At 39.1% G+C, this 144,179-nt stretch overlaps 1 protein-coding gene across 1 annotated transcript; it reads left to right on the forward strand.

Moving 5' to 3' along the window:
• Positions 1-65,959: 65,959 nt before the first annotated feature.
• LOC128647614 (uncharacterized) lies at positions 65,960-67,780 on the forward strand. Its single transcript, XM_053700370.1, has one exon. It carries the CDS (start codon positions 65,960-65,962, stop codon positions 67,304-67,306), a length of 1,347 nt encoding a protein of 448 aa, XP_053556345.1. The 3' UTR covers positions 67,307-67,780.
• Positions 67,781-144,179: the final 76,399 nt, after the last annotated feature.

Below are 144,179 nucleotides of genomic sequence, written 5' to 3' on the forward strand. Positions count from 1 at the left end.
CATTACAACCCACCACCCACATACCCCTAATCTAACCCAAACCCCCCTTAAATAAACCTAACACTAAGCCCCTGAAGATCTTCTTACCTTATCTTCACCATGCCAGGTTCACCGATCCGTCCTCCGAAGTCTTGATCCAAGCCTCCGAAGTCTTCATCCAAGCCCAAGCGGGGGCTGGCGATCCATAATCCGGCTGAAATCTTCTATCAAGCGGCGGCTGAAGAGGTCCAGAAGAGGCTCCAAAGTCTTCATCCTATCCGGGAAGAAGAGGAGATCCGGACCGGCAACCATCTTGATCCAAGCGGCATCTTCTATCTTCATCCGATGACGAACGGCTCCATGTTGAAGACCTCCATCGCGGATCCATCCTCTTCTTCCAACGTCCAACTGAAGAATGAAGGTTCCTTTAAGGGACGTCATCCAAGATGGCGTCCCTCGAATTCCGATTGGCTGATAGGATTCTATCAGCCAATCGGAATTAAGGTAGGAAAATTCTGATTGGCTGATGGAATCAGCCAATCAGATTCAAGTTCAATCCGATTGGCTGATTGGATCAGCCAATCAGATTGAGCTCGCATTCTATTGGCTGATGAGAACAGACGTTGAGGGGGGCAGATTAGGGGTTAATAAATATAATATAGGGGTCGGCGGTGTTAGGGGCAGCAGATTAGGGGTACATAAGTATAACGTAGGTGGCGGCGGCGGTGTGCGGTCGGCAGATTAGGGGTTACAAAAATTTATTATAGTGGCGGCGATGTGGGGGGACCTCGGTTTAGGGGTGCATAGGTAGTTTATGGGTGTTAGTGTACTTTAGAGCACAGTAGTTAAGAGCTTTATGAACCGGCATTAGCCCAGAAAGCTCTTAACTCCTGGTTTTTTTCTGCGGCTGGAGTTTTGTCGTTAGATTTCTAACGCTCACTTCAGCCAAGACTCTAAATACCGGCGTTAGAAAGATCCCATTGAAAAGAAAGGATACGCAATTCACGTAAGGGGATCTGCGGCATGGAAAAGTCGCGGCTGCAAAGTGAGCGTTAGACCCTTTAATGACTGACTCCAAATACCAGTGGGCGGTAAAAACCAGCGTTAGGACCCCCTAATGCTGGTTTTGACGGCTACCGCAGAACTCTAAATCTAGGCGTTTGTTAGATAAAAATGGATCAAGTTCAATTTCTAAAGCCACAATCTCTTTCTCAATATGTTTTAAATTTATTTCTTGATATTCATAAAGAAGGCTCACTAAGGCCTAGATTTGGAGTTCGGCGGTAGCCGTCAAAACCAGCGTTAGAGGCTCCTAACGCTGGTTTTGGCCGCCCGCTGGTATTTGGAGTCAGTGATTAAAGGGTCTAACGCTCACTTTTCAGCCGCGACTTTTCCATACCGCAGATCCCCCTACGCCATTTGCGTATCCTATCTTTTCAATGGGATCTTTCTAACGCCGGTATTTAGAGTCGTTTCTGAAGTGAGCGTTAGAGCTCTAACGACAAAATTCCAGCCGCCTGAAAATAGCAGGAGTTAAGAGCTTTCTGGGCTAACGCCGGTTTATAAAGCTCTTAACTACTGTACCCTAAAGTACACTAACACCCATAAACTACCTATGTACCCCTAAACCGAGCTCCCCCCACATCGCCGCCACTCGATTAAAATTTTTAACCCCTAATCTGCCGACCGCCACCTACGTTATACTTATGTACCCCTAATCTGCTGCCCCTAACCCCGCCGACCCCTGTATTACATTTATTAACCCCTAACCTGCCCCCCACAACATCGCCGCCAGCTACTTAAAATAATTAACCCCTAATCTTCCGACCGCAAAGCGCCGCCACCTACGTTATCCCTATGTACCCCTAATCTGCTACCCCTAACACCGCCGACCCCTATATTATATTTATTAACCCCTAATCTGCCCCCCTCAACGTCGCCGACACCTGCCTACACTTATTAACCCCTAATCTGCCGAGCGGACCTGAGCGCTACTATAATAAAGTTATTAACCCCTAACCCGCCTCACTAACCCTATAATAAATAGTATTAACCCCCTAATCTGCCCTCCCTAACATCGCCGACACCTACCTTCAATTATTAACCCCTAATCTGACGACCGGAGCTCACCGCTATTCTAATAAATGTATTAACCCCTAAAGCTAAGTCTAACCCTAACACTAACACCCCCCTAACTTAAATATAATTTACATCTAACGAAATAAATTAACTCTTATTAAATAAATTATTCCTATTTAAAGCTAAATACTTACCTGTAAAATAAATCCTAATATAGCTACAATATAAATTATAATTACATTGTAGCTATTTTAGGATTAATATTTATTTTACAGGCAATTTGTAATTATTTTAACCAGGTACAATAGCTATTAAATAGTTAAGAACTATTTAATAGTTACCTAGTTAAAATAATAACAAATTTACCTGTAAAATAAATCCTAACCTAAGTTATAATTAAACCTAACACTACCCTATCAATAAAATAATTAAATAAACTACCTACAATTACCTACAATTAACCTAACACTACACTATCAATAAATTAATTAAACACAATTGCTACAAATAAATACAATTAAATAAACTAGCTAAAGTACAAAAAATATAAAAGAACTAAGTTACAAAAAATAAAAAAATATTTACAAACATAAGAAAAATATTACAACAATTTTAAACTAATTACACCTACTCTAAGCCCCCTAATAAAATAACAAAGCCCCCCAAAATAAAAAATTCCCTACCCTATTCTAAATTAAAAAAGTTACAAGCTCTTTTACCTTACCAGCCCTGAACAGGGCCCTTTGCGGGGCATGCCCCAAAAATTTCAGCTCTTTTGCCTGTAAAAGAATAAATACAATACCCCCCCCCAACATTACAACCCACCACCCACATACCCCTAATCTAACCCAAACCCCCCTTAAATAAACCTAACACTAAGCCCCTGAAGATCTTCCTACCTTGTCTTCACCATACCAGGTTCACCGATCCGTCCTGGCTCCAACATCTTCATCCAAACCAAGCGGGGGTTGGCGATCCATAATCCGGTGCTGAAGAGGTCCAGAAGAGGCTCCAAAGTCTTCCTCCTATCCGGCAAGAAGAGGACATCCGGACCGGCAAACATCTTCTCCAAGCGGCATCTTCGATCTTCTTCCATCCGGTGCGGAGCGGGTCCATCTTGAAGCAGGCGACGCGGATCCATCCTCTTCTTCCGTTGTCTCCCGACTAATGACGGTTCCTTTAAGGGACGTCATCCAAGATGGCGTCCCTCGAATTCCGATTGGCTGATAGGATTCTATCAGCCAATCGGAATTAAGGTAGGAATTTTCTGATTGGCTGATGGAATCAGCCAATCAGAATCAAGTTCAATCCGATTGGCTGATCCAATCAGCCAATCAGATTGAGCTCGCATTCTATTGGCTGATCGGAACAGCCAATAGAATGCGAGCTCAATCTGATTGGCTGATTGGATCAGCCAATCGGATTGAACTTGATTCTGATTGGCTGATTCCATCAGCCAATCAGAAAATTCCTACCTTAATTCCGATTGGCTGATAGAATCCTATCAGCCAATCGGAATTCGAGGGACGCCATCTTGGATGACGTCCCTTAAAGGAACAGTCATTCGTCGTTCAGTCGTCGGTCCGGATGGATGTTCCGCGCTGGAGGTCTTCAGGATCCTGCCGCTTCGCTCCGGATGGAAGACCATAGAAGATGCCGCCTGGATGATGACTTCAATCGGATGGAAGATCCTCTTCTGCCCCGCTTGGATGAAGACTTTGACCGGATCATGGACCTCTTCAGCCCCCCGCTTGGGCTTGGATCAGGACATCGGAGGAGCTCTTCAGGACGGATCGGTGAACCTGGATGGTGAAGACAAGGTAGGAAGATCTTCAGGGGCTTAGTGTTAGGTTTATTTAAGGGGGGTTTGGGTTAGATTAGGGGTATGTGGGTGGTGGGTTGTAATGTTGGGGGGGGGTATTGTATTTATTCTTTTACAGGCAAAAGAGCTGAATTTCTTGGGGCATGCCCCGCAAAGGGCCCTGTTCAGGGCTGGTAAGGTAAAAGAGCTTGTAACTTTTTTAATTTAGAATAGGGTAGGGAATTTTTTATTTTGGGGGTCTTTGTTATTTTATTAGGGGGCTTAGAGTAGGTGTAATTAGTTTAAAATTGTTGTAATATTTTTCTAATGTTTGTAAATATTTTTTTATTTTTTGTAACTTAGTTCTTTTTTATTTTTTGTACTTTAGCTAGTTTATTTAATTGTATTTATTTGTAGGAATTGTGTTTAATTTATTTATTGATAGTGTAGTGTTAGGTTAATTGTAGGTAATTGTAGGTAGTTTATTTAATTATTTTATTGATAGGGTAGTGTTAGGTTTAATTATATCTTAGGTTAGGATTTATTTTACAGGTAAATTTGTTATTATTTTAACTAGGTAACTATTAAATAGTTCTTAACTATTTAATAGCTATTGTACCTGGTTAAAATAATTACAAAGTTGCCTGTAAAATAAATATTAATCCTAAAATAGCTATAATATCATTATAATTTATATTGTAGCTATATTAGGATTTATTTTACAGGTAAGTATTTAGCTTTAAATAGGAATAATTTATTTAATAAGAGTTAATTTATTTAGTTAGATGTAAATTATATTTAAGTTATGGGGGTGTTAGTGTTAGGGTTAGACTTAGCGTTAGGGGTTAATTCATTTATTAGAATAGCGGTGAGCTCCGCTCGGAAGATTAGGGGTTAATAATTGAAGGTAGGTGTCGGCGATGTTAGGGAGGGCAGATTAGGGGTTAATACTATTTATGATAGGGTTAGTGAGGCGGATTAGGGGTTAATAAATTTATTATAGTAGCGCTCAGGTCCGCTCGGCAGATTAGGGGTTAATAAGTGTAGGCAGGTGTCGGCGACGTTGAGGGGGGCAGATTTGGGGTTAATAAATATAATATAGGGGTCGGCGATGTTAGGGCAGCAGATTAGGGGTACATAGGGATAACGTAGGTTGCGGCGGTTTACGGAGCGGCAGATTAGGGGTTAAAAAAAATATGCAGGGGTCAGCGATAGCGGGGGCGGCAGATTAGGGGTTAATAAGTGTAAGGCTAGGGGTGTTTAGACTCGGGGTACATGTTAGAGTGTTAGGTGCAGACGTAGGAAGTGTTTCCCCATAGCAAACAATGGGGCTGCGTTAGGAGCTGAACGCTGCTTTTTTGCAGGTGTTAGGTTTTTTTCAAGCTCAAACAGCCCCATTGTTTCCTATGGGAGAATCGTGCACGAGCACGTTTTTGAGGCCGGCCGCGTCCGTAAGCAACTCTGGTATCGAGAGTTGCATTTGCGGTAAAAATGCTCTACGCTCCTTTTTTGGAGCCTAACGCAGCATTTGTTTGAACTCTCGATACCAGAGTTAAATTTATGGTGCGGCCAGAAAAAAGCCTGCGGAGCGTTAACAGCCCTTTTACCGCCAAACTCCAAATCTAGGCCTAATTCAGTTGAACATTTATGCAAAGCTGCATTCCATTTTTCCATAAAAATTTTATCACTTGTTCCCAAAGCTGGAACTTTATAGACCCTAAGATCCCTAGGCACAATACCTTCATTTAAATATCTGCTAAGAAAAGTGGTTTCCCACCATTTCTTTGTCACTTTAGAGTACAATTTTTGTAACTTATTGATAATAGTTTCCCAATTAGGAGCCTCTTGGTGGTTATTTTTAAAATTACTATTATATCTATTTTGTCGTGCTGCCCTCCAATCATTAAGAGTGTTCTTAGACATAGGAGATAGAATAATACAAAAAGGAAAACAATATACAGAGGTGCAAGATGGAAAAAAAACACACAATATTCTGTACAAATGAACTAAGAACTGATACTCTCCTTTAGGTCAGACCGCAGCCTTCTTGCAGTCTCTCCCTTGTGACTGTGTATAGATAGATAGTAGTTGTAGATGGCGCTGGTCTATTGAATGATTTTCTCTGGTAAGTGAAGAGAAAAAAGGTCCATAAGATGAATCTTTACAGCTGAAAGGGGACGTAGCGTCAGATGGCAAGAGTCCACAGTTTCCTGGACTCAAATACTGAATTTTCAGGTTTATCCAAAAGTGGACTATAAATGAATAGAGACCCAAATGACAAAAGTATCCAGTGTATAATTGAAAGAAAATGTAGTAACTTACTCCATAAATAAGGAGATTCCAGCTCAGCACAGCAAAACAATATCTTGACAATCTTTCAACAAAGGATAAAAGGTTTTATTTGCTCAACGCGTTTCAACGTATTACACGTCTTTATGAAGAGCATACATTAAAACAAGTAAAACAGGTAAGTAAAACCAAGTATTGAGTGTGTTTGCTGTGGCTACATACTTCTATATGAGATGTAATGACATTGTGACAACGATCATAATTATTTTAAACCCACAACAGTTAACGTCACTGTCAGTATATATTGGGCTTTTGCAAATCAGGCACTTTACTTTATATGGTCCTACAATAATCATAATTCAGACGTAGAATATCTCTACATGAGATGTAATAATATCGTGACAGTTTAATAGAATATTGAACCCCTTTTTTTGTAATATAAATGTGCCGTACGGATCCCCTTTTTGAAATGTGAATGTAGCGTGTCACAAATGTTTCAGATTCATTCTGAAGAGCAAATACTGGTCACTTTTTTCCTGCTTTTGTTTCAGAATTATTTATCTTGTTTTATTGGCTGAGATGTATGTCTGATGTCATTCCGGACACTCCCTCTATTAGTACACAGAATTATTTATCTTGTTTTATTGGCTGAGATGTATGTCTGATGTCATTCCGGACACTCCCTCTATTAGTACACAGAACTTTGACTCTTCCGGATTGATGCTTTCACCCTTGGATTACAGCCGTCCTCTGATTGGACAAGAAAAGCACATGACCACAGATCGGACCTGAAAAGGAACTGTTACACAACGGACTACTCGATTGAGAACTTTATACTACTGTCTGTTCATTGGTCCAAATATCCAAGAAGTGTTTTGATTGGTTAAATAACGTATCAATACTAAACTAAGCCTTTATTTTTAAACTTTGATGGTTTTTTAACAATTTTCTTTAAAATATATTTTTCTTCATTTTTATTTTCAGGAATAGTTTACTATTGATGCATATATATAGTATTAAAGATTTTATGAAGTTTTTGTAAGTCCAATTTCCTGTGCTCAACTGGAAATTGGAACTAATTGTTCATCTGTATATAAACCAGCCCTGTAGCCACAGCAAACACACTCAATACTTGGTTTTAACTGTTTTACTTGTTTTAATGTATGCTCTTCATAAAGACGTGTAATTAGTGATGTCGCGAATAGTTCGCCGGCGAATAGTTCCCGGCGAGCATAGCATGTTCGCGTTCGCCGCGGTGGGTGAACATATGTGATGTTCGATCCGCCCCCTATTCGTCATCATTGAGTAATACTTTGACCCTGTACCTCACAGTCTGCAGACACATTCCAGCCAATCAGCAGACCCTCCCTCCCAGACCCTCCTACCTCCTGGACAGCAGCCATTTTAGATTCATTCGGAAGCTGCATTCTTAGTGAGAGGAGGGACAGTGTAGCTGCTGCTGATTTAATAGGGAAATCGATAGCTAGGCTAGTGTATTCAGTGTCCACTACAGTCCTGAAGGACTCATCTGATCTCTGCTGTAAGGACAGCACCCCAAAAAGCCTTTTTTAGGGCTAGAACATCAGTCTGCTTTTTTTTTTTTTTTCCTGTGTAATCTAATTGCAGTTGCCTGCCTGCCAGCGTGTGTGTCAGGCTCACAGCGTATACTGTGCCCACTTGCCCAGTGCCACCACTCATATCTGGTGTAACAGTAGTGTAGATTTAAAAAAAACAAACACTTTTTTGACTGTGTTAAATAATAGCAGTCAGTTTCCTTCACACGTGTGCGTTTCAGTGCCTGCCAGGGCACAGTGTCACCCCAGTGCAACTCATATCTGGTGTAACAGTAGTGTAGATTTAAAAAAAACAACACTTTTTTGACTGTGAAATAATAGCAGTCAGTTTCCTTCACACGTGTGCGTTTCAGTGCCTGCCAGGGCACAGTGTCACCCCAGTGCAACTCATATCTGGTGTAACAGTAGTGTAGATTTAAAAAAACAACACTTTTTTGACTGTGTTAAATAATAGCAGTCAGTTTCCTTCACACATGTGCGTTTCAGTGCCTGCCAGGGCACAGTGTCACCCCAGTGCAACTCATATCTGGTGTAACAGTAGTGTAGATTTAAAAAAACAACACTTTTTTGACTGTGTTAAATAATAGCAGTCAGTTTCCTTCACACATGTGCGTTTCAGTGCCTGCCAGGGCACAGTGTCACCCCAGTGCAACTCATATCTGGTGTAACAGTAGTGTACACTTTAAAAAAAAAAAACTTTTTTGACTGTGTTAAATAATAGCAGTCAGTTTCCTTCACACGTGTGCGTTTCAGTGCCTGCCTGCCAGGCCACAGTGTCACCCCAGTGCAACTCATATCTGTTGTAACAATAGTGTACATTTAAAAAAAAACAACACTTTTTTGACTGTGTTTAATAATAGCAGTCAGTTTCCTTCACACGTGTGCGTTTCAGTGCCTGCCTGCCTGCCAGGGCACAGTGTCACCCCAGTGCAACTCATATCTGGTGTAACAGTAGTGTAGATTTAAAAAAAAACAACACTTTTTTGACTGTTAAATAATAGCAATCAGTTTCCTTCACACGTGTGCGTTTCAGTGCCTGCCTGCCAGGGCACAGTGTCACCCCAGTGCAACTCATATCTGGTGTAACAGTAGTGTAGATTTAAAAAAAAACAACACTTTTTTGACTGTGAAATAATAGCAGTCAGTTTCCTTCACACGTGTGTGTTTCAGTGCCTGCCAGGGCACAGTGTCACCCCAGTGCAACTCATATCTGGTGTAACAGTAGTGTAGATTTAAAAAAAAAAAAACACTTTTTTGACTGTGTTAAATAATAGCAGTCAGTTTCCTTCACACATGTGCGTTTCAGTGCCTGCCAGGGCACAGTGTCCCACCAGTGCAACTCATATCTGGTGTAACAGTAGTGTACATTTAAAAAATAAAAATACAATTTTGACTGTAATAGATTGAATAGCAGTTAGTTGTCTGCAAGCGTGTGTGTCAGGCCTACAGCGTCTACTCTGCCAACTTCTGCCATTGCACAGTGCCACTCATATCTGTTGTCACAGTAGCTTGCATGCATAGTACCACTTATCGAAAAAAAAATGACAGGCAGAGGCAGGCCACCCCGCAGGGGCCGTCGTGTTTGTGGTGCTGTGATTCCCTTTGGCCCTAGAATAATGCCCAGTGTCCAGAGGCCACGTACCCTGAACTCAAACATTTCTGAGGACATAGTTGACCGGCTAACACAGGACACCCAATCTTCTACAGCTTCCGCTCGGAACCTTGACACTCCATCCTCCTCCAGTTTAGCTTCGGGCACCTCTCAAGTTACCACTCGCCCGCCTGCAGCCACCACCAACACTAGCACCACAGCCACTTCACTTGATCTGTCAGAGGAGTTATTTACACATCATTTGGAAGAAATGAGTGATAGTGATGCGCAACCATTATTGCCAGAGGATGTAGATAACAGGGATATGTCTCAGTCAGGCAGCATTACACACATGGACGTAACAGGGATTAAACTGATAAGAACAGAATTACTTAACACACCACTCCTATCTGGTGGCACATTAGATTGCACGCGCAGTGCCCCAACTTTGAAGTAAGAGGACCAACCAAGCATCTTTTTCCATCTCCCGGTTCCTAAAATCGATGCCATATACACGTCCCCTGATAGGGGACGTAACAGGGATTAAACTGATAAGAATAGAACTACTTAACACACCACTCCTATCTGGTGGCACATTAGATTGCAAGTGCAGTGCCCCAAATTTGAAGTAGGAGGACCGACCAAGCATCTTTTTCCATCTCCCGGATCCTAAAATCAATGCCATATACACGTCCCCTGATAGGGGACGTAACAGGGATTAAACTTATAGGAATAGTACTACTTAACACACCTTATAATAACGCAGAGAGAGGAGTCTGAAGAAGAGGAGTCAGTGGAGGAAGGTGGCTTTGAGGAGGTGGAAGACCAAACACAGCAGGCGTCCCAGGGGCCTTGTTGTCACCTTTCGGGGACCCTTGGTGTTGTACGTGGCTTGGTGGAGGAAGAGACCTTCAATGACATTAGTGAGGACAAGGAACGGGACATGGCTAGCTTGGAATCCAACCTTGTGCAAATGGGGAGTTTGCAGTTGTGCAAATGGACTGTTTGCGGTTGTTTGCGGTGCGTTAAAGGGACAGTCTAGGCCAAAATAAACTTTCATGATTCAGATAGAGCATGTAATTTTAAACAATTTTCCAATTTACTTTTATCACCAATTTTGCTTTGTTCTCTTGGTATTCTTAGTTGAAAGCTTAACCTAGGAGGTTCATATGCTAATTTCTTAGACCTTGAAGCCCACCTATTTCAGATTGCATTTTAACAGTTTTTCACCACTAGAGGGTGTTAGTTCACGTATTTCATATAGATAACACTGTGCTCGTGCACGAGAAGTTATCTGGGAGCAGGCACTGATTGGCTAGACTGCAAGTCTGTCAAAAGAACTGAAAAAAGGGGCAGTTTGCAGAGGCTTAGATACAAGATAATCACATAGGTTAAAAGTATATTATTATAAATGTGTTAGTTATGCAAAACTGGGAAATGGGTAATAAAAGGATTATCTATCTTTTAAAACAATGAAAATTCTGGTGTAGACTGTCCTTTTAAACGTTGAGTTTGGTCTGTCACTGTGAAGCGGGCATAACCCTTACACTACCTGATCGATACAACATCATACCTGATGTTTTAAAGCACGTTATTCCAAACAATTTAGGAATGTTAGGTGATTTATGCCCTTTATGGCTTAAAACCAGACTCTGCATCAACTATGTAATTTTCCATGGGAGTTTTGCCATGGATCCCCCTCCGGCATGCCACAGTCCAGGTGTTAGTCCCCTTGAAACAACTTTTCCATCACTATTGTGGCCAGAAAGAGTCCCTGTGGGTTTTAAAGTTTGCCTGCTTATTGAAGTCTATGGCGGATCGCCCGGTTCGCCCGTTCTAGAACATTTGCGGATGTTCGCGTTCGCCGTTTGCAAACCCAAATTTTTATGCTCGCAACTTCACTACGTGTAATACGTTGAAACGCGTTGAGCAAATAAAACCTTTTATCCTTTGTTGAAAGATTGTCATGATCTTGTTTTGCTGTGCTGAGCTGGAATCTCCTTATTTATGGAGTAAGTTACTACATTTTTTTCAATTATACACTGGATACTTTTGTCATTTGGGTCTCTATTCATTTATAGTCCACTTTGGGATAAACCTGAAAATTCAGTATTTGACTCCAGGAACCTGTGGACTCTTGCCATCTGACGCTACGTTCCCTTTCAGCTGTAAAGATTCATCTTATGGACCTTTTTTCTCTTCACTTACTAGAGAAAATCATTCAATAGACCAGCGCCATCTACTTCTACTATCTATCTATACACAGTCACAAGGGAGAGACTGCAAGAAGGCTGCGGTCTGACCTAAAGGAGAGTATCAGTTCTTAGTTCATTTGTACAGAATATTGTGTGTTTTTTTCCATCTTGCACCTCTGTATATTGTTTTCCTTTTTGTATTATTATCTCCTATGTCTAAGAACACTCTTAATGATTGGAGGGCAGCACGACAAAATAGATATAATAGTAATTTTAAAGATAACCACCAAGAGGCTCCTAATTGGGAAACTATTATCAATAAATTACAAAAATTGTACTCTAAAGAGACAAAGAAATGGTGGGAAACCACTTTTCTTAGCAGATATTTAAATGAAGGTATTGTGCCTAGGGATCTTAGGGTCTATAAAGTTCCAGCTTTTGGAACAAGTGATAAAAATTTTTTGGAAAAATGGAATGCAGCTTTGCATAAATGTTCAACTGAATTAGTGAGCCTTCTTTATAAATATCAAGAAATAAATTTAAAACATATTGAGAACGAGATTGTGGCTTTAGAAATTGAACTTGATCCATTTTTATCTAAAAAAGTTTGTAATGACAGATTTGAAGAAATTAAAAGAAAATCTAAGGAATTAGATGAACAGATTGGGGAGTCTAAATATAATAAATACCTCAGAGATAAAGATGATTTTGCCAATGGTACACAATATGTACAAGTCCAATCGGATAATTTAAAACACAGAATTATACTAATGGTTCATCAACTAATCAACACCAACCTTACAATAGAGGTAGACTTCCCTCTAATATAAAACCTTGGGAGAAAAACAGAACTCATTCCCATTCCAGATCACATAGAGATACACACCAAGGTAGTAGACAATATAATTCCAACACAGATCAATATCATTCTAGACATAGGGAAGATCACACTTATAATGCACACACTGAATATAACCATTCCATCCATCATGGAAAAAATAATTCTAGGAATTATTACAATGAAAATAATTACAACCAACAAAACAGATTTAACTCAGATTATAGGGAAAATAGGAATGAACCAGAACACATTTGCCCTTTTCCAAACCATTACAATCGAGACAGGAACAAAACAGGGTCCTCACACACTTACATTCATCAGAATTGGACTCATCCAAACAGATACTCACCATTGAGGACAGACACACAGATGCATCACAATGTAAATCAATCAGAAAGATCAAACCAAAGGAAAAGAGTGAGAACACCCGATCATACAGGGGAGGGAGAGGAGGTAGAAGAAAGACACAGAAGGAGGAGACAGATGGAATAGGTATATATAATATATCCACTAAAGTAATTACAGAACAGGAGCAGAAGGTATTAATGAAAGGTCTCAAGTTGATACCAACACAAGGAGTCAATACATTTCAGCTATTTGCGGATGCACAAAATGTATTAGAAATCTTACCATTAAACGCTTTTTTGCCAAAAAGATACTATTAGCTATATTCCACCAGAACCCAGATCCAAATTTAAAAATCCATCTAACTTTTATCCTAGTCATTGTAAGGGATCTAGCATAGATGTTTTTGGTAAGTTAATCCTTAAGGACATAGAAAATATAAAACAACAGCCTAAGTTTCATAATTTAACTAAATCTGAAACCTTAATAAATCTGAATAAAAGAGAAGACATAGTGATCAACGAGGCCAACAAGGGCGGGGGAGTGGTAATAATGGACAGAGAATTTTATTTACAGGAGGCCAACAATATATTATCTGATTTTAATACCTACACAATTCTCGATATGTCACCAAAAAAAGTATTTTGTGAAGAATTACATGAGGTTCTTACTCAAGCCCTTGATAGAGAGATTATATCTGAACAGGAATTCGATTTTCTATACCAGAACAATTCTAAAACAGCAATTTTTTATTTTCTACCTAAGTTGCACAAAAACCCAATCCACCCCCCAGGGCGCCCCATCATTAGCGGCATCGATTCATTAACAGCTAACTTATCTTCCTTTATTGATTTTTTATTACAGCCATTTGCCCAAAACTCCAAATCTTATTTAAAAGATACTACACATATTTTGAATATAATCAATCAGATTAAATGGGAACCCAATTATTATTGGGTTACCATGGACGTTACTTCATTATACTCTATTATAGACCATCAAAAGGGTATTGCAGCTGTGAAATGGAAATTAGAACAAGATCCCTATTTGTCTAATAAACTTTTGGAGTTCATTATTACAGCCATTGATTTTATGCTTAGCCATAATTTTTTTTGGTTTAACAATCAATATTATTTACAAATTTGTGGAACCGCCATGGGCACCAGGTTCGCCCCGAGCTATGCCAATATCTATATGGACCATTTTGAACATCTTTATGTATGGGCCAGTGGCGTGCTCGGGGCGAGCCTGGTGACATTGCAGAGATATATTGATGATGTCATTTGTATCTGGAAAGGAAACCTAGAAACCTTAAATCTTTTCATTTCCCACTTGAACAGCAATAATATGAACATTACACTTACCCCTGAAATTCATAAAACAGAGGCAACCTTTTTAGATCTGTCCATTTCCATCAGAGAGGGAGTTATACACACTAAAACACATTTTAAAAAATGTGATACTAACACATATATCAGACACGACAGCCAACATCATCCCAGTTGGCTTAAAGCCATCCCTAAAGGCCAATTTCAATGCCTCAGACAAAATTGTGACCAATTAGACGATTATGAGGAACAGTCCATCATGCTAAAAAAAAGATTTTTACAAAAAGGATACAAGTCAGAGACATTAGAACTAGATAGACAGTATGCCAAAAATCTAGATCGAAGGGAGATACTTAAAGGACATAAACGTATAGAATCACAAGAAAGCTCCTTCTCTAGGTTTATAACAACATTAAATTCAGGACAAAATCAAATTAAAAACATCATAAACAAACACTGGCACGTGTTAAAGATTGATGAAGTATTGGAGAAAATTATTCCCTCCAAACCACACATTACATTTCGAAAAGGCCACAATTTTAAACAGAAATTAGCACCTTCATTAATTAAAGGGATGACCCCAAAAATTCCTTTATCCATCGTGAACCTACAAGGCTTCTACACCTGTGGTCGGTGTAAGGGTTGTAACTACACAAAAAGGGTACACAAGTCATTTACTTCATCCACTACAGGACAAACATTTATTATTAAACATTTCATAACATGCAAAACCACTAACGTCATTTACCTTCTACAGTGCAATTGTAAGATCCAATATTTAGGCCAAACAACCAGGTTTTTAAAAACACGTATACTAGAACATCTCAATAAAATAGAGAAAAAGCACGAAGATCACGGTGTACCCCTACATTGTAATTCCTGTCAAGATTTCAACAAAAATAATTTCCTCTGGTTGGGTATAGAAAGAGTGTCTACCCACTGGAGGGGGGGGGAGCTGGAAAAAGAACCAGACAAAAGGGAACTTTGGTGGATTCACACTATGAGAACCTACAACCAATGGGGTTTAAACAAGGACATTAGGATAGCAGCCTTTATCTAATATATCAATTATATCACTATTAATTTAATACACTTTTTTTGACACATTATTAAATTAATGCTACACTTATAAACTATTAGGTACATTTAGGTATCTCATCAGCACTTCACACATACCATTCACACTTATGTTATATTTTAGGATTAAATTAATATTTAAGACATCACATTCACATTTAAGATATCACACTTTTATTTATTTTTATTCATTTCTTTTTATTCATTTCATTATTAATAATAATGTATTAGCATAGGGACTTTCTATAGTAAATAAGCACAATTAAATTTTCACTATTCAAAAGTTGCACATATCTATTTATTTTTATTATTTCTTATCGCCTAGATTTAGAGTTCTGTGGTAGCCGTCAAAACCAGCGTTAGGGGGTCCTAACGCTGGTTTTTACCGCCCGCTGGTATTTGGAGTCAGTCATTAAAGGGTCTAACGCTCACTTTGCAGCCGCGACTTTTCCATACCGCAGATCCCCCTACGCCATTTGCGTATCCTATCTTTTCAATGGGATCTTTCTAACTCCGGTATTTAGAGTCTTGGCTGAAGTGAGTGTTAGAACTCTAACGACAAAACTCCAGCTGCAGAAAAAAGTCAGGAGTTAAGAGCTTTTTGGGCTAACGCCGGTTCATAAAGCTCTTAACTACTGTGCTCTAATGTACACTAACACCCATAAACTACCTATGTACCCCTAAACCGAGGTCCCCCCACATAGATGCCACTCTATTAAAAAAATTTAACCCCTAATCTGCCGACAGCACACCGCTGCAACCTACATTATCCCTATGTACCCCTACTCTGCTGCCCCTAACATCGCCGACCCCTATATTATATTTATTAACCCCTAATCTGCCCCCCTCAACGTCGCCGCCAGCTACCTATAATAATTAACCCCTAATCTGCCGACCGGACCTTGCCGCTACTCTAATAAATGTATTAACCCCTAATCCGCCTCACTCCCGCCTCAATAACCCTATAAGAAATAGTATTAACCCCTAATCTGCCCTCCCTAACGTCACCGACACCTAACTTCAAGTATTAACCCCTAATCTGCCGACCGGACTTCACCGCTACTATAATAAATGTATTAACCCCTAAAGCTAAGTCTAACCCTAACACTAACACCCCCCTAAGTTAAATATAATTTAAATCTAACAAAATAAATTAACTCTTATTAAATAAATTATTCCTATTTAAAGCTAAATACTTACCTGTAAAATAAACCCTAATATAGCTACAATATAAATTATAATTATATTATAGCTATTTTAGGATTTATATTTATTTTACAGGCAACTTTGTATTTATTTTAACCAGGTACAATAGCTATTAAATAGTTAATAACTATTTAATAGCTACCTAGTTAAAATAATTACAAAATTACCTGTAAAATAAATCCTAACCTAAGTTACAATTAAACCTAACACTACACTATCAATAAATTAATTAAATACAATACCTACAAATAAATACAATTAAATAAACTAACTAAAGTACAAAAAATAAAAAAATATTTACAAACATTAGAAAAATATTACAACAATTTTAAACTAATTACACCTACTCTAAGCCCCCTAATAAAATAACAAAGCCCCCCAAAATAAAAAAAATGCCCTACCCTATTCTAAAATTAAAATAGAAAAGCTCTTTTACCTTACCAGCCCTTAAAAGGGCCATTTGCGGGGCATGCCCCAAAGAATTCAGCTCTTTTGCCTGGAAAAAAAACATACAATACCCCCCCCCAACATTACAACCCGCCAATCGGAATTAAGGTAGGAAAATTCTGATTGGCTGATGGAATCAGCCAATCAGATTCAAGTTCAATCCGATTGGCTGATCCAATCAGCCAATCAGATTGAGCTCGCATTCTATTGGCTGTTCCGATCAGCCAATAGAATGTGAGCTCAATCTGATTGGCTGATCCAATCAGCCAATCGGATTGAACTTGAATCTGATTGGCTGATTCCATCAGCCAATCAGAATATTCCTACCTTAATTCCGATTGGCTGATAGAATCCTATCAGCCAATCGGAATTCGAGGGACGCCATCTTGGATGACGTCCCTTAAAGGAACCTTCATTCGTCATCTAGTCGTCGGAAGAAGAGGATGGATCCGCGCCGGAGGTCTTGAAGATCAGCCGCTCGTCATCGGATGGAAGAACATAGAAGATGCCGCCTGGATGAAGATGTTTGCCGGTCCGGATGTCCTCTTCTGCCCGCTTGGATCAAGACTTCAGATGGAGGATGGATGTCTTCAGCCCCCCGCTTGGGCTTGGATCAAGACATCGGAGCCTGGACCGATCGCTGATACCCGGTGTGGTGAAGATAAGGTAGGAAGATCTTCAGGGGCTTAGTGTTAGGTTTATTTAAGGGGGGTTTGGGTTAGATTAGGGGTATGTGGGTGGTGGGTTGTAATGTTGGGGGGGGTATTGTATGTTTTTTTTCCAGGCAAAAGAGCTAAATTCTTTGGGGCATGCCCCGCAAATGGCCCTTTTAAGGGCTGGTAAGGTAAAAGAGCTTTTCTATTTTAATTTTAGAATAGGGTAGGGCATTTTTTTTATTTTGGGGGGCTTTGTTATTTTATTAGGGGGCTTAGAGTAGGTGTAATTAGTTTAAAATTGTTGTAATATTTTTCTAATGTTTGTAAATATTTTTTTTATTTTTTGCAACAGTTCTTTTTTATTTTTTTGTACTTTAGTTAGTTTATTTAATTGTATTTATTTGTAGGTATTGCATTTAATTAATTTATTGATAGTGTAGTGTTAGGTTTAATTGTATTTAATTGTAGGTATTTTATTTAATTAATTTATTGCTAGTGTAGTGTTAGGTTTAATTGTAACTTAGGTTAGGATTTATTCTACAGGTAATTTTGTAATTATTTTAACTAGGTAGCTATTAAATAGTTATTAGCTATTTAATAGCTATTGTACCTGGTTAAAATAAATACAAAGTTGCCTGTAAAATAAATATAAATCCTAAAATAGCTACAATATAATTATTCGTTATATTGTAGCTATATTAGGGTTTATTTTACAGTTAAGTATTTAGCTTTAAATAGATTAGGGGTTAATAAGTGTAAGGTTAGGGGTGTTTAGACTCGGGGTACATGTTAAGGTGTTAGGTGCAGACTTAGGAAGTGTTTCCCCATAGGAAACAATGGGGCTGCGTTAGGAGATGAACGCTGCCATTGTTTTCTATGGGGGAATCGTGCACGAGCACGTTTTTGAAGCTGGCCGCGTCTGTAAGCACCGCTGGTATTTAGAGTTGCAGTGGCGGTAAATATGCTATACGCTCCTTTTTTGGAGCCTAACACAGCCATTCTGTGAACTCTAAATAACAGCGGTATTTAAAAGCTGCGGGAGAAAAAAAGCACGCGTAGCTAACGCACCCCTTTGGCCGCAGAACTCTAAATCTAGCCGTTAGTTAGAGACAATATTTGAAATTTCCTTAAACTAAATATTTATTTATAATCATGTTACTAGATTTGTGGGCTCTCACCATGAAATTGCCTTAAACAAAATATTTATTTATAATCATGCTACTAGATTTGTGGGCTCTCACCATGATTCATATAAATGCACATAAATGTATTCTTTCCTGCTATGGAAGTTACATATGGCTATTTCATTTGTTTGGGTAGGCACAACCATCTCAATCTTGATATTTTATTTTTATGTATTGTCCCTTTAATTAGGAGACATATAAGTTGTAATTTTTTCACATTATTATAGTTAGTGCCACTGACTATATATATCAGGTTTTTCCAAAATCAGGTACTCATCTTCATATGGTCCCACAATGAATGTAATCTAGACGCATAATACTTCTATATGAGATGTAATGACATCGTGACAACGATCATAATTATTTTAAACCCACAACAGTTAACGTCACTGTCAGTATATATTGGGCTTTTGCAAATCAGGCACTTTACTTTATATGGTCCTACAATAATCATAATTCAGACGTAGAATATCTCTACATGAGATGTAATAATATTGTGACAGTTTAATAGAATATTGAACCCCTTTTTTTGTAATATGAATGTGCCGTACGGATCCCCTTTTTGAAATGTGATTGTAGCGTGTCACAAATGTTTCAGATTCATTCTGAAGAGTAAATACTGGTCACTTTTTTCCTGCTTTTGTTTCAGAATTATGTATCTTGTTTTATTGGCTGAGATGTATGTCTGATGTCATTCCGGACACTCCCTCTATTAGTACACAAAACTTTGACTCTTCCGGATTGATGCTTTCACCCTTGGATTACAGCCGTCCTCTGATTGGTCAAGAAAAGCACATGACCACAGATCGGACCTGAAAAGGAACTGTTACACAACGGACTACACGATTGAGGACTTTATACTACTGTCTGTTCATTGGTCCAAATATCCAAGAAGTGTTTTGATTGGTTAAATAACGTATCAATACTAAACTAAGCCTCTATTTTTAAACTTTGATGGTTTTTTAACGATTTTCTTTAAAATATATTTTTCTTCATTTTTATTTTCAGGAATAGTTTACTATTGATGCATATATATAGTATTAAAGATTTTATGAAGTTTTTGTAAGTCCAATTTCCTGTGCTCAACTGGAAATTGGAACTAATTGTTCACCTGTATATAAACCAGCCCTGTAGCCACAGCAAACACACTCAATACTTGGTTTTACTTACCTGTTTTACTTGTTTTAATGCATGCTCTTCATAAAGACGTGTAATACGTTGAAACGCGTTGAGCAAATAAAACCTTTTATCCTTTGTTGAAAGATTGTCAAGATCTTGTTTTGCTGTGCTGAACTGGAATCTCCTTATTTATGGAGTAAGTTACTAAAAAATTTTCAATTATACACTGGATACTTTTGTCATTTGGGTCTCTATTCATTTATAGTCCACTTTTGGATAAACCTGAAAATTCAGTATTTGACTCCAGGAACCTGTGGACTCTCGCCATCTGATGCTACGTTCCCTTTCAGCTGTAAAGATTCATCTTATGGACCTTTTTTCTCTTCACTTATTAGAGAAAATCATTCAATAGACCAGCGCCATCTACTACTACTATCTAACAAAACTAAATACTTACCTATAAAATAAACCCTAAGATAGCTACAATATAATTAATAATTACATAGTAGCTATTTTAGGGTTTATTTTTATTTTACAGGCAAGTTTGTATTTATTTTAACTAGGTACAATAGCTATTAAATAGTTAAAAACTATTTAATAGCTTCCTAGTTAAAATAATTACAAATTTACCTGTAAAATAAATCCTAACCTAAGTTACAAATATACCTAACACTACACTATCAATAAATTAATTAAATAAATTAACTACAATGATCTTAATTAAAATACAATTAAATAAAGTAAACTATATTACAAAAAAACAAACACTAAATTACAAAAAATAAAAAAATATTACAAGAAGTTTAATCTAATTACACCTAATCTAAGCCCCCTAATAAAATAAAAAAGCCCCCCAAAATAATAAAATTCCCTATCCTAAACTAAATTACAAATAGCCCTTAAAAGGGCTTTTTGCGGGGCATTGCCCCAAAGTAACCAGCTCTTTTACCAGCCCTTAAAATGGCTTTTTGCAGGGCATTGCCCCAAAGTAATCAGCTCTTTTACCTGTAAAAAAAAAATACAATACCCCCCAACATTACAACCCACCACCCACACACCCCTACTCTAAAACCCACCCGATCCCCCCTTAAAAAAACCTAACACTACCCCATTGAAGATCACCCTACCTTGAGCTGTCTTTACCCAGCCAGGCTGAACTCTTCATCCGATCCGGGCACAAGTGGTCCTCCAGCCGGGCAGAAGTCTTCATCCGATTGGGCCAGAAGAGGTCCTCCATCCAGCAGAAGTCTTCATCCAAGCGGCATCTTCTATCTTCATCCTTCCGGCGATAAGCGGCTCCATCTTGAAGACCTCCGGCGCGGAGCATCCTTCCAGGCCGACGACTACCCGACAAATGACGGTTCCTTTAAATGACGTCATCCAAGATGGCGTCCCTCGAATTCCGATTGGCTGATAGGATTCTATCAGCCAATCGGAATTAAGGTAGGAAAAATCCGATTGGCTGATGTAGTCAGCCAATCGGATTGAAGTTCAATCCGATTGGCTGATTGGATCAGCCAAAAGAATTGACCTCGCATTCTATTGGCGGATCCAATCAGCCAATCGGATTGAACTTCAATCCGATTGGCTGATTAAATCAGCCAATCAAATTTTTCCTACCTTAATTCCGATTGGATGATAGAATCCTATCAGCCAATCGGAATTCGAGGGACGCCATCTTGGATGATGTCATTTAAAGGAACCATCATTCGTTGGGTAGTCGTCGGCCTGGAAGGATGCTCCGCGCTGGAGGTCTTCAAGATGGAGCCGCTCATCCCCAGAAGGATGAAGATAGAAGATGCTACTTGGATGAAGATTTCTGCTGGATGGAGGTCCTCTTCTGCCCCGATCAGATGAAGACTTCTGCCCGGCTGGAGGACCACTTGTGCTCGGATCGGATGAAGAGTTCGGCCCGGCTGGGTGAAGACAGCTCAAGGTAGGGTGATCTTCAATGGGGTAGTGTTAGGTTTTTTAAGGGGGGATCGGGTGGGTTTTAGAGTAGGGGTGTGTGGGTGGTGGGTTGTAATGTTGGGGGGGTATTGTATTTATTTTTTTACAGGTAAAAGAGCTGATTACTTTGGGGCAATTCCCCGCAAAAAGCCCTTTTAAGGGCTGGTAAAAGAGCTGGTTACTTTGGTGCAATGCCCCACAAAAAGCCCTTTTAAGGGCTATTTGTAATTTAGTTTAGGATAGGGAATTTTATTATTTGTGAGGGCTTTTTTATTTTATTAGGGGGCTTAGATTAGGTGTAATTAGATTAAACTTCTTGTATTTTTTTATTTTTTGTAATTTAGTGTTTGTTTTTTAATATAGTTTAGTTTATTTAATTGTATTTTAATTTAGATCATTGAAGTTAATTTATTTAATTAATTTATTGATAGTGTAGTGTTAGGTGTATTTGAAACTTAGGTTAGGATTTATTTTACAGGTAAATTTGTAATTATTTTAACTAGGTAGCTATTAAATAGTTATGGACTATTTAATAACTATTCTACCTAGTTAAAATAAATACAAAGTTGCCTGTAAAATAAAAATAAACCCTAAAATAGCTAGAATGTAATTATTAGTTATATTGTAGCTATCTTAGGGTTTATTTTATAGTTAAGTATTTAGTTTTAAATAGGATTAATTTATTTAATTATAGGAATATTTATTTAGATTAATTTAAATAATATTTAAGTTAGGGGGGTGTTAGGGTTAGGGTTAGACTTAGGTTTTGGGGTTAATTCATTTAATATATTGGCGGCGGTGTAGGGCGGGGAGATTATGGGTTAATCAATGTACTATAGGTGGCGGCGGTGTAGGGGAGGGCAGGATAGGGGTTAATAAATGTAATGTAGGTGGCGGAGGGCTCCGGGTGCGGCTGTTTAGGGGTTAAACAATTAATTCATTTGTGGCGGGGTCCGGGATCAGCAGGATAGGGTTTAATAACTTTATGTAGGTGGCGGCAGTATAGGGGGCGGCAGATTAGTGGTTAATAGGTATAATGTAGGTGGCGGTGGGGTCCGGGAGCGGCAGTTTAGGGGTTCATATATTTATTATAGTGGCAGCGGGATCCGGGGGCGGTGGTTTAGGGGTTAATATATTTATTATAGTTGCTTCAGTGTCTGGGAGCGGCGGTTTAGGGGGTAATAAGTTTATTTAGGTGCGGGGGGCTCCGGGAGCGGCGGTTTAGGGGGTAAAACAGTATAGTATAGTGTGGGTGCTTAGTGACAGGCTAGCAAGAAAGCTGTGAAGAAGCCGATGAGTAGCGAGATCGATGACTGTCAGTTAACAACAGTCCGCTGCTCATCGCTCTGTACTTGGTGCGCGGCTTCTTGACAGCTTTCTTGTTAATATTGGCGAACGTATTCAGGTCCGCAGCGGCGATGTTAGGCGAGCTTAGGCGAGCGTATTGGGGCCGTCGAATGCTGGTAAGTTGACGGCTTAATACATAGTGGCCATTGTCATATACGCCCATGTTCAGCCTATTTTACGAAAAAACAACAATTACGCTTTGCATTTTGTATTTATAAGTTCATATTTCTGTGTGATCTTTGCACATCCAGTGTACTACAATTACGATTTACGCTGTGCATATTTAATTTGATTTACTCCTGTGTAAATTACATACTAATTTTACGTTTTCGTTAACATACGATTTTTGGTGAAGAATTTTGTTACGATTTTTGATGCACCTTAACAATCCAATTTTTCCCTGCTTATTTTTGTGTGAATGGTTCAAATATTTGTTTTATATAATGTTTAAAATACAAATTTGTTGTGCACATTTCACATGAAAATGCAGTATACGCCCCTTAGCGAGAGACCCTGATTTTAGGGTAAAAAATGGCTTTAGATCATTCCACCAGGGAAATAGAAGGACTGGCGAGCAGTCATTAATAATCTCACCAGCCCAGAGAGCTTTTAATCATCGAGCCCTCAGTGTGGTTATTATACATTGTCCTTGCACTGATCAATTAACATTTGCGGTTAATCTTCTACACTTGTTTTTTGCGCAGTGATAGCGATTTGTTACAATTTTTTTATCTGTCCATAAATGTTGCACTTTAGCTTACTCTGTAGCGCTCCTTAGTCACCCAATTTTCCAGTACTGTTAATTTATAGGGCCTTTGGAGAGATCCCTATTTTCTAGTTGGAGTTTGTTGTAACAGTTTTTTGGAACTGGTCACTCCCCCCTTTTTTCCATTGCTGTATATGGGCCTTGATTATATTTATATAAAGTAATCATGTAACCTTGCAAGCACATTTTTTTCAAGAGAAAACAGACCCTGTTTGGCTAACTTCTCCTCATAGCTTAAATTCTCTATTTCCCTTATTAGCTTTGTGGCCCTTCTCTGAACTTTTTCTAGGTCTACAAAGTCTTTTTTTAAAATTGGTCCACAGAACTGCACTCCATACTCAAGGTGAGGTCTTACCAGGGATTTATAGTGACATAATTATGCTTTCCTCCCTTGCATCACTGCCACTTTTAATACATGCTAGTATCTTATTAGCCTTAGAAGCCGCTATATCGGATAATATCCGCTTGCACCATAATTAATAGGTCCCTGTGTTAGATTAGATTAAAAATTTTTTTAGGATAGGCCTTACTGTATTTTATTTCATGTGAGAGCCTCATTGCCTGGAACAGTTGCTTTAAAGGAAGATTAGTAGAAGCCATACTGATTGAAAATGAAAACAAATTTATTTAAACAACAAAATACTTTGTTTAAGCAAATACTTGCAGAATATTTAAATATGCTACTCAGGTATGTTAAGACCACATACAGCAGGAGTGAAAATAAAGAAAACTAGTAAGCAGAGATGCAGATTCAAAAAGGAAAGTCTTTCTCTTGGTAATAACTGAAATGTAAGATTTGCACAAGGCAGAAAACAACTTGTAAACAGGTAGCAGGTTTAAAGGTAAAGTCTTTGCAGGAAACAAACTTGAAGATTGGCAACAGGTTTAAAGGTAAAGGCTTTCTCCTGGTAATACCTTGTAAACAGGTGCAAAGGAAATCTTTCTCCTGACAATGGCCAAGTGCAGGAATTGCATAAAGCAGGAAACAAACTTGTAGATTGGTAACAGGTTTAAAGGTAAAGGCTTTCTCCTGGTAATACCTTGTAAACAGGTGCAAAGGAAATCTTTCTCCAAAGAAATACAGGAAACAGGTTCTGACTTGACAAAACAGATCCAATGTGAAGACCTCTCCTTCAGAGTCAAGGAATTCGTTATCTGGGTCATATCTGCCTGATGGGTAGAGTACCTCCGGGTAAGGTATGACCTCTCCTTCAGAGTCCTTCTTAGCAGAATGCCTCCCAGACCTTTTCTTTTTCTTTTTAATCTGGAGGCTTGGTTCCTGACAGATGCCCCCTCCAAAGAGCGCACTCTGGGCGCTCAAAGCCTGTTCAAACATCTGAAGGTGGGATTTACTAACAAGTGTTCCATTTGAAGCCCTAATACAATCAGATGGAATGGATTCTTTGCTTGGAACAGCTGCCTGAGATTGGGGACCCTTAGAAGATATCCCTGTAGGCATAACAAGAGCTGAAAAACCAAGACAGTTTTGATTTAGAGGTTCCTGATTATGCCCATCAGCCAGTCCATTGCAAGCTGCTGGTTCACATTGGATCTGTTTTGTCAAGTCAGAACCTGTTTCCTGTATTTCTTTGGAGAAAGATTTCCTTTGCACCTGTTTACAAGGTATTACCAGGAGAAAGCCTTTACCTTTAAACCTGTTACCAATCTTCAAGTTTGTTTCCTGCCTTGTGCATTTCCTGCACTCAGCAATTACAAGGAGAGAGACTTTACCTTTAAACCTGTTACCAGTTTGCAAGTTGTTTCCTGCATTGTGCAATTCCTGCACTCAGCAATTACAAGGAGAGAGACTTTACCTTTAAACCTGTTACCAGTTTGCAAGTTGTTTCCTGCATTGTGCAATTCCTGCACTCAGCAATTACAAGGAGAGAGACTTTACCTTTAAACCTGTTACCAGTTTGCAAGTTGTTTCCTGCCTTGTGCAATTCCTGGACTCAGCAATTACAAGGAGAAAGACTTTACCTTTAAACCTGCTACCTGTTTACAAGTTGTTTTCTGCCTTGTGCAAATCTTACATTTCAGTTATTACCAAGAGAAAGACTTTCCTTTTTGAATCTGCATCTCTGCTTACTAGTTTTCTTTATTTTCACTCCTGCTGTATGTGGTCTTAACATACCTGAGTAGCATATTTAAATATTCTGCAAGTATTTGCTTAAACAAAGTATTTTGTTGTTTAAATAAATTTGTTTTCATTTTCAATCAGTATGGCGTCTACTAATCTTCCTTTAAAGCAACTGTTCCAGACAATGAGGCTCTCACATGATATCCTGAGACAGAACATGACACCTACCCTACACTAAATTACAAATAGCCCTTAAAAGGGCCTTTTGCAGGGGGATTGCCCCAAAGTAATCAGCTATTTTACCTGAAAATAATTTTTACAAATACCCCCCTCCAACATTAAAACCCACCACCCACACAATCAACCCTACTCTAAAACCCACCCAATACCCCCTTAATAAAACCTAACACTAACCCCATGAAGATCACCTTACCGGGAGACGTCTTTACCCAACCGGGCTGAAGTCCTCAACAAAGCCAGGAGAAGTCTTCATCCAAGCCGGGTGAAGTGGTCTTCCAGACGGGCAGAAGTCTTCATCCAGACGGCATCTTCTATTTTCATCCATCCGGCGCGGTGCGGGTCCATCTTCAAGACATCCGATGCGGAGCATCCTCTTCATCCGACGGCTCTTCTACAATGAAGGTTCCTTTAAATGACGTCATCCAAGATGTCGCCCCCTCAATTCCGATTGGCTGATAGAATTCTATCAGCCAATCGGAATTAAGGTAGAAAAAATCCTATTGGCTGATGAAGTTCAATCCAATAGGATTGAGCTTGCATTCTATTGGCTGTTCCAATCAGCCAATATAATGCCAGCTCAATCCTATATGGCCTGCATTTTTGAAACCGGGAGATGGAAGAAGATGATTGGTCTGTCCTCCTACTTCAAATTTGTCAAAAACACAAGTGGCTGTCTCAAAACAGTCCGGACACAAGATAGATAGATAGATAGATAGATAGGATAGATAGATATACATAGATTGATAGTTAGATAGAATCGATAGAAGATAAATAGATAGATTTGTTAGATATATAATTACCCTGACAAAGTTTAATAATTAAACATGCGTTCTTGGACCCATGGTAACTAGGTTGTGTTCAGTAGTACTATTCTTAGCACTTTAATCCCTCTTACTCCCCCTTTCGGTGGAGTTCTATATGGCCTGCATGATTACCCTGACAAAGTATAACAACAAAACATCTGGTCTTGGACCCATGGTAACTAGGTTGTGTTAAGTAGTACTATTCTTAGAACTGTAATCCCTGTTACTCCCCCTATAAAGGGAGGTCTATATGGCCTGCATGATTACCCTGACAAAGTATAACAAAACATGCGGTCATGGACCCATGGTAACTAGGTTGTGTTAAGTAGTACTATTCTTAGCACTTTAATCCCTGTTACTCCCCCTATCGGGGGAGGTCTATACGGCGTGCCTGATTATCCTGGCAAAATATAACAACAAGACATGCGGTCTGGGAACCACTGTTAACTAGGTTGTGTTAATTTTTACTATTCTTAGCACTTTAATCCCTGTTACTCCCCCTATCAGGGGCGGTCTATATGGCCTGGCTGATTATCCTGGCAAAATCTAATAACAAGACATGTGGTCTGGGAACCACTGTTAATGTTAACAATTCAACATGCGGTCTGGGACCCATGGTAACTAGGTTGTGTAAAGTAGTACTATTCTTAGCACTTTCATCCCTGTAACTCCTCCTATCGAGGGAGGTCTATATGGCCTGCAAAATTACCCTGACAAACTATAATAACAAAACATGTGGTCTGGGACCCATGGTAACTAGGTTGTGTTAAGTAGTACTATTCTTAGCACTTTCATCCCTGTAACTCCCCCTATCGGGGGACATCTATATGGCCTGCATGATTACCCTGACAAAGTATAACAACAAAACATGTGGGCTGGGACCCATGGTGGTACTGGTATAACTAGGTTTTCTTAAGTATTACTATTCTTCGCAGTTTAATCCCTGTGATTGGCCTGTTCTCCTACTTCAAATTTGTCCAAAACACCAGTGGCTGTCTCAAAACAGTCTGGACAGAAGATACATAGATAGGATAGATAGATATACATAGATTGATAGTTAGATAGAATCGATAGAAGAGAAATAGATAGATTTGTTAAATATATAACTACACTGACAAAGTATAATAATTCAACATGCGGTCTGGGACCCATGGTAACTAGGTTGTGTAAAGTAGTACTATTCTTAGCACTTTCATCCCTGTAACTCCTCCTATCGAGGGAGGTCTATATGGCCTGCAAAATTACCCTGACAAACTATAATAACAAAACATGTGGTCTGGGACCCATGGTAACTAGGTTGTGTTAAGTAGTACTATTCTTAGCACTTTCATCCCTGTAACTCCCCCTATCGGGGGAGGTCTATATGGCCTGCATGATTACCCTGACAAAGTTTAACAACAAAACATGCGGTCTGGGACCCATGGTGGTTCTGGTATAACTAGGTTTTCTTAAGTATTACTATTCTTCCCAGTTTAATCCCTGTGATTGGTCTGTCCTCCTACTTCAAATTTGTCCAAAATACAAGTGGCTGTCTCAAAACAGTCCGGACAGAAGATAGATAGGATAGATAGATATACATAGATTGATAGTTAGATAGAATCGATAGAAGGGAAATAGATAGATTTGTTAGATATATAATTACCTTGACAAAGTATAATAATTAAACATGCGGTCTGGGACCCATGGTAACTAGCTTGTGTTAAGTAGTACTATTCTTAGCACTTTAATCCCTGTTACCCCCCTATCGGGGGAGGTCTATATGGCCTGCCTGATTACCCTGACAAAATATAATAATAAGACATGCGGTCTGGGACACATGGTAACTAGGTTGTGTTATAAGTAGTACTATTCTTAGCACTTTAATCTCTGTAACTCCCCCTATCGGGGGAGGTCTATACGGACTGCATGATTACCCTTACAAAATATAATAATAAGACATCTGCTCTGGGTCTGGGACCCATGGTAAGGTTGTGTTAAGTAGTACTGTTCTTAGCATTTTAATACCTGTTACTCACCCTATCGGGGGAGGTCTATACGGCCTGCATGATTACCCTAACAAAATATAATAATACGACATATGCTCTGGGACCCATGGTAAGTTTGTGTTAAGTAGTACTGTTCTTAACATTTTAATACCTGTTACTCACCCTATCGGGGGAGGTCTATATGGCCTTCATCATTACCCTAACAAAATATAATAATACGACATATGCTCTGGGACCCATGGTAAGTTTGTGTTAAGTAGTACTGTTCTTAACATTTTAATACCTGTTACTCACCCTATCGGGGAGGTCTATATGGCCTTCATCATTACCCGAACAAAATATAATAATAAGACATATGCTCTGGGACCCATGGTAAGGTTGTGTTAAGTAGTACTGTTCTTCCATTTTAATACCTGTTACTCACCCTATCGGGGGAGGTCTTAATGGCCTGCATGATTACCCTTACAAAATCTAATAACAAGACATGCGGTCTGGGACCCAGGGTAACTAGGTTGTGTTAAGTAGTACTGTTCTTAGCATTTTAATACCTGTTACTCACCCTATCGGGGGAGGTCTATATGACCTGCATGATTACCCTTACAAAATATAATAACAAGACATGCGGTCTGGGACCCATGGTAACTAGGTTGTGTTAAGTAGTAATGTTCTTATCATTGTAATACCTGTTACTCACCCTATCGGGGGAGGTCTATATGGCCTTTATGATTACCCGAACAAAATATAATAACAAGACATGCGGTCTGGAACCCATGGAAACTAGGTTGTGTTAAGTAGTACTGTTCTTATTAGTTTAATACCTGTTACAACCCCTAATGGTGGGAGGTCTATATGGCCTGCATGATTAGCCGCACCAAACCAAAAAAAAAGGTATGCGGTCTTGGACTAAGACCCATGGCTAACTCGTTTAATTTGAAAAAGTTACCAATGGCACTACCTATGTGTGATAGACCTATTTATATCTTCAATTATGCCACTATAGTACGGCTAGATGTGGGTGCATGGTGTATGAGTATGAGTATTGGAATTACAGAGAAAAGCATACACTTGGGCTGCACTCCTAGGTCAAATTACGGAATAGTTGCAAATAATAATCACTTAGTTGCTGATCCAAGATTGGAATGTGGGAATAGGAATAGACACTACATTAAAATATAACTTTTATTGGGTTTTACAATTAAAATAGGAAAAATCATTAAAACCACACTTAAGTACCGACTGTAGTATATAGAAATATAATAAGCGAATTAATGGTTCAGTTAAGCAGTTATACCTGCTTGCATGCAAGCCTATTATACCTATCTACCGTTATACATAACTTGTAAATTACCAGTAGTAGTGATAGGTTGGCTTAACACTCTATATTAATACGTGTGTGCGAGAATAGAGTAAAGGGTAAGACCACTTTTATTTAGACAGGTAGTTAAACCATGACTGATTGAGTATTATCATATATGAGCTTGATAGACTAGCGTTGTGATGGCACGCAATATTGTGACTCAATTAAAATACCAGTCAGATGTGAGCTGTATGAGCTCAATATTGTTTAGCCGGTATGCGCAACTATAGTATTAACCCAAATCACTGTGAATAGTACGAGGCAAATAAAGTGCCAGTCAACTATTTGTGACGTGGGCTCCAAATAGCTCAGCAGACATTGGCCGTGCGGCGTCTAAGCAAATAAAGTGACAGTCAGAAGTGAATAGCGTAAATTCAGTCGAAACTGAATGGACATAAGTCGTGTAGTGTCTAGATCCAATACCTGTCACCCACTCAGTTCTCATATAGATTACTAGACTTAGTAAGGCAAGTGAAGTGCCGGTTAGTTATTTGTAGCATGGGCTCTATCAAGCTCATATATGATAATACTCAATCAGTCATGGTTTAACTACCTGTCTAAATAAAAGTGGTCTTACCCTTTACTCTATTCTCGCACACACGTATTAATATAGAGTGTTAAGCCAACCTATCACTACTACTGGTAATTTACAAGTTATGTATAACGGTAGATAGGTATAATAGGCTTGCATGCAAGCAGGTATAACTGCTTAACTGAACCATTAATTCGCTTATTATATTTCTATATACTACAGTCGGTACTTAAGTGTGGTTTTAATGATTTTTCCTATTTTAATTGTAAAACCCAATAAAAGTTATATTTTAATGTAGTGTCTATTCCTATTCCCACATTCCAATCTTGGATCAGCAACTAAGTGATTATTATTTGCAACTATTCCGTAATTTGACCTAGGAGTGCAGCCCAAGTGTATGCTTTTCTCTGTAATTCCATGGCTAACTCGGTTGTTTAAAGTAGTACTATTCTTAGCACTTTCATCCCTATTACTTCCAGGCCTCTCGGGGGAGGTCTACATGGCCATCATGATTAGCCTAACAAAGTACAACAACAAAACATGCCGTCTGGGACCCATGGTAACTAGGTTGTGTTAAGTAGTACTGTTCTTATTAGTTTAATACCTGTTACAACCCCTAAAGGTGGGAGGTCTATATGGCCTGCATGATTAGCCGCACCAAACCAAAAAAAAGACATGCGGTCTTGGACTAAGACCCATGGCTAACTCGGTTGTTTAAAGTAGTACTATTCTTAGCACTTTCATCCCTGTTACTTCCAGGCCTCTTGAGGGTGGTCTACATGGCCATCATGATTAGCCTAACAAAGTACAATAAAACCTTGGCTCTTGAAAGCCTGTTAATTGGCTTTATTTTGGTAGTACTGTTCTTATTAGTTTAATACCTGTTACAACACCGAATGGTGGGAGGTCTATATGGCCTGCATGATTAGCCGCACCAAACCAAAAAAATAGACATGAGGTCTTGGACTAAGACCCATGGCTAACTCGGTTGTGTAAAGTAGTACTATTCTTAGCACTTTCATCCCTGTTACTTCAAAGCCTCTCGGGGGTGGTCTACATGGACATCATGATTAGCCTAACAAAGTACAACAACAAAACATGCGGTCTGGGACCCATTGTAACTAGGTTGTGTTAAGTAGTACTGTTCTTATTAGTTTAATACCTGTTACAACCCCTAAAGGTGGGAGGTCTATATGGCCTGCATGATTAGCCGCACCAAACCAAAAAAAAGACATGCGGTCTTGGACTAAGACCCATGGCTAACTCGTTTGTTTAAAGTAGTACTATTCTTAGCACTTTCATCCCTGTTACTTCCAGGCCTCTTGAGGGTGGTCTACATGGCCATCATGATTAGCCTAACAAAGTACAATAAAACCTTGGCTCAGTCTTCATAAGCCCTTCATTGGCTGAATTTTGGTAATACTGTTCTTATTAGTTTAATACCTGTTACAACACCGAATGGTGGGAGGTCTATATGGCCTGCATGATTAGCCGCACCAAACCAAAAAAATAGACATGAGGTCTTGGACTAAGACCCATGGCTAACTCGGTTGTGTAAAGTAGTACTATTCTTAGCACTTTCATCCCTGTTACTTCAAAGCCTCTCGGGGGTGGTCTACATGGACATCATGATTAGCCTAACAAAGTACAACAACAAAACATGCGGTCTGGGACCCATTGTAACTAGGTTGTGTTAAGTAGTACTGTTCTTATTAGTTTAATACCTGTTACAACCCCTAATGGTGGGAGGTCTATATGGCCTGCATGATTAGCCGCACCAAACCAAAAAAAAAGACATGCGGTCTTGGACTAAGACCCATGGCTAACTCGGTTGTTTAAATTAGTACTATTCTTAGCACTTTCATCCCTGTTACTTCCAGGCCTCTTGAGGGTGGTCTACATGGCCATCATGTTTAGCCTAACATAGTACAATAAAACCTTGGCTCTTGAAAGCCTGTTAATTGGCTTTATTTTGGTAGTACTGTTCTTATTAGTTTAATACCTGTTACAACACCGAATGGTGGGAGGTCTATATGGCCTGCATGATTAGCCGTGCCAAACCAAAAAAAAAAGACATGCGTCTTGGACTAAGACCCATGGCTAACTTGGTTGTTTAAAGTAGTACTATTCTTAGCACTTTCATCCCTGTTACTTCAAGGCCTCTCAGGGGTGGTGTACATGGCCATAATGATTAGCCTAACAAAGTACAACAATAAAACCTTGGCTCTTGAAATCCCGTTAATTGGCTGTAGTTTGGTAGTACTGTTCTTATTAGTTTAATACCTGTTACAACCCCTAATGGTGGGAGGTCTATATGGCCTGCATGATTAGCCGCACCAAACCAAAAAAAAGGACATGCCGTCTTGGACTAAGACCCATGGCTAACTCGGTTGTTTTTTTTTTTAAATAATTTTTTTATTGAAGTTAAAGCAAATATCATCACAACAAGGACTCGCCCTAAGGCCAAAGTTACAACAAAGAGAGTAATACATTGTCTATACAAAGGCATTATTGAGAAAGCAATATGCACATATAGCAAGAACAATACATTTCAAATCTGGATATGAAGATAGACAATATCTTAGGCGAGATAAAATAGAACTTAATTTTATATTATATTGTCAGCGTATGAACTCCACAATCTAATAATATTTTACCTAAGACCAAAATATCAGCCTGTGGAGGGTTAACATAAGTATCAGCCACTCTTGGGCCGAGATATATAGGGGGGAGGGGGATATTCAGCGGATAAGCACCGCTATATGCATAGGGAAAGGGGTGGGGGGACAGAGCCATATATAAGTGTAAGTAGTATAGGGTACCTGGTGTGGACTTAGAAGTGCCCGATCGTAGAGACCGTAGGCCTGGCAGCTGGGTTACTAAAAAAACAAATTAGATGTGCCTTGGAAAGTTAGTCTACTTAGGAGTAGATAGTGGGATATAGAGATATCTTAACACAATATGGAGTAGCTAAATAGGGCCACTCTGCTGGTTAGACATGAGGTTGCATCAAGTGTAATGATTCTACCTGGCACTGAAATAGGAAAGTTGTTCATCTATAGTTGGTATTGTGTATTCCCATACTTGCAATGTATCCAGATGAGTGGGTATGGATGTAAGACAATATCCCTGTAGGGGCATCATCCCAACCTTCACCGTAGTGCTTAAGGGCAGGGAGTCTATCTTGTTCCAGCTTTTTGTATATCAATAAATGTTAAGTGCAATAACCCACTATGGTAGAAAGAACAGTAATAAATACAACTTCTAAAATAAACAGAATAAATTGTTTTAGACCTCAATATGTCTCTAATGTCTCTATCATTCAATGCAACAGGCAGTTTGACTATAACAGAAACATATATCATACAAATAATAACATCTATCTAGATATGTCTTTCTTAAACTTAGAGTTTATCAGTCTCAGTGTAGGCTTAGTCTGAAAAGAGTAATTAGTAGAACTCGGGGTTCTAGTTAAATGCGGGGAATTGTACCCTCCTTTAATCCCAGCATAGTAAACTACTTCTTGGTCTCAAGTCACTCTCCTGAAGAAAATATGAAAAGTGGGAGCCCGTTTGCGTTTAGCTGGCAATATGTAAGGTCAGATTGTGTATCTGCTCAGCACTCTCATTACATAGTAAGCTTTAGGATGTATAGTGTGTTGTGCCATTATGCAATAAACTGTAGAACTCTAAAACATAGCTCCTGACACACCATAGATATAAATAGTCAGCTACGCGGAGATACATGGTGCACTGAAGATATAGGGGCCATGATATGCATAATACTAGATCTCTACTGAGTATATAATAGGCAGTTCCCTCAATTATAGATAATGCAACAAAAAAGAAAGTAAGAGAAGGGAACAAAACCATTAGGGAGACTTAGTGTTAATGCCAGGAGATGACAGTAAATGAATGTCTGCACCGCGCTGCCCTAGTTATAGGTAACCCATATTTTAAAGCCTTTTAAAGCATGGTGAAAGTACTTAATTATGCCATAACAAGGTACCTAGAACTATATTTCAAGAAGGTGATTATTATATATATAGAGTAAGTCTACATCCATATTTGTCACAGAGTTAACCTCTTCTTACCCGATCTCAATAACAGTGTGGCTTAAGGTAGTATGGTTATATCATATATAATGTAAGGCCTGCTAGAGAGCATGTAACTAGTCATTAAAGGTATATAGAGTGGTATTCTGGTAAGGAACCAGATCATGCATAAGACAAAAAGGCCAACAAGAAACAAAGAATGATATATGAGACCTACCAATGGGTGTCCTGTGAAAATTACATTACCTAACAATAACTGCACATGGTTAAAAATTAAGCAGTTAAGATTCTAATAGGTAAGAATGGATACCTAATATATTCATTGCAAGGCATCAAACTCAGCAAAGTCAGAAATAATATTATAAAATGGAGAGTTTATCTATAGATATGACCATGTTAAATGATTTCAGCCTTCTTGCATGAGATTTTATATAGAGCTAACGGTTAACTTAGGGAGAATTGGCATAAATTAATATCTGACATTTACATTGCAAGGCGTCAGACAAGACAGGATTGGCTAAAGATAGAAAAACATATTAATGTTCATTAACATATAGAACGGTTAAACAACAGGATAATATATGAAGGATATACTTAAGGACCCAATATCATAGTGGGGGATAACAGTAGTCAGTGTCACCAAGCATAGGTATAGTCAAGTCTCAACTGCTGTTCCATTTATAAATGAGTCCATCAGCATATATACGAGTTCATAACTCTTCAGCTCCTGACCCGTATAGTCAGGACAAGAAGTAAGCACCAAACACTGCCCTGCTCTACTCATACATTGGGCTCTAGCCTACTCCGGCTCGCCGCAAAGGGGCCTGCAGGGCACACTGTAAAATAGGATGGCAGGCATAGCCTAGGAGCGTAACTCGGTTGTTTAAATTAGTACTATTCTTATCACTTTCATCCCTGTTACTTCCAGGCCTCTCGGGGGTGGTCTACATGGCCATCATGTTTAGCCTAACATAGTACAATAAAACCTTGGCTCTTGAAAGCCTGTTAATTGGCTTTATTTGTGTAGTACTGTTCTTATTAGTATAATAGCTGTTGCAACACCAAATGGTAGGAGGTCTATACAGCCTGCATGATTAGCCGCACCAAACAAAAAAAAAAGACATGCGGTCTTGGACTAAGACCCATGGCTAACTTGGTTGTTTAAAGTAGTATTATTCTTAGCACTTTCATCCCTGTTACTTCCAGGCCTCTCGGGGGAGGTCTACATGGCCATCATGATTAGACTAACAAAGTACAACAATAAAACCTTGGCTCTTGAAATCCCGTTAATTGGCTGTATTTTGGTAGTACTGTCCTTAATAGTTTAATACCTGTTACAACACCGAATGGTGGGAGGTCTATATGGCCTGCATGATTAGCCGCACAAAACCAAAAAAAAAGACATGTGGTCTTGGACTAAGACCCATGGCTAACTCGGTTGTTTAAAGTAGTACTATTCTTAGCACTTTCATCCCTGTTACTTCAAGGCCTCTTTGGGGTGGTCTACATGGCCATCATGATTACCCTCACCAAAATATAACAACAAAACGTGCGTTCAGGGAACCATGGTAAGGTTACTTCCTTTTGCAAAATCGAGTATACCAGTTGCAGGCAGAGGTTCTGACCCTGCATTATGGCTGCACCTCTCCCTAAAAGAGGCATCCGTTACAGAGTCTGTGGGCATGTATGGAAAGAGCTGGCCTGCCTAAAAGGAGCAGCAAGGCAGTACAGGTTGTTCTCCTTCAGCCATTTTATACAATGGCCCACGACCCTCAACAGCCACAACAGAATGAAACACCACATATGCCATCCTTTTGAACAATAGAGTACATGTATGGCATTGATTTTAGGAACACAGAGATAATTTTTAGGAACCGTGAAATTGAACAAAAAACCTTGCTTGGACACCCAGTACAGTACAGGTTGTTCTCCTTAGGACTTTTTATAAGAGGGTCCAGGACCCTCAACAAAAACAACAGCAGGAAAGAGGACATATGGCATCCTTTTGAACAATAGAGTACAGGTAAGGCATTGATTTTAGAAACCCGGAGATAATTTTTAGGAACCGGGAAATTGAACCAAAAAAAGGATTGGACACCCAGTACACTTCTTTCTACTTCAGCCTTTTTATAAGAGGCTCCAGGACCCTCATATGAAACAACAGCAGGAAAGAGGACATATGGCATCCTTTTGAACAATAGAGTACAGGTAAGGCATTGATTTTAGACACCCAGAGATAATTAATTTTTAGGAAACGGGAAATAGAAAAAAACATTGATTGGACACCCAGTACACTTCTTTCTCCTTCGGCCTTTTTATAAGAGGGTCCAGGACCCTCAACAGAAACAACAGCAGGAAAGAGGACATATGGCATCCTTTTGAACAACAGAGTACAGGTAAGGCATTGATTTTAGAAACCCAGAGATAATTTGTTGGAACCGGGAAATTGAACCAAAAAAATGATTTTACACCCAGTACACTTCTTTCTACTTCAGCCTTTTTATAAGAGGCTCCAGGACCCTCATATGAAACGACATCAGGAAAGAGGACATATGGCATCCTTTTGAACAATAGAGTACAGGTAAGGTATTGATTTTAGAAACCCAGAGATAATTTTTAGGAAACGGGAAATTGAACCAAAAAAATGATTGGACACCCAGTACACTTCTATCTCCTTCAGCCTTTTTATAAGAGGCTCCAGGACCCTCAACAGAAACAACAGCAGGAAAGAGGACATATGGCATCCTTTCGTAAAATAGAGTACAGGTAAGGCATTGATTTTAGAAACCCAGAGATAATTAATTTTTAGGAAACGGGAAATAGAAAAAAACATTGTTTGGACACCCAGTACACTTCTTTCTCCTTCGGCCTTTTTATAAGAGGGTCCAGGACCCTCAACAGAAACAACAGCAGGAAAGAGGACATATGGCATCCTTTTGAACAACAGAGTACAGGTAAGGCATTGATTTTAGAAACCCGGAGATAATTTGTTGGAACCGGGAAATTGAACCAAAAAAAGGATTGGACACCCAGTACACTTCTTTCTACTTCAGCCTTTTTATAAGAGGCTCCAGGATCCTCAACAGAAACAACAGCAGGAAAGAGGACATATGGCATCCTTTTGAACAATAGAGTACAGGTAAGGCATTTATTTTAGAAACTCAGAGATAATTTTAAGGAAACGGGAAATAGAAAAAAACATTGATTGGACACCCAGTACACTTCTTTCTCCTTCAGCCTTTTTACAAGAGGGTCCAGCACCCTCAACAAAAACAACAGCAGGAAAGAGGACATATGGCATCCTTTTGAACAATAGAGTACAGGTAAGGCATTGACTTTAGAAACCCAGAAATAATTTTTAGGAAAAGGGAAATAGAAAAAAAGATTGATTGGACACCCAGTACACTTCTTTCTCCTTCAGCCTTTTTATAAGAGCGTCCAGGACCCTCAACAAAAACAACAGCAGGAAAGAGGACATATGGCATCCTTTTGAACAATAGAGTACAAGTACAGCATTGATTTTAGAAACCCGGAGATAATTTTTAGGAACCGGGAAATTGGCAAAAAAAACATTCTTGGACACCCAGTACAGTACTGTTCTTGCCACCGTGGTCGTGGGAGGAGGAGGATTACTTTCATCTCTTCCCCTGTTACATTCCCGTTGTGCTGTGACATCACCCTTATACGCTGTGTAAAGCATAGTTTTTAATTTATTTTTAAAATGCTCCATCCTTTCCGACTTGCGGGAATTTAGTAACATTTCAGGCACTTTATGCTTATACCGGGGGTATAGTAGCGTGGACACCCAGTACAGGTCGTTCTCCTTCAACTTTTTTATACGAGGGTCCCTCAACAGGCACGACAGCATGAAAGAACCCATTTGCACAAGGTTGGATGCCGAGCTAATCATGTCCCGTTCCTCCTCCTCACTGATCTCACTGAGGGTATCTTCTTCCCCCAGCCACGTACAACATCACGGGTACCAGAGAGGTGACAACAACGAGCACCCTGGGATGCCTGTTGTGCTTGGTCTTCCTCCTCCTCATCAAAGCCACATTCCTCATCTGACTCCTCTTCCTCACAATCCTCTTCCTGCATTGCCACAGGTCCAGCAAGCAATGCTGATAAGGCTGTTTGTGGTGATGATGGACACCATAACTCTTCCTCTTCAAGCTCATCTACGGCTTGATCCAGCACTCTTCGCAGGGCACGCTCCAGGAAGAAAACAAATGGTATGATGTCGCTGATGGTGCCTTCAGTGCGATTGACAAGGTTTGTCACCTCCTCAAAAGGACGCATGAGCCTACAGGCAATGCACATGAGCGTCCAGTAATTTGGCAAAAAGATCCCCAGCTCCCCAGAGGCTATCCTAGCACCCCCGGTCATAAAAATACTCATTAACAGCTTTTTCTTGTTGGAGCAGGCGGTCAAACATTAGGAGTGTTGAATTCCACTGTGTCGCGCTGTCGCAAATCAAGCGCCTCACTGGCAGGTTGTTTCGACGCTGGATATCGGACAAGTGCGCCATGGCCGTGTAGGAATGCCTGAAATGGCCACACACCTTCCTGGCCTGCTTCAGGACGTCCTGTAAGCCTGGGTACTTATGCATAAATCGTTGTACAATCAGATTACACACATGTGCCGTGCAGAGTCAGCCACTGATCCACCTTTGCGTTCAGGGTGGTCAGGAGTGCTGGTGCGATGTGACTCTCCACTTTCAGGAAAGTCAACCCCAAGACGGCGTGACACTGCCGTATCTGGGATGTGGAATAGTACCTGGGGAGCTGGGGGGGTGCCATTGATGTGGAGCAAGACGCAGAAGCAGAAGAGGACTCAGCTAAGGAAGAGGTTATGGAAGAGGATGGAGTAGGAGGAGTAGAGGAGGTAGCAGCAGGCCTGCCTGCAAGTTGTGGCGATGTCACCAACTCTTCTGCAGAGCCACGCATTCCATGCTTGTCAGACGTCAGCAGGTTTGCCCAATGTGCAGTGTAGGTGATATACCTGCCCTGACCATGCTTTGCAGACCAGCTATCCGTGGTCATATGGACCCTTGCCCCAACGCTGTGTGCCAGACATGCCATTACTTCCTTTCGCACAACAGAGTACAGGTTTGGGATTGCCTTTTGTGAAAAGAAATTTCTTCCACTGCGGTGTCCCAATAGATACAAATTTTTTGAAAGCATCAGACTCCACCAGCTTGTATGGTAAAAGCTGGCGGGCTAAGAGTTCAGACAAGCCAGCTGTCAGACGCCGGTCAAGGGGGTGACTTTGAGAAATTGGCTTCTTACGCTCAAACATTTCCTTGACAGACACCTGACTGTGGGCAGATGACCAGGAACTGCTACGTAAGAGAGACTCAGTGGAGGATGGTTGAGAGGGGGCAAGGAGGACAGCAGTGGTTGACGTGGCTGAATATGCTGGAGCAGGAGGAGGAGGGCAGCTTTCAGTTTGTGTGCTGCTTCTACTCATGTGTTCTTCCCATCGGTGTTTGTGATGTGAGACCATGTGCCTTCGCAAAGCAGTTGTACCTAGGTGGGTGTTGGACTTCCCACGACTCAGTTTCTTTTGGCACAGGTTGCAAATGGCATCGCTCTTGTCAGAGGCAGACACACAAAAAAAATGCCACACTGCTAAGCTCTGCGATGACGGCATTCTGGTGGTGGCAACAGCATGCGTTGATGGGCCTCGGCATGCTGTCTGGCTGACCCCGGGTGCCGATGCATGCTGTCTGACTGTGCCACTAGCTCCTTGCGATGACCTCCCCCTGCTTCCAACTCGTCTCCTCCTCCTCCTCCTCTCTGTCTTCCCATCTGAACTTCCCCCTCTTCTTCTTCTCTTCTAGCAGGCACCCACGTGACATCCACCGACACATCATCATCAACCGCTTCACTTGTATCTGACACATCAAGAAAGGAAGCAGCAGCGGGTACAACATCATCATCATCACACCGTACCTCCATGTCTGTAATGCTGCCTGACTGAGACATATCACTGTTATCTACATCCTCTGTCAATGATGGTTGCGCATCACTCATTTCTTCCAACTGATGTGTCAATAACTCCTGTGACAGATCAAGTGAAGCGGCTGTGGTGCTAGTGTTGGTGGTGGCGACAGGCAGGTGAGTGGCACTGGTCACTTGAGACGTGCCCAAAGCACAGCTGGACGTAGATGGTGCGTCAAGGTTAGGAGGACTAGGAGCGGAAGCTGTAGAAGATTGGGTGTCCTGTGTTAGCCATTCAACTAGGTCCTCCTCAGAACTTTTCGCATCCCCCCTGGCACCCGGCGTCTGAGCAATGTGCTTATTTGTAGGGTCTAAAGGAATCACAGCACCACGACCACGACGGAACCTGCAGGGTGGCCTGCCTCTGCCTGTAATTTTTTTTTAAAATGAACACTTACAATACTATTACACAAATTATGAGTGGTGGCACTGGGCAAGTGGGCACAGTATACGCTGTGAGACTGACAACAAAAAAAAAGACTGATGTTTCAAAGTAAAAAATTTTACTGTAATTTTAATGTACTGTGACAACAAATATGATTGATGAGTCATGCTTCTTAGTCCAAAATTTTTTTTAAAAAAATTGACAATACTGTTAGAACAAATATGATTGGTGGCACTAGTTGGAAACGGCAAGTGGGCCTGGCACACAGGCTGGCAGGCAGGCAACTGCAATTCAATGGAGACTGAAGATTCACAGTCAAAAAAAGTTATGATTGAAATTTTTTTCAATACTGTTACAAGAAATATGATTGGTGGCACTAGTTGGCTAGTGGGCCTGGCACACACACGCTGGCAGGCAGGAGGAAACTGAAATTCAATGGCACTAGCAAACTGATGATTCACAGTCTAAGAATTTTTTATTTTAAATATTTACAATACTGTTACAACAAATATGATTGGTGTAACTAGTTGGCAAGTGGGCCTGGCACACAGGCTGGCACGGAAAGGCAACTGCAATTCAATGGCACTAGGAGACTGAAGATTCACAGTCAAAAAAGTTATGATTTAAAAAAAATTCAATACTGTTACAAGAAATATGATTGGTGGCACTAGTTGGCTAGTGGGCCTGGCACACACGCTGGCAGGCAGGAGGAAACTGCAATTCAATGGCACGAGCAAACTGATGATTCACAATCTAACAATTTTTTATTTTAAATACTAACAAAGGAATCACAGCACCACGACCATGACGGAACCTGCAGGGTGGCCTGCCTCTGCCTGTCATTTTTTTTTTTTTTTTAAAGAATATTTTTTATTGAGGTACAATAACATACAAGAAAGTACATTTTCATAAGAATATCATGGCAACACGCCCGTATGACATACATCACATCTAAGTTGAGAACCAGTAAAACAGACATGTCCTTAGGATTATGAGATCTCTTTGGTGTTCCTCCATGGAGGATGTTTACAAAGCCATGAAAAATACCTCTTTTTTTGTATAATTTCATTTTCAACAGACAGGGACAGTAATTACATCAGAACTCTCTACTGTAAGCCTATACTCTAACAGTAGTGGTTAGTACCTTCGGGCTTATCCCCATCATTGATCATGTCCAAATCCTAATCTTTAAGTAAAGTGACATAAACCAATAAAAATTAACTAAGGATCATCTTGTATCCTGCCTGGAATGAGTCACCTCCTCAAGCTTTGGCTGATATGAGGTGTAATGGTGTAGGGTTATGAGATAGTTACACCCAGGCAAGTTAAACCTTGTTTAAAAATTGGATAGAGTAAGCTCAACAGGGCGACAGGGCCTCCGAGGACCGAAAGGGGGATAGTAATATAGAGAAGAGAATTAGAGGGAGGGAAAGAAAAAAAAAAAAAGGGGGGGGAGGGTCTAGGGACCTGGATTGTACTCCATGTGCAGCTAATCCCCTCTGTATTGCCTCTGGCCCCTCCATGCTAAGGGCTGCAATCTCCCGGTCATCCTCTTAAATCTTTTAATTCCCCCCAGCCTCCCATAGTGCCCAGACTTGTCCGTGTAAATCTACCTTACCCACAGATCTTAGTGAAAATTCTTCCATAGAGCGAATGTATTTAATGATATTGTGTATCATAGTAAATGAGACCTGTGATTTTCCCAACCAGCATCTTGCAATTGCTAATTTTGTAGCTAAAAGGATGACGACACATAGCACCCTCTCAGGCTGGGCCAGCTTCCCTAACCCCAAGTGGAAAAGGGCCGTATCAGGCGTCAATCTGCGTATTAAGCTCAGACTATCTAGCACTGTCACCACTTGTTCCCAAATTTTCTGAACTCTTGTACAGCTCCACCAGATGTGAAAATGCGAACCTCTTTGGCCACACACCCTCCAACATCTGTCTGAGGTCTGTGGGAAGATCTTTTTCAAACTGACTGGCACCCTGTGCCAGCGCAGGACCAATTTTATATAAAGCTCATATAATGTGACACAATGAATTGCTGCTCTAGTGTGCTGAACTGCCTGCTGCCACTCCAGCTCTGTGCGCTCCCTCCTCATATCTCTCTCCCATTCCGCAATGCGGAAAGTTTTTGCGAATCCTTCTGAATCTAAGAGGAGTTGGTAATGTATTGTCAAGGCCTTTCTAAGGGTTTTGCCCGTGAGCCACCTTTTTTCCCATTGGGTCAATTCTCTAGGTTTGCCCTTCTGGAACTTCCAGGATCCCATCAGAGACATGAGCCTGAAGTATTCAAAATGGAACTTTTTAGGAAAATCTTTATCCGAGAGATCTGTAGCTTGGATCGCCAGGCCCCGAGGCGTATATAGATCTCTAACATGCTTAATACCCCAGCTAGTCCACATCTGCGAGTGTGACTCCGGTAGACAAGACAGTAGCGCTCTAATTGAATGCACGGGAGACGGGTGGGGTGCGATTCGGGCCAAGCCACGAAGTTCCCTCCAAATTTTAATACCTGCCTTAATAATGGGGTTCTCAACTCCCACAAGTATGTCTGCATGTTGGGGGACCCAAATAAGGTCTTCCAGTGACAGGCCCGAGGGGAGTATAGCCTTCTCAAGCTGACCCCATCTAGTTTCCTCAGAAGGGGCCCCCCACACCGTCACATGGGAGAGCATGGCCGCCTTGTAATATTTACATAGATTGGGAGCCGCCAGCCCTCCATGAAGGATAGGCCTCTGTAGCTGTTGCATGGCAATCCGCGAGGGCTTGCCCTGCCAGATAAACCTATTTATTATTGCTTGACAGCGGTTGAGAATAAATTGTGGAACTGCTAGCGGTATGCATCGAAATAGGTATGTGACCTTGGGTAGGAGGGACATCTTTACCGACTGTATTCTCCCAATCCAAGATATCTCATGTTTTGCCCATTTTGGGGTAAGTATATCGAACTCCCTTAACAGAGGATCATAATTTGCCCGGATTACTGTTTTCAGGTCTGGGGAGAGGACGACCCCTAGATGTTTTAGTTCAGTTTTGGACCAGGTAAATGGGTAGGTCTCTTTAAGCCAAGAGAGCTGCTCCGCTGAGAGATTTAGCACCAATGCCTCTGTCTTTGTATAATTAAGTCTATAGTACGATATTTCCCCGAACTTCCTTAAACATTCGAAAACCGCTGGCAGTGAGGATTCAGGATCTATAATAAATAGAGTGAGATCATCTGCAAAGAGCGCAAGCTTCTGCATAGTATCATGGATCAGTAGTCCCTGTACCTCATTAGATTGCCTGATCATGGTTGCCAGAGGCTCAATGGTCAAAACAAAGAGTAGGGGGGACAATGGGCACCCCTGTCTGGTCCCGTTTCTGATCTCGAAAGATTCGGAGCAAAACCCTTTGCCTCTGATCCTGGCTGAGGGGCCCGAGTACAGAGCCATAATAGCGCCAACCAGTTGAGCCGGGAACCCAAAGGCCTTCAAGACCTCCTCCATGTACTCCCACCGAACCCTGTCAAAGGCCTTTTCCGCATCCAGCGACAGGGCAACGAGTGGGAGCCCCAGAGACCTGGACTCAGCAAAGATGTCCAGCAGGCGGCGCGTGTTGTCCGAGCCCTGGCGGCCCCTGACAAACCCCACTTGGTCCAGGTGAACCAGGGAGGGGAGTACTCTGTTCAGCCTATTGGCCAGGATTTTCGAATATAATTTTGTATCCACGTTTATTAGGGATATCGGTCGGTAGCTTTCGCATCTGCTCGGATCCTTACCTGGTTTTGGGATAGTCACTATTTCCGCCTCCAGGTATTCTCTAGGAAAAAACCCGGTCTGAAAGACTGAGTTGAACACAGATGTCAGGATGGGACTAATTTCGACCGAAAGTTTCTTATAAAAGAGAGAGGTAAAACCATCTGGTCCCGGGGCTTTGAGCAATTTTAACCCTTTTATGGCCTGGGTCACTTCAGTGATAGTGATAGGGGCTGACAGGGGTTCCTCCACGTCCTTGGAGACCTTAGGCAAGTTTAGACTAAGCAAAAAACTCGCTATGTCCTCTCTAGGGAGAGTTTGTCTCTGCTCCGAAGAGGATATCTGGCACAGCCTACTATAGTATTTAACAAAGGCTTCACCTATGTCCCCAGGGGAATAGCACCTCCCATCCTCCGTTTGTATGTAAGCAATTCTATTCATTAATGTTTTGTGACGTAATTTGTTCGGAAGCATGCGGTCGGCCTTGTTCCTGCTGTGATAAAATTTCAGCTTCAAGTACTTAAGATTTCTTTGTGTTTGCTCCAGCTCCATTTTTTGGATCTGTGCTTTTACTGCTTGCCACTCGGTAACTGCTATGGGGGAGGCGCTACCTTCAGCCCTCTTCCTAAGCGTCCCCAGCTTACAATAGAGTTGTGCCAGAGATTCTGTCCTCTGTCTTCTATTTTGTGACTCCTTTTTTATAAGGAGTCCTCTCATATACGCTTTCAGCGCCAACCAAACTGTGGGCTCTGTAATTTCTCCCGTGTTATTGATCTTCAGAAATTCTGTGGTTTCTCTGGACCATTCCGACATGGCAATATCCTGAAAAAGATGATCAGGCATACGCCATCTCCTAGGCACCTCCCGGGCACCACTCGTGTCTAAGGCAACCACCACTGCATCATGGTCTGACCATGTGCATGGCACTATGACGGACCCCTGCACCTTCTGCAAGGCCCAAGGGTCGCAAAAGAAATAGTCAAGCCTGGAGAAAGAAGAGTGGGGAGCTGAGTAATAGGTGTGATCGCAGGAGTCAGGGTGAAGGGCCCTCCAGACATCATGAAGATCACTTTGAGCAGACAGTTCCCTAAATTTTTGAGAGGTGAAATCCCTATTCCTATCTCCAGCCAGTTTAATGGTCCCCCTCCTATCTTTCGCAGGGTCCCAGATCATATTGAAATCCCCAGCGTAGAGGGTGTGGCCCTGATTCACCTTATCCCCTTTCCGGAGAAGCTTTCTAAAAAAACTAGCTTGATTAGTGTTGGGAACGTATATAGCTACCAGCGTATACAGAATACAGTCAAGGCGGCACACGCAGATCACATACCTCCCCGCCACATCGCACTCTGTGTATATAGGGTCAAAAGCTACTTGCTCCCCTATCAGTATCGTCACCCCCGTGCCTTCTTGTGAAATGTGGATGAGATATTAACAGGGTAGTGTATTACTTTAAATCTGGTGGCTATATCCTCCGTCCAGTGGGTCTCCTGTAGGAGAGCAATATCTATGCGGTGACGTTTCAGAAATTTAGTTAATAGACTCCGCTTAGTCGGAGAGTTCAGGCCTCTGGTGTTTAAAGTACAAAGTTTCATGTCTCTCAGCTGAGATGGGAACCCCAGACCCTGAGGGGAGAAAAAAAAAAAAAAAAAAGGGGAAGGAGAGGGGGGAGGGGCAAAAGCAGTAGAATAAAAGTTTTAGTTTGGGAGACCCAGCCCGACCGGATGCCCTGCCGCCCTAGGATGGCAAAGAGCTCCCTACTCCGCCAGTGTTATGCGGAGGGTCAAGACCCTCTGACCGCAGAAAAATCCTAGATCCCCTGGATTGGGGAGAAGTAGGATGGGTTAATATAAAATTTGGGGAGAGGTGATAGGCGGAGGCAGGGGTGGACGGGGTGGGATGACAGAGGCAAGGTAAAGTGGGGTAAGGCAAGATGGGATGGAAGGACGTGGGAAACAGGGGTTGTGGGTTGGGAAAGGTAAGATGGAAGGCAGAGGGTGAGAAGTGGAATGTGGGAGTTGGAAGGTGGGAGAGGGCGAAGGAAGAGGGTGTAGGGGAAGATGAAATGTGGTGGGATGGGAGATGTGAAGCGGGTGACGTGAGATGGGGGATAAGAGACAGGAAGAGGAGGGTGAGAATTGGAGGATGGAGGAGGAAAGGTGGAAGATGGGATGTGGAGTATGGAGGGTGAGAGATGCGGGATGTGAGATGTAGGATGAGAGGTGCGGGATGGGAGACTGAGGATGTAAGGTGGGAGATGGAGGATGAAGGATGGAAGATGGAAGATGAAGGATGAAAGATGGAAGATGAAAGATGAAAGATGAAAGAGGGGGCGGAGCCAGCGACAGACCCACAGCCCCCCCCTGAACTTGTAACTAGAAAAATATGTGTAGTAAAGACAACATCAACAGAATTATCAACATGCATAGAAATGCCAGTGACCTAACATAGCCTTGGTGGGCCTTTGACATAAGCAGCTTTTAAATCCACTTTGACACTAAACATCAATATTCATGAAACAGAAAGACATGCAGTGGTATTATTGGCAGTGGCTTTTAAATCCACTTTGACATTAAACATTAAACATCAATACTTATGAAACATAGAGACATTCAGTGGTAATAGCGACAATTGCAGCAATGCTTATGAAACATAGAGACATGCAGTGGTATTTGTGGTAGTAGCTCTTAAATCCACTTTAACACTAAACCTCAGTACTTATGGAACAAAAAAAAAAAAAAAGAAAAAAAACATTCAGTGGTGATAATGACATTTTGAGGTTTGGACCACTACTTGTTTCCTCAATATACTTGATTCCCACAAGTATGCCTCAGAGTGGACCCAACCTGGCCAAACCTGTGCAGACCCTGACGGGTAAATAACTAGTCTTAGGACTATGGGCTACCTGGATTCCATTCCTGGGCATTCACTCTCAGGTCTGGACTCCTTCTGTGTGGGCGTGCAGGTAGGTTTTGGTCCATAGGAGGTCTCCCCGGGGAGGCCGACGGTGACCCAGCCTGCCGCGGCAATTGCCACATCCTAATGAGTTCTTGCCCCTGTTGGGGAGTCAGGATGATATGTTGGGTTCCATCTTTAGTAACTATTAGCTTGGTTGGAAAGCCCCATCTGTATCGAATTTGGTTACTTCTCAGGACTCTGGTGACTTCCGCAAAACCTCTCCTTTGAGCCAAGGTGTAGGAGGACAGGTCAGGGAACAGCGTGACCTCTCTGAATTGCCCATTGAGTTGTGGTGAGCGCAGCATGGCTCTCATCAATTTATCTTTGTAGGAGTAGTAATGCAAGCGGGCTATGGTGTCTCTGGGTTTACCAGGAGGAAGGTTTCTGGGTCTAGCCGTGCGATGGATTCGGTCTATTCTGTTCACATCTCCAGCAGCAGGCCCAAGGATTGACTGGAAAAGACGGTGGGCATAGTCTTCTAAGTCTTGTGGGAGAACCGACTCTGGGATACCTCTGAGTCTCACGTTATTTCGCCTGGATCTATCCTCTAGATCTGCCACCTTCGCCTCCAGAGAAGACACTTGGTCCATCAAGCTCTGCGTTTGACCCACCCAGTTAGTATGGTCCACCATAAGATCCTCCTGCTTTCTTTCAATGGTATCAGTTCTCTCACTGATAGAGGAGATATCTCGTCTCAGGTCTTCAAACGATCTTTCCAACTTATCGAACCGCCTAGAGAAGGTCTGATTCTGAGTTTCGAACATGCGCTGGATGGACTCTAGTGGCAGGGTCGGGGCCTCTCCTTTATATCTACCCGAGGTATTGGAGGAAGAGAGCCTATTTTCAGGGTGATCTTCTGGCATATCTGAGGTATTAGATTGCTCATCTTCCGATCTAGCGGATTCCCTCTGTCCTCTCGGGTGGAAGTGATCCATCACAGTTTTCTTAGGGCCAAAGTTGCTTTTCTGCTTTTTCTTTGCTTGTTGCGACATAGTGGCTGGAACCTTCTTCACTGATAAGGCCACTGGAGTAGGTGGTATACAGATGTTGTCTTCCTGGATTATGAAAGAGGGGGGGGGCATCAGGGGCCCTTTTTTAAACCAGCATATTGTAACCTGGCTTACTCAAAGTACACATAGATATTTGGAATAAGTATGTAGCCCCCCCAGAGGGAGGGGTCCCCCGGGTCTGCAGGATGTCTGGGTGTATTGGCCGTGTCCAGCTAGCTATTTGAGGTTGGGCCCCCCTAAGTGACAGTCTTTTGTGTCTTGTATGCACCCCTCTCCTGGGGAAGTTGTCACCATAGGATGATGCAGGGAAAGGGAGAGGGGATATGACCCGTCAGCAATAGCCTGGCGGGAAAGGGAGGAGGGGGCACACTTAGGACCTGAAAGGAAAGCTTATGTTATATATGCACGCTAAACGTAATTCAGTTCAATGACCTGGGTAACAGAATGACATAGGCCTTAGTCTCACTAGGTGGAATGCAACAGGTTAAGCAACACAAAGTAACAATGACATAAGTTTCTTAGGAATGGTCTAAGGGCTAGAGCAAATATGTCCGCTACAATGACACAATACCTGTAGGGAAAATCAAAAGGTGTTAGACATACACTTTTCACAGATAGCATTAAATGACACTCCACTTTGGGCTCAGAGCTCAAAGACACTTGCGCTGACGCAGCAGCTTGTGGCACAGGGTAATGCTGAGTAGAAGCCCCCGCTCTATACTAAAGTGATGGGGCTATTAGGCCCTGCATGCAAAAACCGTGGCTATTAAGCAAGCACTTCTCATAAAACAATAGAATAAGGCACTGCACTATGGGCTCAGGGCTCAAAGAAAACTTTGTTGGCGCAGCAGTTTAGACTCAGAGTCTCCCAAAACAGCAGCTATTGCCTACAGGGCACTATGTGGGCTTCAAACTCCCCAGAAGACACTGCTGCAATGGTAGAATATGGGTGTACCAAACAGTCACAGTTAATAGAGGGCAAATGTCCCAAGAGCCTCACTTGAAACTTTATGGCAGCAGGGGGAGAGGAAAAATAAAGGCCTGTAGGACCACAACCGGTGCAAATGTAATTTCCCCCTTTTAAACTGTCTTAATAACTCTTATAGTAGCTGCACGGGGGTTGGATAAATAGTCCAGGCAGAGCCCTACAAAGTTGAGTATGTAAATCTTCCAGCTTTAGACCCCCTAATGTGAGCCTTAAGTAATAATCTTACCCCTCCACGTGGAGCTCTCAGGACTAGGAGAGGCCTGCAAGGATCTTTGGAAATCTTCTTAGAATCTGCAGGGCTTCAATTCTATATCCCTGTGTCTCCGCTGGCAAGTAAAGCTTCAGTTAACTGCTCCGTTAGATCATAACTCAGAGGCCTCCAACTCCGGCAGCAGCAATGAAGGCTTCAGTGTAGGGCCAAGATGGTCGTTTTTCACGCCTTTTGCGCTTCTTGTCACCTTCGCTTGTGGTCAGCTAAGGGCTTCTTTTCTTTAAGGAAGGGCAGCCTCCGTGTTCCAGGAGCCTCTCCGCTGCCACCATATGATGCAGTATCCGCCTAACTGTATGTCGGGTAGCCGCGCGGCTCGGTAAAGTTTCCCGGCCGCCTCACACTTGTTCGCGTGGGTCCCCGCTGCCGGATCTTCAGGTAGGAGAGGGTAAGTGCTCTGCGCCCACAGCCACTCGCAAAAAGCAGGCAGACGCCCCGGAGCGGATCCCCGACCCTCCGGGGCAAAGGTGCCAGATGATGTCGTCTAGGAGATGAAGTCAGGAGTAGTAGGGCTGAACTCCGAGCACCCGGGTCAATGCGGTAAACACTGTGGTCTGGAACAGCACTGTGGATCCGCTACACCCCTGTAGAGAATTGTCAGCCTAGGGTATTCAGCCTCCGGAGAGGAGCCCCGGCCCTCCGGAGAGCTAGTACCTCTGTTGCAGTGTGTAAATTTGCCCCGGCCGGTATACAGGAGGGAAAGTAAGAGGTCTCGTCTGAGCTTAAAATCACACCTAAGCTTTAGTGCAGAGTGCTGAAAGGAGAAAAGGTGTAATAATGTCCTGCTATATTTAATTTACTCCACTTTTAACTCTAATTCAAGCAGAGCTCCCAGCTCACACGACCTATCTCCTCAGTAGCTGGCTCCGCCCCCGAGGATCATTTTTTTAAAAAATGGACACTTACAATACTATTACACAAATTATGAGTGGTGGCACTGGGCAAGTGGGCACAGTATACGCTGTGAGACTGACAACAAAAAAAAAGACTGATGTTTCAAAGTAAAAAAAAATTATTTTTTAAATATTACAAGTACTGTGACAACAAATATGATTGATGAGTCATGCTTCTTAGTCCAAAATTTTTTTTAAAAAAAAATTGACAATACTGTTAGAACAAATATGATTGGTGGCACTAGTTGGAAATGTCAAGTGGGCCTGGCACACAGGCTGGCAGACAGGCAACTGCAATTCAATGGCACTAGGAGACTGAAGATTCACAGTCAAAAAAGTTATGATTGAAAAAAATTTCAATACTGTTACAAGAAATATGATTGGTGGCACTAGTTGGCTAGTGGGCCTGGCACACACGCTGGCAGGCAGGAGGAAACTGAAATTCAATGGCACTAGCAAACTGATGATTCACAGTCTAAGAATTTTTTATTTTAAATATTTACAATACTGTTACAACAATTATGATTGGTGTAACTAGTTGGCAAGTGGGCCTGGCACACACACTGGCAGGCAGGCAACTGCAATTCAATGGCACTAGGAGACTGAAGATTCACAGTCAAAAAAGTTATGATTTAAAAATTTTCAATACTGTTACAAGAAATATGATTGGTGGCACTAGTGGCTAGTGGGCCTGGCACACACGCTGGCAGGCAGGAGGAAACTGCAAATCAATGGCATGAGCAAACTGATGATTCACAATCTAACATTTTTTTATTTTAAATATTTACAATACTGTTACAACAATTATGATTGGTGTAACTAGTTGGCAAGTGGGCATGGCACACAGGCTGGCATGGAAAGGCAACTGCAATTCAATGGCACTAGGAGACTGAAGATTCACAGTCAAAAAAGTTATGATTTAAAAAAATGTCAATACTATTACAAGAAATATGATTGGTGGCACTATTTGGCTAGTGGGCCTGGCACACACGCTGGCAGGCAGGAGGAAACTGCAATTCAATGGCACGAGCAAACTGATGATTCACAATCTAACAATTTTTTATTTTAAATACTAACAATACTGTTACAACAAATTAGATATGTGCTGCCGCGAAAAATTCGGTTCGGATCAATTCGGACCAATTTGAATTTCGGTTCGGATCGATTCGAATGCGGAATAAATCGAATGAATTTGTTTCAGATTCATTCGGATTCTTTCGGATTCAAAAAAATTCGGTTCAAATTCATTTCGGTTCCGTTCGATTCGGTTTGAATCGATTCGGATTTTCGGGAATTTGGTCACTGTAAAGTGGGATGTGCTGTGTATTACACTAGTATACTAATGTAATACACAGCCATCCGAATCCATCCGAATAAATTCGAATCGATTCGGATTTATTCGGTAGATTCGGAACTACCGCAATTCAAAATTTGAATCGATCCGAATCTTCGAATTCGAACAAATTCATCCGAATTTCGATTTGGGCTGAACCGAATCGCACATGTCTACAACAAATATGATTGGTGTAACTAATTGGCAAGTGGGCCTGGCACACAGGCTGGCAGGCAGGCAACTGCAATTCAATGGCACTAGGAGACTGAAAATTCACAGTCAAAAAAGTTATGATTTAAAAAAATTTCAATACTGTTACAAGAAATATGATTGGTGGCACTAGTTGGCTAGTGGGCCTGGCACACACGCTGGCAGGCAGGAGGAAACTGCAATTCAATGGCACTTGAAAACTGATGATTCACAGTCTAAGAATTTTTTATTTTAAATATTTACAATACTGTTACAACAAATATGATTGGTGAAACTAGTTGGCTAGTGGGCCTGGCACACACGCTGGCAGGCAGGAGGAAACTGAAATTCAATGGCACTAGCAAACTGATGATTCACAGTCTAAGAATGTATTATTTTAAATATTTATAATACTGTTACAATAAATATGATTGGTGTAACTAGTTGGCAAGTGGCCTAGCACACACGCTGGCAGGCAGGCAACTGCAATTCAAAGCACTAGCAGACTGATGATTCACAGGCAAAAAATTATGATATTTTAAATATTTACAATACTGTTACAACAAATATGATTGGTGTAACTAGTTGGCAAGTGAGCCTGGCACACACGCTGGCAGGCAGGCAGGCAGGCAACTGCAATTCAATGGCACTAGGAGACTGAAGATTCACAGTCAAAAAAGTTATGATTTAAAAAAAATTCAATACTGTTACAAGAAATATGATTGGTGGCACTAGTGGCTAGTGGGCCTGGCACACATGCTGGCAGGCAGGAGGAAACTGCAATTCAATGGCACGAGCAAACTGAGGATTCATAATCTAACAATTTTTTATTTTAAAAATTTACAATACTGTTACAACAATTATGATTGGTGTAACTAGTTGGCAAGTGGGCCTGACACACAGGCTGGCATGGAAAGGCAACTGCAATTATGATTGGTGTAACTAGTTGGCAAGTGGGCCTGGCACACAGGATGGCATGGAAAAGCAACTGCAATTCAATGGCACTAGGAGACTGAAGATTCACAGTCAAAAAAGTTATGATTTAAAAAAATTTCAATACTGTTACAAGAAATATGATTGGTGGCACTAGTTGGCTAGTGGGCCTGGCACACATGCTGGCAGGCAGGAGGAAACTGTAATTCAATGGCATGAGCAAACTGATGATTCACAATCTAACAATTTTTTATTTTAAATATTAACAATACTGTTACAACAAATTAGATATGTGCAGCCGCGAAAAATTCGGTTCGGATCAATTCGGACCAATTTGAATTTCGGTTCGGATCGTTTCGAATGCGGAATAAATCGAATGAATTTGTTTCGGATTCATTCGGATTCTTTCGGATTCAAAAAAATTTGGTTCAAATTCATTTCGGTTCCGTTCGATTCGGTTTGAATCGATTCGGATTTTCGGGAATTCGGTCACTGTAAAGTGGGATGTGCTGTGTATTACACTAGTATACTAGTGTAATACACAGCCATCTGAATCCATCCGAATAAATTCGAATCAATTCGGATTTATTCGGTAGATTCGGAACTACCGCAATTCGGAAATTCGAATTGATCCGAATCTCCGAATTCGAACAAATTCGTCCGAATTTCGATTTGGGCTGAACCGAATCGCACATGTCTACAGCAAATATGATTGGTGTAACTAGTTGGCAAGTGGGCCTGGCACACAGGCTGGCAGGCAGGCAACTGCAATTCAATGGCACTAGGAGAGTGAAGATTCACAGTCAAAAAAGTTATGATTTAAAAAAAATTCAATACTGTTACAAGAAATATGATTGGTGGCACTAGTTGGCTAGTGGGCCTGGCACACACGCTGGCAGGCAGGAGGAAACTGCAATTCAATGGCACTTGCAAACTGATGATTCACAGTCTAAGAATTTTTTATTTTAAATATTTACAATACTGTTACAACAAATATGATTGGTGTAACTAGTTGGCTAGTGGGCCTGGCACACACGCTGGCAGGCAGGAGGAAACTGAAATTCAATGGCACTAGCAAACTGATGATTCACAGTCTAAGAATTTATTATTTTAAATATTTATAATACTGTTACAATAAATATGATTGGTGTAACTAGTTGGCAAGTGGCCTAGCACACACGCTGGCAGGCAGGCAACTGCAATTCAAAGCACTAGCAGACTGATGATTCACAGGCAAAAAATTATGATATTTTAAATATTTACAATACTGTTACAACAAATATGATTGGTGTAACTAGTTGGCAAGTGAGCCTGTCACACACGCTGGCAGGCAGGCAGGCAACTGCAGTTCAATGGCACTAGGAGACTGAAAATTCACAGTCAAAAAAGTTATGATTTAAAAAAATTTCAATACTGTTACAAGAAATATGATTGGTGGCACTAGTGGCTAGTGGGCCTTGCACACATGCTGGCAGGCAGGAGGAAACTGCAATTCAAAGGCACGAGCAAACTGAGGATTCATAATCTAACAATTTTTTATTTTAAAAATTTACAATACTGTTACAACAATTATGATTGGTGTAACTAGTTGGCAAGTGGGCCTGACACACAGGCTGGCATGGAAAGGCAACTGCAATTATGATTGGTGTAACTAGTTGGCAAGTGGGCCTGGCACACAGGATGGCATGGAAAAGCAACTGCAATTCAATGGCACTAGGAGACTGAAGATTCACAGTCAAAAAAGTTATGATTTAAAAAAATTTCAATACTGTTACAAGAAATATGATTGGTGGCACTAGTTGGCTAGTGGCCCTGGCACACATGCTGGCAGGCAGGAGGAAACTGTAATTCAATGGCATGAGCAAACTGATGATTCACAATCTAACAATTTTTTTATTTTAAATATTAACAATACTGTTACAACAAATATGATTGGTGTAACTAGTTGGCAAGTGGGCCTGGCACACAGGCTGGCTGGCAGGCAACTGCAATTCAATGGCACTAGGAGACTGAAGATTCACAGTCAAAAAAGTTATGATTTAAAAAAAATTCAATACTGTTACAAGAAATATGATTGGTGGCACTAGTTGGCTAGTGGGCCTGGCACACTATGGAATATCACTGATTGGTCATCCATTCCATGCTTGTCTGATGGGCGACTTTAGGTTCCGTCCTGCTTGTTCTGGTACACGTTCGAACCGCCGCTCTTGTGAGTACCCTCGGCTGTGGGCCGTTCTGTCCTGCACATCTTCCTGGTGTTTAGACGATACTTGTCCCATGAGGCGCCTCTCTTGTCTGTCTTTAGAGGTTATTCTTACAACAAATATGATTGGTGTAACTAGTTGGCAAGTGGGCCTGGCACACAGGCTGGCAGGCAGGCAACTGCAATTCAATGGCACTAGGAGACTGAAGATTCACAGTCAAAAAAGTTATGATTGAAAATTTTTTCAATACTGTTACAAGAAATATGATTAGTGGCACTATTTGGCTAGTGGGCCTGGCACGCACGCTGGCAGGCAGGAGGAAACTGCAATTCAATGGCACTAGCAAACTGATGATTCACAGTCTAAGATTTTTTTATTTACAATACTGTTACAACAATTATGATTGGTGTTACTAGTTGGCAAGTGGGACTGGCACACACGCTGACAGGCAGGCAACTGCAATTAAATGACACTAGGAGACTGAAGATTCACAGTCAAAAAAGTTATGATTTAAAAAAAATTCAATACTGTTACAAGAAATATGATTGGTGGCACTAGTTGACTAGTGGGCCTGGCACACACACTGGCAGGCAGGAGGAAACTGCAATTCTATGGCACTAGCAAACTGATGATTCACAGTCTAACAATTTTTAAGTTTGAATATTTACAATACTGTTACAACAATTATGATTGGTGTAACTAGTTGGCAAGTGCGCCTGGCACACACACTGGCAGGCAGGCAACTGCAATTCAATGGCACTAGGAGACTGAAGATTCACAGTCAAAAAAGTTATGATTTAAAAAAATTTCAAGACTGTTACAAGAAATATGATTGGTGGCACTAGTTGGCTAGTGGGCCTGGCACACACGCTGGCAGGCAGGAGGAAACTGCAATTCAATGGCACTAGAAAACTGATGATTCACAATCTAACAATTTTTTATTTTAAATATTAACAATACTGTTACAACAAATATGATTGGTGTAACTAGTTGGCAAGTGGGCCTGGCACACATGCTGGCAGGCAGGCAACTGCAATTCAATGGCACTAGGAGACTGAAGATTCACAGTCAAAAAAGTTATGATTTAAAAAAAATTCAATACTGTTACAAGAAATATGATTGGTGGCACTATTTGGCTAGTGGGCCTGGCACACACGCTGGCAGGCAGGAGTAAACTGCAATTCAATGGCACTAGCAAACTGATGATTCACAGTCTAAGAATTTTTTATTTTAAATATTTACAATACTGTTACAACAATTATGATTGGTGTAACTAGTTGGCAAGTGGGCCTGGCACACACGCTGGCAGGCAGGCAACTGCAATTAAATGACACTAGGAGACTGAAGATTCACAGTCAAAAAAGTTATGATTTAAAAAAATTTCAATACTGTTACAAGAAATATGATTGGTGGCACTAGTTGACTAGTGGGCCTGGCACACACGCTGGCAGGCAGGAGGAAACTGCAATTCTATGGCACTAGCAAACTGATGATTTACAGTCTAACAATTTTTAAGTTTGAATATTTACAATACTGTTACAACAATTATGATTGGTGTAACTAGTTGGCAAGTGCGCCTGGCACACACGCTGGCAGGCAGGCAGGCAACTGCAATTCAGTGGCACTAGGAGACTGAAGATTCACAGTCAAAAAAGTTATGATTTAAAAAAATTTCAAGACTGTTACAACAAATATGATTGGTGGCACTAGTTGGCTAGTGGGCCTGGCACACACGCTGGCAGGCAGGAAAAAACAATTCAATGGCACTAGCAGACTGATGATTCACAATCTAAGAATTTATCATTTTAAATATTTATAATACTGTTACAACAAATATGATTGGTGTAACTAGTTGGCAAGTGGCCTGGCACACATGCTGGCAGGCAGGCAACTGCAATTCAAAGGCACTAGTAGACTGATGATTCACAGGCAAAAAATTATTTATTCTAAATAGTTACTATACTGTTATAACAAATATGATTGGTGGGAATAGTTGGCAGCAAGTGGGACTGGCACACACGCTGGCAGGTTGGCAACTGCAATTGGATTACACTAGCAGACTGATCTTTCAGAGTCAAAATTTTATTATTTTTAATATTTAAACTACTGTTATAACAAATATGATTGGTGGCACCAGTTGGCAAGTGGGCCTGGCACACACGCTGGCTGGCAGGCAACTGCAATTCAATTGCACTAGCAGGCCGATGATTCACAGTCAAAAAATATTTTATTTTAAATATTTACACTACTGTTATAACAAATATGATTGGTGTAACTAGTTGGCAAGTGGGCCTGGCACACACGCTGGCAGGCAGGCAACTGAAATTAAATAACAGTAGCAGAGTGCTGTAACAGTTTGTTTTTACAAAAGTTACAAAAATGTTACAACAGATAGGAGTAATGGCACTAAGGATAGAACTAGGCACAGTATGTGCTAGCAGCCTGACACACAGGCTGGCACTAGTGGTGGCAGGCTGGCCTGTGAACTAATATTAAATAACACTCGAAGAGTGATGTAAAAGATTTTTTTACAAAATTTAATATTATGTTACACCAGATAGGAGTCGTGGACTGGCACTGAGGATGGAAGTAGGCACAGTATATGCTGGCAGCCTGACACACAGGCTGGCACTAATGGCAGCCTGGCTGGCCTGGCAACTAAAATTAAATAACACTAGAAGAGGACTGATGTAAAAAAATGTTTTACATAGAATTTACACTAATGTTGTTACACCAGATATAAGTGGTGGAAAAAAAAAATATTAATCTGTGTCACACTATATGATGTGGGCCAGAAACACACAGGCCTGATGGAAAAAGAAATTAAATTACACTAGCAAAATGATTTTACATTTTTTTTTTACTTTAAAATAATGTAGAGCAGATATGAGTTGTGGCTGGTAGGTAGGGCAGCAATTTAACACAGTATGCTGTGTAAGTCAGAAACACACAGGCCTGATAGAAAATGAAATTAGATTACACTAGCAAAATAATTTAAAGGTTTTTTTTTTGGAATTTAAAAAAAGGTTAAGCACATATGAGTTGTGGCTGATAGACTAGGGAGGGCAGCAATTAAACACAGTATGCTCTATAAGTCAGCAAAACACACAGGCCTGATAGAAAATAAAAATAGATTACACTAGCAAATTGATTTAAAGTTTTTTTTTTTTAATGTAAAGAAAAAGGTTAAGCACATATGAGTCGTGGCTGCTAGCCTTGGTAGGGCATCAATTAACCACAGTAGGCTCTGTAAGTCAGATACACACAGGCCTGATATAAAATAAAATTAGATTACACTAGCAAAATGATTTTTTTTTTTTTTTTATTTAAAGGAAAAGGTTAAGCACATATGAGTCGTGGGCCGGTTGCTAGCCTTGGTAGGGCAGCAATTAACCACAGTAGGCTCTGTAAGTCAGATACACACAGGCCTGATAGAAAATAAAACTAGATTACACTAGCAAAATGATTTAAAGTTTTTTTTTTTGGAATTTAAAAAAAAGTTAAGCACATATGAGTCGTGGCTGATAGACTAGGGAGGGCAGCAATTAAACACAGTATGCTCTGTAAGTCAGCAAAACACACACACCTGATAGAAAATAAAAATAGATTACACTAGCAAAATGATTTAAAGGTGTTTTTTTTTTAATTTAAAGGAAAAGTTAAGCACATATGAGTCGTGGGCCGGCTGCTAGCCTTGGTAGGGCAGCAATTAACCACAGTAGGCTCTGTAAGTCAGATACACACAGGCCTGATAGAAAATAAAATTAGATTACACTAGCAAAATGATTTAAATTTTTTTTTTTTTAATTTAGAAAAAGGTTAAGCACATATGAGTCGTGGCTGATAGCCAAGGTAGGGAAGCTATTAGCCACATTATGCTCTGTAAGTCAGGAAAACACACAGGCCTGATAGAAAATTAAATTAGATTACACTAGCAAAATGATTTAAAAGTTTTTTTTAAATTTAAAATAATGTTATAAGCAGATATGAGTGGTGGCTGGCACAGAGCAATGAACCAGAGTATATGCTGCGTGACACAGGCCTGATAGAAAATGAAAATAAATTACACTAGCAAAATAATTTCAAATTTTTGTTGGTTAAATTTACACTAATGTTAAGCAGATATCAGTGGTGGCACTAATCACAGTATATGCTGTGAGCCTCACACACAGGCTAAAAGCCAGGCAAATGCAAATAAAAATACAAAGAAAAAAAAACGGCTCGAATTATAGCCCTAAAAAGGGCTTTTTGGGGTGCTGTCCTTGCAGCAGAGATGAGATGAGTCCTTCAGGACTGTAGTGGACACTGAATACATTAGCCTAGCTATCTATTTCCCTATAATGTCAGCAGCAGCAACACAAAAGCTCCTCTCACTAAGAAAGCAAGGTCGTAATGAGTCTAAAATGGCTGCTGCCAAGGAGCTGGGAGGGTCTGTGAGGGAGTGTCTGCTGCTGATTGGCTCTAATATGTCAGAAGGCTGTGACATACAGGGTCAAAGTTTCCTCAATGATGACACATAAGGGGCGGATCGAACATCGCATATGTTCGCCCGTAGCGGCGAACGCGAACAAGCTAAGTTCGCGGTGAACTGTTCGCGGGCGAACAGTTCAGGACATCACTAGTGAAGACGTTTCCCGGTAAGGTGATCTTCATGGGGTTAGTGTTAGGTTTTATTAAGGGGGTATTGGGTGGGTTTTAGAGTAGGGTTGGTTGTGTGGGTGGTGGGTTTTAATGTTGGGGGGTATTTGTAATTTTTTTTTACAGGTAAAAGAGCTGATTACTTTGGGGCAATGCCCCGCAAAAGGCCCTTTTAAGGGCTATTTGTAATTTAGTGTAGGGTAGGGCTTTTTTTTTATTTTGGGGGGGCTTTTTTATTTTGATAGGGGGATTAGATTAGGTGTAATTAGTTTAAAAATCTTGTATTTATTTTATTATTTTCTGTAATTTAGTGGGGGTTTTTTGTACTTTAGATAATTTAATTTAATTGTATTTAATTTATTTCATTTATTTAATTATAGTTTAGTGTTAGATGTAATTGTAACTTAGGTTAGGTTTTATTTTATAGGTACTTTGTATTTATTTTAACTAGGTAGTTTATTAAATAGTTAATAACTATATAGTAACTATTCTAACAAGTTAAAATAAATACACACTTGCCTGTAAAATAAAAATAAACCATAAGCTAGCTACAATGAAACTATTAGTTATATTGTAGCTAGCTTAGGGTTTATTTTATAGGTACAGTGGGGCAAAAAAGTATTTAGTCAGCCACCAATTGTGCAAGTTCTCCCACTTAAAGGGACACTGTACCCAATTTTTTTATTTTGTAATTCAGAAAGAGCATGCAATTTTAAGCAACTTTCTAATTTACTCCTATTATCAATTTTTCTTCGTTCTCTTGCTATCATTATTTGAAAAAGAAGGCATCTAAGCTTTTTTTTATTTCAGTACTCTGGACAGCACTTTTTTATTGGTGGATGGATTTATCCACCAATCAGCAAGGACAACCCAGGTTGTTCACCAAAAATGGGCCGGCATCTAAACTCACATTCTTGCATTTCAAATAAAGATACCAAGAGAATGAAGAAAATTTGATAAAAGGAGTAAATTAGAAAGTTGCTTAAAATTTCATGCTCAATCTGAATCACGAAAGAAAATTTTTAGGTACAGTGTCCCTTTAAGAAGATGAGAGAGGCCTGTAATTATCATCATATGTATACCTCAACTATGAGAGACAAAATGTGGAAACAAATCCAGACAATCACATTGTCTGATTTGGAAAGAATTTATTTGCATATTATGGTGGAAAATAAGTATTTGGTCACCTACAAACAAACAAGATTTCTGGCTCTCACAGACCTGTAACTTCTTCTTTAAGAGGCTCCTCTGTCCACTCATTACCTGTATTAATGGCACCGTTTTGAACTCAGTATAAAAGACACCTGTCCACAACCTCAAACAGTCACACTCCAAACTCCACTATGGTGAAGACCAAAGAGCTGTCGAAGGACACCAGAAAAAAATTGTAGACCTGCACCAGGCTGGGAAGACTGAATCTGCAATAGGCAAGCAGCTTGGTGTGAAGAAATCAACTGTGGGAACAATAATTAGAAAATGGAAGACATACAAGACCACTGATAATCTCCCTCGATCTGGGTCTCCACGCAAGATCTCACCCCGTGGGGTCAAAATGATCACAAGAACGGTGAGCAAACATCCCAGAACCACACAGGAGGACCTAGTGAATGACCTACAGAGAGCTGGGACCAACGTAACAAAGGCTACCATCAGTAACACACTGCGCCGCCAGGGACTCAGATCCTGCAGTGCCAGACGTGTCCCCCTGCCTTAGCCAGTACATGTCTGGGCTCGTCTGAAGTATGCTAGAGAGCATTTGGATGATCCAGAAGTGGATTGGGAGAATTTCAAATGGTCAGATGAAACCAAAGTAGAACTGTTTGGTAGAAACACAACTTGTCGTGTTTGGAGGAGAGAGAATGCTGAGTTGCAACCAAAGAACACCATACCTACTGTGAAGCATGCGGCTGTTTCTCTGCAAAGGGAACAGGCCGACTGATCCGTGTACATGAAAGAATGAATGGGGCCATGTATAGTGAGATTTTGAGTGCAAACCTACTTTCATCAGCAAGGGCATTGAAGATGAAACATGGTTGGGTCTTTCAGCATGACAATGATCCCAAACACACCACCCGGGCAACGAAGGAGTGGCTTCGTAAGAAGCATTTCAAGGTCCTGGAGTGGCCTAGCCAGTCTCCAGATCTCAACCCCATAGAAAACCTTTGGAGGGAGTTGAAAGTCTGTGTTGCCCAGCGACAGCCCCAAAACATCACTGCTCTAGAGGAGATCTCCATGCAGGAATGGGCCAACATACCAGCAACAGTGTGTGACAACCTTGTGAAGACTTACAGAAAACGTTTGACCTCTGTCATTGCCAACAAAGGATATATAACAAAGTATTGAGGTGAACTTTTGATATTGACCAAATACTTATTTTCCACCATAATTTGCAAATAAATTCTTTCCAAATCAGACAATGTGATTGTCTGGATTTGTTTCCACATATTGTCTCTCATAGTTGAGCTATACCTATGATGAACATTACATGCCTCTCTCATCTTCTTAAGTGGGAGAACTTGCACAATTGGTGGCTGACTAAATACTTTTTTGCCCCACTGTAAGTATTTAGTTTTAAATAGGAATAATTTAGTTAATGATAGTAATTTTATTTAGCTTTATTTAAATTATATTTAAGTTAGCGGGGTTAAGGTAGACTTAGGTTTAGGGGTTAATAACTTTAATATAGTGGCGGTGACGTTGTTGACGGCATATTAGGGGTTAATAAGTGTAGGTAGGTGGCAGCGATGTTAGGGACGGCAGATTAAGGGTTAATAACTATAATGTAGGTGTCTGCGATGTTGGGGGCAGCAGATTAGGGGTTCATAACTATAATGTAGGTGGCGGCGGTGTCCGGAGCAGCAGATTAGGGGTTAATAATATAATGCAGGTGTTGGCGATGTCGGGGGCTGCAGATTAGGGGTTAATAAGTGTAAGATTAGGGGTGTTTAGACTCGGGGTTCATGTTAGGGTGTTAGGTGTAGACATAAATGTATTTTCCCCATAGGAATCAATGGGGCTGCGTTAGGAGCTTTACGCCCGCTCTCCCCCATTGATTCCTAGGGGGAAATCGGGCACGAGCACGTTTAGCCAGCTCACTGCTAACGTAAGCAGCGCTGGTATTGAGGTGAGATGTGGAGCTAAATTTTGTTCTACGCTCACTTTTTTGTGGTTAACGCCAGGTTTCTAAAAACCTGTAATACCAGCACTGTCTGTAAGTGAGCGGTGAGCATAAACTGCTCGTTAGCACCGCATAGCCTCTAACGCTAAACTCGTAATCTAGGCGTACGTTTTTTCATGGGACTTCCAGAGCGCAGCTATTATGAGTTTTGTGGTGAGGCTAAAAAGCTTGCGTTGCAGCCTATACCGACAAGATCCGTACCACCATCTGAGAGCTTTAGTTATTAGTTTTACACAACAAAACTGTTACATAAAACTCATAACTAAACTGCTACAAAGTACAGTAACACCCAAAAACTACCTATTAACCACTAAACTGAGGCCCTCCCGCATTGCAAATACTATATTAAAGTTATTAACCTCTAATCTGCCACTCCCGACTTCGCCGCCACTAAAAAAAAATATTAACCCCCTATTTCTCCGTTCCCCAACATTGTCACCACTATAATAAAGTTATTAACCCCTAAACCACCGCCCTACTGCATCACAAACACTGTTTAAATATTTTTAACCCCTAATCTGCCGCCCGCCCACATCACCCCACTATTTAACCCCTAATCTGCCCCCCGCCCACATCGCCCCCACTATACTTAAGTCATTAAGCCCTACACCGCCGCCACTATAATAAACCTATTAACCCCTAAACCACAAGCCCCCCACAACGAAATATACTAAAGTAAACTAATAACCCCTAAACCGAAAGCCCCCCACATCGCAATAAACTAATTTAAAATAGTAATCCCTAAACCTAACGCCCCCTAACTTTATATTAAAATTACAATTTCCCTAACTTAAATTAAATTAAAACATACCTGTCAAATTAAAAGAACTAAGTTTAAACTAACAATTAAACTAACATAACTATTAAACTAACATTAAACTAACTACCAATTAAAAAAATTACAAACTATCTAATTACAAAAAAATAAAAAAAGACTAAATTACAAAAAATAACAAACACTAAATTACGAAAAATAACAAACAAAATTATCCAAAATAAAAAAGAATTGCACCTAATCTAATAGCCCTATCAAAATAAAAAACCCTGGCCTACAATAAACTACTAATAGCCCTTAAAAGGGCCTTTTGTGTGACATTGCCCCAAAGATATCAGCTCTTTTCCCTGAAAAAAAATACAAAGAGCCCCCAACAGTAAAACCCACCACTCAACTAAACCCCCAAAATAATAAACCTATTTCTAAAAAAACTAATCTACCCATTGCCCTGAAAAGGGCATTTGTATGGGCATTGTCCTTAAAAGGGCATTTAGCTCTTTTGCTGCCCAAACCCTAATCTAAAAAAAAAAACAGCCCAAAAAACCTTAAAAAAAACCTAACACTAACCCCCGACGATCCACTTACAGTTTTTGAAGTCCTGCTTGAAGGATCTTCATCCATGCGGCGAGAAGTCTTCATCCAGACGGGGAAGTCCTCATCCAGGTGGCGAGAAGTTTTCATCCAGGCAGCCTCTCCTATCTTCATCCAGACTGCATCTTCTATCTTGATCCCGGCGGCACTGAGCTGGTCCATCCTGAAGACATCCGGCATGGAGCATCCTCTTCATGCGGTCGCCCCCGTACACTGAATCTTCAATGCATGGTACGTGATTCAAGATGGCATCCCTTGCATTCCTATTGGCTGAAAATTTTGAATCAGCCAATAGAATGAGATTCCGTGATCACAGGTGTTGTGCTTTTTTTTTGTGACCGCTGCTTCATAACTGCTGTTTCTGGCGAGTCTGAAGACCCGTCAGAGACACGGGGCATCAAGCTCCATTCCGAGCTTGATAGATAGGCCCCTAACTCTCAAGCCGTTCTGCTATTTACAACACCCCACTCACCCCCTTCTCTAACTACATATTATTTTAAGTGTTACGTTCTGTCATATTGCTTAGTGCTGTTTTAAACTTAAGAAAGGGAGTAAATCTCTCGAAAGCTTGTCTTCTAAAATTTATGTTAGTCAAATAAAAAAGGTATCATTACATACTGCAATACGTTGGTTATTTTTTCATCTTCTTGTCTAGTGGACTAATATGGCTAAAACGGCTGAGGAATTAGCTTGAGCCAAAAATGTTTTCCTTGTAATTCGTAATATAAGTGCAAAACTAGGAGCACTATTGATTTAACTTGAGCAATGTTAGCGCTCAATGGCGCTAATATTTTGTGCTCCACTTGTAACTTAGCCCTAAATGAGAAATGATACTGCTAACTGCAACATGTTTAAGAAACAAGCTATAAGCCCTTTACAAAGAACGGGAGATGTCTTGAGGTTATTCAATTATGCTTTTCAGAGTCAGGAAATTGACAACCAACATTATGAAATATAATGAAATGATGAAAGTTTTATAATTGTTTTGATGTTTTTTAATAAAGAAATAACATTTTGTTTTATGTTTTTTACAGCTCTACAAATCTGTCGGAAACATGCAGTCCTTAAATTTTTTTTCATTTTTCCTGTGTTGTGTAGCAATTTTTTCTTTTGCTATTTCCTTATTTTTCCACCAAAAACACCATCATTTAAATGCAAATAGGAGAGAGGATTATGGTATTAGTAAGCAATCTATAACAGCACTGGGAGATAACAAGACCTACATCATCTCTGCCTATTATGACTCTCGAAGAAGCAAGTCAGTGCGAGTACTTGCAATAATCCATGAGTCGGTGAAGGAGCTTTATTGCTGGTTTCATTGTGCCTACAAGGATCATGTTCTGGTCACAGCACAAATAGACCTTCATCGTGACAGATTTGGATTTCGATATGGTACAGCAGATCTTCTATGTGAGGAGCCTCCAGATTGTATTTATGAGTTTGTTTCTGTTCATTGGTCCAGAACTAGACCTATAACTTCTGTTCCTAGGTTTGAGGTAAAAAACCGTGTTGTTGGACCATTCTCTGCAAACTTTACCGTCTGTATCTCTGGGCTATATGGAGAGTATAATAATGTATTACAGATGATTCAGAGCTTTGAGATGTATAAACTACTTGGAGCAAATAGAGTAACCATTTATAAGAACGGATGCCATGAGAATGTGGAGAAGATCGTACAATATTATGTTAAAGAAGGGTTCCTAGATTTAGTAACTTGGCCAATAGACAGATACCTGCGGACGTCTAACAAATGGCTGCAATCTAGAGATCCTACAAGTCAAGTTGGTTATTATGGTCAAACTGCAGTGCTAAATGATTGCATGTATAGAAACATGTATAGAAGTAAATTTGTTCTTCTCAATGACATTGATGAAATTATTCTTCCAACAAAACACCTTGACTGGGAATCTCTCATGTCCACTCTTCAGGAAAAATATCCACAAACCAGTGTCTTCCGTATAGAAAATCATTTTTTTACAAGATTTCTTAATGATTCAGATGGTAACATGTGGAACGATATTCCTGGGGTCAATATCCTTCTTCATACTTCCAGACTACCTATTAACCCAGCTATCTACAACAGTCGTAAAATGATAATTAATCCAAAAAAGGTTATTCAGACATCAATTCATGAAGTTTTGAAGGCCGATGGAAAATCTACAGATGTTTCTATTGATGATGTGATTCTTTTTCATTGTAAAAAAATAGGTCGACCCAAACTTGCTAAAGAGACTGTTATTGAAGACAACACAATTGGGAGATACCATAACCGTTTGGTGCAGAACGTGGATAATGTTATTCGAAATTTTCACTCAAATGCACAAGTATTACAGATGTGTAATCTGTTTTTTTTTATCATGAGTGTTATATGTGGAATAAGCTGTGTCTACAGCACTTTTTAAAGTAAATGTTCACATGTGGCCCATTGTGATCTACCAGTAGATATCTGCGGACTTACTAGCAGATTTTAAGATCTTCGATTGCCTATTATGTAAATAAAAATAAAATGTATACAATTTTATGAATACGCAAGTGTATTCCATTCCACAAATATGTGTTATAGTTGCTGTTTTTAATGATGACTAGCTATGTGTGACCCACTAATAGAGATGGTATCTAAAAACGTATTACTATTACAAGGTAATTACTGAGTCTGATACCGTATTATAGACTATAAAATGTAAATATCACACACCGTTAAATACCTAACAGCACTCAACCCTATCCATGCTTTCCCAATCTACCCACTGCACCTAAACACTATCCACACTACAGTAAACACCTGAGTCTAAAATACCCAGATTACCAAACAACAATTAACCCGGAACAGGTTTTAACTGTCCTAGTTGTACTTAACATAATTAATTCACACCAGAACTGCCCTCTGCTGTCCCTGTTTCAAATTGTAATTAAAATATGACAAAAAAGGGTAGGGTACAGCGCTAGACCAAAACCTACTTAGCCTCACTATGGTGATTGTCTCCTACCTAGACAATTCAAAAAATACAAATCATAAAAATAGTGGATATAGGAGGCGCTATAGAAGCTGTAGGATATATAGATATATGTATAAGTTAACAGTGTCGTTATCACCTTTAAATAATCTGAATAAAACCAAGTGTCAATTAATATAAATATAAATACAACAATTAATATAAAAGTCAAATTTAATAAAGTCAGTGCAATGTTCAATAAAATTCAAACTTATCGATACTTAATCAGAAAGGCAGATAAAAATCAGATGGGCAGATAAAAACACATAAGTTACATAAACCGCTAAAACATATGTAAATTAGAACCGGTTCAATCATTCACACTTCATACAACATATATATAGCTGTTGGAGAACACCAAAAGATAGCTTGTGTTCAAATCTCACTGTCTCTTATGGGGATCCCCAAAAATTGATCCAGAATGACAATGTGGGCTAGAATAAATACTCCAAATCAAGTCGTTTGTATAGGTGCCCCCAAATAACAACAAAAACCGTTATACCTTCGTCACTTTCTATTTGAAAATAGAGCGCAAGGTGGTGTAAATCCTTTCCTTGTATCAGTATCAGTGGTAAAGGCAGTCAAATATACTGAACAGAGCTGGGAGGTCCATAAGAACAGTATTAAAGATCTAAAATACTGGGGAATATGTATAGTACGTAAGGATTGGAGGGGAGGGGACTATGAAAATAAATTGATTAAAAGGGAAGCTGAACTGATTTATGATTTTAACACTTTATATCCACTTGGTCTGAATTCGGAGTTGGAATTAGCCCCTTTTTTAACATAGAGATTGAATAGGTAATTTTATCTCAATATGGATTATTTTTTAAGGGGAGAATGTGTATTCTTTTAGCCTCTTGTAACCTAAATGTGTAGCTGAATTTTTAGTCTGATTTTTAGCCAAATCCTTTTTGCCTTTTAGCATAATTTTTAACCAACTATTTGCATAGAGTATCGTTTGAGTAATTATTGTTATTAATTTGGAATAGGGTAATTTACCTAGATAGGACTATAGGGCTAGGTTTGTTTGAGCTAGGTTCTAGTTAGATCCTACGTGGACTTTCTCCTGTTTTTTATTATATATTATACATATATTTTATTAGTTATTTTAAAGCGTGATTTTATGTGAACACACCTATGTCTTAGGCTTTCCACACAATTTTTCCTTATAGATTTCTTATATAGAATTCAATACATATTGAGAATATCCTCGAATTTTGTCTTGTACTTTTCTCATGTATTCTATCGAGGTGTAGGTAAAATTGATGGTATACGTATTAATTTATAGTCGTAATATAGTTATATAATTTTTCTTTTCAACTGAATTTGATGTAACTCAATATATTATGAATTAGAATTTCCTTTTGAATCTCAATGTTTTTAGTTTTTTACCGTATGGAAGCTATTTTGTATATAACTAAATATCAGTGATTCCGCCTATATAGGATTGATCCAAGTAAAATCCTGTGAAGAGAGAATGACATGTGAGACTTTTGAATTCCCCCCAGGAAGTACTTACCTGCAGGAAAGGTGCAAAAGCGATAACGAATCACCTGTACAGAGAGTGGATTTAAGGACAGAGGTTGCAGGAAGTGGCATCTTGAAAAAGACCCAGAAAGGGGTTGAAACGCGTAGAGGACTTACCTGCCATCGTTTGTGGGAGATTTGACAAGTAAAGCTGAACCGAACTCTGCGTACCCTGGTGTACTGAAGTGCAGAGGCTATTTTGTGGATACGACCGTGAAAAAAAACACTTGCGCAAGTGGTCACCTAGGATCCGGAAACCGGGTGAAGTCACTCACGGGATCTTCGCTTACTAATATCCGAAGGAGTAGCCGGAGTGTCGGGCCAGGTAAGGAGGCCGTTTAGCAGACACTTGAAAGGAAGTAAGAGAGCCTCCCGGCTCTGTTCAGTATATTTGACTGCCTTTACCACTGATACAGCGGCAAGGAAAGGATTTACACCACCTTGCGTTCTATTTTCAAATAGAAAGTGACTGAAGGTATAACGGTTTTTGTTGTTATTTGGGGGCACCTATACAAACAACTTGATTTGGAGTATTTATTCTAGCCCACATTGTCATTCTGGATCAATTTTTGGGGATCCCCATAAGAGACAGTGAGATTTGAACACAAGCTATCTTTTGGTGTTCTCCAACAGCTATATATTGTGTCTTTGATTTCAAGAGTTTGATATGCTGTATGAAGTGTGAATGATTGAACCAGTTCTAATTTACATATGTTTTAGCGGTTTATGTAACTTATGTGTTTTTATCTGCCCATCTGATTTTTATCTGCCTTTCTGATTAAGTATCGATAAGTTTGAATTTTATTGAACATTGCACTGACTTTATTAAATTTGACTTTTATATTAAATGTTGTATTTATATTTATATTAATTGACACTTGGTTTTATTCAGATTATTTAAAGGTGATAACGACACTGTTAATTTATACATATATCTATATATCCTACAGCTTCTATAGCGCCTCCTATATCCACTATTTTTACAAATTGTAATTAACCCATACAATGAGTATACCCTGCTGCACATTCCACTTAACTTTAAAACACTTCCACAAAACATTCATAATCAAATCCCCCTCCTACCTGATACCCTTTACCACCAGAACCCTTAATCCTGATGCCCCCTAAGTTATACCTCGTTATTTAGGGTTGGCATAGTGTTAGCAATGCCCTTAGAGTGTAAAGGATAATAACATCTCATCTTTTTATCACAATACAAAAATATTTGGTGTATGGTAGATGAATAAGTATGGACCAGAGGCCCCACCACAATGATATATCCACAGTTCCTAAAGTACATAAGATTACAGTGGGTGATGATGTTGCACACATTAAGGAAGGTGTTATATACAGAGGTACTTTCCTATTTTTGTGATGCAGATTGGAGAGGTCAGCTTTTGGACCCATGTATTGACCTGTGCACCACAAAGTGAGGAGATTTTCCTTTAAAATGGAGAGCCACATGGACTGAGAAGATGGTTGACTAAAGGAGAGGGGATCTATTGATCTAAAAGTTACTTTCATTTTAGTGGGAAATTTGTCCCCAAGAATTTAGGTGACTCGGATTCAGGAAGTTTACATTTTCACACATTCCTGTTACCACTGTTGATCCAAACGATGGCAAAAAAGTAATTTCCAATTGTGCCTAAAAGGGAGAGAAAAGTCCTTCTTGACTTCTCATTGGATGAGCATGCTACTATTCTATAATGCTCTTATATCACTGTATTTACTTCTTTGCCAAAAAGCACCTAGTCCTTTGCTAAAAGTATCTACTGAACTTGCTAAAACAACCTCATTAGGCAGAGAAATTCCATATGCTTATTGTTCTTACTGTAATGATCCCTTACACTGCAGTAGGTGAAATCTCTGTGCATCTAGTCTCAATGTATGACGTCTTGCCCTTTGTCCAGTTCCATTGATAAGCAGGTCAGCTGCTAGTTGTTTATAGGGGCCCTGAACATTTGTAGGATGTAATCATATCTCCTCTGAGACACCTGCTTTACAGAGTAAATAATTACAAACTTTCCAGTCTTTCTTCATAATGCAAATGTTTCCTTCCTCTTATTCGTTTTGTATCCCGCCTCTGAACTTTTTCCAGTTCTATAATGTCCTACTTAAAAACAGGTGAAGAAAATTGCTCTGCATATTTAAGGTAGCATCTTAGAATTAATTTATAAAGAGGCAAAATTAAATTGCTTGAATGCATAAACCCTTTGCCACTTGACTGCCTGGTCCTCCAATGTATTCAAGTCCCTCTGTAGAGAAGTAACTTCCTGTTCAGATTGCATTTATTACCTTACTTAGGGCTAAATTACAAGTGGAATGCAATGATTTGCGCCATAGAGATAAGGGGTATACTGAGAGTTTGCGCTCATCAATTACCACAATTTCAATACTGTGGTTAACTGTTTGGCAAAAATAAAAACTTCCACAAAACACTTCAAAATTACACTACAAAGTACAGTTACACTTATAATAACTGTATAATTATTATTATTTACTTAAAATATTGCACACAAAAGCTATAAGGGCTCAAAGATATGAGATTGTGGGTGTTAAAAAAAAGAAACCGCCAAAGGGCTTTAACATAGGGATACACACATATACATGTCTAATGAGGTATATATGTCTATATACATGTACATATGTATTTATGTGTGTATATATGTATTTGCAGACATACTGTATATACACATATAAACACGTACATATATTTGTACACATATACATGTCTAATGAGGTATACATGTCTATATACATGTACATATGTATTATGTGTGTATATATGTATTTGCAGACATACTGTATATACACATATAAACACATACATATATTTGTACACATATATATGTCTAATGAGGTATACATGTCTATATACATGTACATATGTATTTATGTGTGTATATATGTATTTGCAGACATACTGTATATACACATACTTGTACACATATACAGACATACATACACATATAAACACATACATATATATGTACACATATACAGACATATATACACATATAAACACATACATATATATGTACACATATACATGTCTAATGAGGTATATATGTCTATATACATGTACATATGTATTTATGTGTGTATATATGTATTTGCAGACATACTGTATATACACATATAAACACATACATATATTTGTACACATATACATGTCTAATGAGGTATATATGTCTATATACATGTACATATGTATTATGTGTGTATATATGTATTTGCAGACATACTGTATATACACATATAAACACATACATATATTTGTACACATATACATGTCTAATGAGGTATATATGTCTATATACATGTACATATGTATTATGTGTGTATATATGTATTTGCAGACATACTGTATATACACATATAAACACATACATATATTTGTACACATATACATGTCTAATGAGGTATACATGTCTATATACATGTACATATGTATTTATGTGTGTATATATGTATTTGCAGACATACTGTATATACACATACTTGTACACATATACAGACATACATACACATATAAACACATACATATATATGTACACATATACAGACATATATACACATATAAACACATACATATATATGTACACATATACATGTCTAATGAGGTATATATGTCTATATACATGTACATATGTATTATGTGTGTATATATGTATTTGCAGACATACTGTATATACACATATAAACACATACATATATTTGTACACATATACATGTCTAATGAGGTATATATGTCTATATACATGTACATATGTATTTATGTGTGTATATATGTATTTGCAGACATACTGTATATACACATACTTGTACACATATACAGACATAAATACACATATAAACACATACATATATATGTACACATATACAGACATATATACACATATAAACACATACATATATATGTACACATATACATGTCTAAATGAGGTATATATGTCTATATACATGTACATATGTATTTATGTGTGTATATATGTATTTGCAGACATACTGTATATACACATAAATATATTTGTACACATATACAGACATACATACACATATAAACACATACATATATATGTACACATATACAGACATATATACACATATAAACACATACATATATATGTACACATATACATGTATAATGAGGTATATATGTCTATATACATGTACATATGTATTTATGTGTGTATATATGTATTTGCAGACATACTGTATAAACACATATAAACACATACATATATATGTACACATATACATGTCTAATGAGGTATATATGTCTATATACATGTACATATGTATTTATGTGTGTATATATGTATTTGCAGACATACTGTATATACACATACATATATTTGTACACATATACAAACATATATACACATATAAACACATACATATATATGTACACATATACAGACATATATACACATATAAACACATACATATATATGTACACATATACATGTCTAATGAGGTACATATGTCTATATACATGTACATATGTATTTATGTGTGTATATATGTATTTGCAGACATACTGTATATACACATAAATATATTTGTACACATATACAGACATACATACACTTATAAACACATACATATATATGTACACATATACAGACATATATACACATATAAACACATACATATATATGTACACATATACATGTCTAATGAGGTATATATGTCTATATACATGTACATATGTATTTATGTGTGTATATATGTATTTGCAGACATACTGTATATACACATATAAACACATACATATATTTGTACACATATACAGACATATATACACATATAAACACATACATATATATGTACACATATACATGTCTAATGAGATATATATGTCTATATACATGTACATATGTATTTATGTGTGCATATATGTATTTGCAGACATACTGTATATACACATATAAACACATAGATATATTTGTACACATATACAGACATATATACACATATAAACACATACATATATATGTACACATATACAGACATATATACTGTGACGAAACCAATTTCGCCACTGTACATTGGAGGGCCTGTTATGGAACATTCTTTGGGCTGGAGGTACATGGGCTTAAGGATACCCAGAGACTGCATGGAAATATGGAATTTTATATGCTGGACACCCCATGTACTTTCATAACTCTGTCTTATGTCTATGTCACCCTGTATCCATAAATACAGGATGGGTACAGGGTGTGAGTGTCCCTTGTGGGAGCAATTGTGACTCTATAAGCAAAGTGGGCATAAAAGACTTTATAGCTAATAAGAACTGTTCCTATATTCTCTAATAAGATGTATTCTATGTATGTTTAAGATCTGATTGTGTCTCAGGAGTCTGTCTGGGTAAACTGATTGTGTCCTTGTGTGATTATGTTAACTAGACTGCCCAACATCAGATTGTCTGAGTAAACGTTCTTCCCTAGTTAATTAACTTAATATGTTAATCTGTTTTACCTGTGAATAGACAATTGTTAGAGGTTTGATGCATTGTTCATATGTTTGCTTTACTGTTAAACCAATGCCCTTTGTAACCTGAAGCCAGGGTGTATAAATCTGTGTGCTGCCTTCAAATAAAGTAGTCATTCTGTTTAAACCTGAAAACTGGCTGGTTTGTGAATTGCTGATTCCCTATGCAGGACGTTGTTCCCTGGTATTAACCCTTGGTACACTGTTGGTACTGTAACATATACACATATAAACACATACATATATATGTACACATATACATGTCTAATGAGGTATATATGTCTATATACATGTACATATGTATTTATGTGTGTATATATGTATTTGCAGACATACTGTATATACACATAAATATATTTGTACACATATACAGACATACATACACATATAAACACATACATATATATGTACACATATACAGACATATATACACATATAAACACATATATATATGTACACATATACATGTCTAATGAGGTATATATGTCTATATACATGTACATATGTATTTATGTGTGTATATATGTATTTGCAGACATACTGTATATACACATATAAACACATACATATATTTGTACACATATACAGACATATATACACATATAAACACATACATATATATGTACACATATACATGTCTAATGAGGTATATATGTCTATATACATGTACATATGTATTTATGTGTGTATATATGTATTTGCAGACATACTGTATATACACATATAAACACATACATATATTTGTACACATATACAGACATACATACACATATAAACACATACATATATATGTACACATATACATGTCTAATGAGGTATATATGTCTATATACATGTACATATGTATTTATGTGTGTATATATGTATTTGCATACATACTGTATATACACATATAAAAACATACATATATTTGTACACATATACATTTCTAATGAGGTATATATGTCTATATACATGTACATATGTATTTATGTGTGTATATATGTATTTGCAGACATACTGTATATACACATATAAACACATACATATATTTGTACACATATACAGACATATATACACATATAAACACATACATATATATGTACACATATACATGTCTAATGAGGTATATATGTCTATATACATGTACATATGTATTTATGTGTGTATATATGTATTTGCAGACATACTGTATATACACATATAAACACATACATATATTTGTACACATATACAGACATACATACACATATAAACACATACATATATATGTACACATATACATGTCTAATGAGGTATATATGTCTATATACATGTACATATGTATTTATGTGTGTATATATGTATTTGCATACATACTGTATATACACATATAAAAACATACATATATTTGTACACATATACATTTCTAATGAGGTATATATGTCTATATACATGTACATATGTATTTATGTGTGTATATATGTATTTGCAGACATACTGTATATACACATATAAACACATACATATATTTGTACACATATACAGACATATATACACATATAAACACATACATATATATGTACACATATACATGTCTAATGAGGTATATATGTCTATATACATGTACATATGTATTTATGTGTGTATATATGTATTTGCAGACATACTGTATATACACATATAAACACATACATATATTTGTACACATATACAGACATACATACACATATAAACACATACATATATATGTACACATATACATGTCTAATGAGGTATATATGTCTATATACATGTACATATGTATTTATGTGTGTATATATGTATTTGCATACATACTGTATATACACATATAAAAACATACATATATTTGTACACATATACATTTCTAATGAGGTATATATGTCTATATACATGTACATATGTATTTATGTGTGTATATATGTATTTGCAGACATACTGTATATACACATATAAACACATACATATATTTGTACACATATACAGACATATATACACATATAAACACATACATATATATGTACACATATACATGTCTAATGAGGTATATATGTCTATATACATGTACATATGTATTTATGTGTGTATATATGTATTTGCAGACATACTGTATAAACACATATAAACACATACATATATATGTACACATATGCAGACATATATACGTATATAAGTGTATTGGAGCCCTTCGCAGTTAAGTAAATGAAAAGATACAAGAAATATATAAATTGGTGAGAGTGCGCTAGCAGCAGCAGGGGATGTGTCACTGGTATAGGCAAATATATAAAATCAATAAAGCAAATAAGTGATAAATACAAACACATTTATATCAATAAACACATAGGTAAAATCCTGAATTGGTTTGATTGTGCTAAACAGTAGCAGGGAATGTGTCACTGATATAGGCAAATGTTTGAATATATTATGAAATCAATAAAGCAAATTTGTTATAAAATACAAACACATTTATTTCAATAAACACATAGGTAAAATCCTAATTTTATGACCGGTCTTAAATATTTAAGAACTTACGGCTAGATTTAGAGTTTTGTCGGTAACGACCCGCGTAGCTAACGCTGGCTTTTTTCTGGCCGCACCTTTAAAATAACTTTGGTATTGAGAGTCCACAGAATGGCTGCGTTAGGCACAAAAAAGGAGCGTAGAGCATATTTAAAGCAATTTCAACTCTCGATACCAGAGTTGCTTACGGATGCGGCCAGCTTCAAAAACATGCTCGTGCACGATTCCCCCATAGGAAACAATGGGGCTCTTTGAGCTGAAAAAAAAACCTAACACCTGCAAAAAAGCTGCGTTCAGCTCCTAACGCAGCCCCATTGTTTCCTATGGGGAAACACTTCCTACGTCTGCACCTAACACTCTAACATGTACCCCGAGTCTAAACACCCCTAACCTTACACTTATTAACCCCTAATCTGCCGCCCCCGCTATCGCTGACCCCTGCATATTATTATTAACCCCTAATCTGCCGCTCCGTAAACCGCTGCTACTTACATTATCCCTATGTACCCCTAATCTGCTGTCCCTAACACCGCTGACCCCTATATTATATTTATTAACCCCTAATCTGCCCCCCACAACGTCGCCTCCACCTGCCTACACTTATTAACCCCTAATCTGCCGACCGGACCGCACCGCTATTATAATAAAGTTATTAACCCCTAATCCGCCTCACTAACCCTATAATAAATAGTATTAACCCCTAATCTGCCCTCCCTAACATCGCCGACACCTATCATCAAACATTAACCCCTAATCTGCCGACTGGAGCTCACCGCTATTCTAATAAATGTATTAACCCCTAAAGCTAAGTCTAACCCTAACACTAACACCCCCCTAAATTAAATATAATTTTAATCTAACGAAATTAATTATCTCTTATTAAATAAATTATTCCTATTTAAAGCTAAATACTTACCTGTAAAATAAATCGTAATATAGCTACAATATAAATTATAACTATATTATAGCTATTTTAGGATTTATATTTATTTTACAGGTAACTTTGTATTTATTTTAACCAGGTACAATAGCTATTAAATAGTTAAGAACTATTTAATAGCTAAAATAGTTAAAATAATTACAAATTTACCTGTAAAATAATTCCTAACCTAAGTTACAATTAAACCTAACACTACACTATCAATAAATTAATTAAATAAAATACCTATAATTATCTACAATTAAACCTAACACTACACTATCAATAAATAAATTAAATACAATTCCTACAAATAAATACAATTAAATAAACTAACTAAAGTACAAAAAATAAAAAAGAACTAAGTTACAAAAAATAAAAAAATATTTACAAACATTAGAAAAATATTACAACAATTTTAAACTAATTACACCTACTCTAAGCCCCCTAATATAATAACAAAGCCCCCCAAAATAAAAAAAATGCCCTACCCTATTCTAAATTACTAAAGTTCAAAGCTCTTTTACCTTACCAGCCCTGAACAGGGCCCTTTGCGGGGCATGCCCCAAGAAATTCAGCTCTTTTGCCTGTAAAAAAAAACATACAATAACCCCCCCCCAACATTACAACCCACCACCCACATACCCCTAATCTAACCCAAACCCCCCTTAAATAAACCTAACACTAAGCCCCTGAAGATCTTCCTACCTTATCTTCACCATACCAGGTTCACCGATCGATCCAGAAGAGCTCCTCCGATGTCCTGATCCAAGCCCAAGCAGGGGGCTGAAGAGGTCCATGATCCGGCTGAAGTCAACATCCAAGCGGGAGCTGAAGAGGTCCATGATCCGGCTGAAGTCTTCATCCAAGCGGGAGCTGAAGAGGTCCATGATCCGGCTGAAGTCTTCATCCAAGCGGGAGCTGAAGAGGTCCATGATCCGGCTGAAGTCTTCTATCAACGGCATCTTCAATCTTCTTTCTTCCGGATGCATCTTGCAGACCTCCGACGCGGAACATCCTGCTGGCCCGACGGACTACCGACGAATGAAGGCTCCTTTAAGGGATGTCATCCAAGATGGCGTCCCTCGAATTTCCGATTGGCTGATAGGATTCTATCAGCCAATCGGAATTAAGGTAGGAAAATTCTGATTGGCTGATGGAATCAGCCAATCAGAATCAAGTTCAATCCGATTGGCTGTTCCGATCAGCCAATAGAATGCGAGCTCAATCTGATTGGCTGATCGGATCGGCCAATCGGATTGAACTTGATTCTGATTGGCTGATTCCATCAGCCAATCAGAATTTTCCTACCTTAATTCCGATTGGCTGATAGAATCCTATCAGCCAATCGGAATTCGAGGGACGCCATCTTGGATGACGTCCCTTAAAGGAGCCTTCATTCGTCGGTAGTCCGTCGGGCCAGCAGGATGTTCCGCGTCGGAGGTCTGCAAGATGGATCCGGAAGAAAGAAGATTGAAGATGCCGTTGATAGAAGACTTCAGCCGGATCATGGACCTCTTCAGCTCCCGCTTGGATGATGACTTCAGCCGGATCATGGACCTCTTCAGCTCTCGCTTTGATGATGACTTCAGCCGGATCATGGACCTCTTCAGCTCCCGCTTGGATGATGACTTCAGCCGGATCATGGACCTCTTCAGCCCCCTGCTTGGGCTTGGATCAGGACATCGGAGGAGCTCTTCTGTATCGATCGGTGAACCTGGTATGGTGAAGATAAGGTAGGAAGATCTTCAGGGGCTTAGTGTTAGGTTTATTTAAGGGGGGTTTGGGTTAGATTAGGGGTATGTGGGTGGTGGGTTGTAATGTTGGGGGGGGTATTGTATGTTTTTTTTACAGGCAAAAGAGCTGAACTTCTTGGGGCATGCCCCGCAAAGGGCCCTGTTCAGGGCTGGTAAAGTAAAAGAGCTTTGAACTTTAGTAATTTAGAATAGGGTAGGGCATTTTTTTATTTTGGGGGTCTTTGTTATTTTATTAGGGGGCTTAGAGTGGGTGTAATTAGTTTAAAATTGTTGTAATATTTTTCTGATGTTTGTAAATATTTTTTTATTTTTTGTAACTTAGTTCTTTTTTATTTTTTGTACTTTAGTTAGTTTATTTCATTGTATTTATTTGTAGATATTGTATTTAATTAATGTATTGATAGTGTAGTGTTAGGTTTAATTGTAGGTAATTGTAGGTATTTTATTTAATTAATTTATTGATAGTGTAGTGTTAGGTTTAATTGTAACTTAGGTTAGGAATTATTTTACAGGTAAATTTGTAATTATTTTAACTATTTTAGCTATTAAATAGTTCTTAACTATTTAATAGCTATTGTACCTGGTTAAAATAAATACAAAGTTACCTGTAAAATAAATATAAATCCTAAAATAGCTATAATATAATTATAATTTATATTGTAGCTATATTAGGATTTATTTTACAGGTAAGTATTTAGCTTTAAATAGGAATAATTTATTTAATAAGAGTTAATTTATTTCGTTAGATTTAAATTATATTTAACTTAGGGGGGTGTTAGTGTTAGTGTTAGACTTAGCTTTAGGGGTTAATACATTTATTAGAATAGCGGTGAGCTCCAGTCGGCAGATTAGGGGTTAATACTTGAAGTTAGGTGTCGGAGATGTTAGGGAGGGCAGATTAGGGGTTAATACTATTTATTATAGGGTTATTGAGGCGGGAGTGAGGCGGATTAGGGGTTAATAACTTTATTATAGTAGTGGTGCGGTCCGCTCGGCAGATTAGGGGTTAATAAGTGTAGGCAGGTGGAGGCGACGTTGAGGGGGGCAGATTAGGGGTTAATAAATATAATATAGGGGTCGGCGGTGTTAGGGGCAGCAGATTAGGGGTACATAAGTATAACGTAGGTGGCGGTCGGCAGATTAGAGGTTAATTATTGTAGGTAGCTGGCGGCGACGTTGTGGGGGGCAGGTTAGGGGTTAATAAATATAATATAGGGGTCGGCGGTGTTAGGGGCAGCAGATTAGGGGTACATAAGTATAACGTAGGTGGCGGTCGGCAGATTAGGGGTTAAAAAAAATTAATCGAGTGTCGGCGATGTGGGGAGGGCTCGTTTTAGGGGTACATAGGTAGTTTATGGGTGTTAGTGTACTTTAGAGTACAGTAGTTAAGAGCTTTATGAACCGGCGTTAGCCCAGAAAGCTCTTAACTACTAAATTTTTTCTGCGGCTGGAGTTTTGTCGTTAGATTTCTAACGCTCACTTCAGACACGTCTCTAAATACCGGAGTTAGGAAGATCCCATTGAAAAGATAGGATACGCAATTGACCTAAGGGGATCTGCGGTATGGAAAACTTGCGGCTGAAAAGTGAGCGTTAGACCCTTTCCTGACTGACTCCAAATACCGGCGGTAGCCTAAAACCAGCGTTAGGAGCCTCTAACGCTGGTTTTCACGGCTACCGCCAAACTCCAAATCTAGGCCCTAAAAAGTAAAGGCAAGTATTTCAATAATTTAAAAATGCTATTGCCTAGAGTTAAAAGAAAATTGGGGATTTACATATACAACTTGTTTGCAAGTTAAAAATATGGTGGTGCACCACTCTTTCAGCTAGATTTAGAGTTCTGCGGCCAAAGGGGTGCGTTAGCTACGCATGCTTTTTTCCCCCCGCACCTTTTAAATACCGCTGGTATTTAGAGTTCACAGAAGGGCTGCGTTAGGCTCCAAAAAAGGGAGTGTAGAGCATATTTAACGCCACTGCAACTCTCGATACCAGCGGTGCTTACGGACGCAGCCAGCTTCAAAAACGTGGTCGTGCACGATTCCCCCATAGAAAACAATGGGGCTGTTTGAGCTGAAAAAAAACCTAACACCTGCAAAAAAGCAGCGTTCCGCTCCAAACGCATCCCCATTGTTTCCTATGGGGAAACACTTCCTAAGTCTGCACCTAGCACCCTAACATGTACCCCGAGTCTAAACACCCCTAACCTTACACTTATTAACCCCTAATCTGCCGACCCCGCTATCGCTGACCCCTGCATTTTATTATTAACCCCTAATCTGCCGCTCCGTACACCGCCGCAACCTACGTTATCCCTATGTACCCCTAATCTGCTGCCCCTAACACCGCCGACCCCTATATTATATTTTTTAACCCCTAATCTGCCCCCCACAACGTCGCTGCCAGCTACCTACAATAATTAACCCCTAATAAATGGATTAACCTCTAAAGCTAAGTCTAACCCTAACACCCCCCTAAGTTAAATATAATTTAAATGTAATGAAATAAATTAACTCTTATTAAATAAATTATTCCTATTTAAAACTAAATACTTACCTGTAAAATAAACCCTAATATAGCTACAATATAAATTATAATTATATTGTAGCTATTTTAGCATTTATATTTATTTTACAGGCAACTTTGTATTTATTTTAACCAGGTACAATAGCTATTAAATAGTTATTAACTATTTAATAGCTAAAATAGTTAAAATAATTACAAAATTACCTGTAAAATAAATCCTAACCTGTTACAATTAAACCTAACACTACACTATCAATAAATTAATTAAATACAATACCTACAAATAACTACAATTAAATAAACTAAGTTACAAAAAAATAAAAAAATATTTACAAACATTAGAAAAATATTACAACAATTTTAAACTAATTACACCTACTCTAAGCCCCCTAATAAAATAACAAAGACCCCCAAAATAAAAAAATGCCCTACCCTATTCTAAATTTAAAAAGTTCAAAGCTCTTTTACCTTACCAGCCCTGAAAAGGGCCATTTGCGGGGCATGCCCCAAATAATTCAGCTCTTTTTTAATACATTTTTTAATACATTTGTAATACATAAAAAAAAATATATTTTTTTCTATAGACTACTTGACATCTGTTAATATATGGTACTGTTTGTGTTTTACATTCCCCCATGTATATTGTTTTCCATGTGGCAATAAGGGATCAATTACCTTTACTGCAAATGTATTAATATCCTATTCCAAATATAATGTAAAATTGGTTTTAAAGTAGGTTTTAAAATAATTAGATATGGATAAACAATAGTTATAGGTGATAGTGCAATATGTGGTTACCCTTTTAGGAGACAACTATGCTTATATTGTAAATCTATATTGGTCCTTAAAATATATGGTAGATGTCAAGTAGTATATAGAAATAAATATTTTTTTTTAATATTATTTTTTTTTATATGTATTACAAATGTATTAAAAAATGTATTATCCAAGAGATATTCATTTATTTTTAGTTTTTAGTGTAAATGATTTTTTAGGGGAGAAACACTAGTACATAACAATACTCCATCTTATGAAAAATGTTTTTTAGTTGTTTGCAAATTGAAGAATATCTATCACACTCCTGACTAGCCATAAAGAAGGTCACTATAAAACACACCTTCCACCTTAACAAAACCAAAGTTATCTACCAATACCACCTTAAATAATTGATACATCTACAAAGAGGCTTGACTTTTTTAAACCAATCAAGGATTACCAACAGGTTTAAATAGAGACCTTTAAGTTCACTAAAACCATCTTGAGAAAGCCACAGCAAGTGGTGAAATGCGTTGATGGTCCTACTTCCTACAGGAATCTAACTTTGCCCAACAAAAGGAATACATAGTGACCAAGGATTACAAAGGATTGCATTGGCACTATTTTTCTTCATCCAAAACTACAGATACTCTCTGCGCAGAGTAGAAGCTGGGTCTACTTTCAGGAGAAAAAATTGGTGTGTGACATCAAACGACTATCAGCGAGGCTGCAGCGTTACCTATACCAGAAGGTGAGTGGAGGAGACATACCCACGAAGAAACAGAAAGGCATGCAGAGGTAAAGTAGCCGATATTGCCAATTATACACACGATCCAACTACGAACTATTACATCAAAATGAAATTGGGCACTTTATAAACTACAGAACTAAGAAATTATACAGGCACAAGGAACGTATATTTAAAGGAAAATACAATTGGGACTAGTCGTTTATTGAAACGATTCATATATATATATACACATATTTTTTACTTTTCTTCTCAAAGTGTGACTTTACTTTGTTTTGTGTGCAAACAGTCAAACCTTTTGTACCAAAATAATAAGGTGGATTGGTGATATATCAGTTATTCAGCTACTACCGCAACATAAAGAGTGGTGCACCACTATATTTCTAAACTTGCAAACAAGTTGTATATGTAAATCCCCAATTTTCTTTTAACTCTAGGCAATAGCATTTTTAAATTATTGAAATACTTGCCTTTACTTTTTAAGTTCTTAAATATTTAAGACCGGTCATAAAATTAGGATTTTACCTATGTGTTTATTGAAATAAATGTGTTTGTATTTTATAACAAATTTGCTTTATTGATTTCATAATATATTCAAACAACATTTGCCTATATCAGTGACACATTCCCTGCTACTGTTTAGCACAATCGAACCAATTCAGGATTTTACCTATGTGTTTATTTATTGAAATAAATGTGTTTGTATTTTATAACAAATTTGCTTTATTGATTTCATAATATATTCAAACAACATTTGCCTATATCAGTGACACATTCCCTGCTACTGTTTAGCACAATCGAACCAATTCAGGATGTTACCTATGTGTTTATTGATATAAATGTGTTTGTATTTTATCACTTATTTGCTTTATTGATTTTATATATTTGCCTATACCAGTGACACATCCCCTGCTGCTGCAAGCACACTCTCACCAATTTATATCGGCTAGATTTTGAGTTTTGTCGGTAACGACCCGCGTATCTAACGCTGGCTTTTTTTTCCCCACACCTTTTAAATACCGCTGGTATTTAGAGTTCACAGAAGGGCTGCGTTAGGCTCCAAAAAGGGAGCGTATAGCATATTTACCGCCACTGCAACTCTCAATACCAGCGGTGCTTACGGACGCGGCCAGCTTAAAAAACGTGCTCGTGCACGATTCACCCATAGAAAACAATGGGGCCGTTTGAGCTGAAAAAAAACAGCGTTCAGCTCTTAACGCAGCCCCATTGTTTCCTATGGGGAAACACTTCCTAAGTCTGCACCTAACACCCTAACATGTACCCCGAGTCTAAACACCCCTAACCTTACACTTATTAACCCCTAATCTGCCGACCCCGCTATCGCTGACACCTGCATTATACTATTTCCCCCTAATCTGCCGCTCCGTACACCGCCGCAGCCTACATTATCCCTATGAACCCCTAATCTGCTGCCCCTAACACCGCCGACCCCTATATTATATTTATTAACCCCTAATCTGCCACTCCCAATGTCGCCTCCACCTACCTACACTTATTAACCCCTAATCCGCCTCACTCCCGCCTCAATAACCCTATAATAAATAGTATTAACCCCTAATCTGCCCTCCCTAACATCGCCGACACCTAACTTCAAGTATTAACGCCTAATATGCCGACCGGACCTCACCGCTACTCTAATAAATGTATTAACCTCTAAAGCTAAGTCTAACCTTAACACTGAAAAAACAAAAAACAAAAGGGACCCAGGCGCCTACCCTAAGGAGGCTAGGTAAGAATGTAAGTCTAAAACAGGTTTAATAAACAAATAATAAAGATGAGTAAAAACAAAATAGAGAACTATAATAAAATCACTAATAAAATCACAGTCGCACATTGATTAAACAATTACAGAAAACATGGATCCATGAACCTAGCAAATAATTTACACAATATGATATGGAAGACAGTTAAAAACAATGGTATACCAATAAACATAAAATCAATCAGTCCGATGGTGAGGGCCAAAAAGGGGAAGGTGAAAAAATGTAGAAAAATGATGAAAGTGAATCTAGTGTGTCAAATCCTCTTAAAAAATGATGAAAGTGCTAATCCAATGCAAACTTTAGATTAATCCTTATAAAAAATGAATGTCAGGTAAAAAATATATGTGACGAAAGTCTAGGAAAACATAATGGTGGAACACTTGAACAAAATCACTTGAACAAAGTTAATTGTTGTGTAATAATAATCCTCCGCTGGTGATCAAAAAAGTAACAAAATATGTGGCATACATACAAATTAAAAAATGTAAAAATGATAGTCAATCTTCAAACGAGTGCCAACACAAATAAGAAAGTAAAAAACAGCAAAAACAGAAAAAATATGTGAAGGTGCAGCCAAGGGACCAGACAATCCACCTGTGGAAAAAGCAAAAAATATATAGTGTAGAAAGTCCTATACAAATGGCAGAGAATGAAATAAGGCTTACCAGTACTAGTCTACGCGTTTCGGCCTGTGCTAGGCCTTTCTCAAGTCAAGTCAAGTCAAGTCTTTTACAGGCAAAAGAGCAGTTTTCTTTGGGCCATACCCCGCAAAAAGCCCTTTTAAGGGCTGGTAAGGTAAAAGAGCTTTGAACTTTATTTTAATTTAGAATAGGGTAGGGCATTTTTTTTATTTTGGGGGGCTTTGTTATTTTATTAGGGGGCTTAGAGTAGGTGTAATTAGTTTAAAATTGTTGTAATATTTTTCTAATGTTTGTAAATATTTTTGTATTTTTTGTAACTTAGTTCTTTTTTATTTTTTGTACTTTAGTTATGTTAGGGGTAATATGAACCTGACGGCAGCCATCTTGTTCCCCGCAGCCATCTTGTGATGATTAGCATCCATTTTGTAATGATTAGAATTTTATTATAGTGGTTTATTATGTAGTAAGAAATATGCTGATGTTAGGGAGACTTGCATAGATATAATAGCCCTGAGAATGACCCTGTCGATGTGCATTGCTATCTCTACAAGATGCCAAACGGCTGTGATTTGTGCTGGGCTAGGAGGCCCAGTTACTGTGTATTCCTGTAGAAATGACTCCCTAACACTCCTTTTATTCCAATTATATTTTCTATGAGTTTCTTTGTTCTTATAGAAATACCATGTGAAATGATGTAATTATGAATACGTCACTTGTTAAACCTATATGCTGTAACTCTTATTGTAAGAATATTATAATATCTAGGGAGTATATATATATATATTGTATCATTTTATATGTTATGTTTAATTGTAATGTATCTTTTCTGTATCCCTTTAATATTCAATTGTAGCTAGATGCATGATGACCTTTATACACACATTTTACATGTACTTTTGAACCTTTGAGCTATGTGTGAGAAAACACTGCTGATGTAAGGAATTCTAGTTAGGTCAAAGGTAGCTATACATCAGATTGAAATATTTTGAGATCCTACATTACTCCTTTTTCCTGTCAGTCATAAATTTACTTAATATCTTCAAGGATATCTGACAAATGTGATGTACAACTTACAGGATGCCAGATGTTTTTCCTCATCTTAGAAATGAGCTAATGACTACAGATTTCAATGTATTCTGAAATGTATATAAGCTCGCTATCCTGACCAATAAAATTAGAGCTGTTCTGCAAACATATCCTTGTGTGTGTTCTGAGCGGCCCTCCAAGTACTTGTAACACTTTGCAGTGTAGATACCAGAGTCCTGAAGCAGAGGAGAACAAGAGGGTCGTGGTCCTAGAGGAGTCTCCTAACAAATGGTGCCAGAAGTGATAGCTTGTCAGGGGGTAAGTGAAATACTTGTTTTGCACTGTTTTTTACTTACCCATTGTCAAACTAGAACCCTATAGGACCAGACACTCAGGTTCTTTTTAAAAAAAAAAAAAAATATAGTGGGGAATGTGTATGTATGTTATGCATGTGTATGTTGTGTATATATGTATATTTAAGGTGTTTTTAAGGTGTTTTTTTTTATGGAAAATTTTTGGTAAAAGTTGTTTTTGGTTATAAAGTAGTATCTGAGGTTAGAGGCCTCCAAGTGATACATGGTTTATTGATTAGATATGATATCTGAGGTTAGAGTCCTCTGAATGATACATATTTATTAGTTTTTGATATTAAATAGTGTCGGAGGTTAGAGGCCTCCAGTGACATATGATGAGGTTAGAGGCCTCCAGTGACATATGATGAGGTTAGAGTCCTCTAGAGACATATGTTTTTATTGGTTAAAATATAGTATTTTTAAGGTTAAAACGGAGTTTGAGTCTCTGTTGGAATATAAGGATTTAATGTGGTATATAGTGTTGTATGCGGTTTATATGTTGTAAAATAAAGGGGTATAATTCGTAAAATTTATTGCATATTATCCATAAACTCTGGTATCGGCCTAGAAATTGTTTTGCTATCTTTGTCTATGCGCAATCTGTTTCTTTCATGCTTGCTATAAATTGAACTTGCTGTATTGCATTTGTTTTTCTGCTTGCACACTTCAAATTGCTGTATTGCCTTTGCATTTTCTAATTGCTTTTAAAGTTTGCTTTTTTTATTGCTATATACTTACTGTGCTGTTTTGTGCTTAAAATATATATTAAGTGACTGTGCATTTTATTACTGCTGCTCTTTTTGTGTTGTTAAAGAAAAAGTTTATTTCAGGCAGACAGGCACCCACTCTAGAGAGGGAGGGGGGATCATAAAAAGATCTGTCAGTGAGCAGCTGTGTAGAGTCAGTGAAGAGAAATTTAAAAAAACTGTTCCGTTGTATGTGTGTGCATTAATGAAAGGGAGATTTAAGTGTAACAGATTTAATTATTTGAAATGTATTTATCTCAATTTGTGAGGAAATGGCCAATCTTTTCAGATTCAGATATATACAAATACATTTTAAATTTGGAGGAAATTAATAAATATATGTTTTCCTGAAAAAAAAAAAAAAAAAAAAAACAACAAAGAGGGGGAGTGAATCTCTGGTATGCGAGATGAAATGAGCTTGTCTGTATAGCTGTACAAATGAAACTGTTTCTTTCTGTTTCCCTGCTGGGAAATAAGACGTTTTAAGAAAATATGTTGTAATGTTATTTTATATACCTGTATTTTAAAGTCACCAGCATGTTTTAAGTATGTGGTATTCATGTGCAGTTTTAGTTTTAAGTGATAATTGTGTGGCAAGTAACGGCTTTGAGAGTGGCTTTGAAAGTGCGATGGTGTGTGTGATTTTTTTGTCACGCTCTGGTAAATATGAAACTGTTTCTGGAATGATTAATAGGTTGACGTATGTTGTATTTGTAAGGTCTGTGCACAGAGTTGGTGCACCCAATGACATATAGTTATAAGCTGTAATTGAAAGTTTATTTAAAAGTGCGTCCGTTTTTGTTGCAAGTAAATTAATCTGCAGGGCATGCTACAAATACAGAGGTGAAATTTGTGTGGTAAATCATACAAGCAGCCTAAATTATGGTTAGAATATACATATGTAATTTACGTAATGAATGGTTAGTCCTTAAAGGGACAGTGTACTGTAAAATTGTTTTATATTAATGTATTTGTAATGACTTGTGATACAAGCTGAATAGTTTCAAATGTAGGAGAAGTTGCATTTGCAAGTTTGTGTATATATAAAGTAAATTGTAATGGGTTGAATTGTTTGTCTGTAAAATCAGAACTCAGTGTGTAGGCAGAGCACTAGAAAATTGTCATTTTATTAGCAGCAATAACACTGTATTAGTAGTTTGCAAAATATATATTTTTGGGACCTTTCTTTGTATTCTTTTTAAATCTACCATTTAGTTAGCAGATATTTCTTTTGCAGTGTAACTGAATTTTCTCTGTAATGCAAACTAATTGATAAGTTGTCTACAATCATAGGGGCCCATTTATCAAAGGGCTTGCGGACCTGATCCGACACTGCGGATCAGGTCCGCAAGACCTCGCTAAATGCGGAGAGCAATACGCTCTCCACATTTAACATTGCACCAGCAGCTCACAAGAGCTGCTGGTGCAACGCCGCCCCCTGCTGACTCGCGGCCAATCGGCCGCCAGCAGGGAGCTGTCAATCAACCCGATCGTATTCGATCGGGTTGATTTCCGGCGGTTCCTGTCCGCCTGCTCAGAGCAGGCGGACAGGGTTATGAAGCAGCGGTCTTTAGACCGCTGCTTCATAACTTGTGTTTCTGGCGAGTCTGAAGACTCGCCAGAAACACGGCCCTTCAAGCTCCATACGGAGCTTGATAAATGGGCCTGTTAGTGTTACGATCTGTGAGACTAAAAAAAAAAAAAAAAAAAAAGACAAACAGAGGAGTGAAAATATTTAAAGGGATATAAAATCTGAGATTTTAAGGAAATATTTACAGAGAAGACAATGAGGTTTACTGTAAGCCCAACACTAGTATATTTAACTGTGTCAGCAGTTTCAATTAAAGATAATTTTTAATTTGAGTAAAATGTCCCTTTAACTAGCCTGCATCCCACTGTGTGTTTTTATGCTGGTTATGCTTGCTTAGGCTATTTAATGAATGTCAGTATACATGTTTATTATAAGTAAGGCCAATGACTCATTGGGAATAATTTAAAGGGGAAATTTTTATTATTATTTTTTTTCTTTTTTGTAGAAAGCTTATTTTATTTTTTGTTATATACATTTGTTACATTTGGCTAGAGAGCTGCAGAATGGTGAATATCAAATTATAAACAAAGTTAAATCAAATAATTGTGTTGTTATTAAAATTTTGGTTATGTAAAAGTATAGACTGGATTCTAGCAGCTTTTCACAAATTATTTGTGCCACATCTGATTTACTTAAAGGGACAGTCTACCATATAATTGTTATTGTTTTGAGGATGGATGGTCCCTTTATTGCCCATTCCCCAGTGTTGCATGGCCAACACAGTTGTATTGGTATGCTTTTTGCCTCTGTAGTTGCCTTGTGTCTAGGGGCATTCTTCCAGCTCCCTGGTCACATGACTGACTGTTTATGGTCTATTGTCTTAAATTTAGCATTGTTTTGTGCTGAATCTTAAATGACCCCCTGTGCCTGAACACAGTGTTATCTATATGGCCCACGTGTATTTTGTCTCTCTGTGTTGGAAAGAGATTTAAAAAAAAGCCTGTGATAAGAGGCAGCCCTCAAAGGCTTAGAAATTAGCATATGAGCCTACCTATGTTTAGTTTAAACTAAGAATACCAAGAAAAAATTTGATGATAAAAGTAAATTGGAAAGTTGATTAAAATTAAAAGTCCTATCTGAATAATGAAAGTTTAATTTATACTAAAATGTCCCTTTAACAGTGGATTTGCATGGTGCATGCGAGCAGGAGCTATATAGAACAGTGGCTGTATCATTATTATCTAATTATTCCCAAAATTGGATACTTAGGTGTTTGTGTGTTCTTTTGTAAATTTATGGTTAGGGATTTTATTTGTAAATATGCAACTGGAGTTTATTGATCTTCTGAAGTGATTGCATCATTAGTATGATATCATAGAATTGTACATGGTAGAATTTGCAGAACCACGGTATAGATGGTTGTTTTAGGATTTTAATTATTTTGTAGTGTTTTGCGAGTGCTGCGTTTCAGGGAATGGCAGAATTGGTTTTGAATTTCAGGTTAATTTTGATTGTTAAAAGTTTGTGTCGGCTGTTCATGTTTTGTTTTGTAAAATGGACAATTGGTTTAAATGTTTTCTAAGAGAATGTTGTGTTTTTATTTTTCGTGAATGCATGTGGTAAGGTGCTGTATGAATGGAATATTGCATGTGGAGGTGTATTTGATTTTGCTTGCTATTGAGAATTGTATTCTGCATGCATGAGCGGAGTGGATAATTTGTCTTTTTGTTTTTTGTTATGTTGTGTTTGCATGCCACATGGGATGTTTCACGCAAACAAAGGGGAAGTATTGATGAGTATTGATGAGTATCTTTATGTGATAGGGGTGATTGTTTTTAGGTAAGAAGGTGAACCTAAAACGTTTTGAATCTTCTCTTACAATGTTATTGCCTAACCACCAGCTGTGCCCTATATTTTTCTATATTTGGTTCTTAACACTATATTTGTATTTGCAGGATGAGATCATGCAGCTGTATCCAGAAATTAAAAACACTAAGGCCTAGATTTGGAGTTTGGCGGTAAAAGGGCTGTTAACGCTCCGCGGGCTTTTTTCTGGCCGCGCCATAAATTTAACTCTGGTATCGAGAGTTCAAACAAATACTGCGTTAGGCTCCAAAAAAGGAGCGTAGAGCATTTGTACCGCAAATGCAACTCTCGATACCAGAGTTGCTTACGGACGCGGCCAGCCTCAAAAACGTGCTTGTGCACGATTCTCCCATAGAAAACAATGGGACTGTTTGAGCTGAAAAAAAACCTAACACCTGCAAAAAAGCAGCGTTCAGCTCCTAACGCAGCCCCATTGTTTCCTATGGGGAAACACTTCCTACGTCTGCACCTAACACTCTAACATGTACCCCGAGTCTAAACACACCTAACCTTACACTTATTAACCCCTAATCTGCCGCCCCCGCTATCGCTGACCCCTGCATTTTTTTTTAACCCCTAATCTGCCGCTCCGTAAACCGCCGCAACCTACGTTATCCCTATGTACCCCTAATCTGCTGCCCCTAACACCGCCGACCCCTATATTATATTTATTAACCCCTAATCTGCCCCCCACAACGTCGCCGACACCTGCCTACACTTATTAACCCCTAATCTGCCGAGCGGACCTGAGCGCTACTATAATAAAGTTATTAACCCCTAATCCGCCTCACTAACCCTATCATAAATAGTATTAACCCCTAATCTGCCCTCCCTAACATCGCCGACACCTAACTTCAATTATTAACCCCTAATCTGCCGAGCGGACCTCATCGCTATTCTAATAAATGTATTAACCCCTAAAGCTAAGTCTAACCCTAACACTAACACCCCCCTAACTTAAATATAATTTACATCTAACGAAATAAATTAACTCTTATTAAATAACTTATTCCTATTTAAAGCTAAATACTTACCTGTAAAATAAATCCTAATATAGCTACAATATAAATTATAATTATATTGTAGCTATTTTAGGATTAATATTTATTTTACAGGCAACTTTGTAATTATTTTAACCAGGTACAATAGCTATTAAATAGTTAAGAACTATTTAATAGTTACCTAGTTAAAATAATAACTAATTTACCTGTAAAATAAATCCTAACCTAAGATATAATTAAACCTAACACTACCCTATCAATAAATTAATTAAATAAACTACCTACAATTACCTACAATTAACCTAACACTACACTATCAATAAATTAATTAAACACAATTGCTACAAATAAATACAATTAAATAAACTATCTAAAGTACAAAAAATAAAAAAGAACTAAGTTACAAAAAATAAATTTTTTTTTACAAACATAAGAAAAATATTACAACAATTTTAAACTAATTACACCTACTCTAAGCCCCCTAATAAAATAACAAAGACCCCCAAAATAAAAAATTCCCTACCCTATTCTAAATTTAAAAAGTTACAAGCTCTTTTACCTTACCAGCCCTGAACAGGGCCCTTTGCGGGGCATGCCCCAAGAATTTCAGCTCTTTTGCCTGTAAAAGAATAAATACAATACCCCCCCCCCAACATTACAACCCACCACCCACATACCCCTAATCTAACCCAAACCCCCCTTAAATAAACCTAACACTAAGCCCCTGAAGATCTTCCTACCTTGTCTTCACCATCCAGGTTCACCGATCCGTCCTGAAGAGCTCCTCCGATGTCCTGATCCAAGCCCAAGCGGGGGGCTGAAGAGGTCCATGATCCGGTCAAAGTCTTCATCCAAGCGGGGCAGAAGAGGATCTTCCATCCGATTGAAGTCATCATCCAGGCGGCATCTTCTATGGTCTTCCATCCGGAGCGAAGCGGCAGGGTCCTGAAGACCTCCAGCGCGGAACATCCATCCGGACCGACGACTGAACGACGAATGACTGTTCCTTTAAGGGACGTCATCCAAGATGGCGTCCCTCGAATTCCGATTGGCTGATAGGATTCTATCAGCCAATCGGAATTAAGGTAGGAATTTTCTGATTGGCTGATGGAATCAGCCAATCAGAATCAAGTTCAATCCGATTGGCTGATCCAATCAGCCAATCAGATTGAGCTCGCATTCTATTGGCTGTTCCGATCAGCCAATAGAATGCGAGCTCAATCTGATTGGCTGATTGGATCAGCCAATCGGATTGAACTTGATTCTGATTGGCTGATTCCATCAGCCAATCAGAAAATTCCTACCTTAATTCCGATTGGCTGATAGAATCCTATCAGCCAATCGGAATTCGAGGGACGCCATCTTGGATGACGTCCCTTAAAGGAACCGTCATTAGTCGGGAGACAACGGAAGAAGAGGATGGATCCGCGTCGCCTGCTTCAAGATGGACCCGCTCCGCACCGGATGGAAGAAGATCGAAGATGCCGCTTGGAGAAGATGTTTGCCGGTCCGGATGTCCTCTTCTTGCCGGATAGGAGGAAGACTTTGGAGCCTCTTCTGGACCTCTTCAGCACCGGATTATGGATCGCCAACCCCCGCTTGGGTTGGATGAAGATGTTGGAGCCAGGACGGATCGGTGATACCTGGATGGTGAAGACAAGGTAGGAAGATCTTCAGGGGCTTAGTGTTAGGTTTATTTAAGGGGGGTTTGGGTTAGATTAGGGGTATGTGGGTGGTGGGTTGTAATGTTGGGGGGGGGTATTGTATTTATTCTTTTACAGGCAAAAGAGCTGAAATTCTTGGGGCATGCCCCGCAAAGGGCCCTGTTCAGGGCTGGTAAGGTAAAAGAGCTTGTAACTTTTTTAATTTAGAATAGGGTAGAGAATTTTTTATTTTGGGGGGCTTTGTTATTTTATTAGGGGGCTTAGAGTAGGTGTAATTAGTTTAAAATTGTTGTAATATTTTTCTTATGTTTGTAAATATTTTTTTATTTTTTGTAACTTAGTTCTTTTTTATTTTTTGTACTTTAGATAGTTTATTTAATTGTATTTATTTGTAGCAATTATGTTTAATTAATTTATTGATAGTGTAGTGTTAGGTTAATTGTAGGTAATTGTAGGTAGTTTATTTAATTATTTTATTGATAGGGTAGTGTTAAGTTTAATTATATCTTAGGTTAGGATTTATTTTACAGGTAAATTTGTTATTATTTTAACTAGGTAACTATTAAATAGTTCTTAACTATTTAATAGCTATTGTACCTGGTTAAAATAATTACAAAGTTGCCTGTAAAATAAATATAAATCCTAAAATAGCTACAATATAATTATAATTTATATTGTAGCTATATTAGGATTTATTTTACAGGTAAGTATTTAGCTTTAAATAGGAATAATTTATTTAATAAGAGTTAATTTATTTCGTTAGATGTAAATTATATTTAAGTTAGGGGGGTGTTAGTGTTAGGGTTAGACTTAGCTTTAGGGGTTAATACATTTATTAGAATAGCGTTGAGCTCCGGTCGTCAGATTAGGGGTTAATACTTGAAGTTAGGTGTCGGCGATGTTAGGGAGGGCAGATTAGGGGTTAATACTATTTATGATAGGGTTAGTGAGGCGGGTTAGGGGTTAATAACTTTATTATAGTAGTGCTCAGGTCCGCTCGGCAGATTAGGGGTTAATAAGTGTAGGCAGGTGTCGGCGACGTTGGGGGGGGCAGATTAGGGGTTAATAAATATAATATAGGGGTAGCAGATTAGGGGTACATAGGGATAACGTAGGTGGCGGCGCTTTGCGGTCGGAAGATTAGGGGTTAATTATTTTAAGTAGCTGGCGGCGATGTTGTGGGGGGCAGGTTAGGGGTTAATAAATGTAATACAGGGGTCGGCGGGGTTAGGGGCAGCAGATTAGGGGTACATAAGTATAACGTAGGTGGCGGTCGGAAGATTAGGGGTTAAAAATTTTAATCGAGTGGCGGCGATGTGGGGGGAGCTCGGTTTAGGGGTACATAGGTAGTTTATGGGTGTTAGTGTACTTTAGGGTACAGTAGTTAAGAGCTTTATGAACCGGCGTTAGCCAGAAAGCTCTTAACTCCTGCTATTTTCAGGTGGCTGGAATTTTGTCGTTAGAGCTCTAACGCTCACTTCAGAAACGACTCGAAATACGGCGTTAGAAAGATCCCATTGAAAAGATAGGATACGCAAATGGAGTAGGGGGATCTGCGGTATGGAAAAGTCGCGGCTAAAAAGTGAGCGTTAGACCCTTTAATCACTGACTCCAAATACCAGCGGGCGGCCAAAACCAGCGTTAGGAGCCTCTAACGCTGGTTTTGACGGCTACCGCCGAACTCCAAATCTAGGCCTAACTGAATTATTTTTGATTTTTTTCCATATTTAGGTAAAATCTGTACAGATAAAATTCCATAAGTGCACTCTTCAAAAGATTAAAGATTGAAAGCAAGTAAACCTTTAAAGAAAGAAAAGAAGAAAATGAAAGACCTTTTGTCAAGCTTGTTTTAACCACCATACTGCAGTAAAAAAAGTTACTGAACTATCTTTGGATCCATTCTTTGCTTTGCATGCTGGTACCAGCCCCAGAACTGGACTCTGGGTAATCCATGACTGTTTCCTCTGATGTGTGTCTTCAGGACATAAAGACTATCCTTCTCTGGACTGTGCCTTATCGCTCGATATGGAGGTCCTGTTATGCTGTTACAGGGTCAACCAATTAAATTAGGGGAGTATTGTTTTAACTTGATTCCTTATACTGCTTGTTTTGTATTCTCTTGTAGTTGTTTTATTTTTATTGAACATATTAGGTATAAGAGGTCATATGCTTCATTGGTATTAGTGCACATTGTAGTTTATGTGCTTAACATAGTAATTTTTAGATAAATGTAACTGTGAACTGTGCAGTATTGTACCCTATTGAATGGCCCACTGAGTATAAAAATATGTTTCAGAAAAATGCTGCAATATATCATAATATCTTAGACCCTTCACCCTTTAGAACATAAGGAGGACACGTCTAAGCTAGAAGTTTATAGTAAATATACAGAGAAATGTTTGTTTCAGGGAATAGCCTAATTATAGTTTATGAAAGCAAATGTATTTTTCCCTTTTATTAATTAGTATGGTATCTTTTCACTTGCGTAGTATTCATGAAGTATCATTTAAAAGTGTATAGAGAAGTTGTAAATTATTCTCTGAGAAATGTCAATGTATTTAGTTTGTATTGTATATCAACAATGTTTTGTTTGATTTTAAATGACATAGGATGAAAGTGACGTTTTATTTGGACATAATTGTGATTGTATTGCGGTGTGTACTCATCCTGTACTGTTTCTGTTTGCTTCCTAGACTCCCTGTGACTCGAGTGTTTGCTTGCCATGGGTATCCACTGGTTGCCTTGTCTACCCCATGAACAAACCATCAGATTTCCAGTATCTCCCTGCGGAAGAACCGTGGATAAGCGCCTCTACTGCAAATGAACTGTTGGAGAACTGTGTTATAGCAAAGTGTCAAGGTGCAGCGCTCTCAAATGGACAAAGACTGTTCTTAAAGTGATCAGAGGCCACCTAGAGACAGTTGTGCTGTTGCTATGTCATGCTTTAAAAGGTACTGTTGGACATATTGGGGGTGCTAGCAATGCAGGTGGAGAGATAGAAGATGCAGAGTTGTTTGGGGGTAGATGGGGGGCTGGTTGGGTCTCTGTGCCGGTGGACCGGTAGTTTTGGGAAGGCTGGAAGATAGATGGAAGGTATTGGAGGGACTGTACCGATATGCAGTGACAATTAGCCTATAAAAGTATATCATAATATAAGGCTTTACTACTTTTCTATGTCAGTCTATTTTTATGTTATTCTGTTAGAATAAAAGGATGGTATGTTAGGGGTAATATGAACCTGACTGCAGCCATCTTGTTCCCCGCAGCCATCTTGTGATGATTAGCATCCATTTTGTAATGATTAGACTTTTATTATAGTGGTTTATTATGTAGTAAGAAATATGCTGATGTTAGGGAGACTTGCATAGATATAATAGCCCTGAGAATGACCCTGTCGATGTGCATTGCTATCTCTACAAGATGTCAAACGGCTATGATTTGTGCTGGGCTAGGAGGCCCAGTTACTGTGTATTCCTGTAGAAATGACTCCCTAACACTCCTTTTATTCCAATTATATTTTCTATGAGTTTCTTTGTTCTTATAGAAATACCATGTGAAATGATGTAATTATGAATACGTCACTTGTTAAACCTATATGCTGTAACTCTTATTGTAAGAATATTATAATATCTAGGGAGTATACATATATATATATATATATATATATATATATTGTATCATTTTATATGTTATGTTTAATTGTAATGTATCTTTTCTGTATCCCTTTAATATTCAATTGTAGCTAGATGCATGATGACCTTTATACACACATTTTACATGTACTTTTGAACCTTTGAGCTATGTGTGAGAAAACACTGCTGATGTAAGGAATTTTAGTTAGGTCAAAGGTAGCTATACATCAGATTGAAATATTTTGAGATCCTACATTACTCCTTTTTCCTGTCAGTCATAAATTTACTTAATATCTTCAAGGATATCTGACAAATGTGATGTACAACTTACAGGATGCCAGATGTTTTTCCTCATCTTAGAAATGAGCTAATGACTACAGATTTCAATGTATTCTGAAATGTATATAAGCTCGGTATCCTGACCAATAAAATTAGAGCTGTTCTGCAAACATATCCTTGTGTGTGTTCTGAGCGGCCCTCCAAGTACTTGTAACACTTTGCAGTGTAGATACCAGAGTCCTGAAGCAGAGAAGAACAAGAGGGTCGTTGTCCTAGAGGAGTCTCCTAACAAGTTAGTTTATTTAATTGTATTTATTTGTAGGTATTGTATTTAATTAATTTATTGATAGTGTAGTGTTAGGTTTAATTGTAGCTAATTGTAGGTATTTAATTAAATTAATTTATTGATAGTGTAGTGTTAGGTTTAATTGTAGCTAATTGTAGGTATTTAATTAAATTAATTGAATGATAGTGTAGTGTTAGGTTTAATTGTAACTTAGGTTAGGATTTATTTTACAGGTAATTTTGTAATTATTTTAACTAGGTAACTATTAAATAGTTAATAACTATTTAATAGCTATTGTACCTGGTTAAAATAAATACAAAGTTGCCTGTAAAATAAATATAAATCCTAAAATAGCTACAATATAATTATAATTTATATTGTAGCTATATTAGGGTTTATTTTACAGGTAAGTATTTAGCTTTAAATAGGAATAATTTATTTAATAAGAGTTAATTTATTTCGTTAGATTTAAATTATATTTAACTTAAGGGGTGTTAGTGTTAGGGTTAGACTTAGCTTTAGGGGTTAATACATTTATTATAGTAGCGGCGAGGTCCGGTCGGCATATTAGGGGTTAATACTTGAAGTTAGGTGTCGGCGATGTTAGGGAGGACAGGTTAGGGGTTAATACTATTTATTATAGGGTTATTGAGGTGGGAGTGAGGCGGATTAGGGGTTAATACATTTATTATATAGCGGTGAGGTCCGGTCGGCAGATTAGGGGTTAATAATTGTAGGTAGGTGGTGGTGACGTTGGGGGCGGCAGATTAGGGGTTAATAAATATAATATAGGGGTCGGCGGTGTTAGGGGCAGCAGATTAGGGGTACATAGGGATAACGAAGGTGGCAGCGGCGTGTGGTCGGCAGATTAGGGGTTGAAAGATTTTAATAGAGTGGCGGCGATATGGGGGGACCTCTTTTTAAGGGTACATAGGTAGTTTATGGGTGTTAGTGTACTTTAGAGCACAGTAGTTAAGAGCTTTATGAACCGGCGTTAGCCCAGAAAGCTCTTAACTCCTGACTTTTTTCTGCGGCTGGAGTTTTGTCGTTAGATTTCTAACGCTCACTTCAGCCAAGTCTCTAAATACCAGCGTTAAAAAGATCCCATTGAAAAGATAGGATACGCAAATGGTGTAGGGGGATCTGCGGTATGGAAAAGTCGCGGCTGGAAAGTGAGCGTTAGACCCTATAATAAACAGTATTAACCAATAATCTGCCCTCCCTAACATCACCGCCGCCTAACTTCAAGTATTAACCACTAATCTGCCGACCGGAGCTCGCCACTACTCTAATAAATGTATTAACCCCTAAAGCTAAGTCTAAACCTAACCCTAACACCCCCCTAAGTTAAATATAATTTTAATCAAACAAAATAAATTAAATATTAATAACTAAAGTATTCCTATTTAAAACTAAATACTTACCTGTAAAATAAACCCTAATATAGCTACAATATAACAAATAATTATATTGTATCTATTTTTGGATTTATATTTATTTTACAGGCAACTTTGTATTTATTTTAACTAGGTTCAATAGCTATTAAATAGTTATTTACTATTTAATAGCTACCTAGTTAAAATAATTACAAAATTACCTGTAAAATAAATCCTAACCTAAGTTACAAATACACGTAAAACTACACTATCATTAAATTAATTAAATAAATTACCTACAAGTACCTACAATTACCTACAATTAAATAAACTAAATTACAAAACAAAACAAACACTAAATGACAAAAAATAAAAAAAGATTACAATAATTTTAAGCTAATTACACCTACTCTAAGCCCAATAATAAAATAACAAAGCCCCCCAAAATAAAAAAAAATCCCTACCCTAATCTAAATTAAAAAAAGTTAACAGCTCTATTACCTTACCAGCCCTTAAAAGGACTTTTTGCGGGGCATGCCCCAAAGAAATCAGCTCTTTTGCCTGTAAAAAACACACAATACCACCCCCTAACATTACAACCCACCACCCACATACCGCTACCCTTACCCAAACCCCCCTTAAATAAACCTAACACTACCCCCCTGAAGATCTCCCTACCTTGAGTCGTCTTCACCCAACCGGGCTGAAGTCTTCATCCGATGGACCAGAAGAGGACATCCAGACCGGCAGAAGTCTTCATCCTATCCGGGCAGAAGAGGACATCCGGACCGGCAGACATCTTCATCCCAAGTGGCATCTTCTATCTTCATCCATCCGACGAGGAGCGGCTCCTTCTTCAAGACCTCCGGCGCGGAACATCCTTCCTGCACAACGACTAGACAACGAATGAAGGTTCCTTTAAGTGACGTCATCCAAGATGGCGTCCCTCGAATTCCGATTGGCTGATAGGATTCTATCAGCCAATCGGAATTAAGGTAGGAGAAATCTGATTGGCTGATTGAATCAGCCAATCAGATTCAAGTTCAATCGGATTGGCTGATCCAATCGGCCAATCAGATTGAGCTCGCATTCTATTGGCTGTTCCGATCAGATTAGAAAGATTAGAGATTAGAAAAACAACAGGATATATCTAGCAGCTGTCAGGAATGTGTTTTATGATACAACTTTAAATAAAAGCTTGTCGTCTGCAGCCAATCCTAAACATAGAACCATAAAAACCCAGAAAAGATGCGCTTAACATCCAAATTGCACTTTCAGTAGGAAAACAATATATGGTATATTATATTAAACTTCAAATAATGCATACATAAAGCATACGTTGAAATATATCATATACAAATATAGGCAAGAAAACAACTACCGGTGGTGTAAATAAAAAACTCTATTAAAAAAACAGGAGAGGGGCGGAGCCAAGCCATGCTGGTAGATGGCTGTGTTGTAGGAGAGCTCCTCAACCCTCAAGCCAAACAAAGTATATTCAAAGTACATAAACACTCCTTATTTATCTATTAACTACTGCAAATGGGAGTACTGAAGTAAAAACCTAATAATACAATCCTAACGGGTGGAGCGAGGACCGTAACTAACCTGCTTGAATTCAGCGTCTAACAGCAATCACAGAGGCGCCATTAACATCCGCGCCAGGAAAGAGACAGAAAGTCAGTGTCAGCGGGGCTGAACCTACAGCTCACCTCCTTCTGCTTACAACTGAGGAGTAGAGAGTGGACAGTCGTGGTGGGCGAACGGCTTGACCCTGAGACGTAATCCTCATCTGACAGCAATTAGGGTAAGCCAGCCGCTCGCACACTACACCGCAACGAAGGGGGACAGCAGGGCCTAAGTGCGCAACACATTAATTTGCAGCACAAGAAGACAGCACAATGTGGACTGACGGCTCACTTTATATAATTGCCAACACAAGCCCTGGGACTCGATCAGTACCGGCTGGGCTGTTATCCACATATGAATACTTATAAAGTAAAAAAATACAGTAACTGCATGAAAAACTTAGTTTATCATTGAGGGGAGTGGTGACAGTAAAAGTATAACGATACAAGCTAGCACCTCACATAATCCACTATTGCACATATGAGGTACTTTAAATAAAGGCACATTAGTTACTACTAGAATCAGCTTACAAATCAAGGCTGTTACTGAACAACTTGCAACCTGATTTTTGCTAACCCTCAAAGATCTGCAGCGGCCATCTTAAGTTGTTTTGGGTACTTTATTATTTGCAGAATCTAAAACCCCTTCTCACAACAGATATATAGAAGTCAATATAAAAAATAAAATTCTGGTTTATTTAATCAATCAAAATAGGGACTGCAACATTGAATAACCAGATTTATCTCACTAAGCAACTATTCCCTAACCTCCACACTAAGAAGGGAATGCACATTATACAGGGCCAATCATCTTAACTCATTACCTATAAAATAGGAAGAGACCCTGAGGGATGCCTTGTAAAAAGCAACAAAAAGCTGAAAAAAATATTCCAGCAGGCACGCTAAATAAATATTTAAAACAAGTTGATCCATCTACTACATCTCCAACTGAAACCATCATGGAGACAGTCCCCAAAGCTAACACACAGCAACAGCAGAGTATGGAGATACAAGTGCAACACGCAATTACAAAGGTTGATCTTAGACATTTATCCTCCAAAGAGGACATTAAGGAGGCAGTGCAGGAGATGAGAAATCTCTTTACTGAACTAAGGAAAGATATCTCAGCCTTAGATAACAGAGTAACTCAGGTGGAAACTAAACAGCTTGAACATACAGTCTCAGTCACTTCGATGAATACAGATATTCAGAACAACACAGAGGCAATACAACAACTCACCGACAAAATTGAAGACCTAGACAACAGAGGTCGACGTAATAATTTACGTTTTAGAGGGATATCAGAGACTATCCATCCCCCTGCTATAAATGGTTACCTTCAAAGTTTATTCCGTACTCTAAAAGACTCTCCAACTTCTCCAGACATCATTCTGGAGCGTGCCCATCGGGCACTGCGGTCCAAACCCCCACCCAAAGCTCCCCCTAGAGACATCATTGTCCGCTTTCTAAATTACAGAGACAAAGAAGAGATTCTTAAGTGTGCACGCCTTAAACATCCAATCCATCATGCTGGCGAGGAAGTGCAAATTTTCTCTGACTTGTCACCAATGACCCTTCAGAAAAGAAGGGAACTGGGTCACATTACTGCCAAATTACGAGCCCACAAAATCCAATACCGTTGGGGCTTCCCAGTTTCCCTAGTGGCCTCATACCAGAATAAATTTCTCACATTCCACCCTGGCTCAGACGAACAGGCTTTCCTCTCTGGACTGTCCATTGATACTGATCGACCACAACGGGGATCGACCCAGGAATAGTTATCCCCACTCACGTGAAATTGAGGACACCAGCTGATGACTACATAACATATAGGTTTTCTTGGTTATTCTATCCCGATGGCTGACCTCCTTTTGGGGACCTCCTGAACTGTATCCTTTTTCTTATAACTGGAGTCGAGCCTAGGTTATTAGGACTGTTATTTGTTTATGGCGACACTGACCTCCAGTGACCCAAAATGTCAGGAAGGAAAGACTCTCACAGGACTGAGAGACTTGGCTAACTAAGCAGAGAGTCTAGTTCAAAAGGGACAAAATTTTAGGGCAAACGCCATATTATCTATCTGCATCTAGCATGATACTTATACTAAAAGTTTAAAGTGTTAATTTTAATGTTAATAGAATTAGACAGTTATCATTTATGATGTTTTTAATAGCAGATGTGTTCATCTCCCTCTTATTGTTATACACTGCCAAAATGTAATATGAATCTCCCTAACCTGAAGATGAGTCCCCTATATCAACATAAACATTGATCTTCCAGAGGTCCCATTACTGGAATTTTTAATAGTTTCCAAGCAGGGGTCTGTAGTCTACATGCCTGCTTAGACATGATTCTAACTAATGCATATTTTCTCTTATACTTTTATACCAATAACCTTTACCCTTTCCCCTTTCATCTACCTCCCTCCTTCACAGATTCTGGTTACCCTGAAAGGATAAACATATTATGCTCCCTAGATAATATAAATCACTGTTATTTGGAGTCCAAAATCCATTTTTCTTTTTTTTATTGGCTTGAGGGTTACTACCCTGTTATCATTACTATTAAAAATGTCAAGCTTTAATTTCTACTGTAAAAGGACAATATTCTCTGAAATTATGTAATACATTGAAGTGTATGTTTTTTGCTCTATATTTTTTCCATGTACCATGTTTAAATAACCTTAAATAAAGCTTGTTTGAAAAAAAAAAAAAAAAAAAAAAAACAGGAGAGGATTCCCCCCCCCAAATGTCCTTAGTGTCTATGCTTGTGGATGGATCATATGAAGGTACAATCTCAATACCTGATATTCGCTGGCGGTTTACTCGGTACACCATCTATGCTTGTGGACGGATCATATGAAGGTACAATCTCAATACCTGATATTCGCTGGTGGTTCACTCGGTACACCGTCTATGCTTGTGGACGAATCATATGAAGGTACAATCTCAATACCTGATATTCACTGGTAGCTCACTCGGTATACTGTCTATGCTTGTGTACGGATCATATGAAGGTACAATCTCAATACCTGATATTCGCTGGTGGTTCACTCGGTACACTGTCTATGCTTGTGGATGGATCATATGAAGGTACAATCTCAATACCTGATATTCGCTGGTAGCTCACTTGGTACAACGTCTATGCTTATGGATGGATCATATGAAGGTACAATCTCAATACCTGATATTCGCTGGTGATTCACCCGGTACACTGTCTATGCTTGTGGACGAATCATATGAAGGTACAATCTCAATACCTGATATTCGATGGTAGCTCACTCGGTACAACGTCTATGCTTGTGGACGAATCATATAAATGTACAATCTCAATACCTGATATTTGCTGGTAGCTCACTCGGTACAACGTCTATGCTTGGGGATGGATCATATGAAGGTACAATCTGAAAAGCTGATTTTCACTGGCGGTTCCCTCGGTACACCGTCTATGCTTGTGGACGGATCATATGAAGGTACAATCTCAAAAACTGATATTCGCTGGCGGTTCACTCGGTACACTGTCTATGCTAGTGGACGGATCATATGAAGGTACAATCTCAATACCTGATATTTGCTGGTGGTTCGACCAGTACACCGTCTATGCTTGTGGATGGATCATTTGAAGGTACAATCTCAATACCTGATATTCGCTGGCAGTCCACCCGATACACTGTCTATGCTTTTGGACAAATCATATGAAGGTACAATTTCAAAACCTGATATTCGCTGGCAGTTTGCCTGGCACAATGTCCATGCTTGTTGATGGATCAAATGAAGGTACAATTTCAATACCTAATATTCGCTGGCAGTCCACCCGGGTACACTGTCTATGCTTGTGGATTAATCATATGAAGGTACAATCTCAATACCTTATATTTGCTGGTAGTTCGACCGGTACACCGTCTATGCTTGTGGACAAATCATATGAAGGTACAATCTCAATACCTGACTTTTGCTGGCAGTTCGCCCGGTACACTCTCTATGTTTGTGGACAGATCACATAAATGTACAATCTCAAAAACTGATTTTTGCTGGCAGTTTACCCGATACACTGTCTATGCTTGTAGACGGATCATATGAAGGTACAGTCTCAATACCTGATATTCACTGGCAGGTCACCCGGTACACAATCTATGTTTGTGGATGGATCATATGAAGGTAAAATCTCTATACCTGATATTCTCTGGCGGTTCACCCAGTACACCATCTATGCTTGTGGACGAATCATATAAAGGTACAATCTCAATACTTGATATTTGCTGGTAGCTCACTTGGTATACCTTCTATGCTTGTGGATGGATCATATAAAAGTACGATCTCAATACCTGATATTCGCTGGTGTTTCACTCGGTACACCGTCTATGATTGTGGACGGATGATATGAAGGTACAATCTCAATACCTGATATTAGCTGGCAGTTCGCTTGGTACACCATCTATGCTTGTGGACGGATCATATGAAGGTACAATCTCAATACCTGATATTCGCAGGTGGTTCACCCGGTACACCGTCTATGCTTGTGGACGGATTATATGAAGGTACAATTTCAATACCTGATATTCGCTGGTAGCTCACTCGGTACACATCTATGCTAGTGGATGGATCATATGAAGGTACAATCTCAATACTTGATATTCACTGGTAGCTCACTCGGTACACTGTCTATGCTTGTGGATGGATCATATGAAGGTACAATCTCAATAACTGATATTCACTGGTGATTCACTCGGTACACCATCTATGCTTGTGGATGGCTCATATGAAGGTACAATCTCAATACCTAATATTAGCTGGCAGTTCGTTTGGTACACCGTCTATGCTTGTGGACGGATCATATGAAGGTACAATCTCAATACCTGATATTCGCTGGTGGTTCACTCGGTACACTGTCTATGCTTGTGGATGGATAATATGACGGTACAATCTCAATACCTAATATTTGCTGGCAGTTTGCCTAGTGCACTGTCTATGCTTATGGACTGGTCATATGAAGGCACAATCTCAATACCTGATATTCGCTGACAGTCCACCCGGTACACCATCTATGCTTGTGGATGGATCATATGAAGGTACAGTCTCAATACCTGATATTTACTGGCGGTTCACCTGGTACACCGTCTATGCTTGGGGATGGATCATATGAAGGTACAATCTGAAAAACTGATTTTCACTGGCGGTTCCCTCGGTACACCGTCTATGCTTGTGGACGGATCATATGAAGGTACAATCTCAAAAACTGATATTCGCTGGCGGTTCACTCGGTACACTGTCTATGCTAGTGGACGGATCATATGAAGGTACAATCTCAATACCTGATATTTGCTGATGGTTCGACCAGTACGCCGTCTATGCTTGTGGACGGATCATATGAAGGTACAATCTCAATACCTGATATTCGCTGGCAGTCCACCCGGCACACTGTCTATGCTTGTGGACGAATAATATGAAAGTACAATTTCAATACCTGATATTCGCTGGCAGTTCGCCTGGTACACTGCCCATGCTTGTGGATGGATCATATGAAGGTACAATCTCAATACCTAATATTCGCTGGCAGTCCACCCGGTACACTGTCTATGCTTGTGGATTAATCATATGAAGGTACAATCTCAATACCTGATATTTGCTGGTAGTTTGACCGGTACACCGTCTATGCTTGTGGACAAATCATATGAAGTTACAGTCTCAATACCTGACTTTTGCTGGCAGTTTGCCCGATACACTGTCTATGCTTGTAGACGGATCATATGAAGGTACAGTCTCAATACCTGATATTCACTGGCGGTTCACCCGGTACACAGTCTATGCTTGTGGACGGATCATATGAAGGTACAGTCTCAATACCTTATATTCACTGGCTGTTCACCTGGTACATCATCTATGCTTGTGGATGGATCATATGAAGGTACAATCTCAAAACCTGATTTTTGCTGGCAGTTCGCTCGGTACACAGTCTATGCTTGTGGAAGGATCATATGAAGGTACAATCTCAATACCTGATATTCGCTGGCGGTTCACTCGGTACACCATGGATGGATCATATGAAGGTACGATCTTAATTCCATTTCACATGACGACATAACGGCCGACAAGAAAAATTTGTTCATACCTGACAGAGTTTACTTGAACAATGTGGATCTTGATGTCTTTCTGCTTAATTTAAAGATTGCTTTGGATGCCACCCTTTTTTTCCACCTTTGGCAAATTAAATGGGTGAAGTGATGGCCAGGCTGAAGGGAAGGGCTTAAAATCCTGAGTGTGCCTAGGGTGCCCTTTTTAGTTGGCGGGTCAATTAGAGCTTCCTGTTTCATGGGTGGAGCATTGTGGGCTCTGCTGCACATCCCGTTACGGGGCCTTTACCTCTTTTAACCTTGAAGAAATTAGTGACCCAATTTGCCGTCATCCCTAGTTTAAAGTCAGTTATTTTGTTAAGTTGAATAAACACAACTTTTCATGGTCTTCCTTCCATACATGGTCTCTTGTCTTTATTTCTTACTAACTGTTGCCCGCGGCTTTTCTCGCGGGGATTTTGTGATATGTACACTCATACTTTTTGAGTTTTCGTTAATCCTCTGTGTTTCTCGTAATCTAAATACCAACTTTCATGTCTGTAACATCTTTAGTTTTTGAGATATAAGTATCCTCATAAATCAGCTTCCCCCTTTTGACCCCCCTTAAGAGGATTTTAGGGAAAAATGTTAAAACACATATTTCTGATTTTTAAAAAGCAGAATCTAAATACCAATTTTAACGTCCGTAATATCTTCATTTTTTGAGATATAGGTATCCTCATAAATCACACCCTCCCCCCCACACACACACACACTTTTGTCCCCACTTTACTGTATTTTCGGGGAATGTTAAAAAACGTGTTTCTTTAATTTTAAAGTAGAATGTAATTACCAATTTTCACATCTGTAACATCTTTGGTTTTTGAGATATAGGTATCCTCATAAATCAGCCCCCCCCCTTTTGACCTCCCTTAAGTGGATTTTTGGGAAATGTTAAAACACATATTTCTTTATTTTAAAGAGGAATCAAAATACCAATTTTCACATCTGTAACATCTTTGGTTTTTGAGATATAGATAATCTCATAAATCAGCCCCCTCCCTTTTGATTAAACTTGTAATATGAGAACAAGAATAAGAGAGCTACTGATTTAACTTGTAATATGAGAACAAGGATAAGAATGCTATTGATTGTTCAAATTTAAATCAGCCAATAGGATGAAAGCTTTTTCCTTTAATCATATTGGCTGATTTGAATTTGAAGATTCAAATCAGCCAATAGGAATGCAAGGGTACCCATATATAAAAGGGGTACCTTGCATTCAATCTTCAGTGTGTGGCTGAAGACTGCATGAAGAGGGAGATCCGTGTCAATCTGCTAAAGAGGAGGACCGACATCGCCGCCGCCACTGGTATGAAGATAGAAGATGGACCGGAAGATAGACCCGCGATGGATGAAATGGAGTGCCGCCCATCATCATTGGTGAGTACCAATTTTGGGGTAAGATTTAGGTTTTTTGGGGTGGTTATTTTTTATAAGGATTAGGTTTTTTAATTTTTTCTGTGGCCATCCAAATGCCCTTGTCAGGCCAAAGGGTAGTTTAGGTATTTTTTAGTTAGTTGTTTTTTATTTTATGGATGAAGATAGAAGATGCCGCCTGGATGAAGACTTCTGCCCGTCTGGAGGACCTCTTCTGCCCGTCTGGAGGACCACTTCTGCCGGCTTCGTGGAGGACTTCGGCCCGGTTAGATGAAGACTTCTCAATGTAGGGTGATCTTCAAGGGGTTAGTGTTAGGTTTTTTTAAGGGTAGATTGGGTGGGTTTTAGAGTAGGGTTGTTTGTGTGGGTGGCGGGTTTTATTGTTGGGGCGTGTATTTGTACTTTTTTTTTACAGGTAAAAGAGCTGATTACTTTGGGGCAATGCCCCGCAAAAGTCCCTTTTAAGGGCTATTTGTAATTTAGTGTAGGGTAGGGCTTTTTTTATTTTGGCGTCTTTTTTATTTTGTTAGGTGGATTAGAGTAGGTATAATTAGTTTAAAATTATTGTAATTATTTTATTATTTTCTGTAATTTAGTGGGGGGATTTTTTCATACTTTAGATAATTTATTTAAATTGTTATTAATTGTATTTAGTTTAGGTAATTAATTTAATTATAGTGTTGTGTTAGGTGTAATTGTAACATAGGTTAGGTTTTATTTTACAGGTAAATTTGTCTTTATTTTAACTAGGTCGTTATTAAATAGTTAATAACTTGTCATGATATAACCTATCAATATGCCTTTAATCTCCTTTTCCACTTCCACCAACTCTTTCATGTTGTACTGTTCCCTTAAGAACCATACCTACAACAACTCAGTCAGCTATATAAGTCAACACCTCCTCTGACACATTGCTTGGTATTGCTTAGTAGTTCTAAGCCCCTCCTTTGAGATTCTAAACCTCTGCTATTTTGGATTGATTTCCTTGCAACTTTGACATCCCATCAGTGCCTGTCAGAACCTGTACTCTTCATCCGCTGCTGCATCGGAACTCGCCTGCTGTGACATCACACGCCAACTTTCCCGGCCGCTTCACAGCTGTTCAGGTTCACTGACTCTAGCTTTCCGCTCAGCGCTGCAACTATCCTCCAAGCTTGTTTAAAGTATATTAAGGTACGGTTCTTACTGAGCTTAACTTCTTCACTACAAAATGCATATTAACTACGCTCATATACTTAGTTGATTGTTGTATCTGCACTTAATACGTGTTAACACCGCTCCTAGGTATTTATGTTCTTGGACTGTTCTGCTGCATTCCATAACCCCCGTGCCAACTGCGGCAGTAATAGGACAGCTAGAACACAATTACCTCTCAGTAACTGCTACGTGTGTATTTAGAGTACTCACATTACTACAGATAGTAATTAATGTGAATCCTCACTACACACACCGCAATAATATATATATCTTTTACTTGCTACTCAGTAGCTGCGGTTCACATAAAGGTTATTTCCTTTACAGGCATTGCCTAATCCTCACAGAAATACCAAGCCCAATATTAAGATGGACCCAACTGAGATGGCATCACACATACAGACACTGAATCAAAAAGTTCAGTTATTAACAGATGGTTTAAATGCATTAAAAGTGGAAAATGATTATTTAAAAGTGTACATAAAAGATGTAGTGGATAGAAAGCCTCCTCTGCAGGAAACCCAAGTTAGCTTGCCTGAACTGTTTTCTGGAGATAGAAAGGCTTTCAGAGAATTCAATAATTCTTGTTATTTGTTATTTACATTAAAACCCTACACCTACCCAAATGATAGGGTTAAAGTAATGACAACTATCTCATACCTCAGAGCTGAGCCTAGGGCTTGGGTCAATACTTTCCTAGAAAGTAATGATGAGATACTTAATTCTTTGGATTCTTTTTTCTCTGCTTTGGCACAACTTTATGAAGACCCATTTAAACAACAAACAGCCGAAAATGCAATGAGGTCTCTGAAGCAAAAAGAGATGTAGAAGAATACATAGCTGAATTTAAGAGGTGGTCCACAGACACACAGTGGAATAATTTATTGCTTAGAAATCAGTTCCGTCTAGGCCTCTCAGAGGCTATTAAAGATTAGTTGTCACGCACACAGATACTTTGGAACAACTTATTGATCTTAGTATTTGTATTGATAGAAGACTTAGAGAAAGACATCATGAGAAATCTGTACATGACTCTGTATCTAGAGTAAAACACACCTCACCTAGCCTTACTACTCAATCAAAGACCACATCAGAGCCTATGGATATAGCTTTTTAAAAGGGCCCGTTAAGCAATCAAGAGAAGATATGATGCTGCACATTCAACTTGTGTATGTACTGTGCCTCTGAAGATCATGTTGTTAAAGAGTGCCCACTTCTCCAACGCCAACGTAAGGGTAAGGAAAATAAACCTGTTTGCTCCATAAAAACTGATCTTAAAACCAAACACTACTGTAAACTCCCTCTTGTCTTACAGTGGAACCAGCTACGGGTGATCGTTCCAGGGATTATTGATTAGGGAGCCACCACTTCATATATTGATGTATCTTTCACTAAAGCAAATAAAATACCCTTGATGAAAGAAATGACTCCTATTCCTTTAAGGGGTATTGATGGGAATGTTTTATCATCAGGGCCTGTACTCTACGAAACTATTCCTATTTTAATGACCGCTCATGGGCACCACACAGAATATATTACGTTTGATGTTATCACCTCACCTGAGTTTCCTCTTATATTAGGTCTACAATGGCTTCGTCTACATGATCCGCATATATCTTGAGCTACTCTCTCTCAATCCAATTTCCCTCAAGGTATTGTAAAACTACTTGTTTTCCTCTTTACTCCTTCAGCCCCCAACTGTCAGTCAAGAGACTAATATTCCTATAGATTATGCAGATTTTGCTGATGTCTTTAGCAAAACTGAATCTGAGAACCTTCCTCCTCATAGAAGGTATGATTGCCCAATAGATATTTTACCTGGTGCAGCCATACCTTGCGGGCATATTTTCCCGTTATCTAAGCCTGAGTTACAACATTTACGTGCTTATATTGATGATAACATGAGGAAAGGGCTCATCAGACCATCAACCTCCCCAGCAGCAGCTGGAATGTTTTTTGTTAAAAACAAAGATGGCTCATTAAGACCAAATGTAGACTACCGGCAACTAAACAAAATAACAATAAAAAAATCGTTATCCCTTACCCCTTATTACTGAGTTAATCGAGCATTTGGAGGGTTCCAAAGTCTTTACCAAACTTGACTTGAGGGGGGCTTATAATTTAATAAGGATGAGAGAAGGAGACGAATGGCTGACGGCTTTTCGTACACTCTATGGTTTGTATGAGTATACCGTCATGCCATTCGGTCTCTGCAACGCCCCTGCCACCTTCCAACATCTTATTAACGACATATTCAAAGACATCTTAGAAACCTATGTTGTTATTTATCTGGATGATATCCTTATTTTTTCAAAAACACTCTCAGAACATAAAATCCATGTGAGACAGGTTCTGTCCAGACTTAGGAGCAACTCTTTGTATGTAAAAGCAGAAAAATGCATATTTCATACAAACAGCATTTCTTTCTTGGGATACCAAATCTCAGATACAGGTATACGTATGGATGATAACAAAATCCAGACAATTCTTGACTGGCCGATACCTACCACCAGAAGACAAGTTCAGAGTTTCCTTGGCTTTGCCAACTTCTATAGGAAACTCATTAAGAACTATTCAGTATTGGCAAGACCTCTCACTAACTTAACTAAATTGGACTCAAGGTTTCTCTGGACAGATGCTACACAAAAAGCTTTTGATGCACTAAAACATAGTTTTACTTCTGCCCCAATTTTAAGATTTCTAAACACAGAACTGCCTTTCGTTTTAGAGGTCGATGCCTCTGATTTCGCCATTGGAGCCATCCTGTCACAAAGAGAAGGTCTACAACAACCATTGCATCCTGTGGCCTATTATTCTCGTAGTCTCACTATTGCCGAAACACACTACCCCATGGGTGAAAAGGAACTTTTGGCCCTCAAAACAGCGTTTGACCAATGGCGACATCTCTTGGAAAGGGCTAAGACCCCAACTATAGTTTATACTGATCACAGGAACTTACAGTACTTTAAATCTACCAGGACTCTATCTGCTCGCCAGGTCCGTTGGAACTTATTTTTTCAAGATTCAACTTTCTCATAACCTACAGACCAGCAGCAAAAAATGGTAAGGCTGATGCTTTATCTCGCCTGCCGACTAAGCGTATTACAGAAAATACTTCTCAACCAGTGATCCCAGAGGAAAATTTCCTATTGTTCCTCATCGATTTACTGCCCTTTCTCTGTGCTGAACAAGACAAAGATTCTACCAAACCTTTGTATCTTCTATATAAGAACCTAAACAACATATACTATCACCAAGAGAAGATCTATGTACCACCATCTGTATGACAACTTCTACTTCAGTCTGCCCATGATTCCAATCTTGCTGGACACTGTGGTATAACCAAAACCAAGGAACTATTTGACAGATCTTACTGGTGGCCAGCTATGAATAAGGAAATAAGTTAATATGTAAACAGTTGCCATACTTGCATCATCTCAAAAAAGATAAAAAAAGCTCCCTATGGGTTGCTGCTCTCTATTCCAACTCCATCAAGAACATGGGAAGACTATACGCACTTGACTATATTGTTGACTTACCAAAATCTAGTAACAACACAACAATAGTCGTAGTAGTTGACTTATTTAGTAAAATGCTCCATCTCATTCCATATCATAAGTTCCCTACTGCTCCTGAAACCATACATTTACTACTTACCAATGTATTTAAGTTACACGGACTGCCAAAAAGAATTCTCACTGATCGTGGAGTGCCCTATGGTCAGCCTTCTGTAAAAAAATTTCTATAGATAAAAGGTTATCCTCATCCTACCACCCACAGACCAACGGGCAGACAGAGCGCTGCAATCAATGGTTAGAGCAGTTTTTGCATGCATACTGCCACAATGACCAACATTCTTGGTCAGAACATCTACACTACGCAGAATTTGCTTTCAACAACACTATACATTCAACCACTAAACAAACTCCCTTTTACGTAAACTATGGTTACTATCCAAGATTCCAGTGCCTACCAGATGCAGAACAAAACCTTCCTCACATCTCCAACCTCGCAAACACCATCAAATTGAACTTCACCGCCATGCACCAGGCCATTGAGAACGCAAAGGCGATTAAAAAATCTTACTATGATAAGAGACGTACACCACCCCCTCACTACTCAGTAGGAGATTTGGTATTGGCTCTCCACCATGAATTTATGCTTGTCAACACCCTCCAAAAAACTTTCTCCTTTATTCATAGGCCATTTTCCTATACAGAAGATAATTAACTGCAATGCAGTTCGCTTAACCCTACCTAGTTCCCTGAAAATACATTCCACGTTTCACGTCTCGCTATTAAGTCCATATAGATCTTTGCGTGGTCATACTGCTAACCAAGTTATACCCCAGGTTTCAATAGACCCCAACATGGAATATGAGGTCCAGAGCATTCTGGATTCAAGACGACAAAGAGGCATTCTACAGTACCTTGTGAAATGGAAAGGTTACACTGATGAGCATAACTCTCTGCTCCCAGACTCATATCACGTTTCCATCAAAGGAATCCGGATCACCCTCAGCCTTGAGCCGCCGAGCTGCTCCTAAGGGGGGGAATCCTGTCATGATATAACCTATCAATATGCCTTTAATCTCCTTTTCCACTTCCACCAACTCTTTCATGTTGTACTGTTACCCTTAAGACCCATACCTACAACAACTCAGTCAGCTATATAAGTCAACACCTCCTCTGACACATTGCTTGGTATTGCTTAGTACAGTGTTTTTCAACCAGTGTGCCGTGGCACACTAGTGTGCCGTGAGAGATCCTCAGGTGTGCCGCGGCAGACTGACAACAGTGCGGGGGTGTCCCTCTTTCAAATTTTGAAATATTGTGAGGTATGTGACAGGCTCATCAGGCATCATTTACAACCATGACATTGACATTCATTCACAGACAATCCTTATGATTGTTTGTAAATGAATGTCAATATGTCATGTATAGTTTGTAGGAGGCATGGCATGACAGCACAGTACAGTGTGTGTATATGTATGTATATATATATATATATATATATATATATATATAAAAATAGAGGAAGATTGCACTCCAAGCTGACGGTATAACACAATGTCCTGGGTGCAGCAAAACAGCAAATAAACATAAGAAAAAGCGCACTCCAAGGGATCCTTATTTCAGTCACTTTTTAATTGTGAACGTTTTCGGACGCGTAACGTCCGTCCTCAGACCAAAAAAGTGACACGTCCGAAAACGTTCACAATTAAAAAGTGACTGAAATAAGGATCCCTTGGAGTGCGCTTTTTCTTATGTATATATATATATATATATATATATATATATCAATGAACAAATGGCTGCACTCACTGGTCCTTTCAATCAAAATATTTATTTATGTGACGTTTCGGGGACCGTATCCCCTTCTTCAGACAGAGGACACATGCAAGATGCATCCCTTTATACAAACACCAGTAAAATCAAATAGAGACCCCACCCCCCACAAAGTGGAGAAAAAACCGCCAAAGGTTGTCATGGCAACCTCCCAAACACAGTGAACATAATGCATAAACAATGATACACCAAAGAAAAGAAGTAATGAAGAAAAACATATAACCATCAATAACACATCTCATTAGTAATTGCAGCAACTAGAGCTCATTTACAAGTGTCTAAATAAAGTTGCATTTCTAGTATTCGTGTATTTTACCTACGCTGTAACCTTAGTGGAATGCGGACCCGCTACTGCTCACATCATTATTATTATCCCATTAGTATGCCATATTGTATATGCTGATGGTACTGTTTAATATTTACAAGCGTTAGGGGAAAGAAACGAAAGAAAAACAAAAGAAAAGCAATCATGCTCACCCATTAATACATAAACATGGCATTCTCATACCTCAGAACCGCTGCAGCTCAGAGCGCGCGTACATGCAGGACAGGGGGCGTTGCTAACAGTGTAAGCCCGGAGACAGCATTTGGTACGTCATCACGTTACCCAATGTAAACACAGGCTCAGCTGTTCACCCGGGGGAACACTCGTAGCACCAAAAGCCTAAAGCAGCAGCTAACACACTAACAGGCTAGTGCTGCTGATACGTTAATGGAGGGCAATGATCATACAGGAAATCTGCATACTGAATAGACTGTATACACATGTAATTGCCATATATCATCTTACACAGTATCTAAACAACACACAATCTTAGTACTACCTGCTGCAACTTGAGATTTAACAGAATATAAATAATGTATAAAAACTATGTAAAAAATGAAATTGTAGACAAGTGATAAACAAAAAACTTCTTCTATAAATAAAAAAAAAAAAGTTTTTTGTATGGCACATATCAACTTAGGGTAAGATGAATAAGGTAGTAATGCAATCTATATGGGATAGAGCCAGATTACCAAATAAACAAGTGCTGATAGCACAGACTAGTAAAATGTAGAGAATAAAAATTCTGAACTGTACTTATACGGTAAGAACATATCTACTACAAAGGGAATTAATGCAAATGTTAAACAATAGATGTACCTAATCTCGAAGAGGACCAAGACAACTGTATACCTATAGGGCGCTGGGGACCAAATAATCTATTAACGGAACTGTTTTTAAATAAGATTACTAGAATTATTAAACCTACCAAATTCTCATGGATCATGGACTCTCAACAGAAAGAAACAGGCTCATGGACTCCCAACCACACTGGATCATTGGACAACCCATCAAATAAACTCATTAAAGAAAACAATGCCAATCTAGCATTGAATTTAGTCCGTTAGGTTGGATGGTATTCAAACGATATGTCCATCTGGCTTCAATTTGAAGAAGGATTCTATTTCTATCACCACCCCTCTTCAATGGGGGAACGTGGTCTATGAGGACAAAGCGTAGATCAGTAGGATTATGACCCGCCTCCAAAAAATGCCTGGCAACTGGTTGGTCACTTTTCTGATCCTTGATTGCTGTTCTTATGGCCAAACGGTGGTTCGCCATACGAGTTCGGGCGTCATCAGATGTTTTGCCCACATAGAACTTCGCACAACTGCAACTCAATAGATAGATAACAAACGTAGTGGTGCATGTCAGCCGATGTCTTATCGTGAATTTTTTCTTCTTGTGGGGATGGCTGAATGTAGCTCCAGGAAGCATTGAATTGCACGTAGTGCATCCGATGCACCGATAACAGCCAAGTTTTTTTGGTTGAAGCCAGGTGAGTTGTTGGTAACAGTGACTCGGATCTGTCTTCATGAGGAGATCCCTCAAACTGGTATTCCTTTTGCAGCCCACCCTAGGGGGTGCCCAATTAGATAGCGGAAGACTTGGATCACTTTGCATAATGTGCCAATGGCGGCGAAGACTCATCCCGGTAGTTCTTAAATCTGGAGTATACTTGGTGACAAAAGTCATCCGTGGGTTTGTATCATCCATTTTCTTCAAATTAGCCAAATTGGCCGCTGTGCATTTTTCTTTCGCTTGTTTGATACATCTTGGGTTGTATCCTCTATCCAAGAATTTGTTGCTCATTAGCTCTAATTGTATACTTTGATTGGAGTCATCACTATTGTTCCTAATGACCCTTGTCAATTGGGCTTGAGGTATAGCTTGTAGTAATGCCGGAGGGTGACAACTAGTGGCATGGAGCAGTGCATTTCTATCAGTTGGTTTCTGATATAAAGTATTGCCAAGTTTATTATCTACTTTAAAGATCCTTAGATCCAAAAAGTCCACTGACTCTGTACTGTGTAACATCTTGAATTTCACTGGAGTATCTAATTGGTTCAGAGTAGTAAACCATTCGATAAGGTTTTGTTCAGACCCTGTCCAAATCAGGAACAGGTCGTCTATGTACCTTTTGTAGAAAATTACCTCCTTTTTGTGTTGTACCGCCATTACTGTGCGCTCAAAGTGTTCCATATACAGATTTGCCAGAGAGGGGGCCACATTCGAGCCCATGGCCGTGCCGGTGATTTGCTGATAGAAGGACTTCTCAAACCGGAAGTAGTTGAGAGTAAGGCTCAAATCCAAAAGTTCCAATAGATAATCAACCGGTGGGCCAACATAAGGATACTTCAATAGACTGTCGCGTACACATCTCTTGCCATCTTCATGTGGAATTATTGTATATAGACTCGTGACATCTGCTGTCACCAATAGCCAGTGTTCTTCAATCTCCAACGTGCGTAATGAATCAAGTAGTTGGGATGAGTCCCTCAAAAATGAAGCCATCTGTTTCACACATGGTTGTAAGTAATAGTCCACATAGATGGCCAATTTGGAAGTACACGAACCCCTGGCGGAGACAATTGGTCGTCCTGGAGGGTGATTGATGTCCTTATGTATCTTTGGAAGCGTGTACAATATAGGGCACACTGGGTGTTGAACCTTCAGGAAAGAGACTGTTTCAGTATCTATCCATCCGTTGTTATATCCTCGATCAATAGAGGCAAAGATCAGTGACTGAAATCTTACTGTTGGATTCCCACTCAGCCGAATATAGGTTTTATTGTCGGCTAATTGTGTCATAATCTCATTCCTGTAGTCGCTATAATTTTGGACCACCACGGCCCCACCTTTATCCGCTGACCTAATGATGATTGAAGCATCACTGGCCAACGATTTGATTGCCTCCCTTTCATCTTGGGGTAGATTGTGCCGAAATTTAGATGAGGAGCTATCACTTAGTTCTTGAGTGACCAACCGCATGTAGGTTTTTATGCTAGGGTTGGAACTGATGGGGTCAAAGACACTCTGTTTCTTAAAAGGATTTGGCACAATGTTAGCATCTTGATCCCTAAAGTGATGCTTTAAACGTAGCAGTCTTTGAAATTTCTGACAATCAATGTAGATGTCAAAGGGATCAGCCTTGCGTGTAGGTACAAAGTTCAACCCCTTATTTAAAAGTCTGTGTTCTGCTTCAGATAAGATAAGTGATGTCCAAGCCTTATATTCTAATATATCACACAGCCTTGGACTACAAGCGATTTCCAGTTTTTTAGAAACAGACATGTATAACTATTTCGTCTATCAGGATGATTATTACCTTCAAATAAAAGGGACGGCCATGGGCACCAGGTTCGCCCCAAGTTACGCCAACCTTTTTATGGGATCGTTTGAACAACAATATGTTTACAATTCTGCGTTTGGGGCGAACCTGGTGTACTATGGCAGATATATAGACGATCTGGTTGTGGTGTGGAAAGGTGATAGATTGCTAGCAGAAGACTTTGTGAGACATTTGAATAACAATAACAAGGGCTTGCAATTCACCAGCACAATAGACTCTAATACTGTGGTATTTTTGGACTTAGAGTTAAGTTTCACTGAGGGGAGGATTTCGACCAGTACTCACTTCAAGCAGGTTGATTGCAACAGTTATTTGGACTTTAGAAGCAATCATCACCTCCCTTGGAAAAGAAATGTACCATATGGGCAGTTCAAGCGAGTTCGCTGGAACTGCAGCAGTATAACAGATTATGAAATACAGAGTAAAATCCTCAAGGATAGATTTGAAGAGAAAAAATATCCAGAACATATTATCACCAGTGCCTTTAACAGGGCAAAAAATGACGATAGAAATAAATATTTTGAGAAAAGGGTAGTTGACACACAAAATCAGGTGGGCATGGGTAACAGGACCATGTTCATTACTGAATACAATTGTAATCACAGTATAATTAAAAGGAGTATTATGAAACACTGGAAAATTCTATTAAAAGATCCTATTTTAGGTCCACTATTGGATAATAAACCCACCATTATTTACAAAAGAGCACCCAATTTGAAAAGGATTTTGGCACCTAGTAAAGTGGTTAAAAATAGGACCAACATGACTAGTAGTAATACCAATAAGGCCAATGATGTTACCTGCAAAACACAAAGAAAGGGTAGTTTCAAATGTAACCATAAAAAATGTAAAATGTGTGACTATATAACACATAATGTAGATACGTTTAAATCAAATACAACTTCCAAAACTTATAAAATGAGTTGTCGGATGACATGCGCGTCTAATTATGTGATTTATTTATTGTCCTGCATTTGTGGATTTCAATATATAGGGCGCACTTGCAGACGCCTGAGTATTAGGTGGTCAGAACACTTTAGAAACATCAAAAAGAACTACAAATTACATAGTGTACCACGACATTGTAACATCAAACATAGTGGAAACTTACATTGTTTACAAATAACTCCCATTGAACACATTCCCAGATCAGACTTCTATAATCGTTTTTATAGACTTAGACAGAGAGAGACCTTTTGGATCTATAGGCTCCAGACTTTACATCCTTCAGGTCTCAATGCCAATATTGACCTTGCAGCTTTTCATAGTTGATTATTCTCTTTGTTTGTTTTGTGTACTGTAGATCTGTAGGGTTTCTAGGGGACATTTATCATCAGTATAGAGATTAAATAATGTGTCTTCGGTTTGGCTTAGATTAATTTCTCCACTGTGATTGATTAATTATTGTATGTTATATGGGTGAACAGTATATACTGTTTTATCTGTGAGTCTTTAATGAAGAACAATATTTATTTATATGTTATTTGACCAACCGAGAATATCATGTAAGTTCAGCTCCGATTAGCGGCTAATGTGCTATATTTATGGTGTATTTAATTCTGAAACGAATGCTCATCTGTAAATATATGATATGTATATTCACATGAAACACACAGAAAAAAATCGCAATAACTGTATTTGATCCTAGTTGTGATGTGACAAACAATATTATGTTAAATTAGAATAGACACTAAATATAAGGTGATCCCAAATTGTCAATTCCAAATGGCACGCATTGTTTCCTTGCACTCTCCATATCAGCTGTGATGGACACGCATGCTGATGTGGGGAGGGGGTGTCAAAATTTCTAGTGTTTTGATTGGTTAGAGGAAGTGTTTAAAGCAGTAGGCATTTTAGAATATGTATAACAGCCTGATGAAACGGCTCTGTGTAGCCGAGAAACGCGTTGCTTTTATGCATTGTTTTTAAACTTTTTAATAAATTGGTTTGAGTAACTTTGCTGGAGTTTGCTCCTTCCTCTTTTCCAGCCTGTTGGCTTATGTAAATCAAACTCTCGGTAATCGGGAGAGCCATACACAGTATATTTCCTATCTCCTACCCTTTTTGCCAGTGTTTGGAATCGGCATACGAAGAGGGAGGTGTGTTATCATCCAGCGTTCCTGATTGGCCACACGGCACTTGGTCCGGCTCGAGGATTGGTTGTTGTTGCCGTTGTGAGTCTCCCGGGCGACGCTGTGGTCCCGGCCCGCTTGGTTAGGCACGTTCAAGTGCCGCCCTGCTTGTGAGTACCTTTTCTCTCCTCATACTTACCTGTCAGGGTTTTTTACGTTATCACCCTATTGGCGCCTTCCTGTTTCCCCACTACAGATTTCCTAACCGTCGACGCACGCTACAGAAGAGCAGCCTTATATCGGATTGTTTGTTATTGATCTTCACATTCGTCACTGTAGGCGCACCTCCATCAAGGACTTATCTTGTTTTTGATATCTTTTCCACGAATTGCTGTTGTTTTCAGCTTGAGGTTGCTGCCGGGTCTCCTACCAAGGACTTTCCATATGCTAAGTATATATGTATATTTGTTAAGTATCTATTTGTCCTAACTAGCAGCTTACCAGTGTCATTTACTATTTGCCTTAATTCAATATCGTATCTGGGCTCAGTTTCGTCTGAGCGCGTAACACCCACTTGGGGCTATCTTTAATCATTTTGTAATATTTTGTATACGCACATGTTTTTCTGATTCATCACAACACACTAAGTGTATAAATATTTCAGCGAGTTAGTAGATGACCATAGCTACAGATCTATGATTGCAGATCTACTTTGCCAAATATTTTGAGGGTTAGTGGAAAGTTCTTTCTGCAGGTTTTGTCTGAATATCCACATAGTCAAACTGTTTGAGACTATTTTACAATAAGCACATATCACTTATAACTATCTAAAGCACATTTTATAACCACATCACTTATAATTTTTTGAGGCATACCTCTCATTTAAATATTGAAAAGTGTGTTTGTTTAGATTTTATATATACACTTGACACTTTTACACTGTAAGATAACACCAAAGAGATCTGATATATATATTTTTTTGTTTCGTTTGGATCATATTATTTGTATTATCGTATTTTTGTAATTTAGTACTCACTATTATTTTTATTGTGATTTGGTTTGCTTATCACTTTATTATAAACACTTTTTCGATTAGTTTCTCACTTTGACTTATAACCTCATTATGTTGTCTATTAATGAAAGACAAAATAAGAGGTTATTATTGGTTTCACATGTGGGATCCACTGTGGTGGCCCCTAGTGAAGATGTTGCAATTGAAAACATGCCCATTCACACTTTGTTCGCTAAATTAGAGGATCTAACTAATGACGAATGTAGACACTGGTTGGATGCAGAAATGCTCCAAAAATACGTTGATTCTAATTTAGTCCCGAGAGGCCTCAGAGTCTTTAAAAGTTGTTCTTTTAAGGATGATCAGTCCCTTAATACAAAGTGGGAGGAAACTCTCACCACGTGTTCCGTGACTCTTATGAAAATTTTGATCACATATCGCAAGTCTTTGGTGGACACTATTTCTAAGGAAATAGAGATTGTCCAACAAAGCCTTGATAAATTCAAAAACACAAAGCAATATGAAGAACTTAATTATATAGTTTTGCAAAAAACTGAGAATTATCAAAAAGAATTGATGGAGATTAAAAATCGGAAATTAGCTAGAGACAATGAAGATTATCTGAAAGGGGAAGTATATACATACAATAAAAAGAAAGTACAGATAGAAACACCGAATGTGACAAATCATATAGACGAGGGACAGAGGATGACTATGGGTACTTCCCCACCAATACCCAATATACAACAGGAAGATAGGTGGACGGTAGTCAACCACCACAAAAAGAGAAATAAAAATAGAAATAGCTATAAAAACAATTCTAATAATTGGCATAATAACAACAGACAATCAATGCCCCATCAGGATAGGGACTATAGACCGATTCAACAACACCACCAAAGATTCCCTGACCATTCTCATCAGGCATACCAGCGAAATTGGTCTCAGAATGGACCCCCTTATTCTGCCCCATATGGGCATAATAGGGATGCAAGATACTACCAACAGCAATCTAATAGGGCGAATAACCCTTTTGAACAATCCAATCGGTATAAATCTCATGAGAATGAACAATGGTATAACATGAAGCTCACTCCCAAAAATCAACAAGCCCACTTGAGATCTACACTAGGGGGGATGAACTCTGAATCTCCTCAAGACAGGAGAGACTATAATTTTGTTGAGGCTAGTACCTCCAATAGGTTCCAAGCTCTCAATAATTTAGATCCACACGAATATGACATAAGACAGTTTGACAATAGTGAAGCTAATAGCATACCACAATCTGCAACTTCACAACAACATTTTTTAGATCAACGCCCCAGACAACCGGTCTGGAAACAAAAAAAGATTGCGAGCTACCTAGAGCCTGTAGTCAGCCTAACCCCCTCATACAAAGGAAAAAGACCTCACATAAACAAGGATGTAGAGGAAGAAACACAGCCCTCAAAAAGGCACGACTACAGGCCCTAGGCAGTGGGATCTATAATCTATCTTCTCATCCTTTGACCAATGATGAGATCAGGGTCCTAGGAAAGGGGCTTTCTTTTAGCCCGTCCAATACACATAACATGTTTTCACTCTTTGTAGATCTTAATAGGTTCACACAAAAACTTTCAATGCAGAAGTATTTTGCAGAAAAGAAAATTAAAGACGATGGTAACAGACCAATTTTGACAGATTCAATGGACTCTAGGCTTAATAATCAAATAACTCCGGTGTATGAACCTGAATCCCTACTTAATCACTTATGTGAAGGTTTTGTACATACAGGTTTTAGGAACAAATCCAATTTCACCCCAAAACTAGTGAACAATGCCCATATAGAGATTTTCAGGCAGCTGGTGAGCGATGAATTTGATCAATTACCGAAGGGTATCAATGGCAAAGGGAATCTGTTTGGGAACGAGAAACGTGCTTTAGAAATGTTAAAAAAGAATAAATCTATAGTTATTAGACAAGCCGACAAAGGCGGAGGGATTGTCATCCAGGATCTTGGGGACTACCTTTTAGAGTCCGATAGGATCCTGAATGACAAAAATTACTATACCAAAATGACTTTCGATCCGACCTCCAAATTTTTGGCGGTTTTGAGGGATTTAGTAGAGGGTGCGTTTAAAGAGGGTATTGTCACCAAAAAAGAAAAAGATTATCTTATCCCGATAGAACCAAATCGTGCATTTTACTACCATTTACTGAAGCTGCACAAAGACCCCAAATGCCCCCCGGGCCGCCCGATAATATCGGGAATAGGCAGCTTAACAGATAATGCATCCTCTTATGTCGATTTCTTCCTTCAAAAATATGTCGTTGGTCTTGAATCTTATATACGAGACTCCTCAGACCTCATAAATAAACTAGAACAGATTAATATCACACAAGACCTAATTTGGATCACGTGTGATGTCCAAGCCTTATATTCTAATATATCACACAGCCTTGGACTACAAGCGATTTCCAGTTTTTTAGAAACAGACATGTATTTACCAGACACCCAGAAACATTTTATCTTGTCATTAATTTCATTTATCCTACATCATAACTATTTCGTCTATCAGGACGATTATTACCTTCAAATAAAAGGGACGGCCATGGGCACCAGGTTCGCCCCAAGTTACGCCAACCTTTTTATGGGATCGTTTGAACAACAATATGTTTACAATTCTGCGTTTGGGGCGAACCTGGTGTACTATGGCAGATATATAGACGATCTGGTTGTGGTGTGGAAAGGTGATAGATTGCTAGCAGAAGACTTTGTGAGACATTTGAATAACAATAACAAGGGCTTGCAATTCACCAGCACAATAGACTCTAATACTGTGGTATTTTTGGACTTAGAGTTAAGTTTCACTGAGGGGAGGATTTCGACCAGTACTCACTTCAAGCAGGTTGATTGCAACAGTTATTTGGACTTTAGAAGCAATCATCACCTCCCTTGGAAAAGAAATGTACCATATGGGCAGTTCAAGCGAGTTCGCCGGAACTGCAGCAGTATAACAGATTATGAAATACAGAGTAAAATCCTCAAAGATAGATTTGAAGAGAAAAAATATCCAGAACATATTATCACCAGTGCCTTTAACAGGGCAAAAAATGATGATAGAAATAAATATTTTGAGAAAAGGGTAGTTGACACACAAAATCAGGTGGGCATGGGTAACAGGACCATGTTCATTACTGAATACAATTGTAATCACAGTATAATTAAAAGGAGTATTATGAAACACTGGAAAATTCTATTAAAAGATCCTATTTTAGGTCCACTATTGGATAATAAACCCACCATTATTTACAAAAGAGCACCCAATTTGAAAAGGATTTTGGCACCTAGTAAAGTGGTTAAAAATAGGACCAACATGACTAGTAGTAATACCAATAAGGCCAATGATGTTACCTGCAAAACACAAAGAAAGGGTAGTTTCAAATGTAACCATAAAAAATGTAAAATGTGTGACTATATAACACATAATGTAGATACGTTTAAATCAAATACAACTTCCAAAACTTATAAAATGAGTTGTCGGATGACATGCGCGTCTAATTATGTGATTTATTTATTGTCCTGCATTTGTGGATTTCAATATATAGGGCGCACTTGCAGACGCCTGAGTATTAGGTGGTCAGAACACTTTAGAAACATCAAAAAGAACTACAAATTACATAGTGTACCACGACATTGTAACATCAAACATAGTGGAAACTTACATTGTTTACAAATAACTCCCATTGAACACATTCCAAGATCAGACTTTTATAATCGTTTTTATAGACTTAGACAGAGAGAGACCTTTTGGATCTATAGGCTCCAGACTTTACATCCTTCAGGTCTCAATGCCAATATTGACCTTGCAGCTTTTCATAGTTGATTATTCTCTTTGTTTGTTTTGTGTACTGTAGATCTGTAGGGTTTCTAGGGGACATTTATCATCAGTATAGAGATTAAATAATGTGTCTTCGGTTTGGCTTAGATTAATTTCTCCACTGTGATTGATTAATTATTGTATGTTATATGGGTGAACAGTATATACTGTTTTATCTGTGAGTCTTTAATGAAGAACAATATTTATTTATATGTTATTTGACCAACCGAGAATATCATGTAAGTTCAGCTCCGATTAGCGGCTAATGTGCTATATTTATGGTGTATTTAATTCTGAAACGAATGCTCATCTGTAAATATATGATATGTATATTCACATGAAACACACAGAAAAAAATCGCAATAACTGTATTTGATCCTAGTTGTGATGTGACAAACAATATTATGTTAAATTAGAATAGACACTAAATATAAGGTGATCCCAAATTGTCAATTCCAAATGGCACGCATTGTTTCCTTGCACTCTCCATATCAGCTGTGATGGACACGCACGCTGATGTGGGGAGGGGGTGTCAAAATTTCTAGTGTTTTGATTGGTTAGAGGAAGTGTTTAAAGCAGTAGGCATTTTAGAATATGTATAACAGCCTGATGAAATGGCTCTGTGTAGCCGAGAAATGCGTTGCTTTTATGCATTGTTTTTAAACTTTTTAATAAATTGGTTTGAGTAACTTTGCTGGAGTTTGCTCCTTCCTCTTTTCCAGCCTGTTGGCTTATGTAAATCAAACTCTCGGTATTCGGGAGAGCCATACACAGTATATTTCCTATCTCCTACCCTTTTTGCCAGTGTTTGGAATCGGCATACAAAGAGGGAGGTGTGTTATCATCCAGCGTTCCTGATTGGCCACACGGCACTTGGTCCGGCTCGAGGATTGGTTGTTGTTGCCGTTGTGAGTCTCCCGGGCGACGCTGTGGTCCCGGCCCGCTTGGTTAGGCACGTTCAAGTGCCGCCCTGCTTGTGAGTACCTTTTCTCTCCTCATACTTACCTGTCAGGGTTTTTTACGTTATCACCCTATTGGCGCCTTCCTGTTTCCCCACTTCAGATAAGACATGATTACTGATATTCAGAACCAGTCCTGTGTTTTCAACTCCAGTAGTTGTTATCTTGGAGGTCTCGGTGGTTTTGCTGTGCCACCCACCCCTCCGCGGGTGCGGCCTCTTCCTCGTATTCGTTGACCTGAACGGGTGGTAACCCCGTGAAAAAAATGTAGATCCCCAGTCATGGGTGCCATAGCACCTTCGCTTGTTTGTGGAACATCAGAGTCAGAGCCTGAACTACTGTCCATAGTTTGTAGCGATCTCTTAGTATATTGGCGTTGGCGTCTCTGTCTCCTATAGCCATAGTTACTCCTATTGTCTCCAGTGAGCCATCGATAGACCCTCTTTTCTTTGTGGTCCTCACACACCATTGTGAGCTTCCGATTCTTAAACTGGATTAATTCATCCTTATACTGTTTCAACTGCGTGGTTAATTTCTCCAACCAGGGTTCTGTATCATCAGCTGTCATCATCTCAAGCTTCTTTACTTCAAGGTCATTGATTTCACCCCTGATTTTGTCCAGGAGTATTCTCACCTCTTCAGTTACAAGTAGAATCAAATCTAGACTACACTTATTTAGGATGGCACACCATTTCCTACAGAATTCACTGTTTGTCCGTCCAATATTGGGTAAATTCCTGATTCGAAAACCTCTTGGAATAAGTTTTCTCCTGTAGTAGTGTGATAGATATACTCCATGTAACTTAAGGTCAATCTCTTTTTTCTTTAATTTTAAAAGAGCAAAAAACACAGAGTTCGCTGTTTCAGCGCCGGTAGTGTCATCCTCAGCAGAGAATAAAATCCTAGCGGCATCCACCTCTGTAAAGGTTAGCACTTCAGTGTCCTCAATATCGGTATCCATACTGATGTAATGAGAATAGTTATAAAAAAGGAAGCAGTGATAAAGAAATCCCAGAAAAACAATTTCCAGGGAAGAGGCATTTCTTAATTGGTGGGTGCTTCAACAAAAATGATCCAAATATAAGCAGCAGGAGAGCACTCTCACTTCAAAATTCAATGTGCCAGGGTGCATGCAAAAAGTGAGTAATATCAATGAACAAATGGCTGCACTCACTGGTCCTTTCAATCAAAATATTTATTTATGTGACGTTTCGGGGACCGTATCCCCTTCCTCCAGTGAAATTCAAGATGTTACACAGTACAGAGTCAGTGGACTTTTTGGATCTAAGGATCTTTAAAGTAGATAATAAACTTGGCAATACTTTATATCAGAAACCAACTGATAGAAATGCACTGCTCCATGCCACTAGTTGTCACCCTCCGGCATTACTACAAGCTATACCTCAAGCCCAATTGACAAGGGTCATTAGGAACAATAGTGATGACTCCAATCAAAGTATACAATTAGAGCTAATGAGCAACAAATTCTTGGATAGAGGATACAACCCAAGATGTATCAAACAAGCGAAAGAAAAATGCACAGCGGCCAATTTGGCTAATTTGAAGAAAATGGATGATACAAACCCACGGATGACTTTTGTCACCAAGTATACTCCAGATTTAAGAACTACCGGGATGAGTCTTCGCCGCCATTGGCACATTATGCAAAGTGATCCAAGTCTTCCGCTATCTAATTGGGCACCCCCTAGGGTGGGCTACAAAAGGAATACCAGTTTGAGGGATCTCCTCATGAAGACAGATCCGAGTCACTGTTACCAACAACTCACCTGGCTTCAACCAAAAAAACTTGGCTGTTATCGGTGCATCGGATGCACTACGTGCAATTCAATGCTTCCTGGAGCTACATTCAGCCATCCCCACAAGAAGAAAAAATTCACGATAAGACATCGGCTGACATGCACCACTACGTTTGTTATCTATCTATTGAGTTGCAGTTGTGCGAAGTTCTATGTGGGCAAAACATCTGATGACGCCCGAACTCGTATGGCGAACCACCGTTCGGCCATAAGAACAGCAATCAAGGATCAGAAAAGTGACCAACCAGTTGCCAGGCATTTTTTGGAGGCGGGTCATAATCCTACTGATCTACGCTTTGTCCTCATAGACCACGTCCCCCCATTGAAGAGGGGTGGTGATAGAAATAGAATCCTTCTTCAAATTGAAGCCAGATGGACATATCGTTTGAATACCATCCAACCTAACGGACTAAATTCAATGCTAGATTGGCATTGTTTTCTTTAATGAGTTTATTTGATGGGTTGTCCAATGATCCAGTGTGGTTGGGAGTCCATGAGCCTGTTTCTTTCTGTTGAGAGTCCATGATCCATGAGAATTTGGTAGGTTTAATAATTCTAGTAATCTTATTTAAAAACAGTTCCGTTAATAGATTATTTGGTCCCCAGCGCCCTATAGGTATACAGTTGTCTTGGTCCTTTTCGAGATTAGGTACATCTATTGTTTAACATTTGCATTAATTCCCTTTGTAGTAGATATGTTCTTACCGTATAAGTACAGTTCAGAATTTTTATTCTCTACATTTTACTAGTCTGTGCTATCAGCACTTGTTTATTTGGTAATCTGGCTCTATCCCATATAGATTGCATTACTACCTTATTCATCTTACCCTAAGTTGATATGTGCCATACAAAAAACTTTTTTTTTTTTATTTATAGAAGAAGTTTTTTGTTTATCACTTGTCTACAATTTCATTTTTTACATAGTTTTTATACATTATTTATATTCTGTTAAATCCCAAGTTGCAGCAGGTATTACTAAGATTGTGTGTTGTTTAGATACTGTGTAAGATGATATATGGCAATTACACGTATCAGCAGCACTAGCCTGTTAGTGTGTTAGCTGCTGCTTTAGGCTTTTGGTGCTACGAGTGTTCCCCCGGGTGAACAGCTGAGCCTGTGTTTACATTGGGTAACGTGATGACGTACCAAATGCTGTCTCCGGGCTTACACTGTTAGCAACGCCCCCTGTCCTGCATGTACGCGCGCTCTGAGCTGCAGCGGTTCTGAGGTATGAGAATGCCATGTTTATGTATTAATGGGTGAGCATGATTGCATTTCTTTTGTTTTTCTTTCGTTTCTTTCCCCTAACGCTTGTAAATATTAAACAGTACCATCAGCATATACAATATGGCATACTAATGGGATAATAATAATGATGTGAGCAGTAGCGGGTCCGCATTCCACTAAGGTTACAGCGTAGGTAAAATACACGAATACTAGAAATGCAACTTTATTTAGACACTTGTAAATGAGCTCTAGTTGCTGCAATTACTAATGAGATGTGTTATTGATGGTTATATGTTTTTCTTCATTACTTCTTTTCTTTGGTGTATCATTGTTTATGCATTATGTTCACTGTGTTTGGGAGGTTGCCATGACAACCTTTGGCGGTTTTTTCTCCACTTTGTGGGGGGTGGGGTCTCTATTTGATTTTACTGGTGTTTGTATAAAGGGATGCATCTTGCATGTGTCCTCTGTCTGAGGAAGGGGATACGGTCCCCGAAACGTCACATAAATAAATATTTTGATTGAAAGGACCAGTGAGTGCAGCCATTTGTTCATTGATATTACTCACTTTTTGCATGCACCCTGGCACATTGAATTTTGAAGTGAGAGTGCTCTCCTGCTGCTTATATTTATATATATATATATATATATATATATATATATATATATATATATATATATATATATACTGTATATATATCCTGTATTAGGCTACAATGTGTGATTTTGTAAAATTTTGGGATGGTGGTGTGCCGCAGGATTTTTTAATGTAAAAAAGTGTGCCACAGCAAAAAAAAAGGTTGCAAATCACTGGCATAGTAGTTCTAAGCCCCTCCTTTGAGATTCTAAACCTCTGCTGTTTTGGATTGATTTCCTTGCAACTCTGACATCCCATCAGTGCCTGTCAGCACCTGTACTCTTCATCCGCTGCTGCATCGGAACTCGCCTGCTGTGATGTCACACGCCAACTTTCCCGGCCGCTTCACAGCTGTTCAGGTCCACTGACTCTAGCTTTCTGCTCAGCGCTGCAACTATCCTCCAAGCTTGTTTAAAGTATATTAAGGTACGGTTCTTACTGAGCTTAACTTCTTCACTACAAAATGCATATTAACTATAGTGATGTCGTGAATAGTTCGCCAGCGAATAGTAGTTCCCGGCGAACATAGCTTGTTTGTGTTCGCAGCGGCGGGCGAACATATGCGATGTTCAGTCCGCCCCCTATTCGTCATCATTGAGTAAACTTTGACTCTGTGTCAGAGTCTGCAGACACATTCCAGCCAATCGGCAGCAGACCCTCCCTCCCAGACCCTCCCACCTCCTGGACAGCATCCATTTTAGATTCATTCGGAAGCTGTATTCTTAGTGAGAGGAGGGACAGTGTAGCTGCTGCTGATTTAATAGGGAAATCGATAGCTAGGCTAGTGTATTCAGTGTCCACTACAGTCCTGAAGGACTCATCTGATCTCTGCTGTAAGGACAGCACCCCAAAAAGCCCTTTTTAGGGCTAGAACATCAGTCTGCGTTTTTTTTTTTCCCCTGTGTAATCTAATTGCAGTTGCCTGCCTGCCAGCGTGTGTGTCAGGCTCACAGCGTATACTGTGCCCACTTGCCACTCATATCTGGTGTGGCAGGTGGTGGGGGTTGGTCTGTGGGGGGGGGGGAAGCTACACTACAGAAAAAAAAACCCAGAAAAAAACTACTTTTTTTTTTTGCAAACTGGGTACTGGCAGACAGCTGCCAGTACCCACGATGGCCATCAATAAGGCAGATGGGGAGGGTTAGAGAGCTGTTTTGGGGGAGATCAGGGAGGTTGGGGGCTAAGGGGGGATGCTACACCACAGCATATGTAAATATGCTAAAAAATAATTAAAAACCTTTAAATTAAGATGGCGGGGACAATTGTGGGGTGGGGGAGGGAAGGGAGCTGTTTGGGAGGGATCAGGGGGTCTGATGTGTCAGGTGGGAGGCTGATCTCTACACTAAAGCTAAAATTAACCCTGCAAGCTCCCTACAAACTACCTAATTAACCCCTTCACTGCTAGCCATAATACAAATGTGATGCGCAGCAGCATTTTGCGGCCTTCTAATTACCAGAAAGCAACGCCAAAGTCATATATGTCTGCTATTTCTGAACAAAGGGGGTCCCAGAGAAGCATTTACAACCATTTGTGCCATGATTGCACAAGCTGTTTGTAAATATTTTCAGTGAGAAACCTAAAATTGCGAAAAAAATTAAGTTTTTTTTAAATTTGATTGCATTTGGAGGTGAAATGGTGGCATGAAATATACCAAAATGGGCCTAGATCAATACTTTGGGTTGGCTACTACACTACACTTAAGCTGAAATTAACTCTACAAGCTCCCTTCACTGCTGGGCATAAAACACGTGTGGTGCGCAGTGGCATTTAGCAGCCTTCTAATTACCAAAAAGCAATGCCAAAGCCATATAAGTCTGCTATTTCTGAACAAAGGGGATCCCAGAGAAGCATTTACAACCATTTATGCCATAATTGCATAAGTTGTTTGTAAATAATTTCTATGAGAAACCTAAAGTTTGTGAAAAAGTGAACAATTTTTTTTTTATTTGATCGTATTTGGTGGTGAAATGGTGGCATGAAATATACCAAAATGGGCCTAGATCAATACTTTGGGTTGTCTACTACACTACACTTAAGCTAAAATTAACTCTACAAGCTCCCTACATGCTCCCTAATTACATTTCTGCATTACATTATTGTATCACATTACTGCAACATATTACTGAATAACATTATTGTATTACATTACTGTATCACATTATTTCATCACACCTGTATCATATTACTATATCCCATTACTGTATCCCATTACTGTATCATATTATTGCATCACATTACTGTATACATATTACTGTAAACCATTACCGTATCACATTAATGCATCATATTACTGCATCAAATAACATTTATCACATTACTGTTTCATATTACTACATCATATTACTGTATCACATTACCACATTACTTTACTGTATCATAATATTGCATCACATTACTGTATCACATTACTGAATCACAGTATTGAATCGCATTACTGTATTATATTAGTGTATTGAATTACTGTATCACATTACTGTATCACATCACTGCATCTTATTATTGTATTACATTACTGTACTGTAGACTTCCCCCCTGCCCCCGGGAGAAGGCCGCAACAAAAAGCAGGCCTTCATAGATCACATCACTGCTTCAAATTACTGTATAATATTATTGCATAATGTGATAACTTTATCATATTAATGTCTGTATCACATTACTGTTTCACGGTACTGTATCATATTACTGTATTACATTACTATATCAAATTACTGTATCATAGTATTATATCAGATTACTGTATCACATTACTGTATCACGGTGCTGCATAACATTACCGTTTCACATCACTGTATCAAATTACTATATAATATTACTTTATCACATTACTTTATCATAACAGCATCACATTACTGCATCATATTACTGGATCACGGTACTGTATCAGATTACTGTATTACATTACTGTATCACATTACTGTATCATATTACTGCATCATATTACTGTCCCTTCTTGGACTCCTTGCCCTGCTGTATTGTTCTGACTTCCTGCTCCAACCCTTCCCCCCTCCCAGCTCTATATACTTGCATTCTCTGCTCTTCTGCTCAGTCCCTTCTGGGACTCCCTGCTGTATTGTTCTGACTTCCTGCTCCAACCCTTCCCCCTCCCACCTCTATATACTTGCATTCTATGCTATTCTGCTCAGTCCCTTCTGGGACTCCCTGCCCTGCTGTATTGTTTTGACTTCCTGCTCCAACCCTTCCCCCCTCCCAGCTCTATATACTTGCATTCTCTGCTCTTCTGCTCAGTCCCTTCTGGGACTCCCTGCCCTGCTGTATTGTTCTGACTTCCTGCTCCAACTCTTCCCCCCTCCCACCTCTATATACTTGCATTACCTGCTCTTCTGCTCAGTCCCTTCTGGGACTCCCTGGTCTGCTGTATTGTTCTGACTTCCTGCTCCAACCCAGGCATCGCCATCATCCATAAACACTCCATCCAAGTCACACCCACCTACGATGATCGCTCACCAGACTGTGAACATCTACACTTCAAAATCAAGGTTAACCACAACACCACCCTCCATGGCACCCTCATCTACAGACCTCCAGGACCACAACGTCCCGCCTTCTGTGACTCCATCACCAACCACCTTGCACCCCAGGCCCTCGCCTCAAAGGACTACATCCTACTCGGTGACCTCAACTTCCATCTAGACAACCCAAATTACCACAATACCACCAACCTCCTGGAAAACCTTGGAACCATTGGACTGAAGCAACTTGTAAATGCCCCAACCCTCACAGCTGGACACACCCTTGACCCGATCTTCTCCACAGGCTACTACATCTCAGTCAACCACATAACCGAACTCCACTGGACTGACCATCACTGTATACACTTCTCCTTCAACAAACCCACCATGCACCTCCGGCATCACCACCCGCCCCACAGAAACTGGAACAACATCACCCAAAAACAACTGCACTCCACCCTGATCAAGTCCCCCCAGTGACCTCCACTGACGCCAACTCCTCCGCCCGCCACTTACATTGCTGGATCACAGAGTGCACAAATACCCTCTCCCCCCTCAAGAAACCTTCCAGCAGCCAGCCCACTAACAAGGCCAGCTGGTTCATTCCCACCCTTCAGGACTCCAAACGCCACTGCAGACGATTAGAGAGAACATGGAGATCCAGCAAGTCCCCATCGGACAAATCCGCCTACAAAGAAGCCGTCACCACCCACCATCACCTCATCGAAACCACAAAGAAAACCGCTATCCTAGACAGAATCCACACCAAAAACCACAACAGCAAGGAACTGTTCACAGTCATCAAGGAATTCTCCAAACCCAACAGTGATACTAACGACATCCCACCCTCCCAGTATCTCTGTGACAACATTGCTACTTACTTCCATCGCAAGATCATCAACATCTACGACAGCCTCGAGCTCCAGAACTCACCACTCACCGCCAACCCACCCACCCCCACCTCACCCAAACCCACCACCTGCCACCGTCTACGGACTAGCTGGATCCCCTTACCATGGAGGACACACTCAGAATCATGAAATCTATCCACTCTGGAGCACTCTCAGACCCATGCCCGCACCACATATTCAACAAAGCGGGTTTTACCCTCGCCCACGAACTCTGCCTCACCATAAACTGCTCCATCAAAACTGACACCTTCCCAGAAGACTGGAAGCATGCAGAGCTGAAACCCCTGCTGAGGAAACCCACAGCTGACCCCATAGATCCTAAAAACTACCTCCCCATCTCTCTACTTCCCTTTCCAGCCAAAGTAATCGAGAAACCCATCAGCGCACAACTTGTTGACCACATCGAGACCAACCACATCTTGGACCCCTCCCAATCCAGCTCCAAAAGCAATCACAGCACTGAGACCGCCCTCCTCGCCACCACAGACAACGGGGCCTAGTTATCAAACCGTCAACCTCAAATACGCTGGAATTCCGCAGCATATTTGTGGCGAGGCTGATTCGCCTTAGTTATCAAAGGCTAGAGACCGGCAAAAGTAGAATTTTGTGACGTAACTCAGTCCGACACAGATCGATTCTTACGTCACTCCAGATGTTCCACACACAAGTGCGGCACAATCTGACTACTTTTGCTAGTTATCAAAAAACTAGCAGGTACGCTCGGCACTTTTCCGACCCAGCGTACCTGGAGGTGGCGGATCCCATAGGAATCAATGGGAGTCTGACCATAGCGAAAGTACAAATTCGCTGCTGCCAGACATCCCATTGATTTCTATGGGAGCTGTCTACACCTAACACCCTAACATGTACCCCGAGTCTAAACACCCCTAAGCTTTCCCCCCCTACACCGCCGCAACTAAATAAATGTATTAACCCCTAAACCGCCGCTCCCTGACCCCGCCGCAACTATAATAAATTTATTAACCCCTAAACCGCCCCTCCCAGACACCGCCGCAACCTACATTATACCTAGTAACCCCTATACCGCCGCCCTCTATAATAAAGTTATTAACCCCTATCATGCTGATCCCGCACCTCGCCGCAACTAAATAAATAGTTTAACCCCTAAACCGCCACTCCTGGACCCTGCCGCAACCTATATTAAATTTATTAACCCCTATCCTGCCCCCCCCACACCGTCGCCACCTATAATACATTTATTAACCCCTATCCTGCCCCCACTGCCCCGCCGCCACTGTAATAAATTTATTAACCCCTAAACCTAAGTCTAACACTAACCCTAACACCCCACTAACTTAAATATTAATTAAATAAATCTAAATAATATTTCTATTATTAACTAAATTAATCTTTTTTAAAACTAAATACTTACCTTTAAAATAAACCCTAATATAGCTACAATATAAATAATAATTATATTGTAGCTTTCTAAGGATTTATTTTATTTTACAGGTAACTTTCAATTTATTTTAACTAGGTACAATAGCTATTAAATAGTTATTAACTATTTAATAGCTACCTAGCTAAAATAAAGAGAAATTTACCTGTAAAACAAAAACTAACCTAAGTTACAATTACACCTAACACTACACTATACTTTAATAAATTATTCCTATTTAAAACTAAATACTTACCTGTAAAATAAACCCTAAGATAGCTACAATATAATTAATAATTACATTGTAGCTATCTTAGGATTTATATTTATTTTACAGGTAACTTTGTATTTATTTTAGCTAGTTAGAATAGTTATTAAATAGTTATTAACTATTTAATAACTACCTAGCTAAAAGAAATACAAAATTACCTGTAAAATAAATCCTAACCTAAGTTACAATTAAACCTAACACTACACTATCATTAAATTAATTAAATAAATTAACTACAAATAACTACAATTAAATACAATTACATAAACTAACTAAAGTACAAAAAATAAAAAAGCTAAGTTACAAAAAATAAAAAAATAAGTTACAAACATTTTAAAAATATTACAACAATTTTAAGATACGTACACCTAATCTAAGCCCCCTAATAAAATAACAAAGCCCCCCAAAATAAAAAAATGCCCTACCCTATTCTAAATTAAAAAAGTTCAAAGCTCTTTTACCTTACCAGCCCTTAAAAGGGCCTTTCATGGGGCATGCCCCAAAGAATTCAGCTCTTTTGCCTGTAAAAGAAAAATACAACCCCCCCCAACATTACAACCCACCACCCACATACCCCTTATCTAACCCAAACCCCCCTTAAAATAACCTAACACTAATCCCCTGAAGATCATCCTACCTTGAGTCGTCTTCACTCAGCCGAGCAGCGATGGAACCGAAGAGGAGATCCGGAGCGGCAGAAGTTATCCTCCAAGGGGCACTGAAGAAATCTTCCATCCGATGAAGTGATCCTCCAGTCGGCACTGAAGAAGTCTTCCATCCGGGCGATGTCATCTTCCAAGCGGCGCTAAAGAAGTCTTCTATCCAGGCGATGTCATCTTCCAAGCGGGGTCTTCAATCTTCAATCTTCATCCCACCGATGCGGAACATCCTTCTTTCCCGACGGACTACCGACGAATGAAGGCTCCTTTAAGGGACGTCATCCAAGATGGCGTCCCTTCAATTCCGATTGGCTGATAGGATTCTATCAGCCAATCGGAATTAAGGTAGGAAAGATCTGATTAGCTGATTGTATCAGCCAATCAGATTCAAGTTCAATCCGATTGGTCGATCCAATCAGCCAATCAGATTGAGCTTGCATTCTATTGGCTGTTCCGATCAGCCAATAGAATGCAAGCTCAATCTGATTGGCTGATTGGATCAGCCTATCAGGTTCCTTGGTTATTTGAATCACAACTGCAGAGTCTAAATAAATTATATTTGTTTCACAACTGAAGTACAGGCTATTATATCAGCATAGACTGTTTAACTCAGAGTGATTTTTATAAGGAAAGGCAGTAAGTCTTTATATGGTTATATATTATTGTTATACCATATAAATATTAAGGGACTGAAAGTAAGTATTAGTATTAATAACAACTTTTGACATTAGTATTGCTCAAGACCAAATGAGAGAGATATTGATCATTGTAATAAGCACTGAAGAGTGAGAGATGTGAGACACACAGACTGCAGGTGCTGACAGGGGCGTGACCTGCTGCGAGACACAGCACACTGAATTATGCTTGCAGCTTGGATATCTGAACACCGACCAGTGAGTGTAATAGGTGCTGTGAGACACGCTGTTTTGTAAGGAGCTGTATGACACGCTGAGATGAATGAAACTGTGTGACGTCACGTAAAGTCCGTTACTGTCCGGTATGAGAATGAATCAAAGAAAGTTTATATAATTAAATGAAACATACGTTGCAAAACATAATAGTATCTGAGAGACAAAGTCAATTTAGATAACTTCAAGTGATAACATGATATTTGAAATTAGCCGTTACATTAGGCATCCAAGGTAAATTAGATTTGATACAAATACCGTAGCGATAGTAGGGAGAATCCTCCTGTTGGGAATTAAGTAGCAATTCCAGTAGAGATGTGGAGTTGAAATAAATTAATACTTCTTGGAATGGCAAACTTCAGGATGAATGAGACTAGTTGTTATTAGTCCGTTTATGAGACCAAACTGCAGCTGGTATTTGTAATCCAAATGTTAAAGTAGTTGAAGTAAATCTTCTTGTGATAAGAATATAGCTTATAAGAAACAGAGCACTGGTTTTAGCAAACAATACTCAACAACTAAGCACTTGTTTGGGGCGGGGTGATGCCTTAAGTACAGGTGAGGAAGGTGAGTTAAGGCAAAAAGTAAAAGCAGGACTGGAATCCTTACAGATCCCCCCCCTCAAGCAAGCCGACCACGGGTTGAAATTTAGCTCTACTTGGATAGCGTCTATGGAAACGAGCAATAAGCTTCGGAGCATTAATGTGTGCATGAGGTTCCCAAGTGTCATCCTCTGGGGCAAACCCTTTCCATCGGACCAGATACTGTAATTCTCCATTATAATGTCTTGAGTCCAAAAGATCATAAACTTCATAGACATCAGTGCCCAATTGAATAGGAGAAGGGGGTAGAAGAGGTACATCAGGCTTATCACCTAAGTAGGGTTTCAATAATGATACATGGAAAGTTGGGTGGATGGGTAAAGAATCAGGTAGGTCAAGCCGGACGGCATTTTCATTGATGATGTGTAGAATTTTGAATGGGCCAAGGAACAACCCAGCCAATTTTTTACTTGGTAAATGCATTTTAATGTTTTTGGAAGATAACCAAACATAGTCCCCTATGGAATATTTCGGAGAAGCTCTACGACGTAAATCATAAAATTTCTTCTGAGAAGCCTGAGCTTGTTTGATGTTATCACGTAAGTGTAGGAAATTTTCAGCTATGTTTTGGGTTAACACATCAACAGAAGGTGAGTCATGTGTAGAGGTCGTTTGGATAGTGAATCTTGGATTAAAACCATAATTAGCGAAAAAGGGAGAGTAGTTTGTAGTGCTGTTAATGGTATTATTATAGGCAAATTCAGCCATAGAGAGAAAAGAAGTCCATTTATTTTGATGATATGAGCAATAGCAACGTAAATATTGCTCAAGCCACTGATTGAGTCTCTCAGTTTGGCCGTTAGTCTGAGGGTGGAAAGCTGTGCTTAATCTTTGATCGATTTGGAGTGCTTTGGTGAGTGCTTTCCAGAAGCGTGAGGTGAATTGGGTTCCTCTATCAGTAGTTAAAATGGAGGGTAACCCGTGGTATCGTACAATGTGGTTTAGAAATAAGTATGCTGTTTCAATGGAAGTGGGTAACTTGTGATAAGGAATAAAATGTGCCATTTTAGTAAAATGATCTGTAACAACTAAAATGGTAGTTTGTCCAGAACTAGGTGGTAAATCAACTATAAAATCCATTCCCAAATGAAACCAAGGAGATTCTGGGACTTCCAGAGGAATCAAATAGCCATAGGGAGGTCTCCTTTCTGGTTTTGATACTGTACAGGTTGTACAATGTTGTATATATTCCTTTATACTGTTTTTCATCGATGGCCACCAGTAACTTCTGGAGATGAGCTCATGTGTACGTTTGATACCTGGATGACCAATTAGTGGAGGGTCATGATGATCTTTAATTATTTTCTGTCTGTAGCGTTCTGGAATATATAGTTTAGAATCATGGAAGTAAAAACCATTCTGGAGGCTTAGGCTATGTAGTAGGGTTTGGTCTTCTGCAGATAGATCAGATTGGTATTCCTTATCCTGTTGAGATAGGATAGCAAGGAAACGAGAAGGGGGAAGAATGCTAGTAGGAGAGTCTTCTTGTACAGGTCTTGAATCTCGTCGAGAGAGTGCATCTGCCTTCCCATTTTTTGATCCCGGCCTGTACATGATTTGAAAATTGAAACGACTAAAGTAGAGACTCCATCTCACTTGACGTCCAGATAAAGTTTTGTTATTTTGTAGATATTCCAAATTCCGGTGATCAGTGTAAATCACTATAGGTAGGGAGGTACCTTCAAGAAGATGTCTCCAGAATTCAAAGGCTCTTTTAATGGCTAGAAGTTCCTTGTCCCCAATGGAATAGTTGATCTCTGCTGAAGTCATAATTTTTGAATAGAACCCAACTGGGTGTAGTGGTTCTTTAGGAGACTGTCTTTGGGAGAGGACAGCGCCAAGAGCATAATCTGAAGAATCCACCTCTAGGATATATTGAAGGTTTGGATCAGGATATTTCAGAATGGGAGCAGTTGAAAAAGAATTCTTCAGGAAGCTGAATGCATCATCCTGTTCTTTGGTCCACTGGAAAGAGCAGTTAACACTAGTTAATTTAGTCAGAGGTTTCGCAATTTTTGAGAAATTGCGAATGAACTTTCTGTAATAGTTACTGAAGCCAAGAAACTTTTGTAGTTCTTTCCGTGTTGAAGGTGTGGGCCAGGATTTTACTGCTTGCACTTTGTTATCTTGCATTTGAATCCCATTTGGGCTGATGGAGTAACCCAGGAACTCTATTTTGTTGGTGTGAAAAATACATTTTTCCAATTTGGCGTAGAGTCGATGGACTTGGAGTCTTGCTAGAACCCAACTAACATGTTTGATATGTTCTTCTAAATTCGTGGAATAGATTAGAATGTCATCTAGGTAGACAACAACACATGTGTCAAGGAGATCATGGAAAATGTCATTAATAAAGAACTGGAAAGTTGCGGGTGCGTTAGTTAAGCCGAAGGGCATAACTAGATATTCAAACAACCCATACCTAGTTCTAAAAGCGGTAAGCCACTCATCCCCTTCTCGGATACGCACTAAATTGTACGCCCCTCTCAAATCTAATTTAGTAAAAATCTGAGCATGCCTGAGTCTTTTTATGAGTTCAGGAATGAGGGGGAGAGGGTATCGATTTTTTATGGTTATTTTGTTCAATTGTCTGAAGTCAATGATAGGTCGAAGAGATTGGTCTTTGTTCCGCACAAAAAACATTCCTGCACCAGCAGGAGAAACAGAAGGACGGATAAACCCTTTCTTTAGATTTTCATCTAGGTAAGTCTTTAGATGATCCAGTTCTGGTTGACAAAGTGGGTATAGATGTCCAATAGGTGGTGTGGTTCCAGGTTTCAGTTCAATAGGGCAGTCATAGATTCTGTGTGGGGGAAGGGTGTCTGCTTCCTTCTTACTGAAGACTTCAGAGAACTGCTTGTACATTTCTGGTATCAGAGTTTCTGATGTGGAGGATAAACTGTAAAAAAAGGTTCTATGGCAAGTCTGTTGACAAAAATCAGAATTTAATTGGACATTTAAGGATTTCCAATTAATATCAGGTTCGTGTAGCTGTAACCAAGCTAGCCCAAGTACTATTGGGAATAATGGAGAAGTGATTACATCAAAAGTGAGATGTTCATGATGTGTTTTTAATGTGGTGACAGAGAGCGGGATGGTGTGATGTGTAATCGGCCCTGATGATATCTCAGAGCCATCAACCACACGAAGGAAAATAGGAGACAACTTTTTTATCAATGGTATTTTATTTTTTGAAACTAGAGAACTGTCAATGTAGTTTCCTTGTGCTCTTGTATCCAAGATGGCTGGAATGGTCACTTGCTTATTTGCCCACTGTAGAGAAAGAAATAAAGAACAATGACGAGGGTTGTTATTCTTTAACTGGAGAGAAAGATTGGAATGGTACTTACTCTTCTTGTTCTGTGGCAAAGAGGGGCAATCCTTTAAAGTATGAGATGAGGATGCGCAATACATGCAGAGGCCTCTAGTCTTCCTTCTGATGCGTTCTTCAGGAGTTAGAGGTCCTTTAATAGAACTTATATCCATTGCTTCAGCACCAGTTGAACCAGTATGAGAACTGTTAGAAGTGGGATGGTATAGAGCCTTATCCTTCTTGTAAACAATTTCAGGGTATTGACGTTCAAATCTTCTTTCACGTAATCTCCTATCAATTTGCCTGCTGAGCTTCATAAGGCCTTCCAATGTTTCAGGTAACTCAGTTCGGGCTAATTCATCTTTTACTGCGTCTGAGAGTCCAAGCCTGAACTGTTTTTTTAAAGCAATGGCGTTCCATTGAGAGTCAATAGAATATTGCTTGAATTCTGTTATGTAACATTCAACAGGTTTGATACCTTGTTTTAGGTTCCTCATCTTTTTCTCAGCAGTATACTGTAGGTTAGAATCATAGTATAATTCATCCATGATATCCAGAAAAGATGAAAAAGATGAGAGAACAGCATTATTTGTCTCAAAGAGAGTGTCTGCCCAAATGTGAGGTTCACCTCTTAAATAGCTTATCATTGTAAGGACTTTAACCCTATCATTTGGGTATGTTCTAGGTTTAAGGGTGAAATTAAGTAGACAAGCATTTTTAAATTGTCGGTATAAATTCCTATCTCCATTGAAAAAATCTGGAGGTGCAATAAATGGTTCTGACAGATTGTCAGGAAGGCTCTGTGTAGTAGAGACAGTGTCTTTTATTACTTTTCTTAAAGTCTCATTTTCTAATTGTAACTCTCTAAAGGCTTGACTAAGTTGGTCAACTCTTTGTGTTAAATTATAAACAATTTGAGGAAGCTCTGCTGGATCCATTATTAATGGCTTAGTTGTTATATCAGGTTCCTTGGTTATTTGAATCACAACTGCAGAGTCTAAATAAATTATATTTGTTTCACAACTGAAGTACAGGCTATTATATCAGCATAGACTGTTTTACTCAGAGTGATTTTTATAAGGAAAGGCAGTAAGTCTTTATATGGTTATATATTATTGTTATACCATATAAATATTAAGGGACTGAAAGTAAGTATTAGTATTAATAACAACTTTTGACATTAGTATTGCTCAAGACCAAATGAGAGAGATATTGATCATTGTAATAAGCACTGAAGAGTGAGAGATGTGAGACACACAGACTGCAGGTGCTGACAGGGGCGTGACCTGCTGCGAGACACAGCACACTGAATTATGCTTGCAGCTTGGATATCTGAACACCGACCAGTGAGTGTAATAGGTGCTGTGAGACACGCTGTTTTGTAAGGAGCTGTATGACACGCTGAGATGAATGAAA

Source organism: Bombina bombina, chromosome 2 (genome assembly GCF_027579735.1).
Source record: "Bombina bombina isolate aBomBom1 chromosome 2, aBomBom1.pri, whole genome shotgun sequence".
In the NCBI taxonomy this organism is placed as follows: Eukaryota; Metazoa; Chordata; class Amphibia; order Anura; family Bombinatoridae; genus Bombina; species Bombina bombina.

What these genes read in the sequence shown, in the direction of transcription:
- LOC128647614 (XM_053700370.1), top strand. Translation starts at nt 65,960, where the DNA reads ATGCAGTCCTTAAATTTTTTTTCATTTTTCCTGTGTTGTGTAGCAATT.